General features: G+C 37.0%; 2 protein-coding genes and 2 non-coding genes across 7 annotated transcripts; 1 reads left to right on the forward strand and 3 right to left on the reverse strand.

Annotated features, from left to right (window-relative positions):
• Window positions 1-214: 214 nt before the first annotated feature.
• On the reverse strand, window positions 215-108,172 carry LOC126378062 (irregular chiasm C-roughest protein-like). Of its 4 annotated transcripts, none has more exons than XM_050026183.1 (20): window positions 107,867-108,172; window positions 42,478-42,776; window positions 30,383-30,533; window positions 23,380-23,460; window positions 22,455-22,606; window positions 20,453-20,544; window positions 19,142-19,250; window positions 17,387-17,554; window positions 13,967-14,069; window positions 13,156-13,289; window positions 12,720-12,846; window positions 12,269-12,414; window positions 11,590-11,743; window positions 11,014-11,249; window positions 10,149-10,307; window positions 9,248-9,348; window positions 8,347-8,501; window positions 7,678-7,785; window positions 4,422-4,514; window positions 215-2,685 (listed from the first exon to the last, which is right to left on the reverse strand). In XM_050026183.1, exons 2-20 carry the CDS (start codon window positions 42,688-42,690, stop codon window positions 2,648-2,650), a joined length of 2,520 nt encoding a protein of 839 aa, XP_049882140.1. In that variant the 5' UTR covers window positions 42,691-42,776; window positions 107,867-108,172; the 3' UTR covers window positions 215-2,647. The 4 variants fall into 4 exon arrangements, with proteins under 4 accessions (XP_049882140.1, XP_049882142.1, XP_049882139.1 ...); XM_050026185.1 differs by lacking the exon at window positions 107,867-108,172 and adding an exon at window positions 54,403-54,557 and having other exon boundaries at window positions 12,720-12,843; XM_050026182.1 differs by lacking the exon at window positions 107,867-108,172 and adding an exon at window positions 54,403-54,557.
• Window positions 31,467-31,538, reverse strand: Trnav-uac (transfer RNA valine (anticodon UAC)). The gene has a single exon. It is a non-coding gene; the product is annotated as a tRNA-Val (tRNA).
• LOC126378078 (uncharacterized) lies at window positions 32,157-37,322 on the reverse strand. The gene is made up of 3 exons (XM_050026221.1): window positions 35,754-37,322; window positions 33,102-33,455; window positions 32,157-32,607 (listed from the first exon to the last, which is right to left on the reverse strand). Exons 1-3 carry the CDS (start codon window positions 37,162-37,164, stop codon window positions 32,342-32,344), a joined length of 2,031 nt encoding a protein of 676 aa, XP_049882178.1. The 5' UTR covers window positions 37,165-37,322; the 3' UTR covers window positions 32,157-32,341.
• Window positions 80,393-80,464, forward strand: Trnav-aac (transfer RNA valine (anticodon AAC)). The gene has a single exon. It is a non-coding gene; the product is annotated as a tRNA-Val (tRNA).
• Window positions 108,173-144,179: the final 36,007 nt, after the last annotated feature.

Below are 144,179 nucleotides of genomic sequence, written 5' to 3' on the forward strand. Positions count from 1 at the left end.
CCACGATGGATAGATTATTATTTTATAAAAAACTTGCTAACGGCCTTCGTGGTTCTTTGGATTGAAGGCTTAAGAAATCAGTGTGTACCTCAAGGAACGATATTAGGACCGTTCTTTTATTTATCTTACAAAAATGTGTTCAAACGTCGTGCTAATCATTTATTTGGGAAAAAGTCGTCTATGTTTATAGGATTTGGTAAATAAAATAACCAAATATAAAGTCAAAGTTTTATTCTGAGAACGTATATATCGAAAATAACTGCAAATTATACTGGCATGCAAAGAACAAAAACACTGTATCATGCAATATATTTTTATACATTTTCATATTTTTTTGACAACGAAAACATTAATAATGCGAGGTACACAGGCATAATGGAAGTTTTTACAATTAAATTAAAAATAAGCAAAGATACCTGTAAACCATATTTTATAAGGCATAAAGTTTAGGGTGGCACACAAAATTCATGATTAAATCGTAATTCCATCAATATGATATTCACACATATTTATTAAAAAGGTGTACGGGAAACTATGTTTAAAATGCAGTTCTAATTTCTCGATACTATGTATTATCACAGAAAATTATGATTTTCTCCTAACTTATTGACCATTTTCTAAGATTTATGTTATCTAATTAAATATAATCTGATTATTCTTTTCAATATACAAATCTAAATAATTTGTCTATTGTAAAGAATATTGAACCTATGAATGGAAACACTAAATATTTTTAATATAAAATTTACAAAATATCATTTTCAGTCTGTATTCTTAGTACATACATTTATTATATTTATTCTATTCTGGAAAATCTGAAATATATACATATTACTTCTTGAGCAATTCAATCATATTAATCTTTATATTTTCAAGAAATTTCATTTCATTAAGAATATTAGGTATAAACCCCCAGTTCCTGGGTATCTTATTTATCCCATTTTCCACGTTCAATCGTCTTATAAACATTTATGGCAAACAGAAATATCAATCTTTGACATGAGATTAAAGCAAAAAAAGGGCCTTACACGCTCAATAAATTACCAATCAAATACCTTTGATAAAATAGACTCAATAATATTTATGTGTGTAAAGACCTGATAATATACATTCGTGGCTTAACATTTATATGAAATATTTACATTGTCAGTCATACATTTAATATCTATAGGAACATCTTATATTACATCAGCATTTAGCCGTTTCAGGGTTAACATTATATACTCATCAGAAAGCGAAAGTTAAATTAATATAATCATTATGATGATTAGATATTTGTCGACTTTTAATGAATTCCATATTGCCTCATCTCATTACGTAAGAATAATTCTTACAGGCTTTCTGATAAGTCTTTAATGTTAATCCTTTAAGTTTATTTTCTTTAAATGTTTGCTAGTGTTACCAGCATTTTAATACACTGCTTTTCTGAATTCGTTCATTTCACAAATATCATTGAAGATTTCAAATGTATCTATAATGTTTCTTCTTCTTTGTGATTTCGTTTAAGTGTGTAGTGATGTGCCGTCCAACATTATTAATATCTTTTTTTTTTCTTTCAAATATATAATACGTCTAAACCTCGGAAAATGATCTGCTCTAAAAGCAATACTGTTGCAGGTGTATTCAGATGGTTATAATGTAATTCTGTAATCAAATTCAACCGCTTAATTGCAGTATTGTTCGATGCATATAATAATCCCATGTTCTAGTCAATACTCGCTCTAATTGCAGGTAGGTTGATAACAACAAATTAGATATAAGGATTATAAGTAATGTATTGGTTTATGAACTAAAATAGTTTGTATTAAGTGACCAATAATCAAATGAGTATTATTTTCATCAAAATAATAATTGATTAACAAGAATTTCCAAAAAAATATTTTTTAATTTTCAATATTTTTTTTGTAATTACTTACCACTTCCTTTGTCTTCCCCTTTATTCCCATCACAATCCTAAAAGGATAAGAAGAACTATAATCTTCTATAATCTGCCTCACAGTATTGGTGTACTATTAATTTACCGTTTACTACAAAAATTTACTTCAAGAGTCGGAGGGTCATTAAATTACACTCCCTTAAATATATTATAACCTTCGAGTTTTTTCTTCAACTCTTAGTTTATTCATTCCTGCATTTAGAACATCTCCAAGAATATTTTTAATATCATCTGTCATTTATGACAACAGTTCAGTTCTTAGTACGATTTTAGGATCTCTTAAGGGACTTTAAGACATTTAACTAAGGAATTATTACCAACGCTTAAGTACCTATCACAAACAAATTAATCATTATTCTGTCGTCTCATGTTTAAGTGACCCCTTAAGTTAGTCTTCTTAGTGGCAAACTTAACGACTACATTTTCAAGCGATTTATTTAGAACATCTTCAAGTATATTTCTAATATTGTTTGTCATTTAGGACAACACTACTTAGTTATGTCTTAACGTCTCTTTAACAGATCCTAAAATCACGCACGAAATAATTATTACAAACGCTTAAGTATCACCAACAAATTGATCATTATTCTGTGGTGTTATGTGTTTAAGAGTCTCCTTTGTGGTCAAATTAACGCGCACATTTTTAAAGAGTTTTATTATTTCCTATTACTAATACAGTATAATTTATACAAGTCTAACTTTACTCCTTTGCTATACATGCGTCGCCTGCGAAGGTTGACTGCCATTACCTGTGAAAAATTACACCAATTACTCTAAATCTTTTATCTTTTGAAAAGCTTATTCAAATGTAATGTTCTTTGGAGACAAGTCATTTGTTTAGCATGTTCAAGTCGTAATTGGCAAATTTGATCGTGTTTGCCTCAGAAGTGCTTGTTAAGGTAATTAGCGAATACTTTAGTGTATTTATAGACCAAGTTGAAATGAATAAATCAGTCAATTGATTTATTTTCTTTAATTTTAAATAGAAACCTACATCTAAAGTGTTGAATAAAATTATCACTTAAGTCTTTTTAATTAGTTAAATTGGCATTCTTTATAGGTTCGGGTTCTAAGCCATTGAATACGTTTTTATGAGTTTGAATTCATGATTGGATTATAGGTAATTGATATCACCTGGTTTCCAGGATTTGTGCCCCGTTAATAACAATGGCTCACGCTCTTTTACATGCGAGATGCAAGTTTTTTTTTTGAATACAATTGAACAGCCTCCGTGGTCTAGTGGTTAGAGCGTTAGGCTCACGATCTGGAGGTCCGTGTTCGATTCCCGATGGGGACATTGTCGAAATCACTTTGTGAGACTGTCCTTTGTTTGGTAAGGACTTTTCAGGCTTGAATCACTTGATTATCCGAAAAAGTAAGATGATTCCGTGCTTCGGAGGGCACGTTAAGCCGTTGGTCCCGGCTATTAGCCGTAAAAACACCTCCACCAACCCGCAGTGGAGCAGCGTGGTGGAGTATGCTCCATACCCCCTCCGGTTGATTGAGGAGAGGCCTGTGTCCAGCAGTGGGACGTATATATAGGCTGTTTATGTTATGTATGTATGAATACAATTGAATCGCATTGCTAAACCTTGCAGGTTTGTCTCAATGCAATATTCAGCTATTGTTACAGTTTGTACTTCGGAAGTAAATACAGCCGGAGAGGAGTGGTTGTAGTAGTACTATACACATCTGCCTACCCTTTCAGGAATACAGGAGTAACGCTATGTTATGTTACTTTAAGTTATATAAAGGCCTCAAACGCCTGTTTCAAATGAATCCCGGTCGGGACATATCACAAAAATCACTTTTTTACCCCTAGTTCGGTTAAAACAATACAGGCTGATAACCTAATTGTCGGAACAGTAAGATCCGTGCTTCGGAAGGTTTGGTTAGGTACTTAAAAAAATAACATAACATGAACTCACGACTATAACCCAATTGGGGTAAACAGAGGTACATCCGTCGCAAGATGAACTAAGTACCCACACCTCACCAAGCTTTTTGTGTTTTTTTTTTCTTTGTTAAGAAAATATTATTTATATGTGATCTCTAAAGTTCGACAGAAGGCAAGAGGGAAACCACTGCCCTATTTGTCCCTAAAAAGTAGCATGGAGAATGCTACACCGACAAGAGCGTGGCTCTTAAATTAGTGATGTGATGAAAGTCCGACAACAAATTTCACTTGATATGAACACAGAATCATGGTCTGAATCATCCCCTCAGTATTCGTTACGATATCACTAACACCCTGAATATTTATTAAAAAGTTTAAAACATATCTCATACAAAAGAGCTTATATTCAATTCAAGATTATTATAATATTTTATATATCTATAATTTTATTTATATACCTGTATACTTAGATATTTTAATAATATTATATTTGTAATAACAATGTACCATATCCATGTACCACTTGGAAAAGCAATACAGATTTTGATTTGATTTGTCTCTAAAGCGGCTCCAAATAATAAGACTCACCTGAGGGTATGACCACGGAACTCCTAACTGCGGAGTAGGGCGGTGGCGCGGGAGTCGCGGCGGGCTTAGCTGTGTGCACTTGGTTGCCATAACCTGAAACAAACATAATAAAATTATACAAATACAAATTCAGACAGTTAATCCCATGCATTCATATCTCCTTTTTTTGCAAATAAACCATAAACAATTATTGCCAAACAATCAATAGTTTGACTATGAATTGTTCCCCTGGTAGGTGCGGCTTCCGAATACATCCCGCTTAAGGACGATACTGAAAAGTATTGGCGCCCGAATGACGTAATATATCCCGACGACACGATTACTCTAGCCATAGAGGCGGCCAATCAGCTCGCAACTGAGCGCTGATCACTATCGACCCACTAGAGTCGATTAATTCTTTCAAATATCCTCTTAGACGACGGTTCGCGCCCAACTGGGCACCCTCAGGCCTGTTGTCTTTAATGTACTTTAAGCTCCAGAATATAACTGAAAAGGGGAGGATTTTGTGTTTCTTTTTTCTAATTGCACATATGCCACACAAGACGTAAAAAAGTTACTTAAATTATATTACTTTATCAAGGTTAAAATGTTGCTAGTATATACGTACAATTACCTTAAAATGTCAAGTATAAAAACTAATTATAATAAATCAGCAGCACATAATACAATTAATTACTACTGCCATGGTAAAACTTAAAGATTTAAAGTTAAATGGAAAAAAAAGCAGTAAGAGAATTTAAATCCATGTGTAGTCGCTTAATTAGATCTTTTGTGGAGTACGGATTAAAATTTACATATTTATTGCTTCTTTAGGGATCCGCGAGACAGCGAAAAAGAACTCGATCACATCTTTATCTACCCACTTTATTGGTTGCTTGTGGGAAGGTCTGTACTTAGCACTGGGACGTATAATCAGCTATAATTATTTTGGGAGTCAAAAAGCAACACGGGTTCCCGTAGACATACGCAGGGATACATATTTTAATTCAAATTTAAAAATACTCGTATCTTTATTCAGTAGGTAACATAGTTACACTTTGAATCGTCATTTTATACATAACTAACGTCTCATCCGCCTAAAACTACTGCAGCTTCTCACAACCTGTATAGCCGGAGCAAAAACCTGGGAACAGGGCCCTAGACAATTTTTAAAAAAAACATAAAATTCTGTTATACAATTCAGTAATTTGGCTGCCTACTATCAGTTTCCAGACAGCTAATCCCATGCATTCATATCTTCTAGATGTCCCTAGCCAGCAGGTTAGCCTGATTTCCGTAAACGAATGATTGAATTTATCGACGGTCCTTTTATCGACACTTGATACAACCATAATGTGACGTGGCCGCCTTCCCGCCCCGCGAAAAGTAGCAGAAACTATTTTATGGACAACTAACGCTATGGCTACTCCCCTCCGGTCCAAGGAGACCCGTGTTGCTCTATGTTGGTAGTCCAAAGCTGCTATCGTGTGGGTTGTGGGGTGCATGAACCAACCTCGTCAACCCTGGTGCCAGGGTTATTACTGAGCCGCCAAAGGCCCCTGACATGGTTCATGTAACGATTATCTACATCAGTAAGTAGTAACCGGGACCTGTTGGTCCCGCTTAACAAGTCTTCCGAAGCACGGATCATCTTACTTTCTGACAATCAGCCTGTAATTTCCTAATCAAACTAGGGATCGCAAAGTGATTTTCGTGTCGTGATGTGTCTCCCCCAGTAGGATTCGAACCCGGGACCTTCGGATCATGAGCCAACGCTCAACCACTGGACCACAGAGGCCGTAAATATTTAATTTTATTATCACAATGAGATCAGCGAAAACAGTTTGCAATAAATCTTCTCAGTGTATTTACTAGTAAACTTAAATAATGAAATAAGCAAATTGAGAATGCATCGCCACCTGGTTTTAATTGCATAATTAATTAATTGACCACAGCCACAGTGACCACAAAAAAAAAAAGTTTTCATTTCGAGCTCCTCCGTGCTTCGGAAGGCACGTTAACTCATTGGTCCCGGCTGCATTAGCAGTCGTTAATAACCACCAATCCGCACTGGGCCCGCGTGGTGGTTTAAGGCCCGATCTCCCTATCCATCCATAGGGAAGGCCCGTGCCCCAGCAGTGGGGACGTTAATGGGCTGATGATGATGACGCTTATTGATACATACATACGTAAACTCACGGTCGTAATCCCTGAGAGTGTGGGCACGGTCGCAATTTAGTAATTGAAAACAACTTGTATCCACTGATGCAGGCTTAAGGTGGATATGGTGAACCTTACAAAGACAAGGAATGCGTCCTTATTTAAGTCGATAACATACATAAACAGCATATATACGTCCCACTGCAGGGCAGTCTCCAGGTACAGGTTTTATAAGTCGATAATTTATTTATTGAGATGTGGTGAAAAAGACGACATAGTGACTAAGATTGAGAAGGGAATATTAAATTGGTTTGGACACGTAGAGCGGATGAAGGATAAAATTATTACGAAAGCAGTATATAAAGCGAAGGTTGGTGGTAGGGCTGGCAGAGAAAAACCTAGAAGGACGTACGTTGATCAAATTGGAGATGTCCTTAGAAAATGTTCAGTAAGATCTACTGAGCAACTCATAATCATTTATGATCCAAATATGAATTTGAAAAACGATTTCGGAAATCATAGGTTTAGGCCCGTGCTGAATTTGAACTTGCGTCCTTAGAGAGTCAAGTGTTCTTACAAATGGGCTACCACGGATATAAAAAAAAACTGCATGTAATATTATATGAAATTCTAATAAATTTATAATTAAGTAGTAAGTAAGTAAAATACTTATTTTTCATAAAAAATACAGAAAATTTTGTTACACTAAAACCCCACAAAACCAATTCCTCGGTTTGTCTGTGGGAGTGGAGTTCGCTTAGTTATTATGTCTTAAAATACTTACAGTTAACTTAAAGCTAAGAGATCTTTTTCATAAGATGTTTAAATAAAGATTTATTAAATTTATTTATATTGCACACCTGACGTATGTCGACCGGTAGCATGTTGTACAGATACGGTATTCGTTTACGGAGTGTTCTGTCACCAAAGTAGTTGTTGACTCGTGGTACAACATACCTGCCCGTCGACAAGGTCCGCGTACACTGGCCATGCTCAACAAGTTTTATATGGTCTGGATTGCTATGGTTATTTAGTATTAATAAATAGGTGTGCTTTAGGCTAACAGGAAGTACGTTACAAATCTTAAATAGTGTTATAATTATATAATTGAACTTACCCAGTGAACTATTCCGTAGATATGGGTTGCCATAAGTGGCTGCATATCTTAAGTCCACGCCTGCGTTTTTCGGATTATTGGGCTGGGCGTAAATGGGCGTTGGTGGTGCTGGAACAAACATGGTTCATTAACACATACACATACACACAAAAGCTTATAAGCTTACGGCCATATTCAAATGAGGAACTTTCCAATCGGCAAAAACACACATAAAACACGATAGATGGCGTTGTTAAGTTTTTTCTCCGTTTAAACTTCTAATTTCATGCATAACAGACATAATTATGCGTCTTTTATCTTTGTTTTCGGACCCTTTTTATTACCCCATGGTACAATTACAACTTCCACCCATTATTAATCATCATCAGCCCATTAACGTCCCCACTGCTGGGGCACGGGCCTTCCCTATGGATGGATAGGGAGATCGGGCCTTAAACCATCACGCGGGCCCAGTGCGGATTGATAGTTATTAACGACTGCTAATTCAGCCGGGACCAACGGCTTAACGTGCCTTCCGAAGCACGGAGGAGCTCGAGATGAAAACTTTTTTTTGTGGTCACCCATCCTATGACCGGCCTTCGCGAAAGTTGCTCACCATTATTATTATTCTGATCAAAATAAAGAGGCTCTGTCTCTCTCTTTTTACTCTTTTCTTGTCTTTATACTCACTTTCGCCACCAACAGGGAGCCCCAAGTTATTAATGGCGTCTGTCTCATCCGCGCCCTTCGTTCGTTGCAGAGAGTTACTATGCGACACGTTGCCTGTCGATAGAGGCAGAGTCGATGTCGTATCGATGCTGCGAGTCAATGACCCTTGTAGTGACCTGTGGATAAAAAAAAACAGTAAGCAAAACATTGCAATAGGCTTGATGTAATAGAGATTATATGGGAGTTAAAGATATCTTAAGAAGTGCCTACCCTTTCACCTACTCTGCCTACCCTTTCGGGGATACAGGCGTGATACCGTATACTAAGCAAAGTTAAAGAGGATCTGGCATTATGTATGTAGCGTTAAGTTAGACGGAGTGAAATCGATCGATTACGAACATCACTAACTTCAGCCACGCTAACGCCACATCTCTAATATTTACGTTTAACACTGGGATCAAGTGTCTTAAGAGTCCGTGCCGCAAAGTCCCGCGGCCGCTGCACTGGCGTCGCAGTATCAACATAGAATTATTATGACTTGTCATTTAGTTCCAATGAAATCCACGGGACTTCGTGGCGCGTATTCTCGCGCGTGCATTGAAATCGTTGTAGTAACTAATTAAATTGACTGTAGAAACAAAATTAAAGACCATTACTTTTTTTTAGGCAAATCAATGTTGTATGAAAATCAATAAGCTGAAGTGGCAGTGGGCAGGACACATAGCGAGGAGAACCGATGGCCGCTGGGGCGGAAAGGTTCTCGAATGGCGACCACGTGTCGGACGACGCTCAGTGGGTAGGCCCGCTACAAGGTGGACCGACGATCTGGTAAAGGTCGCGGGAACAAAAATCGAATCCTATTTAATATAAAAGAACACAAAGGTACTCTAAACCCAAAAGTTGATCTTCAAACAATACGTACCTGTTCGCCTGAGGCACTTCAAGTTGTGTGGGTGACTGTACCCTCAAGTGAGAAGGCGGCGCGTATCCCTGTGGGTAGTCATACACATACCCACTCGGATTCTGTTTTAGAAGATAAAGAGAAATTAGACGATGTTTTGACTATTCTTCAAGACGATACGCAGATAAAAAATTGCATTCTTATTTTGTAAAAATAAAATAGTAAAAAAATATCTTAAGAAAAAAGCTATGAGATAATTATCGTTAAATGATAAAGTAGCATAACATAACATAACATAAACTGCCTATATACGTCCCACTGCTGGGCACAAGCCTCCCCTCAATCAACCGGAGGGGGTATGGAGCATACCTACTCCACCACGCTGCTCCACTGCGGGTTGGTGGAGAAAGTAGCATATCCGACATATTTCATTATGTTATTATTACAACTGTCAAGTAACCAATTAGTACGTGAAACCAGATTTCAAAAAGAAAAAAGTCTTTAATAAAGTGAATGAATGAATAAACACTTTATTACACACACAACCACAGAGCCCCGAGTAAAACAGAATAACGGCCTCCGTGGTCTAGTGGTTAAGCGTTGGGTTCACGATCCGGAGGTCCTGGGTTCGAATCCCGGTGGGGACATATCACAAAAATCACTTTGTGATCCCTAGTTTGGTTACGACATTATAAGCTCATCACCTGATTCTCCGAAAGTAAGACGATCCGTGCTTCAGATTGCACGTTAAGCCGTTGGTCCCGGTTACTACTTACTGTAAGTACGTAGTCGTTACATGAGCCATGTCAGGGGCCTTTGGCGGCTGGTAATCCACCTCACAACTCACACGATAGAAGAAGACCACAGAGCAGGTACAAGGAGGATCTAAAACTAAAGTGCCGTAGTATAGATAATAGTTTACCTTAAAATAAGGGTCACTATAAGTAGGGTCCGAATAGTCGTTGCTGTATCGGAACTGCAGGAGAGGGTCATCGTGACGCATGTTCGGCAGATGAACGGGACCAGCCAGCGGTAGACCGGCAGGGATCTTGGTGTCTGAACGATCTGAGCTGGTGTAGTCCTGGTGACATATTTAACGTTCAGAAAAGAATGCTCAAAATATATGGACAAAAAACTCGAATAGATTTTCCCGAATCAGTCGCCTCTCATCATCACTCAAGATAAACACAAACGTACATGTCATAATGATTGATAAAATGTTTATTATTAAATATGTATACATAATATACTAATAGTTGTTATTTGAATAGGACACACCAATCGATGGTCATATGTGAATCGACCCAGCTGTTCTGTAGTAATTGGTGTAACCAAATTGACTTCTAAGATTTTATTTTATTCGGGTAACTTACAGAATTAATAATTTCGGTATAATCTGCGTACAATTAGAATTGAAACTGGTTTAGAAAATTAAATTTTCAGTTGCTAAATTCAATGAAGAAAGTCTTGAGAGTCTATTAATATTCATGGCTAAACTAGAATCGGATTGTTTGAAATGTAGCCTACTAACACTATAAGTACTAACAAAAAAACATTATTATACACATACAGTTCTTTAAGGACATCTTTTATATACAAGATACGAGAAGTCTTGTAAAACATTTGAATAAAAAACGAAGTTTAAAGAAACCACAAAAAATAAAAACGTTAATGAATTTACTAAGGAAGAAATTGACAGAGAAACTAATCTCTCATAGTCATATCTACTAACTGTACGGAAAATGACTCAGTTCTTAACAGCAAACAATGCCAAAGATCTAACTCACCAACTCATACGTCCCGTCGCTATGCGGCAATTGAAGCTTAAGATCACTGATATTGGAACTCCTATCGCTCTCCTTATACATGTCTCCTGACGTCACAGTGACGTCAGGTTTCTCACAGACTTGTTTGGAGTTGTTTCTTCTTCTTCTATGACAGAGGACCACCAGAACGATGAAAGCGGAGAACAAAATGATGCCGGAAGTCACGCCGATAAGGATGATGAAGAGTGGAAGGGTTTCTGTGAAAGAAATGATTATTTTTGTAAATGAAAATTGTAAAGGCTTCGACCACATATAGACGCGCCAGTGGTGAAGGTCTGATAGTCAATCCACAACTTATACGATAGACAATAAAAGTTACTGTTCTCAAACAGTTTAGTTATTAAGAAGTGGCAAAACTACTACTAAATTACGGGTTTAGGTCAATAAGAGGCTTTTAAGTGAAGCTATGTCTTTCTAAAACGTAAACATTAACATGTCTAAAAGATGTGAATTAATATTTCACAAATTGGTTGGGTAGGTAAAGCAATAAATCATGATAGATAGGTATTAAAAAAATGCAATAAATAATAAACTTACTGATGGGTTTCAAAGTGATAGCTGCATTGTCGTTCCCATATTCGTTGGTGACACTGCAGTTGTACATGCCATAGTGCTTTGATTGGCTGGCTCTGATGACCAGGCTGGACTTTACGATACCATCTGGTAAGGTCTCTTCTAGTGTTGCGTAGTCCTGGGAAGAATATTAAAAAGTTCAGCTGATGTATTGTTACTCATTTAATGTTCGGGTTTCGAGGAGTTTTAAATCACAGTGCTATTTTAGGCTTCCCGGTTCCCGGTTAGAGCAAGGCAGAAATTTAATATGTGTGTACAATCAATCTCCATGCACCAGACATGTACTCTTGGATACTTGGTCTCAAGTTTCTTTTTCTAGACGTTATTTTAGATTTTCTTCAAATGGTATTAAATAAAATACTTGGGCGAAGAAATAGCCTTTGTGGGCGGACTAATAGTAGATATGTTTACGTTTGTTGTTGATATGTTTCAACAAGAAGTTTTAAAATGTGCGAAATAAATTACTGTTGCTTTTAAAATTATTGCTTAATAGTTGCTGTTTTTTTTTTAATTATTGCTATTGCTTTTTTTGCAATTGTTGCTTTTGCTTTTGTTATTCAGCAATAAGGCTGCCTATTGTACTTCTCTTGTCACATTTGTAATCGTTTTTAGTTTTGTGTTATTGTATTGTAATTATACTTACTGGATTTTGAATGACACTGATCTCCCGACCTTCGAAGTACCATCTTATGTCATCAGGTTTGGGAACCGACAATGCTGCGCATTCTATCCGGACACTGTCGCCCTCTGAACCGAGCTGGGTTCTGTTTGATACGATTACTGGAGCACCTGAGAGAAAGGGATAAAATTAGCAAACCATAAAGACACTACCATCACCCATAATAGTCTTTTGTCACCTATAAAGTGTAAAATCTTCATGAAACAAAATCTATTTCTTTTGATCGATTTCATTTGTGAGGATGTTTAAACGCTCTAATACTTTGTCATACGTTAGAATAAATCGCGCGATACGTTACATTACCATACATGCGTCGTCCAAGAAACTATCTTCTACTTCTTCCACCACTTTATTATTTTTTACGAGACAACGATTTCAGCAAAAAGTGTCAATATAAGGTATCTATAAACCTTACCTTTAATGAAAATAGTGGCTTCGCTAGTTATTTCTGGGTAACCTTCGACGGTTGCCTTACAGATGTATCGTCCTGCAGTTTCTTTGGTGACGTATACCTTCAGGTTCAGAGCCTTCCCCTTGACCTGCTGGAAGATATGGCACGCTCATATAAACAAGTTTTGGGAATTTACAGGACAAATCTAATTTTATTCAGCAGCTTCAAGTAACAACAGTATAATAAAATGCTTTAAGACGAACATTCTTAAGCTCATTCCGTATGAGCCAACCAGCACTCGACTATGGTCAGCCAGGAATTGAAAAGACAACTCACGAGGTGCAAATGAAGATTCGCCTCCGATAATTCACTACTTGGGTGGACAAATTGAGAACGCTAAGGGCTACCCACTCGGTCAGTCGGCCAGCCGGTTCATTTTTGAAGCATGGTAGTCACTTACCCCGATGCGTCCAGGCTCGTGGAACAACCATCGGATTTCTGGTGTAGGCTGACCATCGACATCACAACTCAGGGTCACACTCCGACCAACCTCGGCTTCCACGTTCTGTGGTCGTGTCCTGAACGTTGGGGGATCTGGAAAGAAAAGATTTGGTTAAGATTTTATGGGAATTTAGTTAATGTACGGGAATTAGGGAAAAACTGCAGCACATCGAAGGAAACATCAGAATACTGAAAAGATATAAACATTTAGCAACAGTACAAATGGGCGGCATTATTGCTCTGAAGCATTTTCTTCTTTTTATTCCCATTTTAACATCCATAATGGGCCGATTCTCCGTGGGAACATATCACAAAAATCACTTGGTGATCTCGAGTATGGGCTGGAAATTGCAGAGCTGATCTGCCAGTGTCCAAAAATATAATGATCCATTCCTTGGGGGTCACAGTAAACAGTAGGGCTCTACTACTACTATTAACTTAATAATGTATGTATTCGTTACATAAACCATGTATAGTATCCTTAACCGAGGTTTTTCTTGCAGCTTCTTTTCCCCGGCTATACAGGTTGTGAGAAGCTGCAGTAGCTTTAGGCGGATGAGACGTTCGTTATGTAAAAATTGACGATTCAAAGTGTAACTATGTTACCTACTGAATAAAGATATTTTTGAATTTGAATTTGAATTTGAATAACACCAAGGTTGTGAGGTCGGTCGTTGACTTTCAGAACCCATACGAGAGAACACGACAAACAACCCTAGTAAATCGAATAATAAGAAACATCAAATTCAGCAAGTCTCGAAATAACTTACAAGTGACATCCAATTTAAGGGACTTCCCGTTCTTGCCGACAGTATTGCTGACTTCGCAACGTACTTCTGCATTCTTGTGCTTACGGGACACGTTGAATATTATCTGAAACAAACATTCATTTTCATTTTGTTTTTATTTATTTACTTAATTAAACATTGAGTATATAGTTTTGATGCTTCAGTGAAATAATTGTAAATAATATAACTGATTCAATTACTTAAACTTGACCAAACTGACAGACCTCTACAAAAAAAAACATTCACACATAACATTATAATCTAGGTTTTGGAAAACGATATATTATGTATAAGATACAAATAAAAAAATAATTTAAGAAGAAAAGACAGACATATTTTAGTTGATTTTTTATTTGAAATAAAAACAAATTAGTTAAAGCTTCAGTAAAAAAAAAACAATTATCATTGCAGTCGAAGACCTAGTAGGTATACGAAAAGTTTGTACTTTATTAATCTTTATAGAGAACATATTTGATCGACTTGAATCAGCACTAATGTTACATCACTATTTTGTCTTTGACAGTTCTAACGTTTTCGTGTTTCCATCTTGGTCGTAGGAGTTAATCGATAAAGGACCATGACCATAACTGTATGAGACCCGTCCCCCCTTTCCAATAGGTCATCATCACCATCAGCTCATTAACGTCCCCACTGCTGGGGCACAGGCCTTCCCTATGGATGGAGAACGGGCCTTAAACCATCACGCGGGCCCAGTGCGGATTGATGGTTATTAACGACTGCTAATGTAGCCGGGACCAACGGCTTAACGTGCCTTCCGAAGCACGAAGGAGCTCGAGATGAATTTTTTTTTTGTAGTCCCCCATTCTATGACCGGCCTTTGCGAAAGTTGCTTAACTTCAACAATCGCAGACCGGGCGCGTTTATCGCTGCGCCACCGAGCTCGCCAATAGGTACTTTATACGTTTTAGTGATCTCATTCGTATCTGTAAAAAGAAAGTCGTCATATAAGAAAAATATTGACTCGCTTCGAATAACATAATGTCTGGAGTCTATCGGTTGGAATGGTGATGTACCAGGAGGTACCCAATATCGTACCTAAAAACCCGAATTCCGGCTAAACCCCGCGTATTTCGAAAAAGTCACGATAGAACTAAAATATCAACTTGCTAAGACGCTTCGAATGAGATATGTCTGAAATCTGTTGGTGGAGCCGTTTTGACTCATCGTCCTTTAGGTAACATTTTATTGTGTTGATAATTGTTTTTTGTTTTACATAACACTACCACAACATAGTATTATTGTTGTGTCCCCGAGGGGTACAGTCATGAGCAATATAATGTACCCACTTTAGGTCTCTGTCGCACTAACATATTTGACATTTAGTGAGACTTACAGTTCAATTTGTCAAAAAAGTTAATGTGACATGGTACCAAAGTGTATACCATATTAATGCTCGTGACCGTACAGGTGTATAGAATATACACTCACTTCTCGCCAGCTATGTTTAAGTTCCAATACGGAGCTAGTCTTTTGCCATTAACCGAGCCCAAATCCGGGTAAAAGTGTTACTTAATACTGTTTATCTCGCAAAAGGTTGATTAAACTCGGTTTAATGAAGAGATATTCAACTTATTCATAAAGCAATTCCGTCTAACCACATCAAAGTATACAGGAATTTACATAACAGAGACCGGTTATTAAAAATGCTCTTTATGGTTTTAAAAATAACACAAAATCGCTCCACTGTAGAGTTATGAAAAGCTTTACGCCCTTATACAAAAAATATTTTAGTATTAACCATCCGTTTCCTCCAAGCCTTGGTTAAAGCTCGTTGGAAAACCATTTCACGCAAAAAATTTAGTCAAGCACGAGCTGTGAATTAGTTAATTGGGTTCCGTATTAAATAAAGTAAGGTTAAAGAAAAATATATGCAGATGATATACATAACAACGTTTCAATTAAAATATTGGCATTAAATTTATTTTATTCTGAGGTATTTTTTAATGTTACCTAAAACTTTGTTAAAAAAATTATTATATGTTTCAAAACCAAAACCCGATTATTACCCGACTCCGAAACTAGAAAATAAGTAGGATTATTTCTCTGAAATTCAAACGAAAAAAAAATTTGTTCGTCCTCAATTTATGTCCACTAGAGACGTATGACAATGTGGCGCCACATTGAGTTTTTGTAACCCGAATTTTGAATAACTATCGATGATCCAAATAAAAATATATTATTTATCAATGTTATAACTTTTCACCTCAATGAACACTAAAAATCTACCTATTGACAAATTATTACGATTAAAATTATACACAAATCTAAGCAACTGTCTTAACTATCCCCAGCTCGGAACTCTAGAAACTGAAGTAGATTACCCGGCGTAATCCCAGTTATAACTGCAGCGAGGTAAACGTGAATTTTTCAGCGTGTTGCACTTCATAGTTTATGCATGGATGCACCAGCACTGCAGAACCCTGAGCTAGTGTTTATTGCTGTATCAAATTGAAGAGATGATTCTATTGTTTTGGGTTGGACGGTTTTGCAGAAGATTTTTTTTATTACAATTTATAGGACAATAGGATCACGAAAGCGGTATATAAAGCGAAGGTTGATGCAAGGGCTGCCAGAGGAAGACCTAGAAGGACGTACATTGACCAAATCGGAGATGTCCTTAGAAAAGGTTTAGTACGATCTACTCTGAATCGGCGTGCGTGTATGAAACGATTGATGGATGTGGAGGAAGCGAGAGAAGTGTGTCAGGATCGAATCAAATGGAATTCCATAGTCTCTGCTTGCTCCGGTGGAAAATAGGCATGAGATTATGTATGTATGTGAATCACACTTTGGTATCTTTGTCTTCATTAAGTTTTTGAGTGTTTAATTTAGGACCTAAAGAGAATCGCAATAAGGGTTTGTAGTTAATTTCAGGGGAATTCTAAGGCATACGCAAAATAGGTTCGGTATTTTATAGTTCTTCTATGACATCATACAAGTAGATGGCGGTTACATACAAATTCATTAATTCTTATTTTGACGTTTAGTAAAAAGTTTAAAGATTTAAATATTTAAAATACTTGAACGGGACTTGAACCCCGAAGGAAAGGGACGGGTAATCGACAAGCACGGAACACACGTCAATTTTAGGCACAAATCTAAAAGAACCTTCTAAAAATTTTACCCGATAGAATTAGGTTGCATTCCAGCGAGATATCTTGTTGATTCGCCCAGGTTATTCATTTATTTACTCATTCTTCCTAAAATTAAGAGCTGTCAATCATCCGTCCCTTTCCTTTTCGGCGGATAAGAAAATGACAGGTATAACTTAAAGTAAAATTAGGAAATGTCTGCAGGAATTGGGGCCAATGTCTTGTCAGCTTGCTGTCTTGGAGATTTCGGCCTAGGGAGGCTAAGAGTGGGTTATCATATGCCACTTACCATTTCCTCAGTGTAGTCTCCAATAACAGGACTGTTGTTGAGATACCAGCGGTAGATCAGTGGTGGGGGGTTCGCATCGACATCGCAACGTATCCTCGCTTCGGAACCCTCGGGTATCCTCTCCTCGCCAGATACGATGGAGATGTTCACTTTAGGAGCGTATCTCACCTGTTGAGGAAACATAACATAATATTATAACATAACAGTGCCTAGATTTTCTTGCAACTTCCGTTAAACGGCTATCCAGGTTGTCAGAAGCTGCAGTACTTTCAGGCAGATGAGACTATTGTCTACTGAATAAAGATATTTTTGAATTTTAATAATATAGCATCACGCCTGTTCTCAAAAGGGGAAGGCAGATGTGTACACGCACCGGCTACCCACGGGTAGTGTACTCTGCGAGGTTGGACTCGATATTTTAAAAGTAAAATTAAATTATTTTCCGAATAAACACACCCTCTATTTCACCCCATGGTAAAAGTTGTTTAAAGAAAAAAAATCTGTATTTTCTAGTAATATGAAAACCGTTTTATTAAAACTATAGAAGTTTCATACAAATATTACCACCCCTAAGGTGTTTGAAAATTTCCGTCTTAGTGAGCACCTACGTCCTAAGAGGAACCTTGGTGCAAAATTTGCGTCTCCTAGTATTTTTAGTTTCCGAGATTTCGTGATGAGTGAGTCAATTTTATATGTAAGTATATACATACATAAACTCGCGCCTATTTCCCACCGAGTAAGCAGTGACTATGGAATTCCATTTGCTTCGATCCTGACACACTTCTGTTGCTTCCTCCACATTCATCAATCGTTTCATACACGCACACCGGTTCAGGTCTTACTGAACCTTTTCTAAGGACATCTCCAATTTGGTCAACGTACGTCTTTCTAGGTATTCCTCTGCCAGCCCTACCACCAACCTTCAGTTTCATATGTAATATGAAACGTAAAGGCACATGAAACGGTGCCACATCGAGCCCTCATGCTGGGAGGCGCAAGCAAGCCAGCGCCCGGAGTGGAGACGCCTTGTTCAACAAAAGGTGTCTGACTTCGAAAAAGAAAGAAGGTCAGATCTGGATAGAAAACGTGATGATCTGAAAGCCCGACCATCTGCGGCAATCACCTATAATTACGTAGGGGGTGTGCTGACGTGTCCAAAATGTGGGCGCACGTTTTCACATAAAATTGGCTATACGAGCCATCACAGAGCACACCAGAGAGCAGACTTACCAAGCTCTTGAATGGCAACCGTCAATGAATCCACCAACTGCTGTCGCTGTAGTCGAAATCGACTGTGAAGCATCATCATTCATTGTAAGTCCATGCTCTCTAAACTGCGTCCCAGGCATGCAGCACCTATGGAGAGGACACTCCACTCGCATCTGAATGGGTGCGGACAACAACACGGGGAGTCGCAGTCACCGGTGATATTAATGTATAGATGAATATATTCCTGTCAAGAGCATTTAAAGATAGGCTACATAAGCCATCTTCGGGCGCATCAGCGTCGTGCCGACTAGGAGTCGAAGTGGTCGCCATAGCCGAAATCGGTCAGAGATCATCATCATGATATAGATAAGTACACTAATTCCCCACCAGCTATGTATAAGCCCCATGTGGCGGAGAGATATAGACAGTATTGTTCTTCATTTCATGTTTCTGGCTAACCACTAACAGATCATCCCACATGCTCTTGACAGGAATATATTCATGCATAATTAGTATTAACCAATATAATATTAATACAATACCCACCTCAATATGTACTGTGGTGACCCGAGGTGCTCTGTCGGCGGTATTCTGTGTCTGGCAGGTGATCGTCTGGTTGTGGTGCTCTTTGGTCGGAGTTAACCGCAACACCGACCTGTGTGGACAACCGTACGTTTATTGTGACGAGGGAGTGACTTGCGTGAAGGGGTGTACTACTAATACGAGTTGGGTTACTAACTGTGAGGTTAACATGGCCACATCGAAGCAATTCGTCTAAGAAAGCAATATTGCTATTTGACATTTGTTTACATTGCGCACTTTTATATGGCCTTTTTAACCCCCCTGTTGTCACAACCATTGAGTGTCCCCTAATTTTACAAGTCCTCATTTTATTTAACACGTTCACTGTGTATGAACCACATATGAGACAGTACATACAAAGTCATACGTGCATGTCCCATGTGTGGGGCAGATTGTTTTTTCTTGTCATAGCGTGTCTATGTACATAAATTCCAATGTGTTTATCTAAAAATAACATTGCACGTGAGGCGCCGATATCTTATTTTCAGTTACACAGTAAACGTGTTAAGTAAAAAAAAAAAATTTTTGTTTTGGGTATAGTAAACTTTTACATACTACCGACCCGCCCGAACTTCGCGCAGTTAATGTACCTATTATGTGAATTTAGAATCATTGCATTTAATTTCTTCGTAAATGTTATTTAGAAAAGTAACTAATTAAATACATTTTAATTTCTTCTAGTAATTTGGAAACCCTACTATTAAAACTATAGATTTTTCATACAAACTTTCAACCCCTTTTTTAACCCCTTTGAGATGAAATTCCAAAAATCCCGTCTTAGTGAGCACCTACGTCCTAAAATACCCATGGCACTTAATAGTTTTCTAATATTGTCCATAATAAATAAATAAATAAATATCTCGTGACGAGTAAGTGCACTTACTCGTACTTATTATGGACAATATTAGAAAACTATTAAGTGCCATGGGTATTTTAGGACGTAGGTGCTCACTAAGACGGGATTTTTGGAATTTCATCCCCAAAGGGGTTAAAAAAGGGGTTGAAATGTTGTATGAAAAATCTATATATATTCAACTTCGCTTTATTTATTTATTAAAGTACAACCACATCACATATTTTTTTGATACAATTGGCAACGGTATTTTAACTAATATAGGTATATCGTAATAATTACGGTATGTATAGATAAACCCTATATAAGATATACCCTTTTACGCAGCGTTTTACAACAGAACCGTCATTAGAACAAGACAAAAAATAAAAATATAGTTATATTTGACCATTAAATTATGTGTTTTTAAATGTATAACTTACCTTGTCGTTGCGCGGTGTCCATCCGGCAACATTTCAACCTTATTTTGTACGTTTTCCTTTATCACTACTCCATTGCCGTCAACCCACGTGATCTGGATAAGAAAAAATAACATTAAAAATATAAAATATGCATTGGCCCCTGATCTCCGGGTCTGATCTCCAATTGTATAAATCCATGAATACGGGTGGTATTTTTGCTCATTTTAAAACCTATTACAACTCATTTCCTAGACCAAAACCTCAACATTTTCTTAACAACTTCTGTCGGCATTAAAATTATAGGATCACACACTGATTGGCATAAATGCGACTGAAATAACAACTTGTAAGTCAAGCCAAATTGTGTAAAAGAGAAAAAAATAATAAATAATAATATTCATTTAAAAGAAAATGTCAAATTGCATAAAAAAACCAAATAACTTTTAACGAGCTACTGGCGAACCATCGCTAATGAGTCTTCGTCCATTGTCCTTTTGCGGTTTTATTGTCTTGATACTTGTTATACCAGTTTCGGTGAGGTATAAAACGTCCATAACACACGACACGACTTGGCGTTAATATTAAAAATCAATGTTAAATATAACGACTTGTTTGTGGCGTTTGGCTAATGATTTTTTTAATTTACGAACGGGTTCTAATATAGAGGTATAATTGAAAAACTTATTGACGAAAAACTAACTCCTCTGCTTGACTGGGAGTAAAGAAAAAAACATAGAATGCGTTCAGCTGTCTATCTTCCCGTGCATGTCGTAAAAGGCGACAAAGGGACAGCGTTCTGTCGAACATGATGGATCATCTGTAAGAGCGATAGGCTGATCCCCTATCGTCATACGGTTTATTATTATCCACCTTAGGACTATGTATCAAAAGTGGCTGCAAATAGTTTCTTGGTTATTTGTATTTCTGCCCACCCCTTCGGGGAATACGGGCGTGTGTTTATGTATGTACGGTCACGAGTACTAATATGTATACACTTTGAAACCATGTCACATTAAGTTTTTTGACAAATTAAACCGTAAGTCTCATTAAATGTCAAATATGATAGTACGACACGGTTCTAAAGTGGGTATTGTTTTAGTAATACTTTTTTATAGGCAAAGCTTAGAGTAACATGATTCGCGGCTCAGTAATAATATTAAACCTGACACTCGAGTTGATGAGGTTGGTCATCGACCTCACAACGTACCCGATAGAAGAAGAAGTAGGGATTACCGGCGTTTGTTCATCAAATCAAATCAAATATGCTTTATTGCACACAAAATACAAAACCAATTTAAAAAATGCATGATAGATACAGTACAATCTGGCGGCCTTATTGCTAAGCTTATTGTTCATGTGTGTGCTTATCACAGAATAGAAGAAAGTGGTCGGAAAGGAAAAAAAAAGTTTTCATCTCGAACTCCTCCGTGCTTCGGAAGGCGCGTTAAGCCGTTGGTCCCGGCTGCATTAGCAGTCGTTAATAACCATCAATCCGCACTGGGCCCGCGTGATGGTTTAAGGCCCGATCTCGCTATCCATCCATAGGGAAGGCGCGTGCCCCAGCAGTGGGGACGTTAATGGGCTGATGATGATGATGATGGTCGGAAAGGCCCTAACGCGCATTTTGTATGAAAACCGCTGTCGCTGGTTCAACCCCATTTTCTTTTACTACTAATCCTACTACTTCCATACTGTAACAGCCTTCGTAATCTAGTGGTTAGAGTATTGGGCTCAGGGCCTGGAGATCCGGGTTTGATTCCCGACGGGGACATTGTCGAAATCACTTTGTGAGACTGTCCTTTGTTTGGTAAGGATATTGCAGGCTTGAATCGCCTGATTTTCCGAGAAAGTAAGATGATTCCGTGCGTCAAGCCACAATTATTAGCCGTAAAAAACTTCCAACAACCCGTAGTGGAGCTCGTGGGAGTATGCTCCATACCCCACCGGTTGATTGAGGAGAGGCCTGTGCCCAGCAGTGGGACTTACATATTGCTGTTTATGTACCTATGTATGTAATACTTACGTCAGCAGCTGGTTTCCCTCCAAAGGAGACACACTCTATGTCGACAGGCTGGTCCTCTGCAGCATCTATGAACGCGCCCTGAGCTATACGGGGTGGCTCAGGAGCAACCAGTACCGTCAACGTTGCGTACCGCGACCGGATCGGAGGCTCGCCTAAAGGGAAAAGAAAAATTGAATCGAAATTAATCGTCAATATTGGAATCCCTAAGGGTTCGAATAGGCAATTTCAAATGAGTGATTTTGAGCGAGGCGCGCCTATTTCCCACCGGGGTAAGCAGAGACAATAGAATTCCATTTGCTTCGATCTTGACACACTTCTCTTGCTTCCTCTACATTCATCAATCGTTTCATACACGCACGCCGGTTGAGAGTAGATCATACTAAACCTTTTCTAAGGACATCTCCAATTTGGTCAATGTACGTCCTTCTAGGTCTTCCTCTGCCAGCCCTACCGGCTACCGGCATATTTTTAATTTTTCGAATTTAGAAATTGTAGATGTGTCAGGTGGTTTTATGTTTTTAATCATTTATTTCAAACAATTCACATGTACATAAATATAAAATCAGAAATACGACACCGCAACGAAAACTTCGGGGATGATTCAGACCATGATTCTTAGTTGATATCAAGTGGAATTTTCCGTCGCAATGTTCATGATTTTGTTTAAATTATTTTTACTCCATACGAGTACTTTTGCCATTGATATTAACTCAGTATCATGAGCTGAATCATCCTCCTCAGTATTCGGTAAGGTGTCACTAACACCCTTTAAACACATCTCGCTAAATTCTTATTTATTTATTTATTTTCAAAAATATTGGTTTCTTTAACAAAAAATCGGAAATGTTTTATTTTTTTGGTGAACAGTTAATAATTATGTTTTTATTAAGTGTTACGAATATAATAATAATAATAGTGAACTCACCATTGAGTCCGGAACTGACTTGACACTGGTACCTGCCATCATCTTCCAGGGCCACGTCCCTGATATCCAGGGAATAGTCTCCTGAAACAAATTGCTATTTTAATAAACGGAATAGGAACATCTCTTCATAATACAATTAATTTTAGGCGGATGAGACGTTCGTTATGTAAAAATTGACGATTTAAAGTGTAACTATGTTACCTACTGAATAAAGATATTTTTGAATTTGAATTTGAATCGTCTATAGTGTGGGTTGTGAGGTGGAGTACCAACCTCATCAACCCTGGACACTGATATCCAGAAAATAGTCTCCTGAAACAAATTGCTGTTTTAATGCACGGAATAGGAACATAATATATACCTCACGCCCGTAAGCCCTATGAGGGTAGGCAGAGACACCAAAACATACATGTACTTATAAACACGCCTATTTCCCAGCGACGCTGGGAGACTATGGAATTTATTAATTTTGTTGTGAGCCTTTTTTGTTTGTTTCTTTCAACATTAATAAAGCTTAACTCTATTTTGGCCACGTTGCAATTTGCGTAAATCTCCGAAAAGACAAAACAATATCCCTAAGTCATAATACAATTAGGTAACAAAATCCACCTCTCCATAATAGACTTTTACCTACAGACTTTGCAGACTGAGACTGAGTACTTATTGAGTCCTTAACTAATTAGTTAATTGTTCTTGAAAAAAATCTCCCTCGAGACTTTCTTATCGTGCGGTGGTATTCTGACAAAGACTTTAATTATTTTTAAGTTTTATAACTAGTGTTCTAAGCTGGAACCGAGAAAGCGTTAGTCTACCCATAAACAACCTCTTTAAAATGCTGTATTTATAATACTGTGCTGTATAATAATATGCGGTATTTCTGCCATGGTTTTTAAGCGTTCTTGTAAATGCGTACTCTGATACCGACCCCGCTGCCGTGGTCGACGATTTCCCTCATTCAGCGCTTATCGCTATTGAATCAAATATACTTAATTGCACATAAACAAAACATATAAACAATTAGCAACAATACAGATGGGCAAATACACAAGTATAATAAATGGACTAACTATCCGCCAACTAGGGTCGATTAATTATAATTTAAAAGTTTAGGCCGGGTTTTCACTGACGCGGAGATGAGCGGAGATGTGTGAATTTGACCAATCACAGTGTTCGAGAGAGCGAAAAACGAAGAGTCTCTGTCACTCTCTCCCTCACGGTGATTGGTCGATTCCTGCACATGTCCGCTCCTCTCCGCCCAGCTCCGCGTCAATGAAAACGCAGCCTTATGAAACAAAACAAAAAAAAAACAAAGCGTATGTTGAGATCAAGTTTTACTATGAGGTCAATATAAGATCTAGGTGAAATTAAATCTAGTCGCTTTTCGATATATTTTTTAATGTTTTTTTTTATAGTCGATCGACGAAATTTGAGTCAAATTGCTACTCAGGCAATATGAGACCAACCCGAATTAGAGTTCGAGGGTTGGTACTCACGCGTCACCAAGCTTCCTGTTAGATCAACGTGGTAGTTGGTGAGCGATATTGCCGTCTTAATAATGGTTGAAGCAACTGTCTTATCGAAAGTTACAAGATTACTTTCATTTTAAAATTACACTCTAAATCACAAGTCCCATTCTTATTCGGCGGATAAGAAAGAGACAGGTACAACTTAAAATAAATTTAAGAATTGTTTTCCAGAATCAGCTCCGATACATTTTTGTGTAACTTAATTAATTAAGAGGTCTGATCGAATATTCTGTACGACATTTGACTTTGGGAATAATTTAATCATATTAACGACGGTTCATTTTGCTAGGTAATTTGACAAATTATGTTAGGTACTTATTGTATTAAATTGTACCTGTACGGCTATAATTCAATAAAATACTAATCATTTTCTCCAAATAATTGAAGAATTCTATTCACGGTATAATCCTATTACCTACGTTTCTGATATTATTAATCATTAGAAAATAAGTAAGAATATATTCAGTGTGGCTTCTCCTCACAATATTAATAGTTTACATAGGTATTTCTAATATAATATAACTTACGCACGATTATAATCCCAATTCATCTAGTCACCCAGAGGTGCTTCCAAAATGAACTCAGTACCCACACCTCACCGAGCTTTCTGTTAGACCAACGGGACAGGTGGTGAACCGTACCGTTATAATAGTCGAGTCAACTGTGTAGGCACCTAGTCATCATCATCACTAATTTAAGAGCCACGCTCTTGTCGGTGTAGCATTATTCTCCATGCTACTTTTTAGGGAAAAATAGGGCAGTGGTTTCCCTCTTGCCTTCTGCCCCGAACGTACCTAGTGTGTCAGATATTTTTATAATAAGGGTCTTTTCATCAGTTGAAAATAAGTGGCTGTTAACTCCAGAATATATTTACACGACACTTGTCTGGCCTCCTTATCAAATCAAATCAAATATACTAATCAAATATACTCCTGATCCGATTTAAATTTGCCTAAGTCTTCTTCTATCGTGTGGGTTGTGAGGTGAATTATCAACCTCATCAACCCTGGTGTCAAGGTTATTATTGAACCGCCAAAGGCCCCTGACATGGTTCATGGCCTAAGGGACTTGACAAAAATAATAAAAAAATATATTTTTCAAAATTGGCTTATAAACATAGCGCTTTTTGAACGTCAAAAATTAAATTACATATTATGTAACTAGCTGTAATACTACTACCACATCGGAATCTGTAATGCTGAGGGTAAGACGTGGCCAGAAAACCTTCCAGCACAGGGCCCTAGTCTTTGTTTCGAGTTTTCCTTTCTCAAAACGCGTGTATGAACCTACGTAAGTTAAAGAGATCAGAGGTGAATTTTAGGTACGTACTAAATTGGAAGTTACTAGATTAGAAGGCGATTGGGGCAACCACCGTTCTACGCGCCCTATCTATGGAGTAATGAAGGCGATTACGCCACCGACCAGAGCGCAGCTCTTAAATAAAGAGAGAGACTAAATTAAAATAGACTCAACAGTGTCTAAAAAACGCTCCTTCCCCCTCATTTTCTTCTTAGGAACAAGATAAACTTAAGCTCCCACTCCCACACTTATCGTAGACCAATTAAACGATACCGATCAAGTACCGGGAACGGACCACTTTGACGTAATAATGATTACCTAGGAGATCGCAAAAAGCTGATCGCTACCGGTCTTCCTACAGACCATAGTATAAGAAAACCTGTAGGACTAACATGCGCAACGTGATAAAATTTTGTCACGGTCATTGTATCTATTCTGATGATATAATTTTGACGATTGGTGCTAATATGTGATCCAAATAAGTCATGTCAAGCGGTAAAGGCAACGTTAGGTTTAATTATGTTATCTAATGTGAACACAGATTGGTAACAAGAACGGTAGCAGCGGGAAAAAATAAATAATTACTAGGTATAATACTTTGTTTAAAGAAAGCTTAAGCGCAAAACAATGTTATTGAACAATGGATAAATATACCTACCTACATATAAAATTAACTCAGTTACTACACTTCTGATTACTACCATCTCCTATATACTAAGTTCTTCATGCGATGCTTTACTTCTGACTACCCCAATTTGGTATATAAATGAAAGTTTTTTATATAATGTAGTTTGATTATGCACCTAAATTTGTGGATAATTGAACCGTTGCAGACCACCCATGCGTTTCCTAATCTATAGGAACATTAGGTAAATAATAAGAAAAAAAACTAAGTCATCTACCAACTTCTGAGTAGCGTCCCAAATTCGGCGCCTCTTCTTAAATAGATTGTGATGAAAACCGTTACGAAATATGTTGTAAGATTTGACTATTACTTTATGAGATTTTGCTAACCAACTAAAAAAACTTGTCGACTATATTGAAACCTATCGGTGGATATTTGTTATTAGAATAATTATAAACACTACCTACTGACTTCATTTACTGCACTGATCAGCTATTAAAATTCAAGTAAATAAATAACGAATACATTGATATAGCAAAATATATAAGTAAGTAAAATGAACCGACCAATATAATTAAAGACTAAACTATAGCAGTAGAAATGAAGAATGTAGCAAAAGGCAAAGAATTTTTCAAATAATACATCAAACAACATTTGATAAATTCAAAGAAGCTTGAAACCTCATACCTATTTTGATCGTAAAAATTGTAGTAAAGTAAAATAGCATTTGATAAAATCAGATTCGAAGATGTAAAAAGCATCACAAAATCTTTCGATCATAAAAATACTAAAAATAATAACAGTATTTCTCAATGCCGATCTCTACAGGTGTAACAAAATATATTCTGATAATCCGATTCCCACTATTGTTTAGAAACAAATAGAATCAGATGTCCTTGACAACGATTCGCACTAGCTATGCGTCAAACAATCACAATAAACCAAACACCCAGTGAGGTCGACGCTCCGTTGCGTAAAGTCTAAGAATATTTCAACCCACCAGATGATCTTATGATTATAGATGATGGAATGTGTGGAGATGAAGAATTTTTATAGGCTCGTAGACAAATGGAAATAACAGCAAACATTAATGATATTACTAATACTTAAAAACAAACAATAAATCGATTTTCATGTGGATGATTTGCAGATATTTGTAGAATGATAGTCACTTACCATCAGCTGAGCAAAATACTGATTCTACGATTAAAGGAATATAAATAATACTTATTACAAAATCAAATGGATTTAGTAAAAAAACCAAAACCAAGTGACTATTCATCATTTTGTAACGGTCTTTGAAACCGGAGCGAAAATTTAACAAGAACTTTGCAATGCAAAATTTTAGAAATCATTTTAACATCATCGAAGCCCTAAATACCGAAACGTAAATGGGTCGTTCTTCTTTTTTATCGACAATGATCTGTACTTAGTTCTGATAGCTTATATGTTTTAAAATTTTATTTAATCTTTCCATTGTCCAAAAATCTAGGTAATCTTATTATACTCAAAATACTAGCAAAATACTAATCGGTACCTTGATTAGTGATTAACTTAGCTTGATTGTTTTTCACAAAATTCTGTGACAGAGTGGTAAATCAAAATGCTGTCTCCGATGAAAAGGGCCACTCTGTCACAATTTTTTTTTTTAATGCCCCTGCAACGAAAAGTATGTTAACAAGATAAAGAGAAACTCTAAATAGTCCTCTATAGACACTTTTATATGATGTTTTAAAGTACTTATTGTCGTTATAATTTTAAAGGTGTTAAATCCGATATATCGAGAAAATGTATTTTTATTGTCGATAAAAAAGAAGAATGACCCAAATAAAGTTTTGAATTAGTTTTCTACAACGAAAGACCGTAAGTACAAATGACGACAGCACTCCAAACAGGTGCTTAACCTTATTTCTTAAGAATCTCTCGACATACGTAAATACGCCTAAATAATATCTTCCTAGATATTACACTACGCTACAAAAGCAGTGCAAAGTTTTTTGTGGGAGCTATTTTATAATCAGTTTTAGACAACTTATGGTCTATACATCCCACAAGACTAGTCATAGAGAAAATTCTGTTTAAGTCAGAGATAATTTCAAAACAAGCTACATAGCGTTTTATAAATTTAGCTCTATTGCACGAATAAGGGTGATCAGAGTACCCGTAGACAACCCGTAGCCACATTTGGTAATTCGTGGCAAGATAAACGATGTAAATTCATATTTGAAGAGAATTATTGTAACATCTGGGATTGAAACTACCGTTTTGCTTTTAGAAGTTACAGCCTAAATTAAAGATTCGTTTCGTAAAATCAAATCAAAAAGCGAAGTAGTTCCTAAATTCGAAATGTTTTAAAACATTTTTACCACGACCACACGAACCCGAGGGTTGATGGCCGAAATGTTGATATGTTTACGATGTACCAACGACTCGGAATGTTTTGGAAATATCTACACGTTCCAGCGTGATTCAGTGTCTGACTATAGAAATTTTAGAGATTGCGTACATATATATTTACATACATAGTGGTTGAGCGTTGGGCTCATAATCCGAAGGTTTCGGGTTCGCATCCTGGTGGGGACGTATCACAAACACCTTTTTGTGATCCCTACTTTGGTTAGGATATTGCAGGCTGATCACGCGATTATCCGAATGTAAGATGATCCGTGCTTCAGAGGCCGCGTTGAGCTGTAGGTCTCGGCCAATATTTACTTTAGTATTAGTCGTTACATGGGCCACGTCAGGGTCTTTGGCGCTTCAATAGTCGCTTACCTCCGCGATTAATAGACCTTATTTTTCATTGGTTTAAATATTGGTGTAAATGTAAATAAACCTTCTCAAAATTGATGACGTCACAATATTACCTTGCCCTAACAGTAAAAAAATAATCAAGCGGTGAAGGTATGTATAAATAAGCATTTGACAGCTAAGCAAAGTGCAATCGAATTATTTGATAATTGGTTGCCTGGCTGTCAATTAACCGCTTGTGTATTTCTTATTGGTAAGTTTAGGCAGCCACATACATATTTATATATAACCTCTGTCGGGTCTGCATAACAACCGCGTCCGCGCAGCGCGAATTATATTGAGCGTTTCGACCAATAAACGATACGAATGCTATCTACGTAGATGGACGTCAAACGGCTATTGGTCGAAGGCCTCGATATAATTCGCGCCGCGCGCGCCGCTGTTACCGTGCAGAGCCCACAGGTGAGCATAAGTTTTCTCCAATATAATATTGTTTTTTTTCCCTTAACTGCCATATTCTTCGTGGTGTAGATTGTGCACTCATTACTAATCTAATTCCTTGACTTCTAAGATACGATTTAGGTCCTACCTATCTATATTTTTTCCGTATAAATTCTTCGTCATAAAAGAAGATATAAAAAAACGAAGTCAAAGAATTGGCATTATAAAGTCAAGAATGGAGAATGCTACACTTGCGCTGAGAAGAGCGTTGTTTTTTAATCGATGATGATGAAGTTCTTCTTGGTTTTCGTCTATTTCTATTTTCGACGAAAACATAATACTTCATAATTCAAAAGGCACTCACCTTCCTCGTCACTTCCAACCATGGAGTAGCGCTCGAAGCCGCTCAGGTTGCGGTTGGTTCCCAACCCGAAGTCATCTTTCGTCCATTGAAGAGTTCCCACTTTGTTCTCTACTCGACAAGGTAGGGTCACTCTTGATCCGACGATTGCATTCTGTTGGACGAAAAACAAGAAATCACATAGTATAAAACAAAGTCGCTTTTTCTGTCCCTATATCCCTATGTACGCTTAAATCTATAAAACTACGCAACGGATTTTGATGCGATATTTTAATAGAAAGAGTGATTAAAGAGGATAAAGATAAAAGATAAAGATTTTTATTGTGCATAAATTTAGGTACAGTTATAGATAATAGTTGCAGTTATAGTTTATATGTATAATAACATCCATTAAATAGTGCAGAAATACTGTTATTTTTGAGGTTTTTAATGTGATGTCGTAAATAATTTCATTTTTTCCTCAGCATTGCATCCGAGCGAAGCGCGCGGCGCGTAGCGGGTCGCTAGTTGTATATAAATTGCATACAAAGGGATATATCGTTACCCTAGACTAAAAGCCACGTAAGCGTATATTTGAGAAATCACATTCTGATGTAATTTTCTTCACCAAAACATCCATTGTTTTCATTTGATTTTATTCCGGGTAAAAAATGAGACCACAAAATTTTACGTGTATTGATATGAACTTAAAGCTGTCTATACTATTCAGAGACGGAGGACAGGAGTCCTAGTACGGCTTTGGAATAAACTACTCTGGGCGCTATCCCACACGCGTCCGACAGAGCAGTGCGGGACGGAAAGCGAGAGGGAAACCACTGCCCTATTTTCCTCTAAAAAAGTAGCATAGAGAATGCTACACCGAGAATAACCTGTCTCTTAAATTAGTGATGATGATACGAACTTGTTCATTGCGAGGTTTTGGCGAAGAAAATCACATCAGAAAGTATTTTTTCAAACAAGATCGCCTGTCCGTAAATTCCCAATATATTTGTAATTATATCCAAACTGACATCCATCAGCAGCCATTTGACCAGGTAATTCAAGAAATAGCCTTTTATATAGTATCGGCAAAGTGATTTTGTAATTATGTCCCCACCAGGATTCGAACCCGGGACCTCCGGATCGTAAGTCCAACGCTCAACCACTGGACCACGGAGGCCGTCAACCATTTTACTACGAAACGCTAAATGAAAATATCTCTAGTAAACTCAAAACGGTTCAAATTCCGCGTTTCAAAAATACCACAGAAGATAAAAATGAAAGAAGATATAAATGGAACGATTAAGGATTCCTTCTACTTTTGAAATTGTTTTGAGCAGCATTTAATTTTTTGTCGGATGACATCGCCGCGATAAAGCAGAATGGCGCACTACGGTAGAACAAATACCTATGTAAATGAACTAAATAATTTTAAATTCAAATTAATACCGCTTTGACGCCACCTCTCAAGATATGAGAGTCAAGCGACATCAGAGTTTCTTACACGTTTCAAGACTGACCATCGAAAGGCGTAGCCAAAAAAAATCACTCTATTTTATTTTCTATAAGTACCCTTAGCTCTTCATTAGGCTAATAAGTCACGAAAGAAAAAAAGACTTTTCAAAATCGTTTGCAACTTAGCTAACCCCCTGTTATGATCTGGATTTTTCCAAAAAGAACACCGAACCTATATACCTCTAGTAAAAATTGTAGGTAAGTTTACTACGTATATATATTTTTAGGAATTCAGAGTGGAAAATATTAAAAAAAATAGGTTTCAGTTACTAACAAAAGAATTTTAATAACAATTAATTAATTTAAAAATACGAAAACAAAAATAACTAACGAACAATACGAAACTACTAGCAAAACAATTCGATATATAAAGAGAAATAAGTAAGACAAATAACGCGCGGCGCAACACGTCCGTTCGGTACGAAGTCGAGTAAGCGAAAGAGGCGGCAGCGTAGAGGGGAATCGTATTTATGCAGACTGGTCACTGACGTCACCGTCCACCGGTACACTGACGGGGAAATTCGCTGATACGGCCACTCCTGACTCCCTGACGTCCTCGTCAGGCGTAGGGAACGGCTCTATTTCGGGGTCATCGAGCAGCGGCATGGACCTTGAAGATGGACCAGGTTGAAGTCCTTCGTCAGGCTCCAGTCTTCCTAGTCCTTCAGCTCCTGTATCAGACCCAGTAGAGGGGCCTGGTCGAGACTCTGTAACAATCTCTGTCTCCTCAGTACCTGAAATCGAGTATAAATCTTTATTTTATGCCACCTCACATAAATTACGGGTTACATAATTTAAACACAAGAATATAATTTGAAAAATAAGAGATAGATAGATAGCTAGCTGATAGACCTTTTAACCCAAAGAAAAGCAATAAATTTACAACGGTATCCACCTCACTAGAAAATCTTACGGTTATTACTTGAAAAATACCTAAGTAAATAGTAAAAATGTTAATTAGTGAGGCTAAAAAAGGAAGAAAATAACATTAAAATGTAAAATAGCTGAAACATAAAACTCATTAGCAAGTTATCTATTTATGACTCTTTATACCAGCCACAAACAAATAAATCAAAGTTATTCATTTATGATTCTGCAATAAATCACAAACAAATAAATAGGTACCGGTAATAGCGCTTTCCAAGTAACTGTAGGCAGAGGCCTTAAGTCCGCATACCTCACAGTTAATACAAGGTCTGTCTACTCATAGCACAGACATCACACAAACCTCCAAAAAAGGCTTCACACGTCTCAGGAGTCCATTCACCACGCCAGGGTATCATGAACTGAGCGGCAGCATAGGTACTTTTCCCATAAGCTCCGGCAAGCAACTTGAGCTCATAGCGCCCATTGTCCAAAACACGCAGCACACGATATGGTCCCCGCATGCCCGGATCCAGCTTGCCCTTGGACTGCGCGTACTTCACGACAAACACCAGGTCATCCTTGTTGTAGACTCTGGGTGGTTGCCGGCCCTCGTTGACCCGCGCATCCTGCTCAGTCCGGTTCCTCTCTAGCCGCTCGGTGGTCCTTTGCCTAGAGAGCTCTCGCAGCGCCTCGCGGTTCTCGGGTGGAGTATTCACTGAAACATCTCTTATTAATGTACGAACCAACGGCGTTGTGTTTTCTGAGCCAACAAGTAAATTTAGGGCAGATGACTGTGTGGTTTTCTGCTTTGTCAAATTTAAAGTTAGCTGTAACTTCCACAGTACTTCTGACCATTCACTCTTTTTATGGTTGACTTCAATTCGTAACATGTTCAATACAGTGCGAATGTATCGTTCCGCTTGGCCATTTGCATGGTGCATTTCAGGGGTTATGTGGTGAACTTGACAGCCCATTTCATTCACCCAGGAAGTAAAACCAGCGGACTCAAACATGCGTCCTCTGTCGCACACAATCATTTTTGGAGTTCCAAATAACGAAATGACATTTTGGAATACCCGTTTCAGTTCAACTAAATCCTGACGATAAATGGCAGTTAAAAAGCAAAATTTTGTAAACGCGTCGACAATTACAAAGACATGTTTATATCCTAAAGATTCTGGCAATGGGCCCAGAACATCTGCGTGTATAACCGCAAAGGGAGTGTCAGGTTTCGTCCATGAAATTATAGGTTGCAAAGGAGCGCGAGGGACACGTTTGTGCGCTATACAAGTCAGGCAGTGGCTTATATATTTTGAAACAAAGCTGCGAAGACCAGGAAACCAGAAGTGCCTCAAAATCAGATCAATAGTTTTCTCAGCACTAATATGACTATGTTCGTCATGGAAAATACGCAATAGGCTGAGTCGATTTCCCTTAGGTACAAAACACAATAGTCTCGGCTCACCACCAACTGGAGTATATCGGTAGTACAGTATATCTTTACGTTTAAGGTACCTAGTAGCATCTATTTGACCCTGATCTAAAGCTTCCATTAATCGTTTCGTTTCCTCATCCCCTGCCTGTGCTATTTGAGCCCAATTACGTGGCTTGTCAATATTATTTATACCACTGACCGTAGGATTACGGCTTAAGTAGTCTGCATGTGGCAACATGACACCCTTGCGATATTGGATGGTAAAATTAAAATCTTGTAGATACACCCACCACCTAGCCACGCGAGGCAACAAATCTTTTTTCTTTTGTGTAGCTTTTAATGCGTTACAATCAGTTACCACGGTGAAGGGTGTACCTATCAAGTAATGTCGAAAATGCCGTAATGACTTAACGACAGCAAGAGTCTCAAGCTCATAAGAATGATAACGAGCCTCGGACCCCTGGGTTACTTGGCTATAATAGGCCACTACCCGCCGACTACCATCCCTATGAACCTGTAACAATACCGCGCCATAACCTGCACTGCTCGCGTCTGTATGAATTTCCGTGGGTAATTCAGGATCGAAAATAGCGAGAATAGGCTCACTAGTAAGGAACTTAATGACCTCTTGACGCACTCGCTCCTGATCGGGGCCCCAAACAAAGTTAGCATCCTTTCGGGTTAATCGAGCAATACACGCTGTTTTTGTGGAATACCCAGGAATGTATTTACGGAAATATCCCGCTAAGCCCAAAAATTGGCGGGTTTGTTTCACGTTACTTGGCACCGGGGAGTTAACTAACGCTTGAATCTTAGCTACGGCTGGGCGGACGTTTCCATTCGAAATAATCCTTCCTAAATATTCGATTTCCTCACACAGAAATGTGCACTTACGTAAATTTATAGAAAATCCGGCTTTTGTGAGGGTAGCAAGTACTTCTTTTAAAGTTTGCAAACCCTCTTCTACTGAGGAATGAAGAATCAAGCAATCATCAATGTAAACCACTATTTTACCGGCATCGATAAACTCTCGGAGAGTATTACTAATTATCCGTTGATAGACGATAGGCGCATTAGCTAAACCATATGGCATTTTCACATATTCATAATGGCCTTCTGGTGTAACAAAGCCAGTTAAGGGAATTGATTCATCGTCTAAGCTTATTTGATGGAAGCCCGTTGCCATGTCGAGAGATGTAAACAATTTACTTTTACCTAACCGGTCAATATGGTCATCAATTATTGGCAACGGGTACCTGTCTTTTACGGTAATGCTATTAAGCGCTCGGAAATCGACACACATTCGGTCCGATCCATCCTTCTTTTTAACAAGGAGGACGGGACTCGAATATGGGGATTCAGAATCCCGCACGATACCTTTGGATTTCAGGTCTTGAACTATCTCACGAACCTTTAACTTCTCGTTAAGCGACATCCTATAGGGCCTATAACAAACGGGAGTTTGGCTATTCAAGGTAATATGCATTTGTCCGGTAGTAACTGTCGTTGCAGCGGTGCCAGAAATCATAAAATCCGAAAATTGCTCCAGAGTAGATGTAAGACGTTGATAGTACTCACCAGTCAAAGATGTGTTTATTCCATCAATCGAGATTGGTTTGACGGCAGATACAGTAGCCGGATTATATTCGTAAATCAAACGCTGCGAATCCCTAGTCCTGACAAATTTTATACCCTCTCTATTCAAAACATCCGTCCCTATAATGAGTGGTGCGTTCATGTATTCATCGGGCACTATTAAGAGGTCCGCCTCGATAGAAATGTCCTCCAGTTCGATAGTCACGGTAATATACGACGTGATAGTGATAGGTGAGGCACTAACTCCTTTTATTTCGCGATATGTAAATTTGTGAGCACACGAGAGATGTTTAACTACAGATGACGAAATAAGTGATGCGTTTATAGCCCCACTATCAATCAATATGTCAACCGGTATGCCCTGTACTATTCCTACCACAATATCTTTGGATTGATGTGGATTGACGGTGGAACAAAAATTTACATTTGTTTGCTTGTTGGCGTCCGACCGTTGTTTTGCGAAACAAACACTTATATGATGCCCGTCCTTCTTACAGTAAGCGCATACCACATTAGAACTCGATTTTGGAGCACTTGAAGATTTGTTTACTTCTGTCGAGGGACCCGTGCGAGAATGATCAATTTTACGTTTTTTCGTACATTCCACTTGTTTATGACCGGTTTCTCCGCATATATAACATTTGACAGGGACGTGTGGCTTTGCAAATGGGCGTTTTAAATTGTTATTCGGTTTATTGTTAAAATTTAATGGGTTACCGTAACCAACGGGACGAGAATTTTGTCTATCTTTCGAGGGTAATTTAATAAAAGTAGCCAAATAATTTACCAAATCATTTGGTAGTAAATTCGCGTTTACAGCCGAAGCCTTAACATGAGGGTCCCTAATGCCACGGATCACTATAGACGATATCAGTTCGTCACTCAAACCCTTTACTATGCGTAATCGGAGCAACGAACGACGCGCATATTCTGCATACGTCTGATAATGATCCGAATCTGTTGACATGACTTCGTATAAAATACTTGCCATATCAACTCGCCTGGCACATAATGGCTTGAAATCATTTTTGAAATTGGTCCAAGAACGGTCATTAACCACCCACATGTCAAGCCAAACCCTGGCATCACCCTTCAAACAATTTCCGATTCTCGATACACATTCGTAATCATCCCATCTATTATTAAGTTTGGCCCTGTCAACTTCACCAAACCATACATCCACATCATGGATGCTGGGGTCGAAATTTGAAACGTAATACGAACGCGAGTTATCGGTTTTCAGCGAATGTATAGCCTCCACAATTTTATCAGCAGTACCATCCATGGTTACAGCAGGTGGGGGAGCAGGCGTATTATCTACGACCGACCTATTCTCTAAAGCATTGAGCCGTGTCACTATGGTATCTATAGATCGTCGATACAGCCGCGACATTGAAGGAGTTGTAGATCGTGAACGAGTATTACGAACGCGACGACTACGGCTCTTATTTCGATCGCGTGATTTGCTACGAGATGGTCTTCCACGTGAGCGTCTATCGCGCGATCGCTCCTGACGTATTCGCCTGCCATCCGAACGAGATCTATCGCGAGGACGACTTCGCCTACCCATCGTGTTTACGAATAAAAATTTTGAATTTTATAAAACAGAAATTTTGAAATTAGCAATTACTTAGCCGAAAAGATGTGAGCGTGAAGGTTTAATAGATCCCACTTCTGATTTTAGGAATTCAGAGTGGAAAATATTAAAAAAAATAGGTTTCAGTTACTAACAAAAGAATTTTAATAACAATTAATTAATTTAAAAATACGAAAACAAAAATAACTAACGAACAATACGAAACTACTAGCAAAACAATTCGATATATAAAGAGAAATAAGTAAGACAAATAACGCGCGGCGCAACACGTCCGTTCGGTACGAAGTCGAGTAAGCGAAAGAGGCGGCAGCGTAGAGGGGAATCGTATTTATGCAGACTGGTCACTGACGTCACCGTCCACCGGTACACTGACGGGGAAATTCGCTGATAATATAATAACCACAGATCAAGTCGCCGGTTTAAAATGTTTTGTAAGTGGGTATTATCAGTAATAGAAGTAGGTACACATGCATTAATTAGGTTAATACTAGCGTCAATTAAAATTAAAGGCGGAACAATAAAGTTAATGGGATAGTTTAATTACCTATTAAGACTCTTTAATCGAATAAATGCAATTAAGAGCGGAGATGGTGCGGTGATAGAGATTAGTTGGTTATTTGTCGGGTTACTGTGTAAAAGACTTTAGATTCGATTCTTTGCTTGGACTCAGAGATAAAAAATGTGTCAAGCTTATTTTTTTGACGCAACTTTTTGAAGATTTGCCGCAAGTGGCATTAATTACTTGGCCGGACAAATGAGGAGCGCTGGGGGACATGTATGATGCAATCAGCTGTTTTTAACACACAAATACATTATAATAGAACATAAAAAACATATCTAAAAATAAAATATATATTTAATATATATTCATTTGTTATACCTGATTGTTGAAATTTAGTTCCGTGCAATAAAGTATATTTATTTTGATTTGATTTGAAATACAAGTTTCCGGCCATATTCCCAATTGGCGTAGTCAGAAGTACATTCATCTAAGTATGGATGCAAGTCTTTCTTCTAGTTCAGCAGTATACTAACTATATGGAATATCAACTTGTGAGTAATTACTCCCACTATTTTGATGCTAATTTGTTTGATTTGACTTTATCCCTCTCTTCCTGCATCTATAAAGTACATTGTTTTAAGTTTACGCGGTTATTATCATAATTAAAACACATAATAACGGGTTCTTACCGCGTTTAAATGGGGATATGAGACTCCCGATATTTCGACACTGTTGCAAGTGCCATTATGGATCTACCTACTCCACTCCAATCTCATCAGTCATCCCGTGATCATGGCACTTGCAACAGTGTCGAAATATCGGGAGTCTCATATCCCCATTTAAACGCGGTAAGAACCCGTTATTATGTGTTTTAATTATCTATAAAGTACGTAAGTTACCTTTATGTCAAACAGTATATGTACAAATATCCCTCCACCCCCCACCCCTTCACTTAGCCACCCCTTTTTACCTCCTTAGTATACTTTTAGTAGAAGGAGGTAAAAAGGGGTGGCAAAGTATGTATGAGACTTCTAGATTTCACGCGAACGAAGTACGCGCAACAGAAGTAATATATTTTATATTAGACGCGACATTTTATCACTTGTACCAAACCCAACCCAACTTGCTCACATAAATATACAAACGAACAAAACTGTTAACTTTTATATTAATTACTAAGCGACAAACTTACACGCTAGGTATGTATATTAGGATTTAATCTTATTAATATTCAACGACTACATATGAATATAAACTCATAAATATAATAATAATGTTTGGACTTAGATTACAAGATAAAAGACTTGCTTATTGATTTAAACATGTGGAGCGTTCGATGTCATTTAGAATAATATGAGAGTTTTTGAAATAGTTTTCTTTAAACTCGTAATGGGGTAAATCTTCAAAGACCAGAGGCCAACATCACCACCAGGTCTTCTTGCTAATATCCAGTTGGAATTTACACAAGCTAACGACATAAGTTTTTACAAAAAGACAAATGATTCTAAGATAGTATTGCGTTTACGGTAATGATATGGACTTCCGGTGTTCGAAGTACCAAACAATGATAGGAACTTGGGGGTTAAAATTGCTTGGAAAAGATTGCTACTTAGCAATAAGGTCGCCTATTGTACGCTTTCTTTTTCTCTTTTGTTTCATATTTTGTATTTTCTTGTTTGTGCAATAAAGTATTTGTTATGTTATATCAAGTGGTTGACGGAAAATTTATGAAAGTTTTAGTGTTTATTTAATTACTTTCAGTTCCATACTTTTCTCTACGTTCCATCGAATTACACAAGACTTGATTCTTTTGTCATTCTATACTATTTATTTGCACCCAGTCCAGTAGAAGTAATGCCGTTATAGAAAAGTATCATACATACATACATAAACAGCCTATATACGTCCCACTGCTGGGCACAGGCCTCCCCTCAATCAACCGGAGAGGGTATGGAGCCACTCCACCACGCTGCTCCACTGCGGGTTGGTGGAGGTATTTTACGGCTAATAGCCGGGATCAACGGCTTCACGTGCCCTCCGAAGCACGGAATCATCTTACTTTTTCGGACAATCAGGTGATTCAAGCCTGAAAAGTCCTTACCAAACAAAGAACAATCTCACAAAGTGATTTTCGACAATGTCCCCATCGGGAATCGAACCTGGACCTCCATATCGTGAGCCTAACACTCTAACCACTAGACCACAGAGGCTGTTAGAAAAGTATCAAGTGGGGTTAAAAAGGCCACTTCGAAGCAATTTGACATTTGCGCATACAAAAGTAAGTGCGCAATGCAAACAAAGGGTATAGCGAGGTAAGGAAGACGAAATGGCCCCCATGGCCCATGACGGAATTATCATTTGTACTGGTATTGGCACTCTAAAAGAATACGAAATGTAAGGTCGTTGACCCCTGACCTTGACCTGTCTTTGAGATATTCGAGAAAGTTCGTACGCGCGCCGAGTTTTTTTCAAATTTTTTTTTCCGAAAAACTATAAAAGCTAGAAGGATGGGACCAATTGCGTATAATTAGGGATACTTTGAAAAATATTCTGAATTTTTTTCAGAGTTCTGGTGAAATGACAACTGTGCAAAATAATTAAACAAAATATAAATATATTTTTTTAGTACTGTTCTATTATGTTTACCGCGCCAAAAAAAATATATAATACTCTTTGATTTATATACTTACACCACACAAAAACTGATTAAAATCAAAGAGGCGCTTCTTGAGTAATTATGAATTTACTTAGTGTGCGTACGGCTGGTAGGAACTAATTAAAGAGGTCGTTTTTAGATTAATTATTATAATTACATGTTAAACATAATTTTAATCATCATCATCACTGTTTTCATTTATTACAACATTGACTGCATCATTTGAAAATATTTTCGACAGAATTTCAGCAGGACGTAAAATGCGAGATAGATATCTCGCATGAGCTAAGTAATATAATTATTACACTTGCGGCATATGAAAATCGACTTGCGAAAATCGTATTTTGGGCAAAAGAAAACCCATTTATGCAAACCGTTTACAATTTGTACTACGAACTAGAGTTTTAAGTTTAGCATCCTGTAGCACTTTCTTCATAATAGTGGCATCATTTTCCGTACCATAAATTGGCCCAGCAAAATCAACTATAAACCCGTTCGTAGTACAGATTGTAAACAGTTTGCATAAATGGGTTTTCTTTTGCCCAAAATACGATTTTCGCAAGTCGATTTTCATATATCGCAAGTGTAATAATTATATTATTTAGCTCATGCGAGATATCTATCTCGCATTTTACGTCCTGCTGAAATTCTGTCGAAAATATTTTCAAATGATGCAATCAATGTTGTAATAAATGAAAATAGTGATGATGATGATTAAAATTCTGTTTAACATGTAATTATAATAATTAATCTAAAAACGACCTCTTTAATTAGTTCCTACCAGCCGTACGCACACTAAGTAAATTCATAATTACTCAAGAAGCGCCTCTTTGATTTTGATCAGTTTTTGTGTGGTGTAAGTATATAAATCAAAGAGTATTATATATTTTTTTTGGCGCGGTAAACATAATAGAACAGTACTAAAAAAATATATTTATATTTTGTTTAATTATTTTGCACAGTTGTCATTTCACCAGAACTCTGAAAAAAATACAGAATATTTTTCAAAGTATCCCTAATTATACGCAATTGGTCCCATCCTTCTAGCTTTTATAGTTTTTCGGAAAAAAAATTTTGAAAAAACTCGGCGCGCGTACGAACTTTCTCGAATATCTCAAAGACAGGTCAAGGTCAGGGGTCAACGACCTTACATTTCGTATTCTTTTAGAGTGCCAATACCAATACAAATGATAATTCCGTCATGGGCCATGGGGGCCATTTCGTCTTCCTTACCTCGCTATACCCTTTAATGTCAAATAGCAATATTTAAAATATAGTCGGCGCCATGAAAGTAGCTCCGCAGTCGATGAGTAGTTTTGCAGATTCTTTTATCATCTATGTATATATTATTTAGTTTATCCAGTTTGTACGTTTAAATTGATTATTTACATATTCAAACCAACATATTATTATATCTATGTATCTAACTGTATCTAAACCTGCTTCCCCGGGATTTGTCGAATGATGTAGGTGCGACTGAAAATCAGCGTTTGCTTCCCTTTGTTCCCTTCATCTCACACAACACTTTTGTGATTAATTTTATATATTTTCTTTTGTGTAAATGTCTATAGCCTATAAGTGTTATTTTCAAAGTTCTGTTTTCGTTTTGTGTGCTGTTTGTTTGAATAAACGTTTTCTCTCTCTCTCTCTCTCTCTCTCAATCAATCAATAATACTTTATTGCACAACGACATATACAAAGGACATAAACATACGAATAAAAACATAAGTACAATAGGCGGTCTCTCTCTATTAAGTAGTTCCATTATTTTGGATTTCTTTTGAGATGCAACTACCTATACTTTAATTAAGATTCATTATATTTTCCGATATGCAATTTTTCTATAAATTAAATGATCATTCGAGGTCATAGGCATCAGTTTATGTTTGCTTGGAGTTGGCATGTATGTATAATCTGGAAGAAAAAATAAAGATAGATAACCACTATTCACCTGGTCCTGCGGCTCCATCGCGAACCGCTGTTCCTGGTATCCATGGCAACCGACGAACAGCACAGTAAACGACAGGAACCAAACCCCCACATCCGGTCGCCGCCATTTCCGTTTCACTGTCTGCGTTCTATTTTCGAAATTCGAATCATCCCTGCGTGCGCGCACCACGAGTGGCGTTCCATTTTCAAATTCCTCTTTGAGTTTCGCCGCCATCGCTTATATCTTTGTCGCATGGTGTGAATCTTGCGTTTGTTTCATTTGTGCTGGTTTTTCAGGAATCGTTTGTACACATAGTTTGACTGTAACAAAGATAAAATAACACATAAGATTTTGGGAAAAGTTTACCAGTATGTACTTAAACATATTAATTATTCCGTCTTCCCTAGAAATTAGAATTATGTGATTCTTTTCATATTTTTTTTTTCATTACAATATCATTATGATTATAACACATAATTAAACAGCCTATACGTCCAACTGCTGGGCACAGACCTCCCTCAATCAACCGTAGAGGGTATGGAGCATACAAAGTTGGTTAGGCGGAGGTAATTTTTCAAAAATAATTTGTCCCTTTGATATGGCGGGGCGCGTTCTTAAGTATTGTTATTTTAGATTTGTATTTCTTTTACTTATTAATAATTATTAAACTCTTCATTGTACAGACATTAGCATAATTAACAAGGTAAAAAAATTGTTACAGACGGTCGAGACCTCTTCCAGCCACGTCTGCATGGCGTAACAGAGGAATAGACGTGTGTTGACACAAGGAAGATTTCTTCAAGTAAGTACTCTGCCACCTTTACAACAAATTTTACGATATAGCACACACTCGCCACTCCTTCGTGCCGTGCACATGCTTAATGCATTCCTTGCATCAGCACCAGAGTGTGATCTGTTTGTGAGTGAGTTGGAATTTAAATATATAATTTAAAGAGTGAAAATTAAATTAAATATGTTTTTATATTTTTTACACTTAAGTTTCATGTGTTTAATTATAATATTATTATTGTTTTATTAAAAGTTTCACGGCGCATTGGCGCTTCTGCACTGTAAAGTTGTGAAATTTAAATAAATAAAATAAATAAATAGCACATTATTAATATTATAAATTATAAAATTATGATACAAACCGCGAAATAAATAGTGAAAGAACGTATTTAAATTTAATCGTCCAACCACGTAGGAGGTATTATTATAATAACAAAATAATATTCTCATAATATTAACAATAATCTATTTGAATCGTTGATTTGATTAATATAATTTATACAGGAGAGTAACATACGATAATTTAAAACATGTTTAATTAATGTAATATGAATATGAATGGACAGGTTTCCTGCTGTTTCTTTACAATTTTCAAGAGCATTTACCTATTTGTCGACATCACATCGTCGCAAATTATATATTTAAGTAATTATTAATTATAATAATTAATTTAAATAAAGATTTTTGTTTTCTTTAAATAATAAATAAGTAAAATTGATAAGAAAGTAAGAGAGGACTACCATGGAAGGATAATGTAGATTTAATTGTTTATGGTATGAATTTAGAATGGTTACTAAATGGGTCGGAAGGAAGTATCCCTATTAGGAATTATCTCAGATAAAAAAGACATGGTGCCTAAAACTTCAACAAAATTCCCGGGAATATTTTTACGTATTTCATCCCCTTCTGACCAAGCTTGCATTTTTATTACAAGTTGTAACGTCACATCCTTAGGATTACGGACTTGACTTTATAATTTTATTATGGTATGTTAACGAAATTATCGCATCTAAACCTTTGATCCTTACACCTTTTTGTAACTGACAGCAAAATACGAAAATGAACTCACAAACACTCCGTTTAAAACCAAATGAAACCTATTTCATTAACTTATGTACAACATTATCAACATTAAATGAATAGCAAAACCCTTTTACATTTCATACCATCCACTACGGCCGAAAAACCACAGATATAAAATTAAAATAAAATAAAATTTACATTGCATTAATGTGTCGTACACATGCCTTTGCCATGTGGTTCATTTGTCGCTATCACGAGTATTGAATTACTAGATATGACTGTTCCGATAAGTTATGTCGTAGTGGACGTCGATAAAAGTAAAGATTATAGGTTTATAGAGAATAGTATAGGTTTGGATAAGGATAATTTAATTTTAATTACGTATGAAAATAAATTTGTAAATAGATATGTTTGGCTCTTCTTGATGTTGTATCCCTGTTGACGAAGCGGAAAAGATTTATCTATTTATCCGCACGCTTTAAAACGAGTTATGTATACGTTATGTGATGGCATACAACGCCTTTTTATTATTTACTTCGCAAAACTATAAACAAATAAACTTCTACAAAAATCTGTTCTGCCTATTCTTGACAAACAAAACACTGTCATCTCAAACACAAACTACGCTCCTTATTCCTAGAAACCCGCACCCAAGCCTCTTCCTGTAGAAATTTATAGCGTTGTCATCTAGCCAGATGGCGGTACAAATATTATTTTAACGCCTCCTTTTTTTAATGGTGTACTTGGGTTAATTATTATTGTGTGTGCGATGGTTTCCCATGAAATTTTTGGTTTTATTTTTGTTTGTTTATGCATTTTTATTTTTGTTGGCGTAGGTCGGTAGACTATACATCCTTTGTTTAAAGTCTGGCGCAAGGTTGCTTTTGGTTTAAGTTTTTGTTTATTTACGGTGCTTTTAGAGTTGTACGAAATGCATGTGCAAGCAGATATTTTAAACAGGTGTTTTGAGGATGTTTTTGTTTAGTATATTTTTTGGCAAAGTACAAAATAAATATTTTGTATAACATATAAATAGTGAGGAATTGGGTAAAGTATTTTTCAGTAGTTAGTATAGTAGTTATGCATTTTCGGAGGTATGTGACCTAACCTGTATTGGGCTTGTTTTCCTTTCGTGGACCTGTCAAATCTTCAGGTTAGGTAAGCGGACCCTGTGAAAAACGGGACAATGGATACGATGATGATGATGATGTTTCAGTAGTTAGTGATGAATGTTTATACAATAAAATACAAATACACTTTATTGCTCCAAAATAAAAATAAATAATTACAAAAAGACTCTTAACCGGTTTATCGTCATTATATTGATTAGGTAACTCTTACGGGCGCAATTATGAAAAATCGCATTCGGATAATATTCAAAATACAAAAATAATACAAAAAATCGTAGTCCTAATTTTTACCCGAAATAAAACTAGCGCGAATTCTGACGTGAAACGTCAAGGCAATTGTAATTCGAACAAATCTAGGACATTGCAAGAACTAAAATGTAATAACCAATCTAAAAAAGAAATTATCTAACCCCTACATAGAACAAAAAATTAACTAACACGAATAAGTTGTCTGGTGCAAAAATATCGCAACTTCGTTAATATACTTAATAATATTTTGACACGTTGTTTTTAAACCGAAGTTTTTGTCGAACATTTTTTTTAATCAGCAAAAAATACCCACTTCGATCTTATAATATCGTGAAACTCATTTGGGGTGGCTACAGAGCACAGAATCAATTTTGCTCGGCATCTACTAGAGCTGCCCTTATTAGTACATCCCTCATAAAAATAAAGTCTCGTAGTAGGGATTGTGCTACGACAAAACATTAAAAAAATATTTAATTATTATTGTTTGTGTCCCGAATACCAACAAAATAGACAGACAATCTACATCTACGTTTTAGTGCTATTCTACGGTATGATTATTGTATTCTTTTGCATGATAATGTAATGTCACAGCACGGTTTGTAGAAATAACATTTTTTTATTCGATGCTCTACTTAGGCAGCTGGCACACTGCGGCGATTATTACTACTGACGCCTCTAGTAGCGGACGCGCCTAATTTATTTCCGTGCTCTGTGGAAATAGCACTCATTTTAGACCGATCAATCGTCGACTATCACCAAACAGTTGTCATTATCGTTTATGAGTTTATGTTTCATGTTGCGTAACTACGGGTGGTCTGGTTGTCCACATAATATAACCACGTGTTGTCCCATCTGTCATCGCGCTAGGTATGTTTTTGGGGTAAAAAAAGATTAGTGTACCTATCACCATGCTACATGTGCTTTTCGAGGTAGATAGGTACAATCGCAATCAAAATAGTCCTAGTTTTTAGTGTTTCATCATCATCATCAGCCCATTAACGTCCCCACTGCTGGGGCACGGGCCTTCCCTATATGGATAGGGAGCACGGGCCTTAAACCATCACGCGGGCCCAGTGCGGATTGATGGTTATTAACGACTGCTAATGCAGCCAGGACCAACGACTTAACGTGCCTTCCGAAGCACGGAGGAACTCGAGATGAATTTCTTTTTTTGTGGTCACCCATCCTATGACCGGCCTTTGCGAAAGTTGCTTAACTTCAATAATCGCAGACCGAGCGCGTTTACCGCTGCGCCACCGAGCTCCTCCTTCGAGAGTTTTTAGTGTTTACTTTGATAAAGTTTTTTTAAGCTATTTTGGTGGTAAGTTACCTACCCAGTGGCGACCCGAGCAAAATATTTAGGAGGTGCAAGACCTAACAGTGGCGCGGCGCCCCTCACAATACTCTTTTTCGATTAGTTTACGACCATCGAAATGTACTTAATTAAATCTTTTGAAAATGTCGTTTACGACCACTGAAGGTCTAATTCACAGGGCAGGTGTTCCCAATCCAGTTACTCCCCTGTAGATTCAGGGCTGCCAACCAGGTTGGTCTCGTCTTGGCTGATTTTGGCGCCCCTCTTAAAATGGCGCCCAGTGCAATCACATCGTTCGCACCGCCCTGGGGTCACTGAAGCTACCCAAAGTAAAAAGGAATGAGCCAGAAAGAAGAGAGGGACCTGTTTTAGGCTACTGCCGTCAACCACGCAAAAACCCTAGAAACCACGTGATATCAATTATCTATGATCCAAGAATTCAAAGTCTTCTTCTTCTATCGTGTGGGTTGTGAGGTGGAATACCAACCTCATCAAATCTGGTGTCAGGGATATCACTGAGCCGCCAAAGGGCCTTGACATGGCTCATGTAATGTAATGACTACATACTTATGTCAGTAAGTAGTAACCGGGACCAACGGCTTAACGTGCCTTCCGAAGCACGAATCATTTTACTTTCGGACAATCTGGTGATCAGGCAGTAATGTCCTAACCAAACTAGGGACCACAAAGTATTTTTGTGATATGTCCCCACCAGGATTCGAACCCGGGACCTCCGGATCGTGAGCCCAACGCTCAACCACTAGACCACGGAGGTCGTTTTCAAAGTACTTAATAAAGTTGAATTCAGTGGTTTTGTGGTTTCTATACAAGTCAAATGCAAACACATTCAGACCACATGTGATGATTCTATGAACTTTAATGGGCTCTTAAGTGGCTGGATTAAGTTGGTGAATGACAGAAATTGTCAGAATGATAAACTTAGGGCAGAGTAAGCATCGTGTTGAATCCCACATAGCTGACTTTGTCCGGCCAAGTAGTTAATACCAGCTGTGGCATTTCTACAATAAGTCACGTCAAAAAAAACACGTATCCGACAAATGTGCTCCCGGAGGTATATGACCTATGCCGAGGTTAGCCAAGTTGCAATCGATTATCATATTCAACAGTTTTTTTTATTATACAGGGTGGCCCAAAGGTTCACGTTGAATATGAAAAATAAAAACAGCGCGAATTTTGACGTGAAAACTCGAGGCAATTGTAATTCGAACAAATCTTTTTTTTTTTTCTTATTATACAGGATGGCCCAAAGGTTCACGTTCAATATGAATCATTATCCAGATAAAGGGGCTCATTGGCTACCAGAATCACCCCCATGTATGTTCAGCGATTACTTATGGTTCAGGAGATATGACCCATTTTGTACCCTTTTCCAAGATTTTCAATCTTACTTCAGAAATTATTATTTTGTCGCTACTTCTTTCCTAATAATTATTTTCTTTTACTACAAACCTATCTCTAAGGAAAGGAACCAGCTAGCTGAGAAAATAAAAACAGCCAAATCAAAGATTAAAAAACCTTATTAGAAGTCACAGTGCGAATTTAACCAAAATTGTTACTGATGTTGAAATTACTCTCTGGGTCTTTATTTTATTTAAGTGTACATTCTAAGTTTAAATATTCGTCCCCACAGAACGTTCCATCAATTTAAATAAAGAACAACATTTCAACATTTCCAATCCATACAAAGAACAATGTCAATGTGCAACTTAAAATAGACACCAATAGAATCCGACATATGAACAGAATAGGGAGCAACACGTTTTACTTTATTTGTACATGTCTAAATCTGTACAGAGCAACGAACTCTACATCCCCTCACGAAGTCCCTCAAACCGCATACACTGTTTATACAAAACTCGAGACTTCGCACTTGTGAATTGTCTAGAATACACTGCTGAAGTCTCGTGGTTTTCATACTAAGGGTATTGCAACTATGGGACTTCGTGGAAGATTTGTGTTCGTGAGTGGAATAATTCATGGATCTAAAGGATTTGGGTGAAGTGCATTTGTCTGAGCAATCGTCTGTAGTACTTGACTGTATCGTTTAAGATATTAATAACAGTATGTTTTGACTGGCGTATATCGACCTCCGTAGTCTGAAGAGCATTGGTCGATTCGGAGGTCCCGGCTTCGATTCCCGTTGGCGACATATTACAAAAATCACTGAGATTTTTATCTTGCTTACTTTTTAAGTAAGTATGTAGTCGTTATATGAGCCACGTCAGAGATTTGTGGCGGCTCAATAGTAACCCTGACACCAGGGTTGATAAGGTTGGTCATTGATCTCATAAGCAATACAAGAGAAGAAGACCATACGGTCCATCATATTTATCTCAGGACCTCGAATCTACAGTTGCTGCAATTTGCTGTTTTATTCTGGTTCATTTGTGTCTCTGCCTACCGCATTAGGGATAACGGGCGTGAGTGTATGTATGTTTGTTTTTAATTAAGTACATTTTCATAACAAAAATTGCTTCTATGCTGTTCTGGGAGCAAATAAAAAACATAGAAAACGTTCAGCTGCTTGTCTTCCCGGGCATGTCGTAAAAACTGACAGAGGGATTGTGTCCTCTAACATGATGGACTAATGTTATGGGCGATAGGCTGATTATCACCATAAGGTTCATCATATCCAGCTGACGACATCGTATCAACAGTGGCTACAAGTTGTCTTTGATTACTTGGGGCTCTGCCCACCGGGGATTAGGGATTACGGGCGTGAGTTCATGTATGTATGTTCATAACAAAAATAGTACACAGGAGATGAAAATAATGAAAATTGTAAAGAAACTAACCATTGCGCAGAGAATATTATTTGAATGAAAACATTAAAGAAAGTACCATTACTATGTTAGTACCTTTAGTTAGGGAAATATAATTGTTATGCCGAATATTACAGTTAACAAGTGCACTTGTGAAATTAAATGTGGTGTTGCCAGTAACACGGACTGTTTTACGTACATTTTTGAGCAGGAAAAGGCTTTTATATCGTATGTTACTTGCATACGTATACCTACACTTCATGCGGCACCAGAAAATGTAGATTGATATAATTAAACTGAAAAGTTGTTTGGTCGTCAATGTATTATCATTAAAAAGCATTTAAAGACGCTGTGGTCTCATGGTACACCGACTTGCTTCTCAAACGGACAGCGAACCGGACTTGCGCCATCATCATCACCAGCCCATTAACGTCCCCACTGCTGGGGCACGGGCCTTCCCTATGGATGGATAGGGAGATCGGGCCTCAAACCACCACGCGGGCCCAGTGCGAATTGGTGGTTATTAACGACTGCTAATGCAGCCGAGACCAACGGCTTTACGTGCCTTCCGAAGCACGGAGGAGTTCGAGATGAAAACTTTTTGTTTGTGGTCACCCATCCTATGACCGGCCTTTGCGAAAGTTGCTTAACTTCAACAATCGCAGACCAAGCGCGTAGACCGCTGCGCCACCGAGCTCCTCGACTTGCGCCAATGAGTTATTAATTTATCTTAAGCGCAGTTTTCAACACTGTTGGCTCAGCCATTGCCGCCGACCATTGCATTGCATTGCATTACATTGTTGGTGATGAAGGAAACATCGTGAGGCAACCCACACTCCCGAAAAATGCATTTTCGAAGATACCATGTGATCATAAATAAAATCAATTTATTTCAGGCATGTAATCCATATTTACATTAGCAATTATTATTATAAAATTCTTTATTTAATTATAATTAGATTAGATTCTTTATTTATTAGATAAATTTTGATAAGATTCTTTATTTGGTAAATAAAGAGATAAATATATTTTTTCAATAAAGTTTATAAAATTAAAATTCCAAAATCAATAAAATAATAAAATTAAAATAAGATTAAGCCACATTGTATATTTCCTAAGTCACATATCTCCAATTTCGAATCTCGAAACCTGTCACGGAGAATAAACAAATAGACTTACATTCGCTAAAAAGTTTTTCTAAAAAAAGGTTCGAACCGTTTTGTAAATACGTAATTACGTATACATTGAGTTATGTAGACAGTATAAATTCGTATTAGGGCTGTTTAAATAAAATGCAATATCGGTTGTAATGTCGTTACACGCTGTCGCTTGTGGCAAAATGCACTGCGGACACTTTTTTACAGAGATTGGTAGACAACCAATTTTTTGTAGGCGTAGAAGCCCAGTTGATAGAACGCTAGCCTCTCACTTTGAGATCGCAGGTTCGAATCCAGCACATACCTAAATCATTTGATTGTCGAATTTGTTTTCGAATTATCACGTGCTCAGCAGTGAACGAAAACATCGTGAGGAAACCCACATTCCCGATAAATGCATTTTTGAAGGTATGTGACCTAACCTGTATTGGGCTGGTTTTCCCTTCGCGGGTTGGAAGGTCAGACAGGTAGTCGCTTCTGTAAAAAAACCGGACCTGTCAAGTTTTCAGGTTAGTTAAGGGGACCCTGGGAAAAACAGGATAAAGCTAAGGAGATGATAAAGATGGTTGTCTATTCGATGCGAAAGACTTACGATGACCAAATTGGAGATGTCCTTAGAAAAGGTTTGATACGATCTACTCTGAATCGGCGTGCGTGTATGAAGCAATTGATGAATGTGGAGGAAGCAAGAGAAGTGTGTCAGGATCGAAGCAAATGGAATTCTATAGTCTCTGCTTACCCCGGTGGGAAATAGGCGTAAGTTTATGTATGTCTATTCGATATACGAGGTATATGAGCCCTGTCCCAGTTTTCAAGTCATAGTCGCAGACGTTCCTACTTTCTTTAAGCGATCCATTTTAGCTCACTAATGTCGTCTAACACCTACATAATGCCCTAGTTCAGTCTGTTGTTACGAGTTAGTGATCCATTTAGATATCATTACGTTTTGCCAAAATTATTTGACCTTGGTCTAAATTTTCGTAAAATAACTTTTTTGTTCGAATTTGTAGATAATAACTTTACGCTTTGTTTCGATGCAAGTATTTAGAAGTTTTGATTTAATGTTTCGTAATTATCAATGCCAATCGGTCTTGAATTTTGTAACGATTGAGAGCCATCAGCGCTCTTTTTGTCCGGCCATGTAGTGAATACTTATTCGAAGCAAAGTCCTCAAAAATACTCATGTATAATAGGAAAGTTTATATCAGAAACGTATACTTGTTCTTCTTCTTGTCGTTTTGATGGATGGATTTTGCCACTCGGACAGCATTTTCGGCGGCATTCATCAGCTCCTGTCGCGTACAGTATATTTATACGTTGATGATTCAAATTTACATAGGTAAATATGGGTTCGCATAAACCTTTACCTTTTTCCTTTTATACTTAATATATCAAGGAGGGGAAGTCAAGGAATTGGCTTTTGATAGTCTGGAATGGAAAATGCTGCACCGACAAGAGCGTGGCTCTTAAATTGATGATGATGACTTAATTTATAAAATAGGGCATTTTAAAAAGTACATGTTTAGCTGTATACACTGCGACGCATGTGCTCCGCACGCCCTACGCCGCACAGCTTGCTGTGTTGTATATGCGTAGCACATGCGTAGTCACGAATATAAAGGTACACACATAGCGAGGCGTGTGCCGCATGGCGTGCGGGGCACATGTATCGCAAAGTTTGTTTTCGCCTTTTGAATCACTCTAGCTTTTTAAACTAATAAAAAGCCAAGTAACTACACAAACTTACAAAAAAAATCTATATCAGTGGTAGAGAACCTAAAAGGAAAGGAGTTGCACTACAATATATTATGACTATATTATGAATTAGGTACAAATATAAATCTTTTATGGTACAGCGGAGTCTCCTAATACAAGCTTATGCCTGCTTAAAAGGAGATTCCATAGGTACCAAATGTTATTGCAATAAACTTTTTCTTTTTTTTTGATATAGAAATACGGCTCATCATTTTACAATTACATAACATTGCACCACTCCTGCCCGAAGCAGCCCCTGTGTGAGTGTGTGTGTGTGTGTGTGTGGGTGTGTGAGTTCCTGTGTGTTGAAGGATTGGGCAGAGGTGTATACTTAGATACCCCCACACCTCGTCAACTATGTTTATGTCCCATATAATACAGGGCGAGCCTATTGCCATTACCCAGGCACAAATCCTGGAAACCACGTGATATCAATTTTATTATCTATGTTACAAAAACGTGAATTCAAACTCATAAAGTCGAATTTCACGATTACAGACTTCCATATTTCTCTTTCACATACTCAAACTCACTTATTTTCAAACACTAATTTGACATAAAAACTCGCACACTAGTTTCATACAAGCAGACGGAAATACTAAATAAAATCTACATACATAATTTAGTTCGTTTATTTTAGCTTTTTAGTTCACAGTAGTTTTTAGTTTTAGTTAGTTATTTATTTATGCAGTGAGTGTCGACTCACGATGTATACTATTAGTAATATAAATATAGATGCTGATGGACAATTTCATAATAATTATTTTAATATGACTATCTGCCTACGTGGTCTAGTGGTTAGAGCGTTAGGCTCACGATCTGGAGGTTCGGGTTAGATTCCCGATGGGGTCACTGGGGTTACTTTGTGAGACTGTCCTTTGTTTTGTAAGGACATTGCAGGCTTGAATCACCTGGTTAGCCGAAAAAGTAAGATGGTTTCCTGTTTCGGAGGTCCCGGCTACTAGCCGTAAATACACCTCCACCAACCCGCATTGGAGCAATGTTTGGAATATGCTCTATAACTCCCAACCCCGATTAATTAAGGGGAGGCTTGTGCCCAAAAGTGGGACGTATATAGGCTGTTTATGTTACGTTGTGTTATGACTATTAATCATCAAATCTATCAATTATTGGTTGGACTTGGATGGATGTACTTATCACTACCCCGTGAGCTAATGTTATGTTGACTATAAATACATAAAGACTCACGCTTTAATCTGAACTGGGATATGCAGAATTTATACAAATTAACCGTATTTTTTTTAATAATTTTATCAATTTAAATATCAATTTTATTTTTATAAATGAATAAAATTATTCCATTTTAATAATTATTACATGTGTATGTCTTAAATGTAAATACCTAGACTAGGTACCCGTAGAGTAAAAATAGTTATTATTTACTTTTCGATCAGTAGCACATGTTCTCTACGCCCACGTGGAAAAGTAGTGGAAAAGTTCAAACAAAGAACTCTTAGGAAGAAATCACGAAACATAATTATTAATTTTAATTTGAAAATCACTTTATTTTATTTGTCCTATATTTTTTTAAGTATTAGGATAATTCATTTTGAATAGCAATTTATGTCACAATAAAAATAATAAATTCACTATTTAAAGAGTAATTAAAATAATAAGTAAAATTATATCACAACCAAAAAATAATTTCTTATTTAGAAAAAACTAAACAATAATAAATTAATTTCAATAAAACATATAAAATAAGTATTAAAAAACTCACCTACCTATTTAAAAACGACAAAATCCCGCACAATGATCCGAATACTAGGCAAATTGAAACAAAATCGAACGTTAACTTTTCAACATTTTCGAACAAAGAATTCGAGATTCGAATTTTTGAAATTCGAACGCGGCGCGCGTCGCGACGTGACTAACGCTTGTCGGCTGTGCGTTTAGAATATTCGGTATTGTATATTTTTAGAAGACGCCCCCTTAGTGCGTAATGTCTGCTATACAGGGCCAATATACGGATGTGAAAATAGGGTTGTCGGATTTATAATACTCAGTCAGCCCTTGAAATCTACATAGATAGGTACTTACATAAAAAATGACACCCATAACAACCACTCTTAATATTTTTTTATAGAATGTTAAGAATCGTATGGTGATAGATTATCAGTCAAAGTGTCTTCAAGTGTCTTGTGTCTCTATGTAATCTGATATAATTGCGTAAGTTTTTAGGTAGTATTTATTTTTGTTTGAGTCATATTTAGAACAGTTCAAGTACAGTTATTTTGAACATATTTCATTAAAATGTGCAATACTACGAAGGCGGTCTTGACGTTCGCAAATTGAGGGCATGAGTTGTTGATTTATATCTACGTAACGCTACAATGGGCATTGACAAATCTTTCAAACAACGTCTTTTGGAATCTAGTCACAATTTTACAACGAAAGAAGCGGAACACTTTCTAGGTAGGTACTAAAAATATTATGTCAGTGTGAAACATCTTACTCACATAAGTAAATAGTAAAGAAATATATTTTTTAAGAAAACGATGCCGTAAATTTTAGGATCACTAAAAAATACTCCTTTTCGTAGCATCTACGATATCATAAAGCATAAACTTACTTTTTACCTTGTTTAACTTCTGTCAAAAATCCCAAAAACATAAATCCCGTTCATTTTTCGCAAAGTTTATTTAGGACATTGTGTGCTAAATTTTTGTGTCAATTTAACAATTCCAAGTCAACCCTAACAAAAATCCCAAGAGGGTTGCCTCGTGATAAATTTCCACTGAATTCCACGACTTTAGAGAACATCTCCATAAGTGATATCAATTTCAGGTTTGGGACTCAAAGAAAACTTTAAAAGCAGAATTTTGTGAATCTCATCGTTTACTGCGTAAGTCTATTTTCAACAGGCCAACTTCAAAATGGCAGCTGCAGAAATAATCACTGCAGTTATACAGGCGGCTCAGATGCTTGGATTCCTTAAAAGAAACTGTATTGGTTTTAAACAAAATAAAACCAAGACTCTTCTTTACAACGCTCTTGTACGCAGCCATCTCGAGTATGCAAGTATCGCATGGAGTCCATTTTACACAGTACACTCACAACGTATTGAGAGCATACAACGCGCCTTCACCAGGTACTTGGCATTTCACACCAGCGGATTCTCCCACAGACAACCTTACCAACAACGCTTGGATAAGTTCAACATGATAAGCTTACGCGATCGTAGACTATTGTTGGATATGTGCTTTCTGCACAAACTTGTGAATGGAGTTATACAATGCTATCACCTTCACGAGAGCATCTCACTCAGCGTGCCATATAAGTATACCAGACATAAAATAACAAATATATTTTATACTCCCCGTTGTAAAACGAATCTTGGTCTTCAAGCCCCGCTAACCAGAACTTTTAAAGAATACAACTCTTTTTGTAACAAAATCTTAGATCTTGATGTGTTCCATGATCCGCTGAATATATATATGAGAAAAATTTTAGATTATTTAAAGCTCAACAGATATTAATTACTTACTTATATTTTACTTTTTTTACTTATACTTATATCTTTCTAATATTTAAGTTTGTTGTGTAATTTTAATTTCACTTTATTTTTAAATACTTAAGTACCCTTAATTGTATAAGTTATGTACGCCGTAATTGTCATATATATTAGTCATAATACCGTAACCTTATATGTAAAATGTTTTAATATATGTGATGTGGTTGTACTTTATAAATAAATAAATAAATAAAATAAATATACACTACTCATTCTCACACTTAACTTATTCAGCAAATTGTCTAGCAGACTGTTCATCAGAAAGTGGTGCAACAGGTTTTTAGTATCCTAGATCTGTCTTTTTTCATATTAAAAATTTTGAGTGCGTTTGACCACGATCCAGCATGCAGCCTTAAGCAGAAATGTGGTCTGAGATGGAGCACGCAAACTCAAATAGTGCCTATTCACTCTTACCTTGAAAATCCCCGAATTGTATGTATTGGGGATCATTAACGCATCACATTGCATTGACAAGCAGTCGTTTCTATAAAAAACCGGACCTGTCAAATCTTCAGGCTAGGTAAGCGGACCCTGTGAAAAACGGAATAATGCTAGGGGGATGGTTAATGATCTAAAGCCAAATTAAAACTCAAAAAAATATCAATGGCAACCCTACCGCCCAGCCCCACAAGGGTCGACACATGGTGGGTTTCCGGTGAAAAGTTCAAAAACTTCAGCGAAAAAAACTTTAATAACAGGCCATTCCCATAATGACTCACATAGCCATATCGTGATATTTCGATATTCGCACATGGGACAGGATGGGCCGTCACAACAACCGTAAGGTTATGAAAACAAAATGGCGATTGCGTCATTTTTATTGTGGTGCCTTGTGAAATTTTCAGTGGGAACACGTTTGGACTTGTTGCGCTCACGGATGTTGGGTTGGAATTCTGAATGAATGGTATTAATACTTAATAATAAGATATTGTGTGTATTTTATTGCTAGTGGTAAAATGTGCTGAGAATAAATTGCGAACTTACGTTTGGTGAAGCAGAAATACATATTAACTTAATAAAAAAAAATTGGTAGCCAGTGTTAGTAATCACACTAATCATGCTTTAGGGAAATAATAATCGTACTTCAATCATGTTAGAGATTATCTTTGCTTAGATAGACAACTTCAATGACTTGTTCTAATAGCGAGCTATACCTAAAACTGTCGTGAATTTTCTTTTTTAAATAAAACTCCTTAAGGTTTATTTTTTGGATCTGTCGACCCCTGTAGAGGGGTCAGTCTCAAGTGTAGACTCTAAGCCTAAGGCTGTGAACTTTTGTATCTAACTTTCGTTAAATTCGTGTTGAAACGAGTATTTCATCTCGCACTCAAAACCATAAATCGTATAAACATACCAGCCAGTGCGTATACCTAACCTATTTACTCCAGTTTTAAATTTAAAATTAGAATTTACACGTTGCTGTCAATTGTTCTTTTGGGGCGCGTTCCATTTGCGAACAAGTCCGGCTTTACCTGAAAATTGAATTGTGACATTGCGTCCTTCGAAAATTCGGTTTGAATTTTCGACTAGTTTATAGGCAAGTTTTTTCACTGTGCTCAATAATATAATAATGTGACTTATATACCTACGAATACTCTGCTATTGTTAAGAAACCGTTAAAATGATATTATATGCGTATGTACGATAATAAAACCCCTCTTTGGATAATTGGATTAATTCAACAAATTGAACGCTCATAATATTAATGAAAACTGATTTTCATTCGCCACGGTAGACCGCAAATAGAAACGACCGCAATCACAATACTACTTATAATACAATTCAAAGTTGAATTTGCCAAATTCATTATTTACTTAACAAAATAAGTACAACAAACAACAGGCCACATTCAATATTACAGCAAACATACTTTAGATAACCTATAGGCAAAACTAAGGTTAGGTTCCTAATGGAGCAAAGCACAGACGCGCAGGGCTGTGTTTTTTTGAATACCTGACGTATGGCAATACTGGAAACGCCGCGGCATAAACCTTAGGGAGCTAGAAAGGCCACATCAAAGCAATTCATCTAAGAAAACATTAAGTTGCTTTTTGGCATTTTCAACCCCCCAGTTCAGTATTTTTCAATCGCCTTCTCTAGGGAGCCGACAGACGTCACAATGTAGGCCACAAGGACACTGTTAACGTTGCTATTAGTTATATCACGCCTATTTCTGGTTGGGGTAGGCAGAGACCATGGAATTTCACTTACTACGATCCTGACACACAACTGTCGCTTCTTTCACTCACCAAAGACTAACAAAAAACAAAAAAAAGACAAAAAACATTATTTTCATTACTTTTTGTTCAGGTTCTTATAAGACGTTAACCATGGAGTTAAATGCTATTATCATCTTTAAATAAATAACAATAACACGTAAAACAACAAGCAACTATCAAAATATACTTCATAAAATGTAGGCGAGTTAAACGCTTAGCTAAATTGCATAGAAACGAACAAATAAACCAACTTTACTTACATTACATTAACGCAGTACAATTTTATCCCTAAACCGTTTTGAATAGAGATTCATTTCGTTCCGAGTTTAAAGCTTAAATACGCAAACGAGATAGAAACGTATCATGCTGCGCAAAAAGGAATGTTTTCGTTTGCCTGCACAGTGGTCCGGGCGCGAGACGGGAGAAAAAAAAAACTACATCGGACAAATTTAGCGGGAGACGGCTAAAATCGTGCAAAAAGTCAGTTCAGACATTCGCACCCCTTTCCCAAGGTAAATTTTGCGATTCGGAATTAAAAGTGGAAAATTCGGACGGGTCGTGAAAGCAGCTTTTCGCTGGGTTTTCCTGTTTTAGTGCTTCGCTAATAAGCGTACGGTCGAGTAATCATAGTATTAGCTGTGACGAATTCTGGACGCTGTTTGAGTTTTGCTGGGTGTTTGGGCGAGTTTTTGGCTTTGGCGTGTTGTAAAGGGAATAAAGTTATGTTTGGGGTAAAGACACGCAAAATAGTCGAGTATTGAGCAAATACTTTTTCGTCAACGCAAGACAGAAAAATAAGTCGATAAACATCGTAACACAAACAATAGGTACAGTCATGAGTAATATCATGTACCCACTTTAAAACCCTGTTGCACTATCATATTTAACATTTAATGAGACTTACGGTTTAATTTGTCAAAAAAGTAAATGTGACAGTGTATACATATCAGTACTTGTGACCGTACCTAAACAGGGAATTTTGAGGGATGATTCAGACCTTTATTCTGAGTAGTTATCAAGTGGAAATCCGTTGCAAAAGTATGGAAAACTGAAACTGAAAATAAGTAATTTAAAAAAAAAAAAAACAAAGATCATGAATTTTGCGACGGAAAATTCCACTTGATATTAACTCAGAATCGTAGTCTTCAATCCCCCTTAGTACTAGTTACGATGTCACTAACAGCCTGTATATTCCTATATGTTCCACTGCTGGTCCTATATTATCAATCCGAGTAGGTACGGAGCATACTCCACCACGCTACTCTATTGCGGCTTGGCAGAAAAAATCTCAAATCTGAGTCAAAGTAGAAAAAAAAACAAAATTGACCAGTGAGTCAACAATATTTTTATTATGAAATAACAAAAAGTATATAGGTCGTTTTTCGCTACAAAATGGGTTACTAAGGTAAAAAATACTTTAGGCGATTTGAGTTCAATGGGAGATTTAGATTTTGGCTCTGAACCAAATTACTTTGTAATAATTAGACAAAGAGATCTATTGTTAGTGCTAGTACGTATCAACTTCCAGATAGGTATAAATAAAGCGCCTACTCAAAAAAGATTTTTTTTTTTTATAAGTTTTCTTGTATTCGGCTATTTGCTTCTATGCTGTTCTGGGAGCATATAAAAAACATAGAACACCTTCAGCTGCTTCTCTTCCCGGGCATGTCGTAAAAACCGACAGAGGGATTGTGTCCTCTAACATGATGGACTAATGTTATGGGCGATAGGCTGATCCCTTATCACCATAAGGTTCATCATATCCATCTTTGGACTTCGTATCAACAGTGGCTGCAAGTTGTCTTTGATTACTTGTGGCTCTGCCCACCCCATTAGGGATTACGGGCGTGAGTTTATGTATGTATGTATGTTCTTGTATTCGGCGGCTTTACTAAATTACGGTAACAAGATTTTTTTAAAGTAAAAATTAAAAGTAGGGTAAATGCTTAATAAAATATCTTTTTTGGAAAATATTTTGTACGTAATTTAGTACGCGTACGCGTATTTACGTAGTACGCGTATTAGCGTAAAGTGGGATATGTGTGTGAAAGGTGTGAGTACTAAAATTAAGACTGACTAAAATTAATGAAAAAGGAATACAATATGTACTGTATTCATGTACTGTATGTGTTGTGCTGAGGAGCCGTGGTAGCCCAGTTGGTAGAACGCTTGCCTCTCACTTTAAGGTCGCAGGTTCGAATCCAGCACAGGCCTAAACCAATGATTGACGAATTTGTTTTCGAATTCATGTTTCTATCGTAACTGACGTGCTCGAGCAGTGAAGGAAAACATCGTGAAGAAACCCACATTAACGATAAATGTATTTTCGGAGGTATGGTACCTAGCCTGTATTGGGCTGATTTTCCTTTCACGGGTAGGTAAGTCAGACAGGCAGTCGCTTCTGTGAAAAACCGGACCTGTCAAATCTTCAGGTTAGGTAAGCGGACTCTGTGAAAAACGGGATAATGTACGGAGATGAGAGAGGAGTCTAGATGAGAAATTAGTTTCCCGTATACTTTCCATTATACACATAAACATTTAAAATTATAAAACTGTTATTTTATAATTAATAACTTTCATCGTAATTATTTTTTACTGGAGTGTTCTCGCAAAACTATACAATACAATACAACAACTCTTTATTGCACAAATGCATAACAAATACTAATAGGACAAAAGAAGTACAATAGGGGGTCTTACTGCTAAATAACTATTTCTTCCAGCCAACCTTAGGGTGAAAGAACCTGTTATTAAAAATAATAGGCTGAGCGTACAAAACTAAAACTTTAGTATTCATACCGAAAGTTACAAGCAATCTTTAAAAAAAAATATTATTAAAAAAATCATTTTTTTTTTTTTAAATACACTTCATTGACATGATGTTGCTTTCTCAAATAAATGTGAGTAGGATGACATGAAATGAGCTCGTCATAAAGTGTCCTTTTACCAACGTGTTAAAGCCGTGAAAACATTTCACAGTGAAAAAGTCAGTCCAATCATAATAAATCATATTATCTTTACGTCAGCGACGTGGGGAATATCTTAATTAAAACCGAAATATACATTTCGATAGTTAAGGCACAGAACTTCCTTTAAAAAATGATGTTTGGTATTTTTATAAAGAGAGAACGGCCTCCGTGGTCCAGTGGTTGAGCGTTGTGCTCACGATCCGGAGGTCCCGGGTTCCAATCCCGGTGGGGACAAATCACAAAAAATCACTTTGTGATCCCTAGTTTGGTTAGGACAATACAGGCTGATCACCTGATTGTCCAAAAAGTAAGATGATCCGTGCTTCGGAAGGCACGTTAAGCTGTTGGTCCCGGTTATTACTTACTGATGTAAGTACGTAGTCGTTACATGAGTCATGTCAGGGGCCCATGGCGGCTCAATAATAACCCTGACACCAGGGTTGATGGGGCTGGTAATCCACCTCACAACCCACACGATAGAAGAAGAAGAATAAAGAGAGAAAACGTAACGACGTTTTCTTTTTTGGAAATGTTATGAAAATTAAAAAGAGAAAACATTTCCATATTGGATGCCTAATAAAAACGGAATAAAGTATGTGTGAAAATGTCTCCTTTACCGTACATAGATAAACTCACGATAGTAATACCTAATGGGCTTATCTTCCTTTAGTCTGAAGTGGCCGTAAACCACTAAGGAGAAAGGGAGAAAACGCGGACATCTGTCTCACTCACACCTTACGGCACACGGTAAGCCCACACTGGGTGTGCCCAAAATCCAACATAGAAGCAAAATCACTAATAAATAGTATAAAACAAAGTCGTTTTTTCTGTCCCTATATCCCTATGTACGCTTAAATCTTTAAAACTACGTAACGGATTTTAATGCGGTTTTCTTGATAGATAGAGTGATTCAAGAGGAAGGTTTATATGTATAATAACATCCATTAATCTTTCGAACGCCGGAACGCGGATCTCGACCAGACACAATGTAAAATCTATTGTGTCTGGTATCTCGGCATATGAGAGGTTAAATATTGGAGAAATACTGATATTTTTGAGGTTTTTAATGTGATGTCGTAAATAATTTCATTTTTTCCTCAGCATTGCACCCGAGCGAAGCCGGGGCGGGTCGCTAGTGTATTATAACATAAACTCACGACTAAATCCCAAACGGATAGTCAGAGGTACATCCATCGCAAGATGAACTAAGTACCTACACCTCACCGTTCTTTATGTTAGTCCAACGTGATAGGTGGTGAGCCGTATCGCCATCTATAATGTTCAAGCCAGAGTTGGCTCAAATAATATGTTGTTTTACCAATGCGCAAGTCCGGTACCGAAGTTGATCAGGCGGGGTATCGAACTTGTCCTTAAAAAGACATTTGATATTTTGTCTGTAAACTTCAGATCTGGATGATAATACGACAAAACAGTCCTAGTAATTAAAACTAATTGGTTGACGAGCCAGTCATAATTTATGCCAGCTTTACGATTCAACGTGTAAAGCTGCGACTGAGTACACGGGAACAGCGGATAGCGTATTTTAAAATAGGTTGAGGCGTTATAAATACCTACCAAATATTATTGTGGTATTTTTTTAAACCGTAAAATATGTTTGTAGAGACATACCCAGTAGTCTACCAACCAGTAACTAACTCGTCTCAATATCTGTATCTTGCATTTTAATTTTTAATATCCGTAAAAATAATAAACTGGGTTAGAAACGCCACATCGAAGCAATTCATCTAAAAAAGCAATAATGCAATTTGACTTTTGCGCATATAAAAGTAAGTACGCATTGCAAACAAATGCCAAATAGCAATGTTGCTTTTCTAGATGAATTGCTTTGATGTGGCCTTTTTAACCCCCCTGTTCATGCAAATACAGAGTCTTAGTAACATCGTATCGGATACTGAATGGAATGGACCATGTTTTTGAGTTATTATCAAGTCTTCTTCTTCTTCTATCGTGTGGGTTGTGAGGTGGATTACCAACCGCATCAACCCTGGTGTCAGGGTTATTATTGGACCGCCATAGGCCCCTGACATGACTCACACCCTACAAGTTTTATGTCAGAAAATACATGAAAATTTTGGATTTTTTTTAAATTATTTTCCTTTTCATACTTTGAAAAAAATCGTGAAAAAGATTAACTGTATTTAAGGATTATATGTCCGACAGCACAAATACTTATTAAATATATTTGAATAACAATACGCCATAAATTAAAAAGAAAACGCTGTAATGAACCATAAAAGGGATATACAAGTTTTTAATGAAGGTGAAAAGGATGCATTTATTGTGGCACAGAAGAAAAGCGACAATTAAATTAATGAATATTTATAATTATCTTAACAGGATGGCAATTAAATGCAATCCAGTGCAAATTAGTGCGTTAATGTATTATAATTACTAGTTCTGTAGAGATCTTATATTAATAAATTAAATAAGTTTATAACTGGCTATAAATTACGTCAATACTGCTATTACTTCTTATTAAAAATACGATATTATTACGAGTTATAAAATAAGGTTAGTTTGCAATTTTCCCACACACACACACACACACGCACACTCACATACACATACACACAGACACACACATACACACAGACACACACATACACACACACAAACACACACACACACACACTTCAATAGCAGTTTTTATTGTTATTTCCCTTTTTTAATTTTGTATACCTTCTGCAAATACTTGGGAATCGTTAATAATGCTACTTGCCATCATTGTTTTCCGGAGGTGGAGACCTGGACTCCTAAAATACAGGCTATCCTAGTTTAGGCTCCAGCCTCTACAATACCTGTATTGTGTAACAACATTGTTATATTATTAAGCACCAATATAAGTTTTGTGGAGGTAATAAAGTTTATTTACTTACTATTTACTTAATTATTATTATTATTATAGTTTATTTTCTATTCTTCCTTTTTAAGGGGTAATTTATACCCACTACACGGGCCTTAACCAAGTGCAGTGGGGTCGAGGTGATTCGATGAAATTATTATTATTAGCAGCCATGTGTGTCCCACTGCCAGAGCAAAAGCTTTTCTCCTTTTCTTCCACTCCTCTCTGTTCCCAGCTTGCTCGTGCCACCGTCCCAGAAAAAAAAACAGCTCGTCTTGGTAGTCAAGCGATTTTAGAGTGCATTACAACCGCTCCCGCTACCGCTTATAACCGTCAACACGGCCGAATACTCTGATTAGCCGTTATCGAAATCAACGTTAAATTAAAATGTATAAATGATACATCAAAAAAAAGAAAAAAAAAGATACATCATATTTCATTATCTCCTTATAGACAGGTTATGTATTTATCATGGTTTTATATGCTTATTATCTTGTCTATATGTACGATGTCACCATTAATACAAAGTAGTCTTATGCCGATGAATTCAGAATTTAATTAAGTAGTATATTTTTTTAAATGTAATGCAATTAATCATTTTAATAAAACTGTTTGAGAGAATTTATTCTATAATCAACTTTTGTCATTTATCTAGTGGATCGGGTGTGAAAAAAAAATTACAATGTTGTTATGGGTTTTGTCTGATAACTATGATAAAGACCGGAATCAAAAAAAAAATCGGATGTGGCGGTGAACGGTAATATCAACTCTATGTTATGGATTACCGTCAAGTTTCGGAAAAAGTGCCGACGAATTTTTGACCAAACCGAAAATCTGACTTTAGTAGTCAGTATGGGTTATTCTTATTCGGTAAGTAATTATCATGATGAGCAGTATTATCTTAAAAGAAAAGTCATATTCAATAATTGTGATGTTGAGCAATATTATCTCAAGACACAGATTGTACTTACCAATTCTTTAATCTCATGTCGCGAACTCATTAGTTGGGCAGCGACTGGCTGATCTCCGGCCTTTCATGGAATGACATTTTTGTTTTCTTCTTATTATAGATCCCATTGAAGGCAAAGACCTCCTCTTCCTCTTTCCATTTTTCACAGTCCTGTGCGTACTATAGCTAGCGTCCAATTCATCGCATTATGTCTTTAGAGGTGTCGTTTGTGCCTCACGACGCGTCATGAGGCAGTCAATGCCACCTAGTATACAAAGTAACAGCCTCCGTGGTCTAGTGGTTAGAGCGTTAGGCTCACGATCTGGAGGTCCGGGTTCGATTTCCGATAGGGACATTGTCGAAATCACTTTGTGAGACTGTCCTTGGTTTGGTAAGGACTTTTCACGCTTGAATCACCTAATTGTCCGAAAAAGTAAGATGATTCCGTGCTTCGGAGGGCACGTTAAGCCGTTGGTCCCGGCTATTAGCCGTAAAAACACCTCCACCAACCCGCAGTGGAGCAGCGTGGTGGAGTATGCTCCATACCCCCTCTGGTTGATTGAGGGGAGGCCTGTGCCCAGCAGTGGGACGTATATAGGCAGTTTATGTATACAAAGTATGAAAAAATCTCCACTCACTCTTAACCCTCATTTTTCAGACGCAGTATCATGACACTTCCTACTAAGCTACACTCAAAGATTATATTTAACTTCCCCTTAACGCATAAGGAAGGACATGTCAACAGCTGTTAGGGGATATATTTAAAGAACAAAGACAAGACAGACAGACGACAAACAAAAACAGTGTTAAACATGTGACATTGACTCGCCTTGGCGATTTATTGATTGTTGGTACTTTTAGTGTAGATTATGTATTAAGTATACATTACAAAACAAATATTTTATATTTTGAATTATCCGCCCCGGTATTGTTATTTAATTACTTGCCTGGAAGAAATTGCTAACTTAGCAATAAAACCTTTGTGCATTTTGTATAATTTGTATTTATGTATTGGATACCTTCTGTAAATATAGTATTTAAGTCCGAAAGCCTCCTGCCTCTTGTGTTCATATTTATAAACATTTTTGGTCATAATTCCTACTGGGGTGAGCAGGATACACTTTTTTACTAGTCTCTTTACAATTATATAAATATAAACAATAATTATATTTTAATTAATAATTTAAAACATATTATTTTATTAGTGGTAAATAAAAAGTAAATTAAAAATAAATGTGGAACAATAATTACGTCCAACTACGCCTTTAAGTGTCGCGCGTGTGTGTGTGTGTGTTATTTTATTTGATTAATAATAGATTAAATTAAAGTATTGATAATAATTATGCGTATTTTGTCGTGTCCTAGTAGATTCCGAGGAAAGGAGATCTGTTATTCGAGCCCTACATAACAAAAAGAAATAAAAGAATTAAAAGAAGAAGAATAAATAAGTAATTTTACTTATGTAGTATATACATAGTTCGTAATATAAACACTTATATCCTTAGGTACGATTAATTTGCATCGTAAAATACTTCTTGCATATTAAGTAGAAAAGAAAATAATGTTGAATATGAAAATACTTAAAATATAATCTGTGAAATTTTATTTGGCTTAGAATAGATTAGAATAAGTATTTGAACTTACTTTTATGGCTTAAAATTTAATCATTCCCCATTCCAGAACAAAGTTTTATGAAACGAAATTTAATCTCACGTAGAGAGTATTAATATACTTTTATGAGGAAAGTTATTATTCTATGTATTTCGAGATATTTATGTTCCGTACATGGTGTGGGTTAAGGAAAATAACCTCATTATATATCAAGCTACTTAATATTAAACCGAACATGTATATTCTTTATGAAATATGTATTACCAGTTAGTTTTTTTCGGCCAAAGTAATCAATGCCATTATGTCAAAAAAAATATTTCTGTAGAGCATATTGATTTAGTTACGAATACATACATTTTAACAAGTCTTCTTTAAAAGTATCCATATCGGGCGAGAAAGCGAGACAGACGACCGCTCCCTTACTCTTTAAACGGCTTAGGGTGGGGAATCAAGCTAGTATGGTGCACGGGGGAGAGGTAAATCAAACTAGTATGGCGCACGGGGGGGGGGAGGCTAGTATGGGTCTCTTCTACATTATGTTATATGTAGTTATTGTGTAAGATTTCATCTAGAGCTCCTCCGTGCTTCGGAAGGCACGTTAAGCCGTTGGTCCCGGCTGCATTAGATTAGCAGTCGTTAATAACCACCAATCCGCACTGGGCCCGCGTGGTGGTTTAGGCCCGATCTCCCTATCCATGCATAGGGAAGGCCCGTGCCCCTGCAGTGGGGACGTTAATGGGCTGGTGATGATGAGTTATTGTTTATTCCGTCATGTATGTTCTAACGTCACTGACCGACCTTACCAACGTTGGTGTCAGAGTTATTATTGAGAGTTTTGTTTTTTTAACCTCAAACGCAACGTTAGGAGGTGTAACAAAGTTTAATTATCTTTGTCTGTCTGTGAGCCTTTCTGTAAAGCTACGAAGGTTTATTATGGTTCTTGTCAATCCCAGTTTCGTGTGACTGTTTGAATACAAACGTGCTATCCATATTAGTCAGCCACATGCCCGCTATGTGCGAGGATATTTCCAACAAGATTGGCTATACTGGGTGTTAGTGACATCGTAACGAATACTGACGGGATTTTTTTTACGGCGGAAAATTCCACTTGATATCTATTCCGGATAATGGTCTGAATCATCCCTCAAAGTTCTAGTTCGTACTAACACCCCGTATAAGCCACATGCGAGCACATCGCGGCGGACTTTGCAAACTGACGTATCTGCAATGTTTTGCTAAAATTATTTGTCTTATTGACAATAGCAAAATTCGCACAAAGCGCTTCGCATCGTCCTTCATTATGCGCACTGCTAAGGAGTAGAATTCTCTGCCGTCTTCTGTATTTCCGAATGCATATAACCCGGGTGCTTTCAAGGCCAGAGTGAACAGGCACCTTCTGGGCGAGCTCCATCTTAGGCCTCCTCAATGCCTTCGGGCAAGTCTGGGGCCAAGAGCAAACCCATCAAAGGTAAAATAACATTCGCCAACAACTTTAGATCCATCAGTGACGTCAGCGAGGACATGAACTCTGATTTCATGACTCTGTTGAAGCAGTCGCCGTAGCCGAAATCGACTGCATCACACAACTACTATTAGGCAACTAACTTTAGATAAACAAACACCAGCATATCCGATCTATTAATACACAAGAAACAACGATACAGTCAGATATGGAAATAATAATTATACACATTAAACTTGGTAGCAATTTGAACCAAATTATAGAGAAGATGAAGTTAGTATCCGGGGTCTGAAACGATGAACTCGATAAAAACTGGTTGATTTCCTGTATCTATTGGGGAGATAGGTTGCAGGTATTTCATTAAGTACACTTTCTCGTGACTGCCAAGAAGCTTCTTCTATCGTGTGGGTTGTGAGGTGGATTACCAAACTCATCAACCCTGGTGTCATGGTTACTATTGAGCCGCCAAAGGACCGTGACATGCCTCGTGTAACGACTACGTACTTACATTAGTAAGGAGTAACCACATATACAGCCTATATAAGTACCACTGCTGGGCACACACCTACCCCCAATCAACCGGAGGAGGTATGGCAAGTTCCACCACACGGCTCCACTGCAGGTTGGTGGAGGTGTTTTCACCTGATTGTCCGAAAAAGTAAAATGACTCCGTGCTTCGGAGGGCACGTTAAGCCGTTGGTCCCGGCTATTAGCCATAAAACTACTTACAATAAATAATAATAAAAATGACAATACTTTTTTGCCAGACTTACATAATACATACATAAACAGCCTATATACGTCCCACTGCTGGGCACAGGCTTCCCCTCAATATATGTATACTTAGTATAAATAGGCGGCCTAAACTACTAATTTACAAATTAAAATGTTATAAATACTTAACATAAAATGTGTAATTGTATGTCTCATTGGCTGTAATTATTTGAATTTTTAAATATGAATATAATTTCCATAGTACCAAACATTCGAAATTGGCCTTATCTAAATAAGACAACATAATAAAGACCCAATTAAACGCAAAATAAAATTTAATTATATTTATTTACAAATAAAATGCTATAGAGTTATACTTTTAATTAAAAACGTTAATTAACGCGTCAAACGATTCAAAAATATAATAAAAGAAAGGAATACTAAATTTTTTTTTTTTTTTTTTTTAATTATATTACGTAGTGTAATGGTGTTATTATGAATGGTACGTACCTTCGTATAATTATAACAGTGTGACACAATGAAATAAAAAGAGATGTTTTTAAATCTATTTTATTTACGTGACTTTTGATAGTTATTTGACCAATTACGATATATTTTTTTCCTGAGTTGATGTTGATATAATAATGATAAACCGCTCATTAGCAGGTCATTAACCCATCATTTATTCATTTATTTATCATTCAAAATAATATATATAATTAATTTATTTATTTAATCTAGTTCCTCACATTGTAAAGGACATCCCATACAAAAATCTCATTCTTACCGTGTGCTGCCTAACGTATGAGTGCGAGTGGGACAGATAGTCCGTACTCTCCCCCTTACTCCTTAGCGGCTGCCATTTAAGACTAAAGCCAAGACCCAGAGGGGGTAAAGTTGGCGCGCAATACAAAATGGTGCGGGGCGGAAAGTTACCGTTCTATATGTTGCATTGGTCTTTGCTGTGGGTATTAAATAATAGCTAACTGCCATTCGCCACACGGTTCACACCCTGTTACACGCTCGTGGTATAAACGCATCAGACACGAGCAGTCTCCTAATTGCCGAGATTTGTCTGAGGTTGTACTACATAATTGTGTGTCAAGGAGCGTTTACTGTGTGAACTTGGTGCGAGTTAAGCTGGGTAGGTACCTATACGCATTGCGAAGCATGTGCGCCGCACGCCATGCGCCGCATGCCTCGCATAAATCTATCGCTCCTCGCATAAGTTACTTCATTTTGCTTGCAAATTGTGTAGGTATTGTGATGTGTGTTGACCGTTGGTTGGTTTATAGTTGCATTTTTTGTATTTGTATCTTTTATTATTTTCAAGTTTACTTTAAGGTTTCGATGAATATTTTAAGAAGTTAGATTTTTTGTTTTATTTTCATGGTTTAGCTTCAGATAAGTATAGTTTTTAGTCAATTATAAAAACATACTTGCTTTTTTTGTCTTCTTCTATCGTGTGGGTTGTGAGGTGAATTACCAACCTCATCAACCCTGGTGTCAGGGTTATTATTGAGCCGCCAAAGGCCCCTGACATGGCTCATGTAACGACTACTTACTTAAATCAGTAAGTAGTAACCGGGACCAACTGCTTAACATGCCTTCCGAAGCACGGATCATCTTACTTTTTTGTCTAAAAGTAAAGAAAACAGTTTTTCGTACTAAAGCATCCTAATAAAAAGGCATCAAGACATTTTTCACATACAAATCCTTCATATAGGCAGCACTGACGCATCAATCATCATCATCATCCCCATTAAAGTTCTCACTGCTGGGGCACGGGCCTTCCCTATGGATAGATAGGGAGATCGGGCCTTAAACCATCACGCGGACCCAGTGCGGATTTGTGGTTATTAACGACTGCTAATGCAGCCGGGACCAACGGCTTAACGTGCCTTTCGAAGCACGGAGGAGCTCGAGATGAAAACTTTTTTTTTTGGTCACTCATCCTATGACCGGCCTTTGCGAAAGTTGCTTAACTTCAACAATCGCAGACCGAGCGCATTTACCGCTGCGCCACCGAGCTCCTCATCAATAACCGGTCACAATGTTTAGCCAGTATCAAAATATCTAGTACCAAGTATTTTACCGTAACAGCCGCCATTTGTATAACAATGGAGTCTGTCTGAAGTGTTTGCGGTATTAAGTGCGCTTCATGATCCTTTTACAGGCAAATTAGTTTCGTATGAGTTAATTTTCTGCAGTAATTTAATAGTTTTGGAATGTGCATGGTGGTGGTAGTGGGGTTAAGATCGCGAGGAGTGGAAATCTGTTATTCGAGCCCTACGTTCCAACAGGGGATAAAAGGAGAAGGAGAAGATAGTGGTGGGAAATATTTGTGTAATGTTTATATACAGTATTACACACACTTCAGAGGCGGAGGCAGGAGGCCTAGTACGGCTTTGAAATAGACTACTCTGGGCGCCATCCTACTTGCGTCAGACAGTGTACTGTGGGGCGGAAGGCAAGAAGGAAACCACTGCCCTATTTTTCCCTAAAAAAGTAGTATGGTGAGATAGGAGAATGCTACACCGACAAGAGCGTGGCTCGTAAATTAGTGATGATGACACACTACTTAGAAATAAATAAGAGAAACTAGGAATTTACAAAATAAACAATTCAACAAAATAAAATTATTTGAAAAAAATAAACTTTTGATATTTAAATCTTTAATGCAACAGTTTTTTTTTAAGCTTCACGATACTTTAACTACTTACAGATAATAATATCTACGAACTTGTCTACCAGTTCACTGTCTAAACGAAGCATAAGAGAGACATAGTAACAAATAGAAAATTAAATATATTCTTTATCACTACACTTACTGAAGCAGTGAGTAAGTACAGTAGATTGTAGATTTGCAATTAGCGAGAATACTAACAAGCATTAAATTAATTTAATTTAATGTTCGTAGTAAGGGACTGAATTCGAATAAGTTTAACTGTATGCAGATTAAGGTGCTGATTCATGTACAGTCATGAGCAATAATCCCACTTTAGGACTCTGTCGCACTAACATATTTGACATTTGGTGAGACTTACAGTTCAATTTGTCAAAAAAGTTAATGTGACATGGTACCAAAGTGTATACATATTAATGCTCGTGACCGTACACACCATCTTATTTTATTTTAAAATATACCTGTCATTTTCTTATCCGCTGAAAAGAAAAGCGACCGATGCTACAAACATGAAAGAAAAGGTGATTATTTCGTCATTCTGGGGGATTAAAAAGGCCACAACGAAACAATTCATTATAAAAAAGATGTCGCATATAAAAGTAAGTGCGCAATGTAAACAAATGTCAAATATAAATATTGCTTTTTTAGTTGAATTGCTTCGGTGTGGCCTTTTTACCCCCCTGTTCCAAACATGAATTCATATTCATAAAATCGAATTCATGAAATATGTCTAAAATATATTTAATTATAAGTACATATAAAAATAATATTATTAAATAAATACACAATAATATATTTTAAATTATTATCATTATCACTAATTTAACAGCCACGCTCTTGTTGGTGTAAAATTCCTTTCCATGCCACTTTTTAGAGAGAAATAGGACAGTGGTTTCTCTCTTGCCTTCTGCCCCGCAGTACTCTGTCTAACGCGAGTGGGATGGCGCCCAGAGTAGTCTATTTCAAAGCCGTACTAGGACTCCTGTCCTCCGCCTCTGAATAGTACTGATAGTAAATTAAAATGATTTTAATAAAAGTAAAATTAAAAGAGTATAAATTACCTACCACACTGCTATTAAAATGCGCACGTAAAAGATGTTTGTAGATGGCACCTAATTGTGACGCTGGCTACTTTTTAGGGATTACATAAACAGCCTACGTCCCACTGCTGGGCACAGGCCTCCCCTCAAACAACCGGAGAGGAGCATATTCCATCACGCTGCTCCACTGCGGGTTTATGTTATGTTAGTGGGCTCTGTTTTCCGCATTTAGACTCTAAGATGGCCCATTATGCGTGTAATTGTTGACTACGTAAGCCAACTTATCTCCTTCCAGAAGCTTAGAAGCCTCCTTGGGTTTTCACAGGCTTCACGGAGCGACCCCATTCCTTTGAGGATTTTTACCCGTTGTGCTGACACTCCCTTGCATTCCAGGATCCACTGCGGGTTTTTGGAGAGATTAAGAGCGTTAATTTACGTATGTTTGTGCCTGTTTTAAGCCGCAATGCTTATTGCAATTAAACTTGCGTGCGCAGTAGGTAGTGTTTTTTTTTATATTTTATTCTGAAAATACTATTTTTAAGTTCCAAATGGAAACTAACAATTAAGTTATCAACTGAAGTGGTTGCATGTTGTATTATTATAAGGGCGACGGTTTAAGTGACGAACTTTAGCGTTAAGTACAAGAAAAAGAACATTCTACGTTTTCATTTGCCGCAACATTTTTATTAGGTGTTTGATAGTTGGTACCTATCACATAACCATTGTATACATACACCCACCCCCACCGGGGTAAGTAGATACTATGGAATTCCAATTGTTTCGATCATTTCACATTTCACATAACATATAGTTATGTTTAGTAACATAATTATTGTTTAGTAATAATATAATTATTCCTAAACATTATTTTGTTTTTTGTATTGTATTGTAAAAATCGTTGTCACTCCATACTTTCTCGCCTCATCCTTTCACTTAACAATCTACATAACAAGGCTCTAATCTATGCAGTTCGCATGACCCCTATTCAAACTACTTAAAGTCCAATTTTCATCATTTGAACTACTTAATTCCTTCTTTAAAATCGCGCTAAAAGATATTTTAGTAATCGTAAAATGACACGTCATTACTGTCAATGTAAATTGCGCTACAGATAATAAAACGTGAGTTCTGACAGGTAACTTTTAAAAGGCAAGGGAATTAAATCATAATGATAATTGAAGAGCAAAAAGTATCAATAAAATCGTAATTATTTGTAAATGTTGGTAGGTATTATTCCATTATCGCTAATTACTGAGGAGCTCGGTGGCGCAGCGGTAAACGCGCTCGGTCTGCGATTGTTGGAGTTAAGCAACTTTCGCAAAGGCCGGTGATAGGATGGGTCATCATCATCAATTTAAGAGCCACGCTCTTGTCGGTGTAGCATTTTCCATTCCAGTCTATCAAAGGCCAATTCCTTGACTTCCCTATAAGACACGACGTTAACCTTTTCTTTAATCTGTTCCATGTAAGCTCTTCTTGGTCTTCCCCTTCCTCTCTTTCCTTCTAGCTTTCCTTCTATGATGATATGTGTGATACGATGGGTGACCACAAAAAAAAAAATTCATCTCGAGCTCCTTGCTTCGGAAGGCACGTTAAGCCGTTGGTCCCGGCTGCATTAGCAGTCGTTAATAACCATCAATCCGCACTGGGCCCGCGTGATGGTTTAAGGCCCGATCTCGCTATCCATCCATAGGGAAGGCCCGTGCCCCATCAGTGGGGACGTTAATGGGCTGTTGATGTGATCGCTAATTACTGAAGTCACTGTGGTACATGGGCTTGTTTCTCAAACGAGGAGAGCTGGTTCCAATTCCAGTACCGGACTTGCACCAACGAGTTATTAATTTATCTTAAGTGCAGTTTTCACTAACACAATTGACTCGACCATTATAGACTGCGTTACGGCGCACCACCTATCACGTTGGTCTAACAGAAAGCTCGGTGAAACGAGGGTACTCTGACTACCCCAATTGGGATATAGTCGTTATGTTATGTTGTCATGTTTCTACGAAAGAAAGCAATTATTTTAAAAATAATTAAACAACTCGGCACACAATAACACTTTTTTCATGTTTTGTTTTTCTACATTCGAATGACCATCAATTTCAAAATTGGAACCCCGACCATATCGACACTTTAGAAACAATTTGTCAACTTGTCAACAATTATAAATCGATCGTCAGTTCGTCGAACGAAAAATAGTCATACGGTTCTCAGATTACTAAAGATAACGTTTAGTATAGAATTTCTAAAGTTTTTGTGCCGGAATTCTGACAACACTGGTTTGTGTTGTATCGTTGAAATTCGAAATAGGTGAGTATACTTAGATTAGAATCTTGTCAATTATAAAACGCAGATAAAGTCTAATTAGCTTGAAGTTGAATAGGAATTGAATATTATACATGAATAGGATAGCTTCCAGCTACTGATTATTACAAAAAAAATCGTGTCTTCTGTGGCCGTTTACGTACATTTATTTCTTAGTTAAAACTTTGCTTTCATCGATTCATTATGAGTTTTTTTTCACGATCCGTTCTATGTGCGGTTTAGACGAAAAGCCTTAGCTCTCTTTACTTAAGATTCTAAGTTATTTATAATCTATAACATACCATAAGTCTATATACGTCCCACTTTTGGCTACAGGCCTTCCCACGTGTGGGCACATATAGGCTATTTTATCTTTTTATGTGTTTATTAGCAGCAGTAACTGTCAGTACTATTCAGAGGCGGACGACAAGAGTCCTAGTACGGCTTTGAAATAGACTACTCTGAGCGCTATCCCACTCGCGTCAGACAGAGTTAAGGTGATTCGTTTTCCATACAAAAGTTGATGCAGTGCTACAGGAAAACGGATAGAGGAATATTGTTATAAAACCGATAAATAGTAATATTTTGGTGTATTATTTTCGCAAACTAACAAAAATTTAGGGTCCGAATACGAGAAGTACCATATTTCAGACCCTCAATTTTGATCAATTCTACATTTGTAGTGGTGCAGATTACAGTGTATTTGCTGAACGTGTAGAGGTGTCAATGTTAGTTTGTGTGCGTGATAGTTTTTTTTTTCTAAAGGCTTTGACTACTTGACAAGTGTAATAGAATGTCAGTGACAATTTATAAAGAGATTTTGTATGAAGAGAATAAATATAAATAAAAAACTAAAAATACTACAATCTGAGAAAAGGAATATTGGAAAAATATTTTTGTAATAACGTATCTTATTTAAACATTTTTAAATAATGGGTAAATACCGTGTTTTAAAAGAGGACATATATTATAATAAAAAATCAATACATAAAATGAAATGGCTGTATGGGCATAGTTCCCTTTGCCTTACCCTTCGGGGAAAACCAAATCAAAAAAGAAGTTGTTGCATTTGCCGGCTTAAATAGTAGTCATTTATAATTAATTGTTTTTCCATCCAACATACAGATTTATTTATATTCTCTTTGCCGCGGACTTTTTGGTGGGACCGGGAACGGGAAGGTTGCTTTCTTCATTGAATAATCTAAATAATCAATACGAAGTGGTGTTTTGTGGTTAATGATCACATTAGTCGGAAAACATTCCCGATAGTATTATTAAATCGGAATCTTCAATAAACAAAGTGTACCTATCTATTTTCGCTTTGCGCCAACAAGCCGCTTACTTCGTTTGGGGTTCGGAGTAGGAGTCTGCTCCGAGGGTGGGGGCTTAGGTTTCATCATTTCATTAATCATCATCAAGAAAAAAAAAACACAAGACATGGCTGTATGTTCATAGTTCCCTTTGCCTTGCCCTTTGGGAAAAAAAATAAGAAAAATTTTGAAATTCTTATGTATAATAAACAAACATCACAGACATCATGACAGATCTAAAACTAAATAAAATCTTTTTTCTATTTTCTATTTGACTTATTTATGAATTTTAATCAAGAAAACGTGATAATAAGTTCGACAGCAACCAGTTCAGGTCCCCGAAACAGCCCATTTCAGGCCGCGTATATATGGAAAATACTACTTCAATACGTCCCAGCCTCGTCTTTTTTTAACGTCCTCGTTATAAAAAGACGTCCTAACCTGAACTAACTAACCTAACAATAAACACCACGCGTAAATATATGTCCAGAAATGCGCTGTGAGTCGTCTGGACTGGGCGCGAAAACAACATAGAATTCGATTAGGTGCTAAGTGTCCCGCATGCTATCACCAGCTGTCACTGACATACGTATGAAGTCCCGCGGATTTTATTGGAACTAAATGACAAGTCATAATAATTATATGCGGATACTGCGACATCAGCGCCGTGCTTGCGGGACGTCCTGAAGCGCTATTACATCTTTCAAACGCGATGCGACAAAGTTTGAACCTACGCAATTTAGGAAAAATCTACCTTATTATTACTGTACTGTGATCGTTATTTGTAAAATCATACAATACATATACACAATTCTTTATACACAATATAATTATTATGACATATTGTGGACTTTTCGGTATACCTACAAAAAAGGAACAATTCAACCATACGTTGTTTTGTTATATCTCAATGGGCTCAGGCAGCGTTTTCGCCGAAAGCTCCAAGTCGGCTATATTTGTAACGATAATTATGTTTGACATTCATCATCATTTTTGAACCATTTTATACAAAAAAAATACTTGTATAAATTATAAACCCTAAAGCACGCCCATGAATCACTCTACTCATTGGTGAAAACCGTATGAAAATCCGTTCAGTAGTTTTTTAGTTAGCCGCTTGTTCACTGATGCGATTAATGCCTGTTAGAATTTTACAAAATAAAAAATACGGAAATTACGGAAGGTACTTTAGTGCAAAGTAAATTATTGTATACTTAATTATAATATTATTGGTAAAAGTGATACTTTTTGAAAATTCCGTAACAAATAGACGGGTTCGCCAAATTCAATTGTAAAAAAAAAATACAAAAAGTAAAAACAATTAAAACATGCAGTTGGGTTTGAACCGTGAACCTTAAGAATGGGTGTGCGTGAAGCTAGCGGCCTCAAAAAAAAAATGGGCACGAAAAAATAATTTGACCATACCAAAAAATAGTACTCTTATTGAAAAAAATAGTACCTGTTGTAAAAAAATTAGTACCATCACGGTTCTGGATTTATAGCCATGTTTTATTGCACTTGCTAGCTTGACGGTGAGCGAAATTTGGCGAGAGTTAACGACAAGGTCTTTCGCTTTGATTTAAACGCCAAAAAATAGTATCGAAATAGTACTCACCCCCTGCAAAATACCGAAAGTAGTACTTCAACGGTTCCAAAGTTATAAAGGTAGTTCTTTGATCCCGCTAGCTTGACGTTTTGAAAATACTTATTATCTGGGGAATGCTTGCATACTTCAGTTTGTAACTAATGTCAATAAACTCGTATGAAATAGTACTCCCTACCATCATAATTTGGACCTGATTCTCTTTGTAGAAATATGTCAAAAAGTCATTATAACCTATGTCATACATTTATCAAGACGAGTACAGTCGCGAACAAAATTATTACACATGGTCAAGAATGTTGTCAGATTTCAGTATTTTTCCCCATTTTTGGGTAAAAATTGGTGAAGTGCCAGGGTTGTTAGATGAAAGTAATATCATTGTTGAAACTCTTTGAGTTATTCTACAAATACTGCAAATTGTTTATTAACAAACACTTCGATCCGTAACAAATTCAACATGAAGGTATAAATTATAAAATAAAACAGCAGATTAAAAATGTATTATGATGTATTAAAATCACAGATTGTTTTCGATAAGAACTAGACCCATGCAGCCATTTTCTATTAAAATTAGTGCATATGGGTGTATGCAATAGGAATTTTTTGTAATAGCAGCACTGAAGTGCAAAGAAATGGTAGGGTAGACCTCCAAAATGGCAATACTTACGAATAAATTGAGAGGTTATGTAATTGTCTACGTGACTGTATCAACAACAAATGTATGGCATAGGTTATGATGATTTTTTAACATTTCTACAAAGAGAATCGGATCAAAATTATGATGGTAGGGAGTACTATTTCATACGAGTTTATTGACATTAGTTACATACTGAAGTATGCAAGCGTTCCCCAGATAATAGGTATTTTCAAAACGTCAAGCTAGCGGGATCAAAGAACTGCCTTTATAACTTTGGAACCGTTGAAGTACTACTTTCGGTATTTTGCAGGGGGTGAGTACTATTTCGGTACTATTTTTTGTGGTTTGAATCAAAGCGAAAGACCTTGTCGTTAACTCTCGCCAAATTTCGCTCACCGTCAAGCTAGCAAGTGCAATAAAACATGGCTATAAATCCAGAACCGTGATGGTACTAATTTTTTTACAACAGGTACTATTTTTTTCAATAAGAGTACTATTTTTTGGTATGGTCAAATTATTTTTTCGTGCCCATTTTTTTTTTTGAGGCCGCTAGCTTGACGCACACAAGAATGGCGGCTACTGCTTTACCAAATGCGCCATTTAGAAGTTAGAAGTAGACTTCAAATTATGCATCTCTTTTAATAGCTAACCTAGTTCGCATGTGTGTGTGACAGCTTCGTGTTTGTACACAAATTGAAATGACACCAACTTTTGATGCAATGTTTCAATATGATATCTTCAGTAAATACTTCAAAATTGTAGCTTAACTTAAAGATAATGTATGTAAGATTTCGCCACCTAACATTTCACTGGGTCAGTACTCAACACTAAACGAATAAATGGAAAAAAATACGAAAACTGCAGAAGTAACGCCATCTACTGACGCAGCGTTACCTAGCTGACTGAAACACATCACCTTAACGCGCGCGAGCGCGCGCCCGAACACACGCATGCATAAACACAATACTACGAATTTGTAGGCGAGACGTTCATTGGCAATCGTCAAGTGGCGAAATGCTTACGGGCGAAACGTTCATTGATAAATAATTAATTTGCTGAAAAAGTAATGGGACATATTTTCTGTGGGCTGAAAGGTGACTGTCAAAAGATTATGTTGATGAATCTTTGATTGATCTACTGTTCTGTTGACGAACAATTCAGGGATTGATCGGTTTGTTTGTTTGTTTGTATACTCTTTATTGCTTTAGAATACAAAAAAAAATACATATAATTTATCGTTGGATAAAGCATAGGCGAGCTTATCCCTAATTGGGATTTCTTCCAGCTAACCTTGGACAGCCTGAAAGAAACTCTGAAAGAAACGGTTGTGGGCTTTCAGTTTCAGATTTGTACTGCGGGGCGGAAGGCAAGAGGGAGCAGCGCCTTATTTTTCCCTGAAAAGTAGCATGGAAAATACACCGATGATGTCATACACAGAATACCTATTATGATATATACACTATCAGACTAACACAAGACAGACAAACTGTTCAGCTACACTACTACACTTATCGTCGCCTAAGGCAACCTAGTAACATGCAATTAAGTCTTACGAAGATCCTCACGTCGACACGGCGGCGGTCGAGACATAAACCGACTCAAGATTCAACTGTCATTAATTTCAACGACCGATCCAGACCAGTTGTGACATAATTGCCCCAAGATCTGGACATGTCTTAACCTGTTTTATAATAGTATTTTTACAGGCCAAAGGATAGTAATAGCAGTGGGAAGACCCCAGGTTTTCTTCAGACAATTTAGGATGGGTTGTTAGTCTGTCACTGTGCAGTTCATCATAATATATTTTTCAAGTATTTATAATCTGCGGCAACAGCCTCCGTGGTCTAGTGGTAAGAGCGTTAGGCTAACGATCTGGAGGCCCGGGTTCGATTCCCGATGGGGACATTGTCGAAATCACTTTGTGAGACTGTCCTTTGTTTGGTAAGGACTTTTCAGGCTCGAATCACCTGATTGTCCGAAAAATTAAGATGATTCCGTGCTTCGGCGGGCACGTTAAGCCGTTGGTCCCGGCTATTAGCCGTAAAAACACCTCCTCCAACCCGCATTGGAGCAGCGTGGTGGAGTATGCTCCATACCCCCTCCGGTTGATTAAGGGGAGGCCTGTGCGTAACAGTGGGACGTATATAGGCTGTTTATGTTATGTTATAATCTGCGGAATTCTCTTGCTTTTCCGGGCGCAGATGATTCAAGCCGACTGTGTTCTAGCCAAACAAAAGACTGTCTTTTGAAGTGAAGTGGGTGGTCTGTGCTTCCAAAGGCGCGTTGTGCTGTTGGGCACTAGCGCCAATACGCAATGAAGCAGCGTGGTGGAGTATGCTCTGTACCACCTCCGGCTGATCGATGGGAGGCCTGTGTCCAACAATGGGATGTATATAGGCTGTTTATGTTTTATTTTGTATTACAATCCGTGGCGGATAAGTTGAACAATGATCATGAATGCGTAATGACATATAGGGCTTTGGACTGGGTCGTTTTACTTTTCCACTTACTTTCGAATTTTATTTATTAATTATGCATGGCATTTTGACCGCTTTTACTGATGATATGTCAGGACATTATTTCCATACAAACTCCAAAGATAACTTTCGTTTTGACGTTTCGTAAAAAGTACGCTTACAGTTATAAGTTCTTTTGAAGTATCGTGATTCAAAGAAATAACTCAAGCACTCACTAGTCATCCTTTGTTAATTCCATACACAATTCCGCTACAACCAATGTAATTCGAAAATCTCATCTAGATACAGGCTGAATTTACCATTATAATTAAAAAACATTCGAAGACCAACCATAATATTTTGAATTTGAAGGCTGATCCCCAAGACACTGGCCTATATGCTTAGTTTGGAGATTAGAGTTCACCAAATAATTTGTACACTTTCGATATAGGTAAGTAAGTACTTAACTTAATCGCACACCTGTACAAATCTCTTTGATAATAAAGAAATTATTATTATTATTACCTACTAAACTAAAATATTATAAAAAGTAGACTGTTAAATTGTGTTAGTTTTGTCCAGTGAATATAATAATAATGTATTAAAAAATAATAATAATATATATTAATACCGCGCACCCTTTATTCCGATTGCACCAACATTTTTTATAAATTATCGAACATTAAAATAAATATCCACTTTGCCACCTAAATGGCGTAGTAATAGATAATTTCTTCATCTGACAAGTGGACTGTCTAGTTTCTGTAATTGCCTAGATATTCCTCCGGGCCAGGTGGCATTTTTACGACTTTTTACAGCCATTCTTGAGATATGTGACAGCGCCATTTTATGGAAAAATATCGCGCTAATCTGTCGCTACGCTGCGTAGGTAATTGGGTAGTTTCTTAGATGAGAGATAATAAAACTCTAATAATTTTCATAGTTTATATATATACGTTTTTTTTTTGTGTCTGTGGTCTTAACCTTCATTCCTTGTTCCGCAAACTTAAACCCTGTGTTTTGTAATGTCATACTAACAAATTGTGTTGTTATTTTCTAGGTTCAATCTTTACCATTGGACTATCCACCGATTATTTTAACCTAACCGATCAAAATTATATTTTAATGTTAAGTATTTTCTCTTGAACCTTGACGTTGCCAGAATCATCGTTTCTGAACGATGCAGCCAAAAACAAAGAAAATAGAATAGATAGATGAGAGATAAATGATGAAATTCTTATTACAAAATAAAAACAGCTCTAAAGGTGACAAAAACGTTTTCTTTTTTCTATTTAACTTATTTATGAATTTTAATAAAGAAAAATGTAATAAGTGTGACGAAATCCTCACGTTTTTCTATGACGTCACAGATACAAACTCCATAGCAATTTCATGTTCAAATCGCACCTTTTTTTCTTGCAATGCTATCGTTTTAACGCGCTAAGCGGGCCACATTTCCTGGTATTTATGTCATTATGATTTAAATATAATCACACCCCGGACACTTCATACAAAATACCTTGTTTTACACGCGCATTTGTGTGTGCGACGTCTGATATCCATACGATTGAAAACTAAAGTAAGACCGAGGGGAAATAAACCGAGCTCAGCCGCTGGTGGGGAGCGGAGAGTTGCCGTTCTATACGTAGAATTATTCCTTATTCTATGGTATAATATTTTTAAGGCAAACCAAAGAACAACGGTTTATTTATTATAAAGCCATTTAAAAAAGTATATTAATAAGTCATACATATAACATAACGCGGTTAGAGCATTAAGCTCGCGATCTGATAAACAACATAGCGATGCTCCGACTTGTGAATTACTGAAGCTACTCGTAGTCTATTGTAGTAATGGACCTGTGGCAGCCCAGTTGGAAGGGCGCTTGATCGTCACTATGCGATCGCAAGTTTGAATCCCAGCACTTTGATTTACGATTTACGAATTCATGTTTGAATCATCCACACACAGCCTCCGTGGTCTAGTGGTTAGAGCGTTAGGCTTACGATCTGGAGGTCTGGGTTCGATGCCCGATAGGGACATTGTCGAAATCACTTTGTGAGACTGTCCTTTGTTTGGTAAGGACTTTACAGGCTTGAATCACCTGATTGTCTGAAAAATAAGATGATTCCGTGCTATTAGCCGTAAAGACACCTCCACCAACCCGCAGTGAAGCAGCATCTTGGAGTATGCTCCATACCCCGTCCGATTGATAGAGGGGAGGCCTGTGCCCAGCTGCGGGACGTATATAGCCTGTTAATGTTTAATGTTAATGTAATATAGAACAACGAATCGTCACCGCTCAGTCGTAGGCGTCGCAACGGACCCACAACACCTCGTGTGGCCCTTCTCTTACGTGCGTATGTAAAAGCGGGTTTCATAGTAAATGCTCCTCAACAAGTTATTAAGATAATTGGCAAACGACACAAGATATTAACCGGCAATTTGTATTCCAGTTGCATGAATATGAAATGCTGTCGCTTGGTTTTGAGATTTGTTAACTTGTTGTCTCGATTTGTAAAGGGTCGTTACCCAAGTGTGCCTGCAAGTTGTCTTTTGGTGAAATTTCGCTCTCAAAACCTGATACGTTTTACGGGTACATGTTTTTTAAAATTAAAATAAATATACTTTATTACACACAAACAAAATATCATCATCATCATCATCACCCATTAACGTCCCCTCTGCTGGGGCACGGGCCTTCCCTATGGATGGATAGGGAGATCAGGCCTTAAACCATCACGCGGGCCCAGTGCGGATTGATGGTTATTAATGACTGCTAATGCAGCCGGGATCAACGGCCAAACAAACAAAAAAAAATATACTTAAACATTTTTAAAGTATTTAGCAACAGTACAAATGGGCGGCCGTATTGCTCTGACGCAACTTCTTCCAGGCAACCACTACCAGGAATCAGCCATAAAAAAGCTTGGACTTTTTGTGCGTTTTTATCCTGTCATGTAAGCAAAGGTTACATGAAGACTAAACCCTTCGTTGGATTCAACGAAATAATGTTGCAACAACTTTATATTAATCATCATCATCATCACTATCAGCCATACGACGCCCACTGCTAGGCATAGGCCTCCCCCAAGGATCTCCACGACGATCGGTCCTGCGCTGTTTATGTGCTGCTGTTTATATTAATAATACAACGTAAGTTCACGACTATGTTTCCAACTGAGCTAGTCAGGGATATACATTGTTTTAAGTTTACGCGGTTATTATCATAATTAAAGCATAATATCGGGAGTCTCATATCCCCATTTAAACGCGGTAAGAACCCGTTATTATGTGCTTTAATTAGTCAGGGATAATTTTATCCATCACATAATAAACTAAGCCTCACTAGTGAATGCAAACCCGATCATGCGGGATCCCGATCTCGCAAGATGGCGTCTTATATTTCGGGATCAATCCCGAAGCATAATATGACGAGATCCCATTCGAGATTGGGCGAATTTTATAAGTTATACTTCTTGTTTTGATTATGCTGATTTCCAAAGATAACTTAATTATTTAGTCTTCTCTCGAGTGAGTTGTGCGGTGGATTACCAACCTCATCAACCCTGGTGTCAGGGTTACTTATTGAACAGCCAAAGACCCCAGACGTGACTCATGTAACGACTACTGATACAATAAAATAAGCATTAAAAACAATTCTAAACTGGCAATGAATTATAAGGAATTATAAGGATTTTGTTGAAAGTGGATGACGCGACTGTGGTGTGTCAAAATCATAGTAAGTGGAATTCCGTCGTGCAAATGGGAAATAGGGGTAATTTTATGTAGGTATGTTAGTATGTGTCTACAAGCAATTTGCGTATAGATTCTCGGAAAACGATAAAAATATCATCCAATTTATTCAAAGCGAACTTTCAATTCTACTTGTACGTTGCAACATGAGACTTGTGCTTGTTATTTTAATATTTTCTCGTAGTCGACTTAGCATGTAAACTGAATCGCGGAATATAAAGTGTAAACATATCTAGTTTACACGTCGTACACGAATGTAGAACGAATTACACGCTTTATTTTGGTGGGGATACACGATCCGATATTGCGTCGAGCGAAATATTCGACTCATGAAAATATCGAGTTTAATTTAATTTCCAATTTAAATTTGGAACATTAAAAATAAAAAAGTCCTTACATACCCACTGTAAAATGGTATTTATTTTTATTTCTAATAAATTAATTCCTACTAGTATTTATTATAATATATTTTTCTGATAATTCTTACGAAACATAAACTTGCTGTTTCAAATTAAGAATATTTAATGCCTATGAAAGGAGTTTGTAGTTTTCTAACAGAATTGGATTAGCAGTGTTTTGTTTCAGCTTGTGCTAATCTTTTCGTTAGATAATACCGTATCTTTTTTTAGCAAATAAGGCAAGGTATAAAAGTTTATATCTTAATTTTGTTAACAATAAATTTTGTCGTAAATTGTGAGCACGCTTTTAACCACTAGACCACGCAGACTGCTTGTTAACCATAATAATTTTGACCAATAACAGGATAGAAAAGAGAGGCGTGGTAGCCCAGTTGGTAAAACGCTTGCCTCTCACTTTGAGGTCGCAGGTTCGAACCCAGCACAGGCCTAAACCAATGAATGTCTAATTTTCGAATTCATGTTTGGATCATAAATGAAGGGAAACATCGCGAGGAAACCCACATTCCCGAGAAATGCATTTTTGGAGGTACGTGACCTAACCTGTATTGGGCTGGTTTTCACTTCGCGGGTTGGAAGGTCAGACAGGCAATCGCTTGTGTAAAAAACCGGACCTGTCAAATCTTCAGATTAGGTAAGCGGACCCCGTGGGATAATACTAGGGGGATGATGACAGGGTACGAAGCTGTTTTACAAGTACATCGCTCGCTCGTACATCTAAACTCCCGTATGTATACCGAAACATGTTTTTCTTGACGCCCAGGCGGGTGTATCTATGCAAATTGCATTACACCGTGCGCCATCTTGTTTTTCTTTTTTTTAAACGACAATGCAAAATATTCAGCCTAATAGGGGCCGAAGAAAAATAAAGCTATCCAATTTTATAGGGCAATAATGCAGGATTACTGTAATGAAATTAACTGTTGTGTAACGTTTAATACTATGTTGTTTATTTTATGGTGGCAAGAAATGGCCTGTAATGAGGCTAGCATGTAACCTTTTTATCTGTGGTAGATTATGTAGTCAGGTGATTTTGTTGTTAACCACTTGCAGAGTCGACAAAGTTGATCACTGACATAGAATAAGGAATAATAGAATAGAATAATTTCTCCGCTCCCCACCAGAAGCTGAGCTAGGTTTACCTCACCCCCTCTCGGTCTTACTTTAGTCTTCAATCATACGGGTGTCAGACGTCGCACTCACACAGATGCGCGTGTACGATAACGTCAATGTGTAGTGTCTGTGTAAAACAATGTGCTTTATATGAAGTGTCCGGGGTGTGTCACTGTTTTGTTTTTATAGCCTTTTTTAGTATAAACAATGTGGAACAGCGTGGTGGAGTATGATCCATACCCCATATAGTTGAATGAGGGGAGGCGTGTGCCCAGCAATGTTTATGTTTTATTATACTTTACCCGCATTGAAGCAGCGTGGTGGAGTATTCCATACCCCCTCCGGTTGATTGAGGGGAGGCCTGTGCCCAGCAGTGGGACGTATATAGGCAGTTTATATTTATACCTTACATTGTCATATTTTCAAAATTATTAAACCACCCCTGTAGCCATCTCTCCCCCTTAGATCTAACAAAAAAAGTAAATGTAAAATTTTATTTTTATATAAAAATTTAATTGAAAAAAAAATCTTGCACAAAATAATCCCACAAGCTACCGACAATTGCGTTCGCTCTAAAAATATATATTACGCGGTTGTTTTCACTAAAGGAAGCCTGTCAAGACCGCTTCGATGTCAAAATCTTATTAGTTAAGAAGAAGTAGGTACAAAGAAGCCTTACAGATGCTGATTGCCTGCCTACTTGAGTATGGTTTACAAGAAAGGGTAGGTGAGCGGTCGGATCTGGTCTGATGACCTTTTAAAAATAGAACGTCTTAGTAAAACAACAGAATGCTTACTCACTCATGTGCCAATGTAGGTAGTTTCAAAAAAAGTTTAAGGAACCATTATTTAAGTCTGGTCTGAGTTGCATTAGTTATATGTATTTATATATTATAGGCATATGTATATATTATTATAGTATATTTATATAGGTATATTATAATTTGTTCACGTATGTAGATTTGTCTATCTATAGTATTATACACTGCATGTCTCCTTGTCACGTAGGTCAGCTGGAAGAAATCTCTTTCTTAGAGATAAGCTTGCCTGCCTGTTTTCTTTGTATGTTTATTTTGTCTGTTTTGTTGTGTACAAATAAATAAATAAATAAATAAAGCTGATTCGTGAGTATATCCCTTTTTCATTAAGCTGAGCTATAGAGACAGCGCCAGTGGTTACGATTCTTCTTTTTGGTCATCTACTTTTGTTATATTGTTTTTTTCCATTTCCAACCGCAACTGATGTGTTTTATGATGTGTTTTAGACACATAAGAAAGAATTGCAATATCATGAGCGCCAAAATGGCCGGTAACTCGACGGTAAAACTTTAATTTCTCATCACATATTTAAATTTAAACAAAAAAATTATGTTTCAGAATTTTTTTAAATACGAGTGAACATTTAAAAATAATGTCTTTTTCAGTGGGTATTGTAAGGTTTTTTATTCTTAATCATCCAAATTCAAATTTGATATTCAATTAAATCGATTTCTTGTTTAACAAAATTCGGATTTTTTTAAATTCTTTTTCATGACAAGTATAATATTATTCGAATATATCGCTTATGGTGGTGTTTCATCATTGCTTCCCTATTAGTGCCACTTAGGGCCTATCAACATACATTTGCTTTTGACGTATTTTATAAACATTTAAAGTCCTCCTATTAGGATCACAAACGACTTGGAACCAAATTCTAAACAAAAACAAAAAAACAATATAAACTTCTTCTTCTTATTCTTACTAATTTTATGTCTCATATAAACAATCTCTTAAAATAGGTACTAGTTTTTTTTTTCCTATGTTATCTACTCTACTATATACAATACAAACATCTGTATTGGTTAGCGAGTAATATGATAACTTGTCAATAATAATATACAATCAATCAACTCGTTTATAGTTCAGCCTGACACAGTATTCATCAAACTAAAATAAAAAAAAAACAGCGTCAGCAACAATGTCGTGTGACTGGTTAACAGACAGACAGGATCGATAACAAGTTTTATATTATATAAATACAGGGTGTTAGTGACACCTTGCTGAGTACTGAGGGAAACAATTCAGCTCTTAATTCTGAGTTGATATCAAGTAGAATTTTTCGCTGCAAAATGGAACTGAAAATAATTTAAAATTTCAATTTTTTTTTATTATTATTTTTTATGGTTTATTCTTGTTTTTAGTTCCTTTTTGACGAAGCCTGTGGTGGATTTAATGCTGTTTTTTTTTAAATCAATATAAATTTTAATACAAATACAAATACTGAGAATTATTGAGGACAGAAGAGGCAAGATGATTGGACACCTAATAAGACACGACGAATTCATTAAAAACATCATAGAAGGAAAGCTAGAAGGAAAGAGAGGAAGGGGAAGACCAAGAAGAGCTTACATGGAACAGATTAAAGAAAAGGTTAACGTCGTGTCTTATAGGGAAGTCAAGGAATTGGCCTTTGATAGACTGGAATGGAAAATGCTACACCGACAAGAGCGTGGCTCTTAAATTGATGAATAAATTTTAATGAATTTTTGACTGGAAATTCCACAAGATATCAAGTCAGAATTATTATTATGGTCTGAATCATCCCCCTCAGTATTCGTTATAGTGTCACTAACACACCCTGTACATACAAATTATACATAGACAGGCGCCTATAACCTGGTTAAATATGGCTTCTTTTGAAATAACACCTGGACTTAAAAGATTATTGGAAAAGAGAATATTTAAAGAACACCTTGACACCTTACGATTTGCCTTGGCGAGTTTATTTATAGTAATACTTATTATAGGTAAGTAAATAAAAACATGGATAATTGAGGCAGTTAAATTATATTTATTTTTATCAGATCAAAGACATTGCTTAATTATAAATATTCCAATGTTTTTCGAAATCAAATTATTAATACACGGCGCTGCGGCAAATGTTACTTAAAATTTAATTAGAATCGAGTTTTCTTGATCAAAAATTCGGAATTGTATATTTAGCTTAGCTAAACTTAGTAATTTATGAAACCCTTGTTGATTCATGGACCTAGAAGGTACACTAACCAAATTGGAGATGTCTTTAGACTTTTCAGTACGATCTACTCTGAACCGGCGCGCGTGTATGAAACGATTGATGAATGTGGAGAAAGCAAGAGAAGTGTGTTAGGATCGAAGCAAATGGGACTCCATATTCTCTGCTTACCCCGATGGGAAATAGGCGTCAGTTTAGTATGTATTAATTCATTTTAAGTGCAGTTTTCACTAACACAGTTGGCTCTACCACTATAGACGGCGATACAACTCACCACTTATCACGTTGGTCTAATGCCCACAACTTAGTTCATCTTTCGATGGATGTACCTCTGATTATCCCAATTGGGATATAGTGTGAGATTATGTTATCAACCTTCTTTTCGAGTGCTTATATATGCAAACTCCTTCACAAACCTACGTCTTAAACTTTGAAAGATATCACACATTTCTTGAAACTAATTTAAGACTCGTGGGTTGAACAGCGTAAGGTGTGGGCGAGGTACCTATGAACACATTTTATAATAATTTTATTTTGGTGGTTTGAGCGTTCGCCTCTGGATGAGGTGGTCCGAGATTGATTCCCGATGGAGACCATGTCGAAGTCACCTTTTGTGACTGCTTTTTATTTGGTATAAACATTGTAGGCTGGATCACTTGGTAGGTCGAAAAAATAATTCGGAATATGGAAGGCACGTAAGCCGTTGCGACTCTACTCATTTCCATTTTAAATAGGTAACTATGTTTCTGAATGCGAATATAGCAAAATTAACCAAATATTTTTTTAAGGACAACGAGCTAATCCCTTGTCGCCATTAGACTTACCATATCCAAGAACTGTATAATATATATCTTAGGACTGTATCAACAGTGGCTGCAATCTGTCTTTGATTACTTATAGCCCTGCCCATCCCATTAGGGATTAGAATAGAATAGAATAGAATAACTTTATTCCCAAAACAGTGAAGGTTACAAAAGCATTTACATAAATTAAGTTTAACAATTTATGACTAGTAGCTAACACTGCCCAGGGAAATGGGACTGACTCAGCATATTGTTGCTAAGAGTATGGTACGAATGCCCACTCTCACCAACACTGATATTCTGCCAGTACCCATATTACGCTTATAATTAGTAATAAATGAATTGAACGTGCCAACAAAAAACCGTGCCGTGAATTGTTTAAACGGAAAAAAATATATAACAACAAAACAAAAAACAAAGGTAAGGTTAACAAAGTACTAAATGAAAATCAGTAGTATGCCAAGGGGTTAAATCATAATTGATAGATTACAGGCGTGAATACTGAATATGTATGTAAGCACAAAACACTGTTACTCGAATACTTGTCTTTTGAAATAAAAGGGCTGCCCCTATTCAAAAGTAGGCATCGTCTAATAAAAATCACGTAAACAAAAATCGATTAACTCGATTCTTTCCCACGAGCGAGAATCGATTAGTAAATCGATAACTGTTATCTTTGACACGGTTGTGGTTTTAAACGTTTAGGATGCTAGGTTCATGGTTCCATTATTGTTAAGGTCTGAAGAACAATAAAAAAGCGTGAAATATGCTCATCAAAATGCGCGTTAATAATTGTAATTTCAGTGTTAAAGATATCTTGTTTGATTTTTGTGTTTACATGTTGTACTTTACATAAAAAGATGGATAGAACCACTAGTGAAAAGACAGTTTTAAAGACAAATGTAGAACAAAATTCTAATAGGGATGTAACAAACCGTGTGATAATAGGCAGTGATCGGATATTCGTCCGCTTAATTTCGTAGCTATTTATGCTCCTAGCATTATCTCGTTTTTCACAGGGTCCGATTACCTAACCTGAAGATTTAACAGGTCCGGTTTTTTACAAAAGCGACTGCCTGTCTGACCTTCCAACCCGTGAAGGGAAAACCAGCCTAATACAGGTTAGGTCATATACCTCCGAAAATGTATTTCTCGGGAATGTGGATTTCCTTCACTGCTGAGCATGTGATAATCATTTATGATCCAAACATGAATTCGAAAACAAATTCGACAATTATTGGTTTAGGTTTTTTGGTGTGGGGCCGAGCTGCTGATGTAAATACAATTCTTTTTATTCAAAAAGAGCAGTTCGTGCTATTTATAATCTGCATTGTTGAGATTGAATAAATAATGACTGTATTAAATAAATAAACATACAATACAAGGAACAAATATAAAATTGCTACCTATCCAAAATTCTAGGCTAAGTAAATTAAATTCATCTTTTTTGGGGCTATGTATTACGTTTTTACAATAAAATACCGGACAGTATTTTGAATGTATCAGAAAATAAATTTAAAGCTCATGTGAAGCTTACTTTATGTAATAAAGCTTATTATAAGATTAATGATTACTTAAAATACCTGGTATTAAATGTGTTTCTCTAGTTATTAACTAACTTGTAATGTATACCTTTGTATACCTTATTTAAAAGATGTGTTGCTGTTGCAGTTTCTTGTCATTTCTTCTCCTCAGCCATAAGATCTTGCGAAATGACGCAGATTCAAAATGTTAAATTGACCTTCAACAAGTTTATCTATGATACTTACTTACGTTGAAAAAATGATTCTGATTTTGATTCTGCCTGTGCTGGATTCAAACCTGCGACCTCAAAGCGAGAGGCAAGATTTCTACCAACTGGGCTACCACGGCTTCCATTTAATTTCCTCATAGAGCTGGCACTGGAAAACGTCGATACCCGAAGGACCCAGATACCGACCCCGCCGGCGTGGTCGACGATTTCCCTCGCAGTGCTAATCGCTATCGGCCATTTTTTTTTTGACGTGACTTATTGTAGATTTGCCGCAGATGGCATTAACTACTTGGCCGGACAAATGGGGAGCGCTGAAGGCTCTCACCCGGTACAACGTTTAAGACAACAGGCCTGAGGGTGCCCAGTTGGGCGCGAACCTCGGCTCAGGGCGTCGTCTGAGAGGAAAAATACTGAAAGGATTAATCGACCCTAGAGGGTCGATAGCGATAAGCGCTGAATGAGGGAAATCGTCGACCACGCCGGCGGGGTCGGTATCGGGGTCCTGAAGTGTTTGGGCCAACTAGCGGCGGTATATCTGTATTTCACTCAGATGCCGCCCTGAGCCGAAGTTCACGCTCATCTGCGCCCCTTCAGGATTTTTGTCTTAAATGTTTGAACCGGGTGGGGAGGGACTTTTCAGGCTACGTTCACCAAAAACAATATAGATGGCGTTGTACAGCTTTAGCGTGATAATCAACTATTTTCTCATCATTCGGGTACACAGGTTTTAATACAATCTACTCTGAACCGGCGTGCGTGTATGAAGCGATTGATGAATGTGGAGAAAGCAAGAGAAGTGTATCAGAATCGAAGCAAATGGAATTCTATAGTATCTGCTTACCCAAAAATCACTTTGTGATCCCTAGTTTGGTTAGGACATTACAGGCTGATCACCTGTTTGTCCGAAAGTAAGACGGAAGGCACGTTAAGCTGTTGCTCCCGGTTACTTTTTACTGATCTAAGTACATAGTCGTTACATGAGTCATGCCAGGAGCCATTGGCGCCTCAATAGTAACCCTGACACCAGGGTTGATGAGGTTGGTAATTCACCACACAACCCACATGATAGGAGAGAAGAATATGAGCTGAATTTTGTATCATATTTACCGGATGTTGCAGGAATTCCAAAAAGCATAATCCGTCGGCTTTTTTAAAAGTAATAAATTGACAGTATTCGTATTAATTTTGCCATTGTGATGCACACAGGAACTGACAATTAAGTTGTATTATAACGTGGCCAGCTCTACGAAGCAATGTAAATAAGCCGAAATACGGACTCTGTTTGTATTCATTATATAGTTTTCTCATCGAGCATAAAATTACATTAAATAACACAACATAAGCTCACGACTATATCCCAATTAGGGTAGACAGAGCTACATTCTTCGCAAGATGAACTAAGTGAGCTTTCTGTTAGACCAACGTGATAGATGGCGAACCGTATCGCCATCTATAATGGTTGGGCCAACTGTGTTCGTGAAAACTTAATAACTCATTAGTGCAAGTCCGGATTCTGAGTTCGAAAAGCAAACCGGTACAGTCATAATATCATGTACGCACTTTAGAACCCCGTTGCACTATCATATTTGACATTTAATGAGATTTAAGAGTAATTTTTCAAAAAATTTAATGTGACATGGTATCAAAGTGTATATTAGTACTCGTGACCGTACCACAGGACCGCAATGACCAGACTAAAATATTGTATTAAATACTCGTAGATAATAATAAAAATGAAAAAAATACCATCCCAAATGACAATGGGCACTATCCCTTCCTCTTTAAAATGATATACATTATGATATATAATTATTTATGTAGACTTAGTTACACAGATACAAATCTTGAGTCGATTTTGGTCCCTCACTGTATTTTATCACATTTTTAGCCATGACAAACATGGCCGTAAAAAAAACCCGTGACAGGATCTGATAGAACTTTGCCAGAATCATAGGGAAAGCGTAAACTTTCATTACATATAAATCTCATCGAGATTCGCCCTACCTCCTTTAAAATGTTAGTTATTTTAATTTTAGACGTATCTTTCAATTTTACCATGACGTCAGACGTCACACTGACGTACGTGTACGATAACGTCAATGTGTAGTGTATAAAACGAGGATTTTGTATGAAGTAACCGAGGTATGACAGTAAGTACATTAAAGTCAGTGTACCATCTTTTGACCGTAACTAAGCAACAACAAGTACAATAAACAGCTAAGCAGGCCAAATTGCACAGTTGATTGGTTAATAAGTAACGCTGTTTAACGAGCAATTAAAAATATAACGGAACTAGCTACGCTGCGTCCGGTAAACGTCAACCAACAAAAATGTTTATTGCGCAAACTACTATAGTCGTTTTTTATTATACTTTTTGAGTCATACTCACGCATAGAATCGCTCGAATACTAAGCTAGGCTCTAACCTCGAATAATAAGCAAGTATTAAGTATGTACTGGTTGGAGGCCGAGGAAATGGATTCTGGTAGGGCTCTAGCTAGAACATCACCGATTGAGAAATTGCTCGGTGTATTGCGGAACGGAAGGCGATTGGGGCATCCACCTTTCTACACGCCCTATCTATGGAGTAAAGGCGATTACTCCACCGAGAAGAGCGCAGCTCTTAAATAAAGAGAGAGAGAGATTAAGTATGTATAGTAACTTAAGTAAATACTCATCGCCGAATTCGACGTTCGACGAATATTTACTTAAGTAAGTATTAAGTATCTATACTTACATAAGTAAATATTCGTCGGGACCGATTGCTATAGACATAAGTACATACATATTATAAGATCGCGCCTACGCCCCGTTGGGGTAGGCAGATACCAGAGAGAGGGGATGTTTCGAAGTAACAAAAACTGCCTATTTCTCCCATCAGGTGTCGCTACCGTAGTGTACTTAAATTTTGACAGTTCCCCTTACTATTAGAGGAAACAAACATATTACTTTGTTTATATTTTTACACTATAACCCTTTGCGCGGCGTTTAACTGCAAAATTATAGTGTTACATTTATTCCCTTAAAAAATGGAGAGAAAGAAGAAAAGTCAGATAAACTTATTTTTAATAAAATCTGCCATTTTCAAACTAGCTGCTTTTCTTTTTCGTAACTCATCCTTCAGACGGGATACACTCCGCAATTTATCACGAATTTTAGCTGGACAGTATGGAGAACTGTCAAAATTTAGAAACACTCAACAGTGCTGCCACCTACATTTGAGCGTCTAGTTTTTATCCTCATTCGACAGTGGTACCAACAAAATATAAACTTATTTATTAAACTTAAGGAACTCAACATCAGACAGTCTTTTATGAATTTCACCACGTAAAGTTGTTGCATTTAATTAATTTAGTTATATTCGTAGTATTCACCTGACTTTCATTTCTTTGACGCTTTTACAAGGTTATATTTTTGCTGTCTAGTTGAATTTTGTCTGGAATCTCTTTATTACATACCTACTTAAATCATCTTTGTTGAAACCTCGGTTCTTCTTCTATTGTGTGAGTTGTGAGGTGAATTACCAACCTCATCAACACTGATGTCAGGGTTATTATTGAGCCGCCAAACGCCCCTGACATGGCTCATGTTACGATTAGTCACTTACATCAGTAAATAATAACCGGGACCACCGACTTAACGTGCCTTCCGAAGTACGGATCATCTTACTTTCAGACAATGAGGTGATCAGCCTGTAATGTCCTAACCAAACTGGGATCACAAAGATGATTTTTGTGTTTTTTCCCGCCGGGATTCGAACCCGGGACCTCCGGATCGTGAGCTCAACGCTCAACCACTGGACCACAGAGGCCGTTCGGAAACCTCGGTAAGGTGTTTGTACTTAGTTCATCTTATGGATGTACCTCTGGCTACCAATTGGGATATAGTCGTTAGCTTATTTATTTTTTTAGACGCTTTTTGTAAAGACCAGCTGCTTTTCTTACCAGACATATCGTAAAAACCGATTGTGTTCTTTCTTACATGATAGACCATTATACAGAGTGTCTCGTAATAATAGAAGTGGAATATGGAAGATATAATTCTCGCCTAATTATCTAAAACTAGCTTCAGCAGTAGGTTTTTTCCATTTTTAATTTTAATTATTTTTTTGGAACATCCTGTATATGGGAGATGGACTAATCACATATCTCCATACGGTTCGTTATAATTATTCTTCTTAGGACTTCGTATTAGAGGTTGAAGAGGTGCAAGTTCTCTTCAAACAACTTGTCGACCTGCTCAACCTGATAAGGATTACAAGTGCGAGTGTATGTATAGTTTATTTATCATGTACCTATACTACGTATAACACCCTGTGCCACACTTTCGCCTGCCTGTTTAGCGGCTTAAGGGCATTTAGACTAAAGTATGACTAAGAGGGGGTGAGGAAAAGATCCTTCGTCCACGTTCGTAACTAGTTATGAAAAAAGAATTTTCTTCGCTGTTTGATAACCAGTTATCAAAGAAGACTCTTTTTCCATTTTCGTAATTAATTATTATTTCTAACCAGTTACGAAAAAGGATTTTTTTGTAACCGTCTAAAGTAGCTTTTACAAGGGGATTGAAATCGCGCCAAAAGATCATTAATTATAATATAGCACCTTTTTTCTGATACTACTATAGCATAGGAACTATATTTGCTCGATAAGTTGGCCATTTATAGGCAAAAAAGAAAAAAAATATTCAATTGTTTTTTATTGTTGCATTGTCAAATCAATTAAACAAATATATCGGCGCCCGACATTCAATGGTTACCAATCCATACGCATTATTATTCAATATTCTATGACTGTTATTGGATTTTCTCTCAGGGTAGGTAGAGATTCTTAGCCATAGCAGGGCTTATTCATTTAATCATTGCCAATTTCTCGGACGACATTTATGAAAATTAACTTTGTTATAAATTCGAGTAACTTGATCTTCTTCTTTAGGGTTGCAAAAATGTTTTATGAATATTTTCACTAGTGAAGATAATTATTTAAATTTAGATGACCCGGTAAACTTCGTATTCCTCTTTCTATATTTTCTCACCTCTTTAATCTTCGCTACGACAAACATTTCAAAAACAAAATCGAACAAAAACTTCTCGCGACAAAAACGAACTGAAATTGATTTTCGACACGCACATTTTCATAATTTAAAAATGTTAATTTCATATATGACGTTTATTATACGACATATGACGAGGAGTAGGTGTAATATACAACTTTGTCTACTCCTTCGTGGGTACAGGCGTGTTGCTTTGTTTGGTTAATTTGACTGCACCATGAATCGATCCTGTACGTCCAGTTTTTAAATGATCTTTGTATTTATAACACTCACCCTTGCTTAGGGGTACATAATTTGGGTGTCATTACACTTTGTATGTAGTATGTCGTTCTGTGTTTTTGTAATGCTTGTTCACTTAGAAATACACACGGCCTCCGTAGTCCAGTGGTTGAGCGTTAGTAAATGCTTACTTATTCAGATATTTCAAAAAATTCGTGTATAAAATTATATATATTCTTTTTAAAATAGCTTAAGGTGTCTGGCCGTTTATCGACCACTGTCATTACACTTTAAAGTTCAATGTACATAGAGGTGAGGGGACGGGGTGGTTCCGGAGCGGAATTTGTATGTAAATACTCGTGGATTGTGAGGTGGATTGCCAACTTCATCAACCCTGGTATCAGGGTTATTATTGAGCCGCTAAAGGCTCATGACATGCCTCATGTCACACAACAACATGTTACTACTAACTTACATCAGTAAGTAGTAACCGAGACCTGCCTTCCGAAGCACGGATCATCTTACTTTCGGACAACCAGGTGATCGACCTGTAACGTCCTAACCAAACTAGGGATCACAAAGTATTTTTTGTGTTATTTCCCCACCGGGATTCGATATGGGGATCGTGAGCCTAACGCTCAACTACTGGCCTACGAAGGCCGTATGTATTTCAAAGTGAACAAGCATTACAAAAACCGCACAGAACGACATACTACATACAAATTGTATTGACACCTAAAACAAATATAGTAACATGCTTTATCATCATCCTCATGCCCTTATCTACAGTCATGATGATGATGCGATCCAGCCGATTTCGGCTACGGCGACTGCTTCAACTCCGACGTTCATGTGCTCGCATGTGGCTTATATAGCCAATCTTATTGGAAAAGATCCTCGCACATAGCGGGCAACCCACTTTAGACCCCTGTCGTACTATCATATTTGACATTTAATGAGACCTACGGTTGCATTTGTCAAAAAAGTTAATAAGACATGGTTTCAAAGTGTATACATATTAGTGCTCGTGACCGTACACTCTAAGCGGGGTCAAAACAACCTTACATTGCATTCTTCTCTTTCAGTCGTCATCAGTACACATATCCTTCTTCACACAATCCATGCACACTTAGGAAACACACACACTTTCTTGAAAGTAAAATTACATACTCAATTCCAGAATGTACAACCCTACCCAAAGTGCTTACTGATTCAGATATTCCAAGAAATTCGTGTACAAAATTATAATTGACTCAATCATACTACAGCACGCCTGACAAAGCCGTACATGACAATTAACATGCGGACTCAAAGTCATTTTGATGACAATGACAATTAACATGCTGCAGACGCAGACATTTTGATGAACAGACAGACAAGGTCAGTGCACCGTTGGAAAATTGTTGAACCTGTTCTGGGGCTTGAAATATGAGCTTGAAATTGTTGATATCAGCTCATAACATGAGCTCACGACTACGTAGTCAATCAGACTACATCCATCAGAGGTACATCCATCACAAGATGAACTGTAAGTACCCACACCTCACTTGATCTCACCGAGCCTTCTGTTAGACGTCATAAGAGGTGAGCCGTATCGCCGCTAGGGAAAGCAATCCCGATCTCGCGGGATCCCGATCTCGCAGGATCTCCATCTCGCGAGATCTCGTCAAATTATCGGGATCAATCCTGAAGCATAATATGACGAGATCCCATTCGAGATAAACGGGATTGGGCGAATCTCCTTGCGTTATACTTATTGTTTTGATTATGCTAATTTTCCAATTTTTTTTTGTTTTTTTTTTTTTGACGTGACTTATTGTAGATTTGCCGCAGATGGCAGTAACTACTTGGCCGGACAAATCTAATTTCCAAAGAAACCCTAATTATATTGAAGAATAAAGGTATTTGTTTTCTTTCTAAAAATATTTTGTTTTAATTAACCTCACTATCCATACAAGCAGTTTTTATCATTTTCACCCAAGCTAACTTTAAATTTATTTATGAACTGGACGAGACTCCGAAAATTTCGGGATCGCGCGAGTTTGATATTTCCAATCCTGCGGGATCCCGAATATGTGATCTTGAGTCGGGATTGCATTTCCTAATCGCCGCCTATTTGCGCCAACTGTATGCTGATATCAGGATTCCAATAAAATGGTAGTTTGAAAGCGTTATAAAGTTGAAAACATTATTTTGTCTGGGATAAATAGTACAACTTTTTAAGAGAGACATGGCCATCCCCTTCGTATATGGATAGACGTGGCTGGTTACCAATCTCCAGACAAAGCATTGTTGAAAGAAATGAAACTCGTGTTCCATAACTAGATCGTATATCAACAATAGGCGTAGTAACATTATTCAGACCCACTTAAGGTAGTGAGGGGTCCTAAGTCCTCTTGCAATGAAACACGATACACTTCAATTAGAAACATGATAGGCGACTCACTTGAGTACAATACATACAATGTCAATTGACAATTATTTTGTTGCAAATTTTATTTAGGTAGTCGCCATATTGGCCCTGATTCCTGCACACCCTTCATAATTTTATTTTAAGTTTTTAAGTTTTTTTTTTATTTAAAAAAAATTAAAATGTTTTTAAGTTATACCTGTCATTTTCTTATCCAACGAAAAGGAAAGGGACGAATGACTGACAATTGTTAATTTTAAAATAAGTAAGTGAATAGCCCGGGCGAATAAAATAGGCATCTCGTTGATATGCAACCCGTTTTACGTGTGCTGTCAACTTAATTTTATTATTGGGAGGGTTGTTTTGTTTTTTTCTTTCAGCCTTAAATTTACATTTACCTATTCCATAAATTTTATGCCTGTCGATTACTCGTCCATTTATATATTATTACAACGGGGCAACGCTGCGAGCGTGATGGGCACATTCGGTCGAGAGGTGATAAAAGGGAGCATTTTAAATTGAGCTTTTTAATTTAGTTTTAGTAGTATAGTTTTAATCCTTATTTTTGCGTTTATTACCTATTCTTAGTTTCTATATATTAAATACTTAATATCAAATGTCACTAAGAATATTATCCAAATAATATAGGTATTTACAAATACCTACCTGTAGGTATTACTCCAAGAATGTCCGTTATTTACCAACTTAAGAAGACCTCAAACATTACCTAATTCAATACACAGGAATAGAACATCATAGGTCAAAACAAATTAGAACTTCTCCAGTTTTAAAAGATCTGTGATGTAGCTCAAATTAGTATGATATTGTAAAGAATATGACAGGTCTAAATATAATGGTTAGTTTAGTGCTTCTAATGCTATTAGTTTATGGTATCGCATAGAATCTCGCGTGGCAAGTTTCAAATTTTGCGTAGGTGAACCTGGCGCTTAGTAGAGTGGCCAATATTTAATAGCGTTTTGGATAAAATAAATAATCGTAAGCAGACCTATAGGTACAATACTTCGCGATCTCTCAGTCTTCAATAAATATAATGCTAAAATAATAGTCGATATCTTAGACCATAATATCCTGTTACAATACTGTTGCAAATATCGCGAAAGAAATCGTTGATATGTATATCGATACTACCTCTATAGCAGTTCAGCTATTGTAACATCTATCAAGGATTTTTCTGTTTTTTCAAGTAAGTATCCCTAAAGTTTTGTGAAAAAAGTGTTCAGTTTTTTTGTGTGGTTAAATTATCTCACGATTGAATTTGCTGCAACTTATATAAAAAAGGCTTAGATTTTTATTTTATTTCCTGGCATAAACACTATTCATTTTCAACATTTTTTTCTAGTACTTATATAAAAAAATCTGTCAATAATTCTTTATTGCACGTATAATATTAGGACAGTAACATACCGGTAAGAATATCTTCTCTTCTATCGTGTGGGTTGTAAGGTGGATTACCAACCTCATCAACCCTGGTGTCAGGGTTATTATTGAGCCGCCAGAGGCCCCTGATATGGCTGATGTAACGACGTGTGTATTTAGTGCTTTAATAAACACATTTTGTGGCCTTATTTGCAATGCAAATTAAGTACTTATATATGTATGTATGTACGTGCGTATATGTATGTGTACGTGTGACGTCACATGAGATTAAATCGAGCCCCTGCAATGACCATTGAAGTGGAGTCAATGTCAGATAATTGAATAACTGAGTATGTGCAGATACTATCAGAGAGCCGTCCTGGGATTGGAATCAGTAGGCTGCATTATTCAATGACGTCATTAGCCATTATGAGTAGCCATTCGACTACTGTAGAATATGTTCAGGTGCTTACATATATCTACCTTATATCTACCTTAGCGGCCTTATTGCTATTTAGCAATAAGGCCGCCTATTGTACTTATGTTTTTATTCGTATGTTTATGTCCTTTGTATATGTCGTTGTGCAATAAAGTATTATTGATTGTTATTGATTGATTGATTGTTACATACTCTTCTAAAATAGGTATACATAATATAACATAAGCTCAACACTATATCATACTGCGGACACTTCATACAAACAATCTCGTTTTACACAGACAATACACATTGACATTAGCGACACGCACATCTGTGTGACGTTTGACACCATACGATTGCAGTCTAAACTATGATCAAGGAGGGGTGAGGTAAACCTAGCACAGATGCTGGTGGGGAGCGGAGAGTTGCCATTCTATACGTAGTATTGTTCCTTATTCTATGACCATATCCCAATTGGGGTAGTCTAAGGTACTTACATCCATCGCAAGATGAACTTGGTACCCATAACTCAAAGAGCTTTCTGTTAGACCAACGTGATAGGGAATAGAGATATGGGTGTGATTAGGATACATCAAATCAAATATCCTTTATTGCACACAAACAAAACATTCAATTATTTATGAAACATTTAGCAACATTACAAATGTGCAATATATCTGATCATCTCAACAAAAAGGAAACGACAAAAATAAAAAAGTCTAAAGATTTATTTGTGTTGGTATTATGTAAAATGTATTCGACTACCCGATACCGACCCCGCAGGCGTGGTCGTCCATTTCCCTCAATCAGCGCTTATCGCTATCGACCCACTAGAGTCGATTAATTCTTTCAAATATTTTTCCTCTCACACGACGCCCTGAGCCGAGGTTCGCGCCCAACTGGGCACCCTCAGGCCTGTTGTCTTAAACGTTGTACCGGGTAAGAGCCTTCAGCGCTCCCCATTTGTCCGGCCAAGTAGTTAATGCCATCTGCGGCAAGTCAACAATAAGTCACGTCAAAAAAAATATTCGACCAAAAAGATGGTCATCCTACTTTGAAATATTACCTATATTGAGTATGCAATATAATAAAATACACATTTAGCATCTCATTATGTTCTTTATTGCTATTGTTATAAGAACCACATGGGGTGTTAAGCTAAAATTGATTTTTAACAGTTTTTGTAGACCAGTTTAAAAAAAATAACTTATAAAAAATAATTGATTGTTTAAAATTTATGTGACTTTACATCCGTTTCGCAGTCATTCTTTGTGCTTTATTGTCGTCATATTTAAAAGCGTTTTTTGGCTGATAATATAGAAATAGATTTTCTATTAAATATGTTATGAGCGTTTTTATACAATCCATACATACTTACTTACATAAGATCAGGAAATGGAGTCCTTATAATATTACTAAACGAAAAGTAACGAAGACATAAGCAGGGAATTGTTTCTCTGCCAATACGAGTATGTCCATATCCAATTTAAGAGATATTTCCGGGAATTGGTAAGATAACTTTTTTGGTACATGGTACGGGAATAACGTTGATAAGACAAAGATTACATCAATCAATTTTTAATTATAAAAATAATCTAAGAAGAGTTTCCGATTTTCTAATTTCATATTTTTATATTTTTATCTACCTTCTAAACCTCATAAGGCTTAGATTGCCAGAAACAATAATAGTTAAAAAGTTAAGCTTGGATTTAAAAATATACATAATCAGAATCCCGGAATACCGGATATGCAAAAATGGCTGTGTTAATATTTATGTGTGTATTTACATTAGTGATTAAAAAAGAAATCATTGTTACTCATGTTAGTCACATCCTGAGTCCAAGTTATAATATTATTATTTTAAATATATTATTGTTACTATTTTATTTATTAACAGCCTCCGTGGTCTAGTGGTTAGAGCGTTAGGCTCACGATCTGGAGGTCCGGGTTCGATTCCCGATGGGGACATTGTCGAAATCACTTTGTGAGACTGTCCTTATTTTGGTAAGGACCTTTCAGGCTTGCATCACCTGATTGTCCGAAAAAGTAAGATGATTCCGTGCTTCGGAGGGCACGTTAAGCCGTTGGTTCCGGCTATTAGCCGTAAAAATACCTCCACCAACCCGCATTGGCGCAGCGTGGTATGCTACATACCTCCTCCGGTTGATTGAGGGGAGGCCTGTGCCCAGCAGTGGGACGTATATAGGCTGTTTATGTATGTATGTATTGTTATTATAATATTATCTCGCCGTCAATGCAACTCTTATTTCATACTTATTTAAAAACGCTGTCTATTCCAATCCTTGTTATATCTGGATTCCGAACACTATTGGAACCCGAAATAATTATTATAAATTTATCAAATATTGGATAGAATGGACTGAACTGATTGAACAAGAAAAATCCATTTATCGTAAAATTATCCCGTACAAAATTAAATTATTTTATTAAAAGTACTATAATTCTCACAGTCATTTTAAAAAGGCTTTTTTGGTAGCCTAGTTTGATAGTGTAGAGACAGTTAAGTGGCAAAAAGTCGTATTATCCTTATCCGTAGTACTTCTTCTTCTTCTATCGTAGTTGTGAGGTGGAGTACCAACCTCATCAACCCTGGTGTCAGGGTTACTATTGAGCCGCCAAAGGCCCCTGACATGGCTCATGTAACGACTACTTACTTACATCAGTAAGCAGTAACCGGGACCAACGGCTTAACGTGCCTTCCGAAGCACGGATCATCTTACTTTTTGGACAATCAGGTGATCAGTCTGTGATGTCCTAACCAAACTAGAGATCACAAAGTGATTTTTTGTGTTTTGTCCCCACCGGGATTCAAACCCGGGACCTCCGGATCGTGGACCACTGGACCACGGAAGCCGTAGTACTAATTCTACTACATAGTACTAGTACCGCAATCTGTAATACCATTTTTATTGCGAAAAAATGATTATGAATTACGTGCAATTTTATATCAAACTATGAAAGCAGGAGATTATTTAAAACAACCACAATATACTTCACACACGACACACGAAAAAGGCGACTACTTAATAGCAATATCTATTTTATAAACTCTATCTTGAAAACATTTACGTAGACAAGGTAAATCCGTTTATGTACAGGAGGGTTCCGTATAAAATCTCGTTTTTTACGACAGATTTTATAACTTGGGTGGTTAAAAAGTTTTTAATTTTACAAGTTCTCAGTGATATTGCCTTTGTTTGTGCACAACAAGCGTTCTAGCTTCGTCATAACTGTGAAAACTTCTAAGTATAAAACAAAGTCGGCCATGATTTTATAGCGTATTATATATTCGAGCTAGTCATTGTTATTTTGTTTTATTTGAGCAGTTTACTAAGTTACAGAAGCTACCGTAGATAAACTTACGCCCATTATCCCTTTAGGAGTTAATAAAGTCACAAATCGTTACAATATCAACATACCACTGATTTTAATTTAAGTAGAATTCATAATAGTGTTAAGTAGTTAAGGTTCGGTGAGGTTTGGGTACTTAGTTCATCTTGCGATGGATGTAGCTTTGTCTACCCCAATTGGGACATAGACTTGAGCTTACGTTATGTTTGTGTGTTAAGTTAAATTATAGTCATTATGGTCAGTACAGTCACGGTGATCCTGTGTATCACTTCAAAAAAAAAAAATTCAAAAAAAATATTTATTTTTCAAAATTGGCTTACAAAGTTAGCGCTTTTTGAACGTCAAACAAAATTAAATTACTTACATATTATGTAACTAGCTGTAAAACTACTACCACATCGGAATCTGTAACGCTGAGGGAAAGACGTGGCCAGAAAACCTCCCAGCACAGGGCCCTAGTCCTACTGTTTCATGTTTTCCTTTCTTTTCTTTTTTTTTAATCTAGTTTGTATTACTTACATAATTTATAGACTTAAATACAATGGTATTCCAATTACACTGGGTTGCTTCTCATCTTCTCAAACGGGGAGCGCCAATTCGATCCCCGGTACCGACCGGACTTGCCTAATGAGTTACTTATTTACCTTAAGTGCAATTTTCACTACACAGCCTTCGTGGTCTAGTGGTTAGAGCGTTAGGCTCACGATCTGGAGGTCCGTGTTCGAATCCCGATGGGGACATTGTCGAAATCACTTTGTGAGACTGTCCTTTGTTTAGTAAGGACTTTACAGGCTTGAATCACCTGATTGTCGGAAATAATAAGTTGATTTCGTGCTTCGGAGGGCACGTTAAGCCGTGGGTCCCGGCTATTAGCCGTAAAAATACCTCCACCAATCGGCAGTGGAGCAGCGTGGTGGAGTATGCTCCATACCCCCTCCGGTTGATTGAGGGGAGGCCTATGCCCAGTAGTGGGACGTATATAGGCTATTTATGTTTATGTTTGTTATGGAATTTTCGCTAACAGAGTTGACTCGACCATTATAGACGGCGATACGGCTCACTCACTACTTATCACGTGTCTAACTGAAGCGTGGATACCAAAGATGAACTTTGCGATACCTACCTTTGACTAGCCCAATCGGATATGCATTATTTTACACACGGATCTCCAAACATTTTTTTTTTGCAAAACTGCAGGTTCACAAATCGCCGGCAACAAAAACTCGGACAATAGTTTTTTCAGTAAATATTTTGTACTTTTTGGATACCGAATGAAATTGTTCGACCGTCACTTTAATATTTATAGATAACGGAATTGTCACATTAGAGTTTTTTCTAATATTTTATTCTTGTCATTATACTAATTAAATTAAATACAACTTGAAGAACAAAGAGTAGGTAATTGGTGTCTAGATAAAGAAATAATGGTACTTATGTAATTATTTTCAATTAAAAAATTAAAAATAATCTTATAAAATATTCTTATTATTAATCACGTCAGGGGCCTTTAGCGGCTCAATAATAACCCTGATACCAGGGTTGATAAGGTTGGTCATCCATCTCACAACCCACACGATAGAAGAAGATTATGCAAAGAATGGCTTTTATAACTTTATTGATTTAGTGCAATAATACCGTCAATTTACTATACCTATTCATGTATTGTGTAAAGTTCTGTATGATTCCGCTATTGTCCATTAAAGTAAGTACATTAGATTTGATTTATTGATCAGAAATAAAAACTAAAATTAAAACTTTTTAAGGAAAATGGTTGGATATAATAAGTTGGATGTGCGGCAAAATCTGTCTTAATAGATAAATATCGGCCCCATCAACCTTCGCCTTATATATTCCATAGTCTCTGCTTACCCTGGTGGGAATCAGGCGTGAGTTCATGTATGTATGTGTAAATAGGAAAAGACGCGGTATCCTAAACAATATCTACAATAACATCAGATAAGGTAACATGGATCTTCTAAAATTTTCTTTTCATCCTTAACTTAGCATTAAAAGACGTTCATTCCTTTATAAATTGCCTTTATATCTACTTTATAAACTAACTCAGCAACTTAACCAACATACTTGAAACATCTCTAAGCTAATTCTCAGTATTTCAAGCACAAGATCAGTATTAAAATAGTTTTATTTCGACAAAAACCATTCTCCATTGAACACCTGCCCTAATTGTCGTCCCTAACGAATACAGAATCGAGAAACCTGTTTATATATGGATAAAAAGTGAATACCAACTTTGGATTACCATATGGATACTTTTTCTCAAACACATTTGAATCTAAAGCCCAAGAAAGAAAGACTAGAATCAAGTGGAGATGACTTACTGAATAGCAAAAAGTAAAGTTGCAAGATGGGTCTTTACAAAGTTAATTTTGCCGCCAAAAGGAAGCCCATGGCAACTAAAACCAGTCTAAAACTAAGAAAATAAAGTAGAGAATCTATTTGTGTGTTGATGAGCAGGTGGTAAATCTATTTTGGTAGATACAGAACCTTCATTCTGATGCGTTTTTTGGACACCGACTACTTTATAATGTCTTTTTTATTGAAAGTTTGTATTGTAGTTTTGTTTTGATTCTGAAGTGTTTGATAGAGCCGTCTTTCGAAGAAAATGACACATTTTGTAGAGTTTTTTCCAGTTTGGCGACAGTTAAATAATTTTGTTGATTTAATTGCAATTTCCATTTAAATATATTTAAAAATAAATTACCAAGTTCTGGTAGATTTTATATCTTTTCAAAATTTTATTTTCAACCAGTATGCTGCCATCTAACGGAATTTTCACAAAGTAGGTATACTTAAGTATAATTTTGTGATGTAGTGTTGGTATGTAGAGAAAATTATGATTGTATGTATTTTAATTTACGTCAGTAGAGATAATATTTAAAAGGCAAAGGTAGAATTTCATTCTTATTATTTATCTAAATCGATTTTTGCAGATATATATAGATATTTTGGAATTTTCGTTATTTCCAAATTGCCTAATGTAATAGGTCAATGAGAAATACAAGTGATAGAAATCACAATTAATATTTTATTGCTGCTCAACCAATGAGCAGAATAATCCGTCTATTCGTATTCTTAAATTTTTACATGTTGCCAAACTTACATATAATTAAGTACTTAAAGGAAAACTTACCCCATCCAAGACAGAATTTAAAATCCAATCGATTCCCAAAACAAACAATCCAAAACTTTCACAAACTGTCACTGGCACGAATAAAAAATTCGACACACTTAAAAAGTATCTGTCACTTCGGAAAAATACACTCGCACTTCTATTCAATTCACAAATCAAGGTTTCAAAACCAGGCCAAAAATTATTTCAATATAAGGAAAATGTCAAATCGGAAAAAATAAGTTCATCAGCGTTCTTACTTCAAAAGTTCGATTGCGCGCGTAAACGGAGTTAAATCGTCATAGATTACGCGTCCGGCGCGATAGGCAGTTGACAACACACTGAGTCGCTTACTGTGTAATGCATCACAGAGTCACAGAAGTCACAGAGTAGTTTACTGTAGAGCCTGCAGACGACGGCTTTGATAAGCTTGTACGTAGAATGATTTGTAGACGTCAGAAGTTTTGAATGCTTTTTCGTTTTGTCTTGAATGAATGCAATCTCTATTCAGACCACTTGGGCTGTGTGATAGTGATAGCGATCTAGTCTATGTTTTTGAATAGTAGTCTAATTATAATTGCTATCTGACTGTTGTGTTAATGCTTGAATTTTGTTCTGGGAGCCATCTATAATAATATATTTTTTAAATGTTTAATAGAAACAGTAAAAAATAACGCAGCCTACGTTTCTTGAGTAGCTATTGGTTTAAAATTTAATGATACTATCGACTGAATGGATATTGACAAGGATCTTAGTTCGATTCCGAACTTGGAAAAATAAATGTTTGTTACTTATATCTGTATATTTTGATATAGACTCTACTAGAAACTTTAGATATAGATCACTCATCATTTTTTTTTATTATAATATTGTATTTTAAAAAAGACATAGAAGACGGTATCTAACTATAAAATCTTTTAAGATGACAAAATAACCGAGATTTATTTTCATACCAATCATACATAATAATAAAAAGGATTATTACGGATTTCCTGCAAGCCAAACTGGCCGAATGAAGAATTGGTGTGAGAGGTGTGGATTTATTTTTTTACGAGTATTAAGAATATTAACAAATATCTAGGCCCTCAAATCTCGTCAAAGAAAGTCAAAGTCATTTTTAATGCTATTTTTAAAAAAGAAAACGTATATATAAACAGTACAATTGGGCGCTTTTGCTTTGAAGCGATTTCTACCAGGAACCAGCTATGAAAAAACAACCAACCAACTTACTACTTAATTTTACCACTTTATACATATATTTAATAACATCACCAAACCGTAAACTTGCAAGCAAGTAATTACTCTAGAATCTAGTGCCGTCAAATAAAAAGCTAATACAGTTACATTTCACACAGTCCCACGATTAATTCCAATTAACACACTTTATTAACTACTGTAATAATGTACACATTTGTAGTAAGATAGGTAATGCGAATGGTTTGACTGTATGTTTAATTGTTCATGCCTTGACATTGAGTTTTAAAATTTTAAAGGCTTCGCCTTAGTCTTAATGATGATTGTGACCCCATTCATATCGAATTCATTTTATTTATTATTACTGTAGTGTTTTCTAATAATTATATATTTTATTTAAATACTTTTTTTATAATATAATGTATCATTTATTTAATAATTAGGTAACATAAACCTGTACGGGTTTTCTGTTTAGAGGAGCGTCTTATTTTATTTCTAAGGATTTAATTGTTTTTTTTTTATATTAAATAAATAAATTAAAAAAAAAACAATATTTAAAAAATAACAAAAGAACAAGGTATCCACCACAAGCTTCATTTATTTAAATAAATTTTAATAAAAAGTTAAAATATATGCTTTAATTATGAAGCATATATTTTTTTTTAATCTAGTCTACAAGCTAATAACCAATTTACCTTTACATTTACCTTATTCTATGCTTTAAATTAAACTACTATAAAATGTTATGCTGCTAAAAAATAACAATCAAATATGTATGACAACATTTTTATTTTATTTTGTTTAACAAGCGAAGTCGCGGGCATTCACCAGTGTACAATAGTTTGCTAGCACCATATAAACCACAGCGGCCTTGCAAGGTAGACCAAGTTCAAACAATTGTTATAAAGAAGCAACCGCACAAAGGAATCCTTTTTTTCTCATATCGTCTAGCACTCGAGCTACTACAAGTACAAAACAGCCATCCCTTTTTTTCTTATTGACTATACTTAACGACCTCTGTGGTCCAGTGGTTGAGAGTCGCGCTACGGAAATTCCAGGTTCATATCAGAAAGCAGAAACATACTTAATAAGCAAATCACGTGTTTGGTACCAAGTTCATTGTAGACTAATCACCCGATCTTGCCTTCCGTGGGATGGCACTCAGACTTGTCTATTTCAAAGCCGTACTAGGACTCTTGTCCTCCGCCTCTAAATAGTACTGACAGTTACTGCTGTCCTCTGTCAGGCTCCAGGTTACAGTCCCTGTGACTCGCCTAAAAATTAATAAGCCTTTGTAAATGTGCTACGTAAGTCACATTCTCCTAAGTTTTATCTCAGAGTGGCTGTGTGGCTACAGGCTGAAGGTAGGCAGGCGCAAGATGAACTGAGGGCCCAGGCGTCACCGAGCTTTCTGTTAGAACAACGTGTTAGGTGGTGAGCCGTATCGCCATCGGTAATGGCCGAGCCAACTATCCTAGTGAAAATTGCACATAAAATAAATTAAACAATAATCAATTGATTAAGAGAGAGAGAGAGAAATGTTTATTTTGCAAAATGTTTTTTTGATTAATTATGTGAATGTATCATAGAACGACACATGGAACAGCTACAGATTACAAAGTAGTAACAATTTAATCTTGTTGTAACACGATATTACACTATTTCTCTCATGCTGTCATAAAAACGCACACAATGCTAAGCATTGCAGAATAATCGAATGTAGTGCAAGTTACAACATTTTACGCATTTCTTTTACCATTACACCTTTTTAATTGTGCTAGAGTTCAAACACTAAATAGATACAAAAACAGATAAAAAATTAAAATAATTTTGAATTACTTCACATTATTAACAGTAATACAATAATCATAACTCAATATGAAATATTATAAAATTATCACAAAAACATATTATTATCTTGAATTTAAATATGTTGGTAAGAAATTTCTTTTTTTGTTAATTTTTTTTTTATTAATTATTTTATTAATTATTCTTAAATTAAAACACTTTCTGATCTAAACCAAACCTATCATACATCGCTATAAAATATGTTGTATTACATACACACTAGGTATTGTTAATAATACCACAGATCATATAATACTAAGACTCATATATAAAAAATAATTCACCCACACAAAACAATCAAATACTTATGCTTATTAGATTAATCATATTATCACACACAATATTTATTATGTTCGACATTAGTTTATTGTTAGTTTATGAATTTAGATTTGAAATTGATGAATTTAAAATAAAAACTTTAAATAGAATAAAATTTTGAAAGAAACAGAAATAAAATATCGTTTATTCTACATTATGCTTACGCAATGATATCGCTTTCTCGTTCTAATCTGAAGACGGTAGCGTTATTGCTCAGGTTGTTCACTTTGGTCGTTTTTATTTTCTTTTATTTTATTACTCTATGACGCAGTGATATAGTTTTAATGTACTCTGAAGCAATGACTCATTTTTTCAAAGTTATTAAGCTATAGCTTTTAAAATAGTTGCTTTAAATCTTAATTTTGGATATGAAATAAATTCAAATAGACCAATGTTTTGTACTTAAGTATATAAACACAGTTTCACAAAAGATTTGATTTGACGCAGTAAACCTTTAAGTTAGTAAGAAACATATTGTATTCAAGTTATAATTTTAATAAAGTAAAAACTAAAAAGTCACTAAAAAGACACAGACCCCTCCTAATTTTATTTTAAGTTATACCCAATATGTTCTTATTCCGGCGAAAAGGAATGGGACGAATGATTTGACAATTGTTAATTTTAAAATGAATGAATAACCCAGGCGAATAAAATAATCATCTCGCTGATATGCAACCCGTTTGACAACCCGTGTGCTGTCAACTTAATTCTGTCGGGTTATTGGCCAATATAACATTTTACGAGAGTATTTTAAATTTTTGGCTAAAATTGATACCCGTCCCTTTCCTTTTCGGCGGATAAGAAAATGATAGATATAATTTAAAATAAAATTAGATGGCATTTACAGGAACTAGCATCATTATCTTTCAATTTTCAATTGAGATCTTGTGTTGTTGCATTTTGAAATTTTCCGGCGAGTAGTTGTGAGGCAAACCTACAATAAGTCACGTTAAAAAAAGCAATTTAAAATGAATGTCAGGGTATATCTGCGGATAGAACACACACAATCTAAACACGATCTTGTGAAGGCACAGACCTCCCTTATTCAACCAGAGGGCATGTCGAGTATAAATACATTTATACACATGTAACTGGTGTGCTTAGAAGCTATATACGAGGATCTTTTTTTTTAATAATATGGCCTCGCGTTTAACCATTTTATTATCTATCGCGTTTATCGCTTTGACTATTTGTAGATTTCCCGCAGATGACATTAACTACTTGGCCAGAAAAATAAAGAGCGCTGAAGGCTCCGATACCGAAGTCGGGGTCCTGAAGTGTTTGGAATCAGCTTGCGACATCAAACACTTCAGGACCTCGATACCGACCCCAACGGCGTCGACGATTTGCCTCAATCAGCGTTTATGTTTGACCACATTCTCACCTGATGGTAAGTGACGCTGTGGTCTAGGGTTGATTTTTCCCAACAAGATTGGTTATTAGAGCCACATGCGAGCACATGAACGTCGGAGTTGAAGTCGCCAGAGCCGAAATCGGCTGGATCTCATTATCATCATAGAGTTTACTATAGGTCTCTCTCTCTCTTTATTTAAGAGCTGCGCTCTTGTCGGTGGAGTAATCGCCTTCAATACTCCATAGATAGGGCGTGTAGAACGGTGGTTGCCCCAATCGCCTTCCGTTCCGCAGTACACCGACCAATTTCTCAATCGGTGATGTTCTAGCTAGAGCCCTACCAGAATCCATTTCCTCGGCCTCAAACCAGTACTTATACCGCTGCTACCCGGCATCAGGGGTGCGCTTTTGAAGTAGCGGCGTCTACTCGCTACGTCACAAGATCGTCATAGAACCTAAGTAGCATAGCATAACCTAAGTACTATAGGTACGTAACCGTAATTCATATAAGTAGGCCTATAAAGGCCTTCATTCCCACAATATTACGTATGGGTCAACTTGATAACCTCCTTTTTTGAAGTCGTTTAAAAATAGAACAAAATAAATCCTAAAACAAAAGAATATGTAGTTGCCATATCCACCTACTTGTTATCCAATAAAAGGGTTTCTCAATGCCATAAAAGCCCTGTTATTAAAAAAAGCACCGCTTTTAACTGGAACAAAACACACATCGACATTCCTTTATAATTGCTGGGAATACAAGTATGTAGATGAGAAACTTCAAACAATGGAATATTTCTGGTAAAAGTAACAGGGCTTGCTCTGTATGTCATTACTCTGTAATTTCTTTTGAGTCACGTAGAAAGTATTTTTAAGGTTCATTTTAGATCGAATAGTAAACATATAAAATTGTCTGCCTAAGCTTAAGCCAAATCAGGGGTTGTTAAAAGGCCACATCAAAACAATTCGTCCAAAAAGCAAAATTGCTATTTGATATTTCTTGACATTGCGCAAGTAGTTAGGACATTACAGGCTGATCACCTGATTGTCCAAAAAATAAGATGATTCGTGCTTCGGAAGGCACGTTAAGCCGTGGTCCCGGTTACTACTTACTGATACAAGTGAGTAATCGTCACATGAGCCATGTCAGCGGCCTTTGGCGGCTCAATAGTAACCCTGATGGGTAACCTTGATGGGGTTGGGACTCCACCTTACAACTCACCCGATAAAAGAAGAAGATTGCCCCAGTGCTTTCGTCTGACGTCACATACACAGATGCGCGTGTACCTTAACGTTAATGTGTGGTATCTGTGTAAAACGAGGTTGCTTGTATGAAGTGTCCGGGGTGTGTTACTACAGAATAAGAAGAAGAATAAGAATAAAATAAAATCAATTTATTGCCAGTAACAATTTTTTTTTTTGTTTTTGGCAATAAATTTATTTTATTCTTATTCTTCGCTATTATGTAATTTGCTTCGCTTCGCTATTATGTATATATAATTTGCTATATGAACTACACCTTCAGAACGTGTTATGGCTGAGCCAAAGAAACTCTTCAACATCATAACTTTATTTTGACCAAGTCATAACTTTATCATTATCTACAACATATCTACATATTGATAATTATCTCACTTCCATACGGTTTAATCAAGCAGAACCATATTTCGATAAAAAATAATTACATACGTTACTTATTATCAATCTACCACGTTTAATTACCTACTCGTATAACTTATGATTGGTTTCAAATTGATAAGTTATTTCATTTTAACAGGAAATTAGAAGTGTTTTAAGGTTATTAAATGTAAGAATAAGCTGGTGAACTATTTTATATTTGGCTTTAATTGCAATATCGAAAGTAAAAGAAAAGATTTGACAACATAAGCTCACGATTATATCCCAATTGGGGTAATCAGAGGTACATCCATCACCAGATGAACTAAGCACACATACCTCACAGACCCTTCAGTTAGACCAAGAAAATAAATAAAATGATTTGATACTTTTTAAATTAACCCAAAAACTGTCTTTATTTGTCTGTTTTTTTACGCTTGCCTCTCACTTTGAGGTCGCAGGTTTGAATCCCAGCACAGACCTAAACCAATGTATGTCGAATTTGTTTTGCGAATTCATGTTTAGATCATAAATGATTATCACGTGCGGTAACGGAAAACATCGTGAGGAAACTCATATTCCCGAGAAATGCATTTTCAGAGGTATGTGACCTAACCAGTATTGGGCTGGTTTTCCCTTCGCGTGTTGGAAGATCTGACAGGCAGTCGCTTCTGTAAATAATCGGACCTGTCAAATCTTCAGGTTAGGTACGCGGACCCTGTGAAAAACGCGATAAACATAAATTACGTACCTCTGCTGAGCACAGGCGTGACCTGTATGGAGCATACTCCACCACACAGCTCCACTACTGTTTATTGTGACAAACTTTTTTTAATTCGATTGTTTAAGTGTAACTCTAAGCTTTTCTTCTTCAATACAGACGTGATATTTGAATGAACTTTTGCCACTCTAGCCGAAATAAAAGATTTTCATTTGTGCGGCCAAGTACTTAATGTAATCCGAGGCAAATTTACAAACTCGAAGATAATTTAAAAAATATCTTTACTTAATCACAACGTTGTTTACGTAACTAAAGTGTAAACTATGAAGCGTCATTTTTTACATCAAGGTATTTTTATCGAACGTCTGACTAAAATTGCAGCTTCTCAACCTGTATAGATGAGGAAATAGCTGCAAGAAAAAACTCGGCACAGAACCCTAGAAGCCACAATAAGTCACATAAAAAAACTGAAATAAAACCGCTCAAAAAACAGAAACCCATGAAACTTACTGAAATTTCCAAAGGCTTCAACCCTTTAAACTTTTACATTATTGGTGAAGAAATTTAAGATGACGGAACCCCTTTAATGTTAGAAGTTAGGAGATAACTTTCCATCCAAATTTAACTTGTGACCCCAGGGTACCGACCGGGGTCAGTAAGTTAAAGTGCCCAGGACAATTGACATAGCATCACGCCTGTGTACCCGAAGGGGTAGGCAGAGATGTATAGTATAGGGTGTTAGTGACATCGTAACGAAAACTTTGAGTTGACATCAAGTGAAATTTTCGCGCAAAGTATGGAACTGAACATACATAAACTCACGCCTATTTCCTACCGGGGTAAGCAGAGACTATAAAATTCCATTTGCTTTGATCCTGACACACTTCTCTTGCTTCCTCCACATGCATCAATCGCTTCATACACGCACGCCGGAACTGAAAATAAATAAAAAAAAGAAACACTAAATTTTTTATGAATTTTCCTACAGGAAATTCCACTTAGTATCAACTCAGAATCCTGGTCTGAATCATCCCCCTCAGTATACGTTACAACACCCTGTATACACCCATTCCTCGCCAGCTATGTTTTAGTCCCATGTAATAGAGGATGGGCATACTACGTATATTAGGTGCTGTTATATTAATTCGCCAATCATTCTTACAACCTATTTCATTATAACTTATCGTACTTTTAAGTATTTCTCATATTCATCAAGTAATATTTGCAATGTTTGCTATCCTCAACCTTTTGAACCAGAACGTAACATAACAAACTGTTCCAAAGCAACAGTTTGACATAACAATGACAGGTGTCAAAATAACAATGGCGTCTAACTAATAGTTCATAATGCAATAGTTTTAACATGGACGATCATGTTCTCGACACGGGTTATAAAGTGGAAACAATGGGTTAAAATAACATGGGAGGCAACAGAGGAGGGCTTTTATCCACAGAGTAGAAGATAAAGTTTGAAAGGGCCCAGTGAGCGCGAAACGCGCGCCATACAAGTATGAGCAAAAAGTTCATACTAGAAAGAAAGAAAATTACCACACGAACGCTAAAAACCTTAGTATGATCAGCTATTTATCAAAAAAAAATACTTTTGTATGCAGTAACACAGCTAGTAGTAATAAAAAAAAAACATTAAAACCCAAAAGGAACCTACAACAATGATTGCGCAGAATCAAAACAAAGGTGAACCCTTTAACTTGCGCACCCGCAGAGGCTACAGAAGCCTTCCACGCCACCTTTCTTATTATAACTGGATTATTAAATAAAACAAGCAAGGCAGGATTGACGATCGCTACGTCCCTTTCTCGCGCCACGCGACGCTATATCCATCCCATTCTGCCTTCAAAAATCTCCGTAACACCTTCTCTCGCGCACGGCACGCTTATATACCCATCTCTGTCACTCTGGGTGAACGTTCGGAACATCCGTTGAAACTGGTCTAAGAAGTGACAGGTGCAAAAACAACCCAAGGAGGCTGACCAAGTACCTACATTGAAATTCCATGGTCAAGTTTTATTTTTTTTAAAAAGAAAAAGATTGGTCTTGCCGCCATCTGGCTGGTATAAGGTCAAATGAAGATACGAAGTATGTTTTGATGCGTTCTGCGTGTTTATTACAGAATTTATGAACAGTTATAATAATATGCAGTAGTATTATAGAGGTTTGCATTTGCGATGATAACTTTAATAGATTAACTTACTGGGGGACTTAGTAAAATTAACTCAATGGCGGACTTTCTAGGCTACGTACCCCAAAAAAAATACAAATGGCGCTGTTCAGATTTAACGTGTTAATTACCTATTTTCTCACTATCGAGAACATAATTATTCAAAAATATAATTTAATGACAGAAGCATATATCGCACATCTATACATTGTTTTAAGTTTACGCGGTTACTATCATAATTAAAACACATAAACGTGGTAAGAACCCGTTATTATGTGTTTATTAATTATCACACATCTAGTTCTTAAAAGTCATAAGTGTCAAAAAATCTGAAATTGATTTAACTTAGTAATTAACGTAGATATGGCAAAACGAAAATCGTTAAAACGCTCTCCTGTAAAATTTGAAAAATTACATTTATGACCTTAAAGAACTAGATGTGCGAATATAAAAATAATTGTTGCTCTATATTTGGATCAGATATAATTATGTTGCTACTTATATTGCTTCTCTTTATTGTGATCAGAATAATAATGGATGGAAGATTTATTGTGCCTGGGTGTAATAAAAAGGATTATCATTTATAGCCACAAACAAAGATAAAATATGCATAATTGTCTGTTATCCATGAGATTTGAAGGTTATAGAAGATTTTTTTCTACAGCGCCATCTGGAGGTTTTTTTTATTTTTTGGGGAACAAAGCCTGAAATGTCCTTCATTAAGAAATTAATGAAGTCCTTTCGAGCGATTCCTATGGCCTTAGTCATGACAACAATTACGAAAAACAAAATTGTAATGAAATAAAATGTATGGGGATATTTTTTCTTTAGTGTGTTCCTGTAGTTATTAAATAACTTTTTTTTTGATTGACACAATGTGTCATGCCGATCCCATAAATTTTATTCTATTTCCTACACTGTCCTTTACTATTTACAACTTAGTTACTTTAACGGCCTCTGTGGTCAAGTGGTTGAGCGTTGGGCTGACGATCCGGAGGTTCCAGGTTCGAATCCCGGTGGATATCACAAAAATAACTTTATGATCCCTAGTTTGATTTGGACATTACAGGCTGATCGCTTGGTTGTCCGAAAGTAAGATGACCTGTGCTTCGGAAGGCATGATTACTTACCTACTGATGTAAATTTATTAGCAGTCGTTACATGAGCCATGTCATGGGCTTTGGCGGCTCAATAGAGACCCTGACGCCAGGGTTGATGAGTTTTGGTAATCTACCTCACGACCCACACGATAGAAGATTTAAAGAAAGAAACGTTAAAAGATATAAAACAAAACACGGAATAACACATAACTTACAATCAAAACTTCCTTAAGATTTTTATCTTCCTTTTATCATACAAAATTATATGATAATCGTTTAGCTGCCTACCTCAATAAGGAATTTACGCGTGAATTTATAAGTATACTTATGTAGTTATAGATAATTGTAGAGTTAAGTTTACGGGATCGATCCTCAGGCGTAAAATTATATTTATTGAAGGATAAATTAAGTCGTTACTTTACCGATACTTACAACCTTAACTGATTTCACTTTTAGTGATCATAATTTTCTAACGTGATGCGCGTAAGGAAGATATAAGTTTAAAGTTTTATGTAATAGGTGATATTCAAGATCATTACCTACTTCCTTCATCTATATAAAACAAAATCTAAATACAGGGTGTTAGTGACATCGTAACGAATACTGAGGGGGATGATTCAGACCATGCTCCCAAATTAATATCAAGTGGAATTTTCCGTAGCAAAATTCAAGTATTTTTTTTAAATTATTTTCAATTTTATACCTTGCGATGGAAAATTTCTTTTGATATTAACTCCGAATAGTCAGCTGAATCATCCCTTACAGTTAACAAGTTGTTACGATCACTTACACCCTTTACAAGTACATACAAGTAGACAGGGTGTTAGTGACATCGTAACAAATACTAAGGAGGATGATTCAGACCATGATTTTGAGCTGATATCAAGTGGATTTACCTGTCGGATTTTTTTTTTAATTATTTTCCGTTCCATACAGAATCATGGCCTGAATCATGGCCTGAAAGTTTTCGTTACGATGTCACTAACACCCTATATTTATACAGGATGTGTTTATATAGCATGTTAGTGAGATCATAATCTCAGTTCAACAGAAAGGAATTAACGCAGAAGTTATTTTATTTTTTTGCCATAACGAAGGGCAAAATTCAAGCTTATTCATTATTGAAAGGGTAATAAATTACCAACCAGTAATAAATCACTTACAAGCCAAAGTTTAAAAACTTAGAATTACTCACAACTTTTTTAGTCGACACTAATTGCTAAAGTCTCGAGCACTTTTTAGTACACTCGATTCATTTAATTAGCCAGCATTATTCTATTTTTTTACTACAAACACCTACATAAACTCACGCGCGTAATTTCTAATGGGGTGAGTAGAGTTACAATGGTGATCGGAGACATAAGCACATAATTAATAAATGGATCTAATTGTTCGATAATAAAATATATATTTTTTTTTTATAAAATCGCGAAGCCGCCCTTTCATGTCCCTTTAAAATCCAAACCTCGTTACTAACTGAGGAATGGAAAAAGAATACATGTGATGCGGACCCCACCTATAGTAGGATAAGGATAGGATGATGATGATGATGATAAGGCCGCCCAAATTGTACTGTTTTCATGTGTTATGTCTGATTGTTGAAATTTTAGTTCTGTGCAATAAAGTATATTTGATTTGATTTGATTTGATTTGATGATCTCCGTAATCACCAAAAATAAAAAAATAAAAATCTACATACTTAACCAGTTTTTACCAAATATGAAGTTGATTTTTGAAATCCCAACTTCCTCTAGCCGAATTGGCTCCTTAACAGTTGTAACAATAGAATATGAAATATGTCGGATATGGTAGTTTATCGTTTTACGATAATTAGTAGTTTTTTTATCAAGATATTTTTAAATATTTTATTTTTACAAAATAAGAATGCGATGTTTTATCTCTGTGTTACAAGACCTAAAACACGGGCGGCCATAATTGAGCTTCGTGTAACGTCACATATCACCAAAAAACATAAACAGAAAAAACGAAAAAAAATCTATCAGTCAGGTTTCAAGTCTGTTTGACAGTTTCTTTGTTTATTGAAATGTGACGTCACGTGACCAACCGCTTCCGCGCGAAATTAGAAATTAATGAAGAAAAATATGTTTTTTTCTATTATATAAAGCTTTTTCGAGAAAATAAAACATATTAGGAGATATAAAATAACTTATCCGAAAACTGTCAAGTAGACAATTTTGCTAACATTTATATCCGCTGAGGTCCATGTTGCTCTATGACTCATACGGAGGTCCCTGTTATAACAAATACTAGTTAGTTATCTTCCCCACTCATGAAATGAAGGAACAGACCTGCTTATTCTTATTCTTATTCTTCTTATGGTCCTCGGACCGATCCTTTTTTTTTGACGTGACTTATTGTAGATTTGCCGCAGTTGGCATTAACTACTTGGCCGGACAAATGGGGAGCGCTGAAGGCTCTCACCCGGTACAACGTTTAAGACAACAGGCCTGAGGGTGCCCAGTTGGGCGCGAACCTCGGCTCAGACCGTCGTATGAGAGGAAAAATATTTGAAAGAATTAATCGACCCTAGTGGGTCGATAGCGATAAGCGCTGAATGAGGGAAATCGTCGACCACGCCGGCGGGGTCGGTATCGGGGGTCTCGGACCGATCGCAAGTGGTGACAAAATAAGAAAAAAAAAGTTATTTTCCAGGTAAGCTTTCCCCATAGGCTCTTCGCTTTCGCTTTAGTTTCCATCCGGTAATGTGGGTAGTTAGGGGGAGAAAACCGCGTTGATATCGAGAACGACATTTTCCTTCACCTTTAAGCACGTGATATCAATTTATGATCCATACTTGAGACTGCTTTAGAGCAATAAGGCCGATAATGAGGCACTTTCTAAGCTACGTTCCTCAAAAAATATAGATGGAGTTTTTTGGGGAGCGTAGCCTGGAAAGTTCTTCTGGTCCTGGTTTAAAATCCCTGGTTTATTTTTTACTTGTAAGGTAGTAAAAGTATACAGATATAGACCTACGCGCTATATTAGTGCTACAGCTGTTATTATCTACACTGTAACGTCCGTGCACTGCTTCACTAAACAGTTTAAAAACAAAACAATAATTAGGCAGTAAATTACCTGAGAGTATGAAATAATCGTGAAGTACTCGTAAGTGCAGGGACATAAATATTGCAATGTGCAGCAGGTGCTTGCTAGAGGTGCCTAACTGTTCCGTTGCAGTAATACAGGGATGTCGCTGTATAACTAGTTTTGTCTATTTTCGATTTTTTAACTAACTATAAGCCGTAGTCAAGGAACTCGGTGGCGCAGCGGTAAACGCGTCTGCGATTGTTGAAGTTAAGCAACTTTCGCAAAGGCCGGTCTTAGGATGGGTGACCACAAAAAAAGAAGTTTTCATTGATTGCACTGTATCTATCATCATCTGTGTTAATTTGTTTTGTATGTTGTGTGCAATAAAGTATATTTGATTTGATTTGATTTTCATCTCGAGCTCCTCCGTGCTTCGGAAGGCACGTTAAGCCGTTGGTCCCGGCTGCATTAGCAGTCGTTAACAACCACCAATCCGCACTGGGCCCGCGTGATGGTTTAAGGCCCGATCTGCCTATCCATCCATATGGAAGGCCCGTGCCCCAGCAGTGGGGACGTTAATGGGGTGATGATGATGAAGCCGTAGTATTCCAGTTGGAAAAACGCTTGACTCTCACCGTAAGGTCGAAGATGTGAATCCTAGCACGTATTAAAACCGATTCGGATCTAAAATGATTATCACGTGCCCAGCGGTGAAGGAAACTCACATTCCCAAGGAATACTTTTCGGGAATATTATGTGACCTATAAAAAAAAATTGATTTGATTTGATATGATGATCTCGAATGAAAACACCTGCGCAAACAGACTTATGACCTGTCACTTGTAGTCAGAGGTACATCCATCGCAAGATTAACTAAGTAACCACGCCTCACCGCTCAAATTAGAATCATCTGATAAAGATGTAAAGGCCGGAGATGATCCTGTATTGGGCTGGTTTTCCCTTCGGGTTGGAAGTTCCCTTAGGTAGTCGCTTCTATAAAAAGCCGGATCTATCAAATCTTCAGGTTACTGCTTACCGGACCCTGTAAAAAACGGGATAACATACATACATAAACTCACGCCCGTAATCCCTAATGGGGTGGGCAGAGCCACAAGTAATCAAAGACAACTTGCAGCCACTGTCACGCCACCACGCTACCACGCGCTGCCACGGGATAACGCACAACGAAATAACATTTTATCACGTTTTCTATATCGTAACAATGGGATTTGTCATACAACTTCCATATTAATTTGCTGTTTCGATGTTTACTGCCAGTTGGAAAGAAGCGAATCCGTGAGGCGCAGAATGTTTTAAGGAAAGGCCAGGTCAAGAATACCCTAAATCGGCGAGCATGCACGAAGATTTTGATGAGAGGCGAAGTAGCGAAATTGGTGTGCCAGGATTTATTTGTAAAGTTTGTGAGGCAACCCTACCAGGGCGGCAATCTGCGTTTCATATAACTCGCGTGTCGTTGGAGTTTTTGCTTGACTTTACCAATTCAGATTGGATTTCTCCTGATAATAGCCAGTATTGCCATAGGGAAATTTTCCCCGTAAGATATAATTATTGGCAACACTGCAGAATTGTTGTTAGAGTTTTGGTGCGAGATTTGCGTTTGTTTTCCATAGTATTTTACAAAAAAAGAAAGAAAGAAAGTATTTGGTACTAGAAGACGCCGAGAGGGAGAAGGAGTTGGACTGAAAGGGTTATTAATGAAGAAGTGCTAGTAAGTGCGAAAGCAGACAAATGGGGAGAGTTATTGAGGACAGTAGAGGCAACAACAACAACCACCAACAAGACACCACAAGAGCGCAGCTCTTAAATAGAGACAGAGAAAGAGAGGCGAGATGATTGGACACTTAATAAGACACGATAATTTTATTAAAAGAAAAGAGAGAAAGCGGAAGACCTAGAAGAGCTTGCATGGAACAAATTAAAGAGAAGGCTAACGTTGTGTCTTATAAGGAAGTCAAACCCAAGGCTCAATAATAACCCTGACACCAGGGTTGGTGAGATTGGTAATTCACCTCACAACCCATACGATAGAAGAAATCGAAATCAAATCAAATCAAATATACTTTATTGCACACAACATACAAAACAAATTAACACAGATGATGATAGATACAGTACAATCTGGCGGCCTTATTGCTAAGCAGCAATTAAGAAGATAAGGAAGTCAAAGAATTGGCCCTTGATAGACAAGAATGCAGAATGCTGAACCGACAAGAGTGTGGCCTAAATGAAAGCGACATCACAATCAATACAACAACACGAGGACACGTTAATCAATCCGTCCCGGCTACTATTTTCCTACATAAGTATCCGGAGGTCTGGGATCGATTCCCGATGGGACACTGTCGAAATCTCTTTGTGAGACTATCATATGTTTGGTAAGGACACTGCAAGCTTGAGTCACCGCATAAAATGATTCCGTGGTTCGGAGGGCACGTTATAGAAATAGAAATAGAAATGTTTTATTGCGACCATGTGTTCGTACAAATTGTGGTGTTATAAAAATACAGAAGTAAGTATTATAGTATCAACATGGACCCGGTAAAGGCACTGCAACTGGTAGAGAGGACAACATACTTAATTATTAGTCAGCGATACAACTTGTATTTATTATACTTACTATATTTTAACAATATTATTGCACTTATATTTTAAGTATTGTTTTATATGTTTATTATGATTTAATTTATAAAATATTATTAAAATTTATTCATTTCAGTTTATCATTTATATATTCATTGACTGTGTAATAGCTTTTAGTGATAAGTAGTAGCTTAAGCCGTAGGTCCCGATTATTAGCCATAAAAGATACCTCCACAAAGCAGTGAGACAGCGTGGTGGAGTAGCTCAGGTTGATTGAGGGGAGATCTGTGAGCAGTGGGACGTATATAAGCTGTTTATTATTTCTCAACTCATACGAGAGGAGAAGCAGGTATAACTCCACGACAGACGATGCAGAGAAATACACAACGTATTATTTTGAATACATATATCAAAGCTCCACTATCAAAGCCCCGTAAGTAGGTATAAATACGCAGCGACCGACAAATATATGGAAATTATTCCGTTGAATACCCTCTGCCTCGGCTTACCCGGATTAAGGTCCGCGCAAATTCGCGAACGATTGGGGTTTTCCCCGGGTATGAATTTAGAAGAAAAGTTTTGCCCCTTCCAGTCCTATGGAAGTGTTTAATATGGCGATATCGGACTTTGAAATTACTTTTTGGATCTGAAAACGGGTTCTGATAAAGTATGTAATTTTATTTTGACGATGCTCCGTTTAATGATCGGGTGTGGATGTATTTCGACGTGATACGAAAATGCTCGAAAAATACGAAAATTGAGGAGCTCGGTGGCTCAGCGGTAAACACTCTCGGTCTGCGATTGTTGAAGTTAAGCAACATTCGCAAAGGCCGGTCATAGGATGGGTGACCACAAAAAGAAAGTTTTCATCTCGAGCTCCTCCGTGCTTCGGAAGGCACGTTAAGCCGTTGGTCCCGGCTGCATTAGCAGTCGTTAGTAATCACCAATCCGCACTGGGCCCGCGTGGTTGTAAGGCCCGATCTCCCTATCCATCCATAGGGAAGGCCCGTGCCCCAGCAGCGGGGACGTTAATGAGCTGGTGATGATGATGATGACGAAAATGCAAAGTAATGTATTGCACTGTCATGTTTTTCTCTCTTTCGTTCCCCATTTGTCCGGCCAAGTAGTCAATGCCATCTGCGGCAAATCTTCAATAAGTCACGTCAAAAAAAATGTCTCTTTCGTAGTAATGTGTAATGTGTATTTCTTCTTTCTTTCTTGTCGTTCCCTCACTACTGAGGATCATGATTATATGTAATCTTCCTCCACTGGTCTATCCAAGAGTAAGACGATCCGTGCTTCGGATGGCACGTTAAGCCATGGGTTCCGGTTACTACTTACTGACGTACACAGTAGTTACATGAGCCATTTTAGGGGTCTTTGGCAGCTCAATAATAACCCTGACACCAGGGTTGCTGAGGTTAGAAATCCACCTCATAACCCACACGATAGAAGAATGCACGCAACGCCGCCGGCAAAAAGTAGTGATACTCGCGTGAGAATGCGCCGGGAACACTTTGTTTTTGCATACAAATGCACTCCAAACAGGTGTCAAGCAAAATAATTCTAAAAGCAAAATATATTCGGTGGCCACAGTGTGGGCGATATGACGGTTATAATCATAAACTTAGAATTTTTCGCGTTTTGTCTTTCGGGTGAAAACAGATCAGATTCATGGGAATTGTACACGCTGTCAGAATTTTCATTTTTGTATAGTATTATATCACGTTAAAAGTGAACAACGCCATCTATCGTGTGTTTGGTTAACGTCGATTAGAAAGCCCTTCATTGATTATCCAGGGAAAAACCCAAGGTCACCGTAGACCAGCCAGGCGGAAGATGCCGTAAGTGGTACGGATTGAGCTTTAGATTTTTTTTTTTAATTATTTGTTCATATAAAGTATAGTACAGTGCAATACAAAGTTTCATAGGCTAATAAAATATTTATAACAGGTAAGGTAGAAGCCTCTGCAGCCGAACTAGGTGAAACCTGTATCTCAGCATGCAGCGCCTGTTCCCAACGGATAATAACAACTTAGGCAAATAAATTGTCCTTATGTCGTACATACTTGTTTAGGTATATAACAATAAACTTAAATAAACATTTGAAAAGGAAGATGAAAGGTGTGCGTGTGAGTGTGTGTGTGTGTTTTGTGTTTCCTGTTTCATGTGGTTAAAGAAGAAGAATAAATTACACTGTCGTTTTTCGTAATCGTTTACAACTTAGCTAAGTCCGCAGATGTGCTTTCAGCCTTACCGACCTTTACAGACAGACAGACGCTTCTCGCTAGCAGTCACACGTCCACCTACAACACTTTATTATAACCTGCGAAACGCCAAAGAAATTCTCGTGCATTGCAAAAAGCATACATTTGCTGTTGAAAAGATTCAAAAGATATAACTTTCATCTTTAAATGTATTCTAACAAAGCTTTTATATTATTGATTCGGGATGTTATAAGTGAAAAAGAAAGTGGTTTTATTAATAAGTAGTTTTATTTGCAATGCACGTATCATCACTTGTAACGATGGTCTTTTAGAAGTTCTATTCAAAGAGTAATGTCATTGATTTTAACGACTTTGTATAGAAAAGGTGTATAGTTATGTGCGTAATTTTTATCTTGTGTCATTAGATGCGGAATTATTATTGCCCTTATTATTGCGGAATAATTATTATCGGTGGCGCAGCGGTAAACGCGCTCGGTCTGCGATTGCTATAGTTAAGCAACATTCGCAAAGGCCGGTCATAGGATGGGTGACCACAAAAAAAAAATCATCTCGAGCTCCTCCGTGCTTCGGAAGGCACGTTAAGCCGTTGGTCCCGGCTGCATTAGCAGTCGTTAATAACCATCAATCCGCACTGGGCCCGCGTGATGGTTTAAGGCCCGATCTCCCTATCCATCCATAGGGAAGGCCCGTGCCCCAGCAGTGGGGACGTTAATGGGCTGATGATGATGATGATGATGGAATGTTTTGTTAGTGTAGAGCAAAATAGGACCGACAGGCAGTCGCTTCTGTAAACACCGGCCCTGTCAAATCTAATCAAGAATTTAATTATGCTAGTTTCCAACTAGTCAAATCATTTACTTTTTACTTAACGTCAAAACACGAAATCAATATGGAATTTGTATGGAAAATCAACCTGTGGCGTCATAGAAATAGTGACAAAATGTCTCACTTATTATTACATTTTCTTTATTTAAATTCATAAATAAGTTAAATAGAATAAATATAACGTTTCTTGTCACAAGCTAGCTCATGATTCTGACTTAATATCAAGTGAAATTTTCCGTCGCAAAATTATTATTATTATTATTTAATTATTTTGAATTCTATACTTTGCGACGGAAAATTCCACTTAAGTAAGTAATATTATGCCAAACCTACAACAAAGAACAATATAGTAGGTATATGACTATAACTCGTGGTTTTACCCGCATCCCCATTTCAAACAATTCCCAGTCAACCACTAAGTCATAAAGTTCCAATGTTAACCAAAACGGCCGGGGCCTCCGCTGTCTAGTGGTTAAGCGTTGGACTCACGGACCGGAGGTCCTGGATTCGAATCCCGGTGAGGACATATCACAAAAATCATTAACATTACACACTAATTACCTAATTGTCGGAAAGCAAGATCTGTGCTTCGGAAGGCGTGTTATGACGTTAGTCCCGATAACTACTTAGTAATGTAAGTACGAAGTCGTTACTTTATGTTAAAGGCTGTAATTTTATCATTGCTTTTCGGAAGTTTTTTTTTTTTGATAAATAGCCGATCATACTAAGATTTTTACCTTTTCTGTGATAAGGAGGAATCTCCTTGCATCGTAGATATCTGATTTTTGCCCTGTAGGTTAAAAATGAACAAGACGATTTTTTAATATACAGGGTGTTAGTGACATCGTAACAAATACTCAGAGGGATGATTCGGACCATGATTCTGAGTTAATATCAAGTGGAATTTTCCGTCGCAAAATTCTTGTTATTTTTTTAGTTTTTTTAAATTATTTTCAATTCTATACTTTTGCGATGGAAAATTCCACTTGATATTAACTCAGAATAATCAGCTGAATCATCCCTCTCAGTATTCGTTACGATGTCACTTACACCCCATACAAGTACATACAGTAGCCATACAAGTAGGTATGGGTGTTAGTGACACTGTAACGAATACTGAAGGGGATGATTCAGACCATGATTCTGAGTCGATATCAAGTGGAATTTCCTGTCGGAGAAGTCATGAAAATTTTCGAGCTTATTTAAATTATTTTCCGTTCCATACTTTTGCGACGGAAAATTCCACTTGATATCAACTCAGAATTATGGCCTGAATCATCCCTTAAAGTTTTCGTTACGATGTCACTAACACCCTGTATATTGTCGAGGAGCTCCGTGCGTCGATAAAGCGGACGAGTGAAGTGCAAAGTTGAAGTATGAACTATGTATGTGCTCACACTTGTATGGCGCGCGTTTCGCCCTCACTTGGCCCTGCCAACCTCTTTCTTCTGTTCTGTAAGTGCCATATACAGGATGTTTGTGACATCGTAACGAATACTAGGGGGGATGATTCTGCTGATTATTCTGAGTTAACATCTAGTGGAATTTTCCGCCGCAAAAGTATGGAACCGAAAATTATTAAAAAAAAACACTAAAATTTTCATGAATTTTCCGACAGGAAAATCCACTTGATATCAACTCAGAATCATGGTCTGAATCATCCCCACCAGTATTCGTTACGGTGTCACTAACAGCCATACCTACTTGTATGGCTACCTGTAAGTATGTACTTGTACGGGGTGTAAGTGACATCGTAACGAAAACGGAGAGGGATGATTCCGCTCATTATTCTGAATTAATATTAAGTGGAATTTTCCATCGCAAAAGTAAAAAAAAAAAACTAAAATATAATCATGAATTGTGAGACGGAAAATTCCACTTGATATCAACTCGGAATCATGGCCTGTATCATCCCTCAAAGTTTTCGTTACGATGTCACTAACACCCTGTATATAGCTATCTACATTGCAAGTAATACCAGAGGTATCGCCCTGTCAACGGCACGCTTACCTTCCCACGACACTAATCCACTGTGCTATTAAACGAAAGACTTTGTTACTTACGTGGAAAACGCAAGGGATTATGTGTCTACTACATTTCGAGAGAGATCAGAGCGTTGCGACGACGTAACGGACTGTCTTTCCAACTCAAACTCAGAATCTTTTTTCAGTAACACTAGATGGCGAACGAAATCTGCCGACGTCGACAGATATCGGGAGACACGTGTTGCCTGACTATTGGAAAGTTTCCTAGGTCAAACAAAGATAATGAACACAGATCTACTCGTATAGGTGACAAAAAATGTTCCTTTTTTATATTTAATTTATTTATAAACAAGAAAAGTTAATAATAAGTCACACATTTACTACGTTTTTCTATGACGTCACAGTTTGTTTTTACAAATAAATTCCATAGTAAATTCGTGTTTTGACGTTTAATAAAAAGTGATTTGACTAGTTGGAAACTAACCTGTTAGGTAGTTTTCTAGGTCAAAGATAAATAATTAAATTCTGATTACTAAATATAGACAGATCTAAAGGTAACAAAAAACCTTTCTTTTTCACTATTTAACTTATTTATGAATAAGTAAAATATAAAATAAGTTATCATTTTGTCACGTTTTTCCATGACGGTACAGTGTGCTTAAAACAAACAAATACAAATACCATAGTAATTTCGTGTTTTGACGTTTAGTAAATAGTAAGTGATTTGATTAGTTGGAAACTACCAGACTAGGCTTTACCTATTAGTGACTATTAAGTTATGTCGTTCTCAATCCCTGTTAATGAAGAGACGTAAGTTTAAAAGAAACATTTAACAATTTTAAGCCCAAAAAAGAAAGTTTAAGTAAAGTAAGTTTATTGTAGTATTTAATTTTATATCATTTTAATTTATTTTTTATTTAATTGAAAGACCAGCCCTTTTATTTTTTTATCAATTTACAACACCATGTACAGTCATGAGCAATATAATGTACCCACTTTAGGACTCTGTCGCACTAACATATTGGACATTTAGTGAGACTTACAGTTCAATTTGTCAAAAAAGTTAATGTGACATGGTACCAAAGTGTATACATATTAATGCTCGTGACCGTAACTACCTGTCTATATTTTGACTATGAACTAAAATCATAAAAGCTAATAGGCCTGCCAGCTGAGAGCATAATGTTGACTTACCATAAATCGGCGCTCCGTGCTCTATCTGCCTACTCCTAAAGAAATATGGCGTGTGGGTTTACATAATTTTACCTTTTATAGTGATTTAGTACTTTTTAGAACTTTAGTAGTAGAAATGGAAATCAAAATGCAAATTGAATTCCATAGTTTCTGCTTACCCCGGTGGGAAAAACGTGTGAGTTTATGTATACGCGGTGGCCAGATCTTAGAATTGATCATTTCATGAAATGGTCATATTTCAGTACTCCAGGAAATAGAACATCAGTCGTTGGCCACATCATGATGTAATTTGGCCAGGTCATGAACACAAAACGTTTAACGACATAACCAACTAAATGCATGATAAAACGTGAAGTCATGATATGCCCCACATTAGCAATCTGGCTACTACATATATACGACGCCCTGAGTCGAGGGTCGCGCCCAACAGGGTACGGTCCCGAGCATTAACATGTATACACTTTGGTACCATGTCACATTAACTTTTTTGACATATTGATCTGTAAGTCTCACCAAATGACAAATATGTTAGTGCGACAGAGTCCTAAAATGGGTACATTATATTGCTCATGACTGTACCCTCAGTCCTGTTGTCTTAAATTTTAGTACCATGTGAGAGAACACATTCGTCCGGCCAAGTAGTTAATGCCATTTGCAAAAAAACAAGACTAATAGTACCTCCCTGTGGTTGTTTTAAAGCCAACCCCACTCCATGATGTTACCCACATCATGCGGGCACGCCACTTGTAAAACTTTATGCAGAGCTGAATATAAAGTACAGTCAGAAGCAAATAGTTAGTGACAGTCAAGGTATACATACAGGGTGTTAGTGACATCGTAACGAATACTAAGGGGGATGATTCAGACCATGATTCTGAGTTCATATCCAGTGGAATTTTCCGTCGCAAAATTCATGATTTTTTTTAGTTTTTTTTTTTTAGTAATTTACACTTTGCGATGGAAATTTCCACTTGATATTAACTCAGAACACTGAGCTGAATCATCCCTTTCAGTATTCGTTACGATGTCACTTACACCCCGTGCAACTTACGTACCATTGGGGCAGTCAGCGTTGTCATATTTACGACGACATAATTGAGCCGAACTATTTGACACTGTAAGCGTCTTGCGAATCTGGACGGTTAGGTTGTTGCTAACTTTTTAAACACGCAAGTTGTGCCGATGTTTTTGGTCAATTAGAATGTTGTTATCTATACGGCCACTTTGAACGTCCCTAATAATTGGATACTCTGGAATTTTCTATACGTATACCTTGACTGTCGCTAACTATTTGCTTCTGACTGTACTTATCTATAAACTCCGGCGTGTGAGTCATATTCGCGCACCAACATACATACATAAACTCACGCCTATTTCCCACCGGGATAAGCAGAAACTATGGAATTCCATTTGCTTCGATCCTGACATACTTTTCTTGCTTCCTCCACATTCAACAATCGTTTCATACACGCACGCCGGTTCAGAGTAGATCGTACTGAAACTTTTCTAAGGACATCTCCAATTTGATCAATGTTCTTCCTTCTAGGTCTTCCTCTGCCAGCCCTACCACCAACCTTCGCTTTATATAATGCTTTCGTAATCCTGTTATCCTCCATTCGCTCTATGTGTCCAAACCAACTTAACATTCCCTTCTGAATCTTAGTTACTATATTGTCTTTAACACCACATCTCTCTTATCACAGTGTTTCTTACTCTATCACTCAATTTAACACCGCAGATGCTACGCATCGACTTCATTTCTACGGCATTAATTCTACTTTCATGCTTCTTCTGCCATAACCAACATCGCGCACCAAAGGTTAAAATTAAATTAAAAATTAAAAACCCCCGACCAAAAAAAGTACTCAATTATTATGACAAAAGGTTAAAAATACTAAACCCTATAAAAAGCCTAAAACAAACTTATCCCACATATGCTTGCAAAGAAACTGAGCGTGCAACATTCCTATCACACTTAACAAACGACCTGATGACCTTGAAGACCTGAACCAATTTCCACCAAACATAGCTAAGAACACTCTCTGATACACCTTTCAAACAAAAAAATCATTAAATTCAGACAGACACATACACATTTACACACACACACACACACACACACACACACACACACACACACACACACACACAGACAGACACGTGAAACTTATAACACCCTGTCGTTTTTGCGTCGGGGGTTAAAATAATCGGAAAAGACTCGAACGGGACTTGACTTGGGCAGCTCTTGTCAAGGCAGGACGAGCTCATACCAAGTTCATAGGTCTTCCAGGAAAAAAAAATTAAAATAACGTCAATGTGTAGTGTCTGTGTAAAACGAGGTTTGTGTATGTAGTGTCCAGGCTGTCCTCGGTTATTCGAGCTCATAATAACTTCGTAACATTGACACTGGCAGCTAAATAAATATAATTTAATAAATTAAAATGTTACCAACCGAATAGTTTTATTTTAAATAAACAGCGCAGCCATTAGCAACAAATTATAATTAGAAAACGTGGCTGAGGGCCGAAGTTTCAAAGCTAGTGACATGGGGGTGATTAACTTAATTACATTTTTCCACCCCTAACCAGTATTTGCATTTTATGAACCACTATATTACACGTTTGAATGTAGGCAGATATGAACAGTATGTTGACAGGTTACATAGTACAGTCATGAGCAATATAATGTACCCACTTTAGGACTCTGTCGCACTAACATATTTGACATTTAGTGAGACTTACAGTTCAATTTGTCAAAAAAGTTAATGTGACATGGTACCAAAGTGTATACATATTAATGCTCGTGACCGTACGTTATCTAAATAGATAATCAAAGGTTTTTATGGCACGTATCCGTGCTTAGGAAAACTCACAAAGATAAATTAAATCGAAAAATATCTGACTTGGACGAAACTCGAATCCGCTGCGAAAATACTGCTTTCTTTTTTTCTTTTTTTTTATATAAGATTGTCTACACACACCCTAATTTTCTACGGAACAATAAAAATTGGCCACTTCTGTATTTTTTTAAACTTAAAATAATTACCTTATTATACTCGCGTGTTTCAAAAAAGCAAGAAAGGTTTATTTTCACAAAATTGTGTAGTTTTCTAATTTCTCGAAAGTTGTTCATTATTAGAAAGTTGTTAAAGTTATGTCTCGCACGATTAACCTACCGTTAGCACCCAGTCTTTGTAAAATGAGATTTAAATCAATTTAGGGTTCAACAATGACTAATCGGTCGATTAGTTAGTCATTGGCGCTGATTCATGTAGACATCATCTAGTTTTATGTTAAGTTATACCTGTAATTTTCTTATCCGCCGAAAAGGAAAGGAACGGATTATCGACAGGCATAAAATTTATGGAACATACTATTACGTCAATTTTAAGCAGGAATTTTAAAAACCCACCCTATGTATTGGCTAATAACCCGACAGAATTGGGTAAAGGTGATGCGTTTCAGTCAGCTAGGTAACGGTGCGTCAGTAGATAGCGTTACTTCTGAAGTTTTCGTATTTTTTCTAATTATTCGTTTAGTGTTGAGTTCTGACCCCATGAAATGTTAGTTGGCGAAATCTTCCATATATTATCTTTAAGTTAAACCATAATTTCGAAGTATTTACTGCAGATATCATATTGAAAACGAGCATCAAAAGTTGGTGTCATTTCAATTTGTTTACAAACACGAAGCTGTCACACACACATGTCAACTAGGTTAGCTATTAAAAGAGATGCATAATTTGAGGTCTACTTCTAACTTCTATGCATTTGGTGAAGCAGTCGCCATCATTCTTAAGTTTCACGGTTCAAACCCAACTGTATGTTTTTACTTTTTGTATTTTTTTTTTAATTACTTAGACGAACACGTCAATTAGTTACGGAATTTTCAAAAAGTATCACCTGTACCGTATGTATTCACCAATTATACATATTTTTTATTATTTTATTTTACTTTGCAATAAATGCATAGACTATTATGTTTGGAAAAGTACGTTCCGTACCTATTTTCAGTATTTTTTTTGTAAAAACCTGACAAGCATTAGCAGCATCAGGGAACATGCAGCTAACTCAAAAACTACTGAACGGATTTTCATACAGTTTTCACCAAAGGTTCCAATACTTAGTTCATTTTGCGGTGTCTCCACCAATTGGGAATAGTCGTGAGCTTATTGTATGTGTTTGCGGTTCTGCCCACCCCATAACGAATCCTGAGCTTGCTTTCTGTATATTAAGGCAGTTTCGTCTATTAAGGGTAGGTAAGTACCCACTAGTGCAGTTGAGATCGATATCTTGTTAATGCGAGTAAAGGTTAGAACGCGCGCCACTGAAACGCCCACCTTGTAAATCTTTGCTTGCGCTAGTGATGTGCTGCCTAATATCGATAAAAAGTTATTTGTACCGAACTAGAAAGAAAGAAAGATAATATTTGTTGTTAGAAGACCACCGTGGTCCAGCGGTTGAGCATTGTGCTCACGATCCGGAGGTCCTGGGTTCGTTTCCCGCTGGGGACATATTACAAAAATTACTTTGTGGTTTCTGGTTTGGTTAGGACATTACAGGCTGATCACCTGATTGTCCGAAAGTAATGAGTCATGTTAGGGGCCTTTGGCGGCTCAATAGTAACCCTGACACCAGGGTTGATGAGGTTGGTAATTCACCTCACAATCCACACGGTAGAAGAAGAAGATTAGAGGACGCCTAATAATATAATCATCTTTCTAAACGGCCTAAACCAGTGATTATCGAATTTGTTAATTTGCGTTGTTTGGATCATAAATAATTATCGCGTGCTCAACGGTGAAGGAAAACATCGTGAGGAAACCCACATTCCCGAAAAATGGATTTTCGGAGGTACATGACCTAACCTGTATTGGGCTGATTTTCTCTTCGCGGGATGGAAGGTCAGACAGGCAGTCACTTTTGTAAAAAACCGGACCTGTTAAATTTTGATTTCCAGATCGTGAGCCCACTAACCACTCAAATTCAAAAATATATTTATTCAGTAGGTAACATAGTTACACTTTGAATCGTCAATTTTTACATAACGAACGTCTCATCCGCTTAAAACTACTGCAGCTTCTCACAACCTGTATAGCCGGGGAAAGAAAGCTGCAAGAAAAACCTCGGCACAGGGCCATAGACGTTCTTTATATCACTAGACCACGTACCTACGCAGTTAAATGTTCGTCTGTGATGTTTTTTTGTGAAATGTTTATCATTCAATCAATCAATAATTCTTCATTGCCAGTCCAGTATAGAAGCCCATTAAAGTTATCGATAGAATGCACTGCCTACCCTGCAAGCAATAATTACGTTACCGCGGGTTTCAATCCGGACACTTGCTACAGAAAGCCGACGCTAATGTGCTCGGTGACCACGCCATTTTGCCGCAGCTGGATATTTTACATACCAAGCGGTCTATTTTGAAAATGATAGCGGCTCGGTTTGATTGTCCCATCCAGCATCACTGGATACAGGTGGCGATAGGAAATAATAAATAATGTTAAATAAATATTCATAACAACGTAATTTGTTTTAGCTACTAAAAAATACTAACATAGCTATAAGTTGAATTGTTACTCACACTCTTAACTAACCATCTATGGACTATTGTGTTGTCTGATATAAATGAATAAATAAAAAAATAAAGGCCAAATAAAGGAAAAATCAATATTGCAATTTGACATTTATTTATTTACTTATATCTAATAGTACAAACACATCACCATTACAGGCGGACCCAATGCGATGATGGAAAAACAAGGTTCCTTTGAGAAATCAAATAAACATTAATATAAAATTAACAAAAATTAATAAAAAAATATGACAGAAAATAACCTTCGGCGAGCTTATTGCCATTAACAGGGTACAAATCATGGAAACCACGTGATATCAATCATCTACGATCCAAACATGAATTGAAACTGCCTTATTACAAAACATACCGCCTCATTACAAAATGAAGACTAAAGATAAATAATTTAAGATATTAATAGCGCCACGAAAGAAGTCGACGTACAAACGGCTATTGGTCGAAGGCCTCGATAGAATTGGCGCCGCGCGCGGCGCGGTTACCGTGCAGAGCCTACTGCAAGACCAAGTATTACACTTTTAAAACTTTCATTTTTTTTCTAAACTATAAACACATGCACAAAGACTTCCATTTGCTTCAATCTTGACACACTTTTCTTGCTTCCTCCAAATCGGTTTTGTAATAACACGGTAAAAGTCGAATTCAGTGGATTAGAGCCAAATATTATACTTATCCCAAGAAATACTGACGCGTGGACTAAGAGCGTGTGATTCAGTCGGCGGCGATGGCACGCGAAGTAACAAGCATATTAGATAGCTAAAGTGCCATACTGCACCTAGCACATTACTGCACTGCCCGCCCCTATATGCACAGGTTAATATGCATGCACTTACGTCATAATACATACACTCAGCTCAACATAAAACCCACGTGTAGCTCAGTGGTTCTTTCTGCCACATTACAGTACACTTACTTCAAAAGTAGAGTGCGTGATGTCCTAAAAATAAAGATATAGTATTTTATGAATGAATGAATGAATGAATGAAATATTTATTTCAGATATTTATCCATATTTTGTTAGTAATAGAAGATTATATCTAAGTTAGTAAAATTTATAATTTTCATTGGATGTCACATGCATGTACATCCAGTGAGTGAGGATGGGACTGTCCATCCTTTGTGAGACCACCTTCAGGAGACTGTTGCTGCTGCCCCGCACTCGCTCCCACAGAGAAGCCACACGCTTGCGTAGAACAGCCTGGAAGCCATCAGTGCTCCAGGAGGCGAACATCCCCGAGGCACTGCAGCGCCAGGGCAGCCCCAACAACCCCCTGAAGGCGTTATTATATTGAACGCGCAGAGCACTGAAGGTCTTTTTGGTGTAATTGCTCCAAAGGTTGCACGTGTATAAACTCTGGCAATAGCTTTTGAACAGGGTAACCTTCACCTCGTAAGAACATCGTGCAAACCTACGTGCTAGCATATTACCCCTGATAGACAGTGCTCTGCGTTCCCTATCCAAGTCCACATCGTCCTTTAAAGTATCCGTGACCCAGTGACCCAAATATTTAAATTGCTGAACAACTTGAAGAGGAGACCCGCTTAGAGTTATTGGAGGAATTATTGGTTAGAGTTATTGGTTTATGCAACAGTTGTATAAGAAGGGTCAAAAAATGCGAGTGGCGTGAGTTGCGATGTGAGCCTTGGCGAACATCGCAATAAGAGACGCCACGAGCATTTTTTGACCTAGTTATACAACGTTGCATACAATACTTTTTCTACGACGACGTAATTTTAAATGAAACACAAAAATTTTCCAATTTATTTTCCAACGCGCGGGAAAATGGCGGCAAATGTATACTTTTTTTTTATAGTATATCTATGGCACCAAACAAAGTAAAGGTGCCAGTTTCCAGGTCAAAAAAAAAAAAACAACAACAATGCTTTTTTGGCGACATTATAGTACAGTTACACTTTGTAAACAATGCTTTTATAGGCCATAGAGCGTACACTTTTTCAAAGAGTTTAATTATGTATGTACTTAAATTAGACTTTTTGGTTATTTAAATGCCAGATTAAAGTAGAGGAGTAGAAAAAAAAAATTATATATTTTTATTGTGTACATATGAGAAGCTCGGCGGTGGCGCAGCGAGGAGCTCGGTGGCGCAGCTGTAAACGCGCTCGGTCTGCGATTGTTGAAGTTAAGCAACTTTCGCAAAGGCCGGTCATAGGATGGGTGACCACAAAAAAAAAGATCATCTCGAGCTCCTCCGTGCTTCGGAAGGCACGTTAAGCCGTTGGTCCCGGCTGCATTAGCAGTCGTTAATAACCACCAATCCGCACTGGGCCCGCATCACGAAGGCCCGATCTCCCTATCCATCCATAGGGAAGGCCCGTGCCCAGCAGTGGGGACGTTAATGGGCTGGTGATGAATGAATGAATTGTGTATATATTTTGTTAATTTAACAAAATAAATAATAATAATCAAATTAATAAGTTAATTAGGTTTGGGTTTGGCTTTTAGGTGGTTTTTTATACAATTGTATAGAGATAATGCTTCGACAATAAGTGCACATAATGTAGATAGACAAACAGAACAGAGTCATCACTAATTTAAGAGCCCGGTGTAGCATTTCTCTCCATGCTACTTTTTGGGGAAAAATAGGGCAGTGGTTTCCATTTTGCCTTCCGCCCCGCAGTACTCTATCTGCCGCGAGTGTCATGGCGCCCAGAGTAATCCATTGCAGAACCGTACTAGGCTCCTGTCCACCGCCTTTGAATAGTACTGACAGTTACCTGCCACCGCTGCCCTCTGTCAGGTTCCAGGTTGCCCCCTCCGTCTTGCATCGCCGTACCGATGGCTCCCATCTCCGCCTCTACAACTGTTGAGGTCTTCACCCGTATCCCTGGACAAGGGTTTTACGTTATACCCCAACAACCTAACCCAACATTTTTCTGACGAATTTGACATCCCCCTATTAAGATACATAGAGATATACTAAACAATTTTAATAAAAAGCACTAAATAACATTTATCACATATATTACGTACCTATTTGACATTTGTGTGCATTGCGCAATTACTTTTATATACGCAAATGTCAAATTTCAATATTGCATTTTAACTCCCCTTACGTCAATTCTAAACATTTCTATCACTGTTACTGTCGATTGTCTTAATCATTTGCCAGTTGGATAAGGCCCCAGAAGTGGTTATGAGATTGCGCTGTTGAAGACTTGTGGTTCTGCCTATACCATTAAGTATTACACGCGTGAGTTTATTTAGATATGTATGTAGATGATTATATCCACAATCAAGACACTGCCTCTTCTTTGTAATAGAGTGCTGGTACGGGATTATGCACAGATGATGGAAACAAGGGAGATATGCCCTCAGCACTAAGTTACTTATTGTAGATTTTTTTTTGACATGACTTATTGTAGACTTCTTATTGTTGATTTTTTGTCAAGGAATGGCCTTTTGACCTTTGATAGACTGGAATGAAAAAAGCTACACCGACAAGAATGTGGCTCTTAAATTGATGATGATGATTGTAGAATTGCCGCAGATGGCATTAACTACTTGGCCGGACAAATGGGGAGCGCTGAAGGCTCTCACTCGGTACTTACACGAGTCCGCATGTCGCCTGTTAGCTCACGTCTCGGCGTGTGAAGCAGCCGCACCAAGACATTCCTGGCTGGACCGCTACATCGATTAACTCGACGGCCAATGCGTAGTCACACAAGCGCTAGTTGTGGTTACGCGATACCAAAGAAGCAATGAACGACGTGGAAAGTTTTATAATACGATCGTCGCCGCATACAATATGCTCGTTTCGTGCATATCTCGGTCCCACAGACTATGCTCCCGCGGCATCTTTCCATGATAACAACTCTGGGATTACCACTCTGTCGACTAATGGTATTTAGGCTAATAATGTTAGTGCAGTCCTAAACTAACACGCCGAATCGCACTAATGGATGGTCCCCTTTTACGGTTCTATCTATAGTTTGAAAGGCAATGGCGACTACAGGGAATAGTCGTAAAATAATCAGGGGATGGAATAATATGAGGAGCTCGGTGGCGCAGCGGTTAATGCGCTCGGTCTGCGATTGTTGAAGTTAAGCAACTTTCGCAAAGGCCGCTCATAGGATGGGTGACCACAAAAAAAAAAGTTTTCATCTCGAGCTCCTCCGTGCTTCGGGAGGCACGTTAAGCCGTTGATCCCGGCTGCATTAGCAGTCGTTAATAACCATCAATCCGCACTGACTACGAACAAACGCAGCCTAGAAAAGACAAACCATACAGATGTGACCGTCAGAATGACTGGTCATTCGGCGTACTTAAAGTTAAAATGGTGCTCAATCTTTGCTTCTCTATTAGTATAGAACAAAAAATAATACTACATAAACATGAATGATAGAGTGAGAAACAGTGTGATAAGAAAGGGATGTGGTGTATAAGACGATAATAGTGACTAAGATTGAGATTGAGAAGGGAATGTTAATGTTGTGTTGGTTTGGGCACATAGAACCTTGCGAAATGACGTAAATTACCTACTAAATTACTACATTGACCTTCAACAAGTTTATCCCTGATAATTACGTTGAATAAATGATTCTGATTCTGTGCGGATGAAGGATAATAATTGGTAGGGTTGGCAGAGGAAGAACTAGAAGGACGTCAGTCAAAGAGCAATACTTCAGTCACTGAGCCCAGCGAATTATTTGCAAACAGTGGTGAAATTATGAACCATTAGTTGTCATAATTATAAAATTTAAACATAAATTTTGGTACGATTCAAAGTTTGAATCGTCAATTTTTCCATAATGAACGTCTCATTCGCCTAAAACTACTGCAGCTTGTCACCTCCTGTATAACTATCAATGCTGGCAGTCTGTATTATTTGTCATAAGAATGAGCCTTGTCATGTCGTGTGCCATCATTTTCTGATGACGAAGTTCTTTCCACGGGACATTGAGCAAATTGCGGGACGAATCTGCTACATTATTACAACGTGGAACTTCAAGGAAGTTATGTAAGGTTACATCAATAGTCCGGCCAAGTAGTTAATGCCGTCCAACAAATCTACAAAACCACACGTCACTTTAAAACAAAGTGTAAACTTTATTATTGTAGGTAAAACGTTTTTTCATACCTAAATCATTTCGACAATGTCCCCAACGGGAATTGAACCCAAACCTCCAGATGGTGAGCCAAAGGCTCTGACTCTTTGCTCTAACCACTTTTTGACCACGGAGGCTGTATTTTTATATTTCCATAAGTCACGATCCGGAGGTTCCAGGTTCGAATCCCGATGGAAACTTATCACAAAAGTAACTTTGTGATCCCTAGTTTAGTTAGGACATTACAGGCTGATCACCCGGTTGTCCGAAACTAAGATGATCCGTGCTTCAGAAAGCAAGTTAAGCCTTTGGTCCCGGTTGCTACTTTCTGACGTATTTGGCGGCTCAGTAATAACCTTGACCCCAGGGTTGCTGAGAGTGATAATCCACCTCACACCCCACACGATAGAAGAACAGGAAGTATAAAATAACGCATAAGTAGGTATAGATACGGTAGAATATTGCAGCTTTAATTCAGATGCTATTACAGTCGAAGCTTTCCACAGAATTCTCTTTTTAAAACCAAATCGATTCCATTTTAAAATAACCGATTCTTGTGAGAAATCGCCTACTTACCTCCCACATGTTCGGTTAAACTCATAACGTCGATTCGACGGTCTTATAGTCCAATTTGAATTTGAAAATGGAACTGAGAATTAAACTTTTTGAAAAAGAAATTTTGTTCTGAAAGTTGTAGGTATAAGTTCGGTGGATGTTTGTTAGGGTTCCGTAGCCTAATGGCACAAAACGGAACCCTTATAGATTCGTCATGTCTGTCCGTCCGTATGTCACAGCCACTTTTCTCCGAAACTATAATAGCTATACTGTTGAAACTTGATAAGTATGTGTATTCTGTGAACTGCATTAAGATTTTTATGCAATAATAGAAAAAAAACAATAAATTATGGGGGTCCCCATACATAGAACTGAAACTCAAAACAAAATTTTTCATCAAACCCATACGTGTATCTATGGATAGGTCTTCCGAAATGGTATTAAGGTTTCTAATATCATTTTTTTCTAAACTGAATATCTTGCGCGAGAGACACTTCCAAAGTGGTAAAATGTGTCGTCGTCCCCCCCCCTGTAACTTCTAAAATAAGAAGAGGATAAAACTAAAAAAATATATATTATTATGATGTAGATTAGCATGCAAACTACCAACGAAAATTGGTTTGAACCAGATCTAGTAAGTAGTTTTTTTTAATACATCATAAATCGTAAACCGTAATTTACGTTTATATTATTGGGCGAGTCCGACTCGCACTTGGCCGCTTTTTATTTTTGTTCGTTCAATATTACATTATGTATTTCAGTTTCGAATGGCTTATCTATCATTGTTCATCGATTTGAACATGCCATAAAAGACAACAACAATACATTATTTGAGGTTTACGTGGTTATCATAATATTTACAACATAATATTTCCATCGACTGTAATTGGAATACCATTGTATTTAAGTCTATAAATTATGTAATACAAACTGGATTTAAAAAAAAAGAAAATAAAGGAAAACATGAAACAGTAGGACTAGGGCCCTGTGCTGGGAGGTTTTCTGGCCACGTCTTTCCCTCAGCGTTACAGATTCCGATGTGGTAGTAGTATTACAGCTAGTTACATAATATGTAATTTAATTTTTTGACGTTCAAAAAGCGCTTATTTTGTAAGCCAATTTTGAAAAATAAATATTTTTGATTTTTTTTTTTACAATACACAATATCGGGTTCTTACTGCGTTATTATCAGGGATATGAGACTCCCGATATTCCAACTGATGAAATCGGAGCGGAGTACCTACTCCGCTATCTACCTAGATACATCATTTTCTAAGGGCAAACATATCTCTCTACCATATATGTCTACGGCAAAAAGTGTTCCGATTTCATGACTCGTCCCGTGATCATGGCATTTAGAACAAAGAGACTTCCCTACTTACTGAATAGTTTGCCTGAGAACATCCGTCTCGAGCCAAATAAAAGCAAATACAAAAAAAAATATTTTAGACTCGTGTTCTAACTAATTTGTGTTATTAATTTTTTTTTAATAGTGTAATACAAAAAATTTGGTGAAAACCTGTAATTGGCTATTTGTTTGTATTTTTAAATCTTAATTGTTTTGACTTGTAAGCTGTTGGTTTTCCAAGAAATAAATAAATAAATACATTAATTGTGCTCCTACTTACAAATTACTATTAGATATATAAGTTCATATTATTAGTAGATATTCTTTCCTGCAGACAAACTGTTTAAACAGTTTTGCAGGGCATTGACAAATTGTATATTTAGTCTTAAGATTTAATAAATAACAGTGTAGAAATACCGGGAGTCTCATATCCCGTGTTCATGTCTAAAGTAAAATATGTGTATTTTTGTTTTGGTCTCTATTTATACTGTCCATACAGTTAAAACTAGCAGTATACGCTTGAAATATAAGCTAAATGCGCGCAGAACACGTGTTTACAAACGCTTTGGTACATAATGTTATGATTGAATTATCTTATTTACACTTTTCAAGTCTTTTCCGCTTAGATTCGGATTAAATACTTATTTTACTTTGATTCAATCTCTATGTTTATCTAACAAATAAAATAAGCTAGATAAACTAACATCTAACTAACATCGGCGTCTCTCGTGGCTGGTGTTTTGTGGAATATGCAACAGCGTGGTTATAGATGGCTAACTTACTTTATTAAATAAAGTTTTGATTAGTTGACGTAAAGGCGATTCTCACACTGCCCCGCATGATGCGGCGTAGCGCGTGGATGCGTGTTCTTCCGTTGCTTGTAAGTATCTGCGTGTATTCATTTGTTTGACAACGTGGGTCTACGTTTCCATTGGAGTACACTAAAACGACTGTCGTTTCGATGGCATTCAGTTTTTTTCAACCCCTTTGATGTACATTGCGGAGTTAGTGATCACAAATATTTTGCAGTTTCATATTAGCTACGTAACGAACACCAAATTGTCGTTGTAATTTACAATTGTAAGTCTTATGAAACGGGCCCCTGGTGAGCCATAGAGTTACATTTTACTAAACGTCAAAACACGAAATTACTATGGAATATGTATGATAAAGCAACCTGTGACGTCATAGAAAAACGTACAAAATGACACACTTATTATTAAATTTTTCTTTATTAAAATTACAAAAAAGATTTTTTCTTTAGAAAAAAGAAAACGTTGTTTGTCACTTTTAGATCTGTCTTTATTTAGTAATCAAAATTTCATAATGTATCTTTGACCTAGCAAACTACCCAATTGTTCATCAGCAGAAAGGACACAATCCCTCTGTTGGATTCTACGACATGCCAGGGAAGAAAAACAGCAGCGGGCCTAGCACCGTAACCACGCGACTCTTTCTCGCCGCGACAGAGATCGTCTGTCTCTTTCTGAGCGGTACTGTGAGAGAGTGACGGGTGACGTATGTCGAGGCGAGAAAGAGTCGCGCGCGCGCTTACGGTG

This window comes from Pectinophora gossypiella, chromosome 25 (genome assembly GCF_024362695.1).
Source record: "Pectinophora gossypiella chromosome 25, ilPecGoss1.1, whole genome shotgun sequence".
Lineage (NCBI taxonomy): Eukaryota > Metazoa > Arthropoda > Insecta > Lepidoptera > Gelechiidae > Pectinophora > Pectinophora gossypiella.

Coding starts and splice junctions, on each gene's coding strand:
- LOC126378078 (XM_050026221.1), bottom strand. CDS start 37,164: ATGTCGCGGCTGTATCGACGATCTATAGATACCATAGTGACACGGCTC. Junction 33,456..35,753: donor AATAAACACATCTTTGACTG/GTGAGTACTATC, acceptor GAGATGTTTCAG/TGAATACTCCACCCGAGAAC. Junction 32,608..33,101: donor GTGTGAAGCCTTTTTTGGAG/GTTTGTGTGATG, acceptor ACTCGATTTCAG/GTACTGAGGAGACAGAGATT.
- LOC126378062 (XM_050026183.1), bottom strand. CDS start 42,690: ATGGCGGCGAAACTCAAAGAGGAATTTGAAAATGGAACGCCACTCGTG. Junction 12,847..13,155: donor ACGAGCCTGGACGCATCGGG/GTAAGTGACTAC, acceptor CATATCTTCCAG/CAGGTCAAGGGGAAGGCTCT. Junction 11,250..11,589: donor TATCACTTTGAAACCCATCA/GTAAGTTTATTA, acceptor TTTCTTTCACAG/AAACCCTTCCACTCTTCATC.